The 144,179-nt window shown below is 42.1% G+C and overlaps 5 protein-coding genes across 8 annotated transcripts; 1 reads left to right on the forward strand and 4 right to left on the reverse strand.

Annotated features, from left to right (window-relative positions):
- Positions 1-12,114: 12,114 nt before the first annotated feature.
- On the reverse strand, positions 12,115-86,875 carry hmcn2 (hemicentin 2; the record flags this gene model as incomplete). Its single annotated transcript, XM_080765765.1, has 81 exons — positions 12,115-14,290; positions 18,092-18,218; positions 18,318-18,437; positions 20,941-21,234; positions 21,358-21,486; positions 22,068-22,193; positions 23,879-23,998; positions 24,399-24,533; positions 27,266-27,385; positions 27,880-27,939; positions 28,177-28,417; positions 28,635-28,756; positions 29,018-29,155; positions 30,105-30,257; positions 31,009-31,179; positions 31,529-31,610; positions 32,554-32,744; positions 32,904-33,038; positions 33,476-33,689; positions 33,842-34,032; positions 34,590-34,859; positions 35,189-35,323; positions 36,068-36,202; positions 37,250-37,357; positions 37,870-38,034; positions 38,288-38,409; positions 38,508-38,664; positions 38,965-39,092; positions 39,337-39,481; positions 39,729-39,870; positions 40,022-40,158; positions 40,998-41,079; positions 41,406-41,596; positions 42,136-42,414; positions 42,559-42,656; positions 43,960-44,143; positions 44,659-44,783; positions 45,066-45,225; positions 45,341-45,484; positions 45,643-45,774; positions 46,309-46,390; positions 46,870-47,066; positions 47,308-47,421; positions 48,545-48,709; positions 49,002-49,098; positions 52,517-52,704; positions 52,914-53,027; positions 53,197-53,418; positions 54,109-54,259; positions 54,353-54,495; positions 54,592-54,870; positions 55,014-55,171; positions 55,275-55,401; positions 55,535-55,682; positions 56,922-57,052; positions 57,165-57,356; positions 59,227-59,310; positions 60,072-60,323; positions 60,506-60,633; positions 63,360-63,519; positions 63,727-63,889; positions 64,801-64,913; positions 65,267-65,411; positions 65,512-65,639; positions 66,034-66,129; positions 68,073-68,267; positions 68,733-68,891; positions 69,091-69,204; positions 73,142-73,269; positions 73,601-73,742; positions 74,181-74,453; positions 74,988-75,109; positions 75,778-75,922; positions 76,018-76,281; positions 76,389-76,509; positions 76,698-76,804; positions 77,557-77,728; positions 81,845-81,967; positions 82,925-83,083; positions 84,110-84,180; positions 86,620-86,875. The coding sequence occupies 81 exons, from the start codon at positions 86,873-86,875 to the stop codon at positions 13,930-13,932; spliced, it is 12,597 nt and encodes a 4,198-aa protein (XP_080621891.1). The 3' UTR covers positions 12,115-13,929.
- Positions 86,876-88,582: 1,707 nt separating this feature from the next.
- Positions 88,583-110,716, reverse strand: LOC308316412 (neuronal calcium sensor 1). 4 transcript variants are annotated; one of them, XM_080765035.1, is made up of 9 exons: positions 105,373-105,508; positions 103,165-103,303; positions 98,764-98,788; positions 94,527-94,665; positions 92,759-92,837; positions 91,851-91,939; positions 91,673-91,750; positions 90,884-90,986; positions 88,583-90,235 (listed from the first exon to the last, which is right to left on the reverse strand). In XM_080765035.1, exons 2-8 carry the CDS (start codon positions 103,226-103,228, stop codon positions 90,888-90,890), a joined length of 573 nt encoding a protein of 190 aa, XP_080621161.1. In that variant the 5' UTR covers positions 103,229-103,303; positions 105,373-105,508; the 3' UTR covers positions 88,583-90,235; positions 90,884-90,887. The 4 variants fall into 4 exon arrangements, with proteins under 4 accessions (XP_080621161.1, XP_080621159.1, XP_080621160.1 ...); XM_080765033.1 differs by having other exon boundaries at positions 90,879-90,986; XM_080765034.1 differs by having other exon boundaries at positions 90,879-90,986; positions 103,165-103,295; positions 105,373-105,486.
- Positions 110,717-113,925: 3,209 nt separating this feature from the next.
- On the forward strand, positions 113,926-130,128 carry adamts13 (ADAM metallopeptidase with thrombospondin type 1 motif, 13; the record flags this gene model as incomplete). Its single annotated transcript, XM_080765766.1, has 29 exons — positions 113,926-114,006; positions 114,381-114,438; positions 115,063-115,196; positions 115,991-116,074; positions 116,585-116,709; positions 117,210-117,356; positions 117,684-117,818; positions 118,517-118,667; positions 118,828-118,932; positions 119,299-119,453; positions 119,574-119,637; positions 119,980-120,106; positions 120,396-120,544; positions 121,164-121,284; positions 121,376-121,456; positions 121,550-121,734; positions 122,056-122,212; positions 124,495-124,624; positions 125,240-125,419; positions 125,557-125,755; positions 125,841-125,946; positions 126,159-126,288; positions 126,454-126,651; positions 126,836-127,040; positions 127,218-127,548; positions 127,647-127,790; positions 128,227-128,403; positions 129,655-129,830; positions 129,928-130,128. The coding sequence occupies 29 exons, from the start codon at positions 113,926-113,928 to the stop codon at positions 130,081-130,083; spliced, it is 4,191 nt and encodes a 1,396-aa protein (XP_080621892.1). The 3' UTR covers positions 130,084-130,128.
- Positions 130,129-130,275: 147 nt separating this feature from the next.
- Positions 130,276-139,475, reverse strand: LOC308317434 (carnitine O-acetyltransferase). Its single transcript, XM_080766426.1, has 14 exons — positions 139,288-139,475; positions 136,163-136,453; positions 134,774-134,892; positions 134,015-134,068; positions 133,742-133,907; positions 133,325-133,499; positions 132,861-133,039; positions 132,560-132,660; positions 132,334-132,453; positions 132,115-132,237; positions 131,892-132,027; positions 131,733-131,795; positions 131,489-131,626; positions 130,276-130,772 (listed from the first exon to the last, which is right to left on the reverse strand). Exons 1-14 carry the CDS (start codon positions 139,312-139,314, stop codon positions 130,557-130,559), a joined length of 1,908 nt encoding a protein of 635 aa, XP_080622552.1. The 5' UTR covers positions 139,315-139,475; the 3' UTR covers positions 130,276-130,556.
- Positions 139,476-139,802: 327 nt separating this feature from the next.
- On the reverse strand, positions 139,803-141,379 carry ier5l (immediate early response 5-like). The gene has a single exon (XM_080766035.1). The coding sequence runs from the start codon at positions 141,246-141,248 to the stop codon at positions 140,352-140,354; it is 897 nt and encodes a 298-aa protein (XP_080622161.1). The 5' UTR covers positions 141,249-141,379; the 3' UTR covers positions 139,803-140,351.
- Between the last annotated feature and the right edge of the window lie 2,800 nt (positions 141,380-144,179).

Consider the following 144,179-nt stretch of genomic DNA (forward strand, 5'->3'; position numbering starts at 1 on the left):
GATTAAAAAAAAATGACGAAATGACAAAAACGATGGGTTATAGCCCATGTTTTTTTAAATTTTTGAAATTTTGAAAAAAAAGGTTAGCCTCGTTTCTCATCATTTTGGACCATGGGCTATAGCCCATATCGTACGGCATACTATAGCGCGCCGTTTTTCATCATTTTTGAGGATTTGAAAAAAATGACGAAATGACAAAAACGATGGGTTATAGCCCATGTTTTTTGAAATTTTGAAAAAAAAAGTTAGCCTCGTTTCTCATCATTTTGGACCATGGGCTATAGCCCATATCGTACGGCATACTATAGCGCGCCGTTTTTCATAATTTTTGAGGATTTAAAAAAAATGACGAAATGACAAAAACGATGGGTTATAGCCCATGTTTTTTGAAATTTTTAAAACAAAAGTTAGCCTCGTTTCTTATCATTTTGGACCATGGGATATAGCCCATATCGTACGGCATACTATAGCGCGCCGTTTTTCATCATTTTTGAGGATAAAAAAAAAATGACGAAATGACAAAAACGATGGGTTATAGCCCATGTTTTTTGAAATTTTGAAAAAAAAAGTTAGCCTCGTTTCTCATCATTTTGGACCATGGGCTATAGCCCATATCGTACGGCATACTATAGCGCGCCGCTTTTCATCATTTTTGAGGATTTGAAAAAAATGACGAAATGACAAAAACGATGGGTTATAGCCCATGTTTTTTTAAATTTCAAAAAAAAAAGTTAGCCTCGTTTCTCATCATTTTGGACCATGGGCTATAGCCCATATCGTACGGCATACTATAGCGCGCCGTTTTTCATCATTTTTGAGGATTTGAAAAAAATGACGAAATGACAAAAACGATGGGTTATAGCCCATGTTTTTTGAAATTTTGAAAAAAAAAGTTAGCCTCGTTTCTCATCATTTTGGACCATGGGCTATAGCCCATATCGTACGGCATACTATAGCGCGCCGTTTTTCATCATTTTTGAGGATTAAAAAAAAATGACGAAATGACAAAAACGATGGGTTATAGCCCATGTTTTTTTAAATTTTTGAAATTTTGAAAAAAAAGGTTAGCCTCGTTTCTCATCATTTTGGACCATGGGCTATAGCCCATATCGTACGGCATACTATAGCGCGCCGTTTTTCATCATTTTTGAGGATTTGAAAAAAATGACGAAATGACAAAAACGATGGGTTATAGCCCATGTTTTTTGAAATTTTGAAAAAAAAAGTTAGCCTCGTTTCTCATCATTTTGGACCATGGGCTATAGCCCATATCGTACGGCATACTATAGCGCGCCGTTTTTCATAATTTTTGAGGATTTAAAAAAAATGACGAAATGACAAAAACGATGGGTTATAGCCCATGTTTTTTGAAATTTTTAAAACAAAAGTTAGCCTCGTTTCTTATCATTTTGGACCATGGGATATAGCCCATATCGTACGGCATACTATAGCGCGCCGTTTTTCATCATTTTTGAGGATAAAAAAAAAATGACGAAATGACAAAAACGATGGGTTATAGCCCATGTTTTTTGAAATTTTGAAAAAAAAAGTTAGCCTCGTTTCTCATCATTTTGGACCATGGGCTATAGCCCATATCGTACGGCATACTATAGCGCGCCGCTTTTCATCATTTTTGAGGATTTGAAAAAAATGACGAAATGACAAAAACGATGGGTTATAGCCCATGTTTTTTTAAATTTCAAAAAAAAAAGTTAGCCTCGTTTCTCATCATTTTGGACCATGGGCTATAGCCCATATCGTACGGCATACTATAGCGCGCCGTTTTTCATCATTTTTGAGGATTTGAAAAAAATGACGAAATGACAAAAACGATGGGTTATAGCCCATGTTTTTTGAAATTTTGAAAAAAAAAGTTAGCCTCGTTTCTCATCATTTTGGACCATGGGCTATAGCCCATATCGTACGGCATACTATAGCGCGCCGTTTTTCATCATTTTTGAGGATTTGAAAAAAATGACGAAATGACAAAAACGATGGGTTATAGCCCATGTTTTTTTAAATTTTGAAAAAAAAAGTTAGCCTCGTTTCTCATCATTTTGGACCATGGGCTATAGCCCATATCGTACGGCATACTATAGCGCGCCGTTTTTCATCATTTTTGAGGATTTGAAAAAAATGACGAAATGACAAAAACGATGGGTTATAGCCCATGTTTTTTGAAATTTTGAAAAAAAAAGTTAGCCTCGTTTCTCATCATTTTGGACCATGGGATATAGCCCATATCGTACGGCATACTATAGCGCGCCGTTTTTCATCATTTTTGAGGATTTGAAAAAAATGACGAAATGACAAAAACGATGGGTTATAGCCCATGTTTTTTGAAATTTCAAAAAAAAAAGTTAGCCTCGTTTCTCATCATTTTGGACCATGGGCTATAGCCCATATCGTACGGCATACTATAGCGCGCCGTTTTTCATCATTTTTGAGGATTTGAAAAAAATGACGAAATGACAAAAACGATGGGTTATAGCCCATGTTTTTTGAAATTTTGAAAAAAAAAGTTAGCCTCGTTTCTCATCATTTTGGACCATGGGCTATAGCCCATATCGTACGGCATACTATAGCGCGCCGTTTTTCATCATTTTTGAGGATTTGAAAAAAATGACAAAATGACAAAAACGATGGGTTATAGCCCATGTTTTTTGAAATTTTGGAAAAAAAAGTTAGCCTCGTTTCTCATCATTTTGGACCATGGGATATAGCCCATATCGTACGGCATACTATAGCGCGCCGTTTTTCATCATTTTTGAGGATTTAAAAAAAATGACGAAATGACAAAAACGATGGGTTATAGCCCATGTTTTTTGAAATTTTGAAAAAAAAGGTTAGCCTCGTTTCTCATCATTTTGGACCATGGGCTATAGCCCATATCGTACGGCATACTATAGCGCGCCGTTTTTCATCATTTTTGAGGATTTGAAAAAAATGACGAAATGACAAAAACGATGGGTTATAGCCCATGTTTTTTGAAATTTTGAAAAAAAAAAGTTAGCCTCGTTTCTCATCATTTTGGACCATGGGCTATAGCCCATATCGTACGGCATACTATAGCGCGCCGTTTTTCATCATTTTTGAGGATTTAAAAAAAATGAAGAAATGACAAAAACGATGGGTTATAGCCCATGTTTTTTGAAATTTCAAAAAAAAAAGTTAGCCTCGTTTCTCATCATTTTGGACCATGGGCTATAGCCCATATCGTACGGCATACTATAGCGCGCCGTTTTTCATCATTTTTGAAAAAAATGACGAAATGACAAAAACGATGGGTTATAGCCCATGTTTTTTGAAATTTTGAAAAAAAAAGTTAGCCTCGTTTCTCATCATTTTGGACCATGGGCTATAGCCCATATCGTACGGCATACTATAGCGCGCCGTTTTTCATCATTTTTGAGGATTTAAAAAAAATGACGAAATGACAAAAACGATGGGTTATAGCCCATGGTTTTTGAAATTTTGAAAAAAAAAGTTAGCCTCGTTTCTCATCATTTTGGACCATGGGCTATAGCCCATATCGTACGGCATACTATAGCGCGCCGTTTTTCATCATTTTTGAGGATTTGAAAAAAATGACGAAATGACAAAAACGATGGGTTATAGCCCATGTTTTTTGAAATTTTGAAAAAAAAAGTTAGCCTCGTTTCTCATCATTTTGGACCATGGGCTATAGCCCATATCGTACGGCATACTATAGCGCGCCGTTTTTCATCATTTTTGAGGATTTGAAAAAAATGACGAAATGACAAAAACGATGGGTTATAGCCCATGTTTTTTGAAATTTTGAAAAAAAAAGTTAGCCTCGTTTCTCATCATTTTGGACCATGGGCTATAGCCCATATCGTACGGCATACTATAGCGCGCCGTTTTTCATCATTTTTGAGGATTTTAAAAAAATGACGAAATGACAAAAACGATGGGTTATAGCCCATGTTTTTTGAAATTTTGAAAAAAAAAGTTAGCCTCGTTTCTCATCATTTTGGACCATGGGCTATAGCCCATATCGTACGGCATACTATAGCGCGCCGTTTTTCATCATTTTTGAGGATTTGAAAAAAATGACGAAATGACAAAAACGATGGGTTATAGCCCATGTTTTTTGAAATTTTGAAAAAAAAAGTTAGCCTCGTTTCTCATCATTTTGGACCATGGGCTATAGCCCATATCGTACGGCATACTATAGCGCGCCGTTTTTCATCAGAGGATTTTTAAAAAAATGACGAAATGACAAAAACGATGGGTTATAGCCCATGTTTTTTGAAATTTTGAAAAAAAAAGTTAGCCTCGTTTCTCATCATTTTGGACCATGGGCTATAGCCCATATCGTACGGCATACTATAGCGCGCCGTGTTTCATCATTTTTGAGGATTTGAAAAAAATGACGAAATGACAAAAACGATGGGTTATAGCCCATGTTTTTTGAAATTTTGAAAAAAAAAGTTAGCCTCGTTTCTCATCATTTTGGACCATGGGCTATAGCCCATATCGTACGGCATACTATAGCGCGCCGTTTTTCATCATTTTTGAGGATTTGAAAAAAATGACAAAATGACAAAAACGATGGGTTATAGCCCATGTTTTTTGAAATTTTGAAAAAAAAAGTTAGCCTCGTTTCTCATCATTTTGGACCATGGGCTATAGCCCATATCGTACGGCATACTATAGCGCGCCGTTTTTCATCATTTTTGAGGATTTGAAAAAAATGACGAAATGACAAAAACGATGGGTTATAGCCCATGTTTTTTGAAATTTTGAAAAAAAAAGTTAGCCTCGTTTCTCATCATTTTGGACCATGGGCTATAGCCCATATCGTACGGCATACTATAGCGCGCCGTTTTTCATCATTTTTGAGGATTTGAAAAAAATGACGAAATGACAAAAACGATGGGTTATAGCCCATGTTTTTTGAAATTTTGAAAAAAAAAGTTAGCCTCGTTTCTCATCATTTTGGACCATGGGCTATAGCCCATATCGTACGGCATACTATAGCGCGCCGTTTTTCATCATTTTTGAGGATTTTAAAAAAAATGACGAAATGACAAAAACGATGGGTTATAGCCCATGTTTTTTGAAATTTTGAAAAAAAAAGTTAGCCTCGTTTCTCATCATTTTGGACCATGGGCTATAGCCCATATCGTACGGCATACTATAGCGCGCCGTGTTTCATCATTTTTGAGGATTTGAAAAAAATGACGAAATGACAAAAACGATGGGTTATAGCCCATGTTTTTTGAAATTTTGAAAAAAAAAGTTAGCCTCGTTTCTCATCATTTTGGACCATGGGCTATAGCCCATATCGTACGGCATACTATAGCGCGCCGTTTTTCATCATTTTTGAGGATTTGAAAAAAATGACAAAATGACAAAAACGATGGGTTATAGCCCATGTTTTTTGAAATTTTGAAAAAAAAAGTTAGCCTCGTTTCTCATCATTTTGGACCATGGGCTATAGCCCATATCGTACGGCATACTATAGCGCGCCGTTTTTCATCATTTTTGAGGATTTGAAAAAAATGACGAAATGACAAAAACGATGGGTTATAGCCCATGTTTTTTGAAATTTTGAAAAAAAAAGTTAGCCTCGTTTCTCATCATTTTGGACCATGGGATATAGCCCATATCGTACGGCATACTATAGTGCGCCGTTTTTCATCATTTTTGAGGATTTAAAAAAAATGACGAAATGACAAAAACGATGGGTTATAGCCCATGTTTTTTGAAATTTTGAAAAAAAAAACTTAGCCTCGTTTCTCATCATTTTGGACCATGGGATATAGCCCATATCGTACGGCATACTATAGCGCGCCGTTTTTCATCATTTTTGAAAAAAAATGTAATAATGAAAACAAAATTTGTATGTCTACTTCGAAGTTATGCACATTTTATGATAGGCCACTCCCATTGCATCTCCCCCACCCCTTTTAGCCAATTGGTCTGAAAGCACATGACCTTCATGCAACATTTCAGTCTTCTACAGCGAATATTGTAGCTGCTAGAGGGACGTTTAGGAAGATTTGACAAAACCGCTGGCGGCCATTTTGAAAAATGGCTGCCACACCCACCAGAATAAGAATTTGGGATGGCCCAATATCCAGTTTCGTTACCAATATATCTGTCAAAACTTCTGCCAAATTTGGCGCTTACGTCATAAAATGAACGATAGGTTAGCTATGCCGCCTCACTATGGAACGAAAATCATTCCGAGACCATGGGCTATAGTCCATGATCTTGGAATGATTAGTCTATTTTTTCAAATCCTCCAAAATGAAAAACGGCATACTGAAAAACGAGGATTTGAAAAAAAGTTCCATGGACTTCTAATATGGACCCCCAACTGACTGCCGAGTGTGACCGTGGACTGCCATTTTTGGTGGAAGGAGAAGAGAAAACCAAGAGTACCTTCGGGCTTGTCCCTAAATAGACTTGTAACCCAAATGTAGAGAGTACAAACGCAGTAAAGAACCTGGGGGTTATCATCTCTGAAAAGGCAACAATGAGCAGAAAATGAACCATGTAAATACAACAAATTGAGGGCACCGCAGGGAGTTGAACCCCATTCTGGTAAACCAGTAGTACCACACCAGTGCCTTACGTAGTTTGTTTTGTTGTAATTTACAGGTCCAAAAGCAATCACATTCATAATAATTTGAATCATAATGGACTATAAATGATAGCCATGATTATGTCTTACAATTGAAATCGAGAAGAAGACCAAGGAAAACTCCTCAGACATAAACTAAGAAAATATTTTATTTTTCCGTGCTCATAAAGAGCTGCAAAGTGCTAAAAGTGAAAAGTGCAGCAGAAAACCTTTGGGTCATAGGCCCATCGTCAATGCCTCGCCTACTGACCGGCATGAATTAAGTTTTAGCTGCAAATGGCAGCATAAATAAATCACATCAATACACACCACATAATGTGATGTGAACTGACACGATGAAGCTTCACTCGCACATTATAAAAGACATACATCACATCAATCCACATCACATACCTAACCCTAGCCCTAACCCTAAATTCATCATGTGATGTGGGGATGACGTGATGAAGCCTTACTCACCAATGTGAAATGATACGAGACATAAACACACATCACATACCGGGCTTGTGTTCATATGTGATGTGGGCTTAGATGAAGCTTTATACTCACAAATTGGATCTGATAATATAGCACAAACAATGCTCTTATGACCTAGAGGTTTGCTGCTGGACTTCTCACTTAAAGCACTTGGAGCGCTTTATGAACATGAACAAAACAAAAAGATTCTTGGTCTCCGCTTAAGCAGTTGGCCTTAGGTTTGTGGCCAGTCTTTCTAGCCAGTTGTCCCACATTTCTATTTTAAAATCTACATGTTTTCAAAAGAATTGCCCACATTTAAATATACATTACAATTTATGCCATTTGTGGACGATTGACAAATTATACGAGGTGCAAATTATGCAATGGCAGAAGCATTCTTTGGACCCCAGTATTTGTCAGCAATACAGCAACACTATGAACATGAGAACACAACATACATACAACACTGAGGATGACATTAGAACACAAGAGCAATGAACAGAGTGCATGGCGTGCAACGAGCTATCCGCAATTTGTGAAATAATCACATAAAAATATCACATAAATGCACATCACATACCGGCCTGTGTACATATCTGATGTGAACTGACGTGATGGCGCTTTACCAGCAAATGACACAACGCAAATGACGTGAAACGATACAGCTCCAATCAAATGATTAGAAACTGTATGAGAGACACGACCCGACACACGCACCACATACACTAGTGAAGAACTAGTGATAGATAGGAAAGAAAGAAATGACTTATGAAAAATAAAGCAAAATGCGATTAAAAACTCTGACCAGAAAAAACAATAACTTTATTAAAGCAAAGAATAGAAGAGAAGATGAAAGGTCGGGGTAGAAACCGTGCATGTTCGATACTAATAGGTTATATTCAATAATGGATGATCTTTGCATCGTGAGCTTGTAGATCAGCTATTTGCTACTTTAGTGTGTGACACTGTAGCATGACCAAGTAAGGAAATTAATTTACAAAAGGTTGAACTATGGAGATACAAGGTTTCTGCCCGACATCAAAAGATAATAAACTACGCCCACTTACCTTCAATATCAGCACTAAACAAAACAAACTAACCAACGAAGAAAATCTGCCATAATTTTCTTCCTGTTAGTTTGGACAGATCTACAGCATAGAAGGCTGTAAACAGTGTTAAGCAGGCTACATGCTACCATAATGATACCGGAAATAAGTCGCATGACGCCAAATCACATTTTGTACACACAGTCCACTAGTGAAGAACTAGGGCAATGGGCAAGGAGAAATAAAAAAAACACTTTTTTTTTATTAAAAGAGAAAGGAAATAGAAATTCTAATAACTCGACACAGAAAACAGCACAGAAAGACTACAACAGAACATACATAATGTGATGTGACGTGACGCGACAGCTTTACCCGTAAATTATGTTAAACAATACATCAATCACATTGCGGCATGTGATGTAGAGTGGCATTATACACAGATTACGTGAAACGATACACGGTGCGAATGACAACCTATGGTATGGTAGCATGTAGCATGTAGCCCACTTACACAAGCATCAGGAATCAAAAGGTTCATTACTAACCTTCACTGCCAACAGCACCCAGGAGTGGCAACAGCACTGTACCTTCAATACCGACGTCGCCTTGTCAGCTTCACGTTCTGAAATGACAAGAAAAAAATATATCTATTTAGTTGTCGGCCTACAGGATGACATTTTGTAAGTCATAACAGTCACTGAAAGCTGTGTCACCAATATCTTACTTTATTATTGTCACAAATTGTGATTAAAGCTCCTATAAGCAATAATGTCAATTTTAATGATTTTTATTTCATTCAGCAATGAGTAAAACACACATGATTTAGTCTCTGCGATACATCTAGGGGCCACAATCTGCAGTCAAAGATATTCCTAGAAGCTTTGTCATTGGTCAGAGAAAAAAAAAGAACCCGGTCAAAATGACTGACCAATCAGGAAGTAGACAGGCAAATCGACCAATGACAAAGCTAGGAACATCTTTGAATGCAGATTGTGGCCCCAAGATGTGTCAGAGACAATATTGTTTTACCCATTGCTGGCAGTCTGAATACCAATTTTTTTTTAAGTAATTACATTTGACATATTGCTTATAGCAGCTTTAATGATTCAACCCATTAAACGGCGACTTCACCCCTTTTGCAACCAGAGCTTATTTTAATGATGTTTGGGAGACAAGAAACACTTTCCTGGGTTTTTTATGTGGGTAATCGTCGTTTTTAGATATGTAGTATTTCAAAAGTGTCCATGGGCTCCATGATGTCATGGACAATGGGCTCACTTCCTCCCTAGACTACATGTTGTCTCAGTAAGACAGCCCTCCCCTATGCACAAGGAGCAGTGCACCAAAGCATTATGGGAATTGTAGTCTGGGTAGGAAGTGTCCATGAAATCATGGACACATTGAAATACTAAAAACACATAAAAACCTCAGTAAGGTTTTTCACCCAAACATATGTAAAATCATATGTATGACAATGAATGGTCAACTTGACATGTAATGGTGACACTGCCCTTGTTTCTACTACAGCCACATGTAATCCAGGTACATACCATGGGGGGGCTTCCGTCGCTCAGTTGAAGATAGCCGGTATTAATAGAGCCGCGTAGGTTGTATGGCACAATACGTCCCGAGCACCGTACGCCTCGTAATCTCAGGGAGCGTTCGTTGACACCGTTATACGTTTCAGCTCAGCCGAGTAGACACTCTATTATCAATACCAGCCATCTCCTGATGACCCCATCCAAGGTCACACATGACACCAAGGTCACATGATTAACCTGCAAGACATAAATAAAAACAACATTACTCTTTATCCAGATTTCATACATTGTAAAATTCATATAATATTAAAAGGATATTTCACTTTATCGTCTACTCAGGCTTATATGAACACTGCAGACAGCTTTTAAGTTGCTTGATTCAGTATTTAAATATTCATTTTAGCTTTTTAGCATTTTAACTTAAAAACTGTCTGTAGTGTTCACATAAACCCGAGTAGATAATACAATGACAAAAAGTTAGTTTTTTAAAGTGAATTGTCCCTTTAAGATATTGGTAAAAAAACATCTAAACTTCAAAATCTACATTATATAACTTGAGTCAAAGTTAAAAGGTTTTGGCATCAAAATGTACTTAAACATTTCAAATGGGACAATCTGCATACTTGGTCATTTTGAACAGAAAAAAACCTTTTGAAAATAGCAGATCTAAAAGCTCACAATGTGTCACATCACATTCACAATGCATTGTGAGCTTGTAGATCAGCCATTTTCACAGACAAGACAATGCTTTTGTTGCGATCAAGGCCCAAGGCCTCAGTCACACATAAGCATATGTTCTGGGCTCTGCCTGTGTTTGATTGCCCCCCAAAATCAAACACAAATGTTTGGTCAAAGCATGTGCCTCCCATTGGAAATGCATTTAAATCCATTAAACAGACAAGACAAATGGTTTTTTTGTGTGATCGAGGCCCAAGGCCAAAGAACGAGTCCTATAAAAAGGACAAACATTGCTGACATTGTTGTCCATTTAGTGTCACAATAAACAACAGTCTTATAAATACTCTGTTTAAACAATAAACAGTCCTATAAATCATCTTAATGTCTAAACAACAACAGTGCTCAAGGATAAAACCGTGTTTCTCAAACAAACGCTTCTTACCTTGGAACAAACAACTCTGCTCACAGACAGCATGAAGTGGATCCCAAACCAAACAGCATGCTGGGAAAAAACATGGCCGCTCCTATTTAAATCCAAAGCCCCGCCCACTGGATCCGGTCACCTGTTCAACTAGTCCGTCCGTCATTGGTCCGTTAGTCAGAGTGATTTGTGTTTGGAACATCCACTGTTGATGTAACTGCTGTGTGCACACACACACACACACACACACACACACACACACACACACACGCACTCATGCACTCACGCACGTGCATTATTTCACCCTTTGGTTGGTTATAAAGGCTTATATTAATAAACACAAGGACGTGTGTGTCTGTGGCTGTCTGTATCAGCCTTTATAGGTTTGTTTATTCCGCCATCTTGTTTGATATTTGTTTGAGTGTCACCACCATCAGCCTTTAACAGGTGTTCAATCAGGCAAATGAGCACCAGCAGCCATCTAGCAGCTGTCTGCCTTCCTGCCTGTCCAATTGTCCATGAGTAGCTGTCTGTCTATGAGTAGCTGTCTGCCTGCCTGCCCAATTGTCTATGAGTAGCTGTCTGTCTGTCTATGAGTAGCTGTCTGCCTTCCTGCCTGTCCAATTGTCCATGAGTAGCTGTCTGTCTGTCTATGAGTAGCTGTCTGCCTTCCTGCCTGTCCAATTGTCCATGAGTAGCTGTCTGCCTGCCTGTCCAATTCTCCATGAGTAGCTGTCTGTCTATGAGTAGCTGTCTGATTGCCTGCCTGTCCAATTCTCCATGAGTAGCTGTCTGTCTGTCTGCCTGTCTATGAGTAGCTGTCTGCCTGCCTGCCAGCCAGCAAGTTGGTTAACAGAAAATAAATTGTTATGGCTGAGTAAAATAAAATACAATAAACACAATTTGCCTGAAAATAGATTACCCAGCTATGACCTTTTTCATGAAAAAAAATGAGTAGGCTGACTGAGTAAAATAAAACAATCTACCTGAAAATAGATAGCTATAAGTGAAGAGCAATTTCCGCAATTACCATTTCCACAATTTCCGCAATTTCCATTTCTGCAATTTCCATTTAACATTTAACATTTTTGCCAACTTGCTGGCTGGCAGGCAGGCAGACATACTCATAGGTGCGTGTGAGAGAGCGAGAGAGAAAGTACGGAACTAAACCTGCAAACTGCTGGCAAATTGATTGCCTACATGGAAACAAGAACTTTGTTTGGTGCTTGGACTGACTGTACTCCGTTGCTACAGTATGTATACATTCTGTCTAATAAACTATTCAATCAAAAAACTTGAAACATTTCATTCATGATACAAAGGCAAACAAAATTGTCTGTTATCGGTTTTATTTCTTGATTTGACATCAATTTACAGTGACACTGAAATGTTGCTTTTTTATCTACAAGGTAAACCCTATGTTTACTCCATGTCCCCATAAAATCAGTTCATGTATCCACTTGTAACTCTGAGAGTGTCAGAGTTAAATTAACACTGAGGTTTTGTACTATTTGCACATGTGGAGTTTTACTTCACTTTCACTTTTTCAGTGTATTTGCTGTTGATATAAAGAGGAAAAAAATCTGTCTTTGATCTCAAGTACTCCCTCTTCCATCCTCAAAAGCAATATATTTGTATTTGTGTTACTGTACAGCACACTTCAGATGTCAGTATTGCAGTATAATGGTTGGAATATAATGACTAAGGGAAATGACACTGGCAAAAAATAATTTCTTGAACTATCCACACTTCACTTCTGAGTGAGGTGATGATTAGAGCCCGACCGATCAGTTTGGGACGATATATCGGCCATTATCAGATTTTTGATGATCTATCGGCCATTATTAGATTTTTGATGATCAGTAGGCCTACTGACAATTATGCAGCCGATGTGTTGCAATTTGTAACTAATTTCAACACTATTTTGTGCATGTCAATGTAGGCAGACATGTTTTATCTACCAGCTTGAGCTTGTAGATGTGCTACAAAGAATTGCATAGGGCTTAAGTGAATAAAATAAAGTTCAGTTTATGGGTATTTATACATCTGACCCATGTCTCGGGACCGGTGGGCCTTCAAAATAAGGGTCTTCGCTGAAAAAACACTGGGAGTAGCGGAATTAATTAATAAGTAGCAGTCAATGTCTTAAGTGTTCTTTTTTTTGGATCAAAAATGTATTTATTTATTTGCTTATTATTTAAAGGTAGGGTAGGCCAAGTGATACGTTTTGGTCAAAACAAAAAGGTTTTTTTGTTAAAAGGTTAAAGCACTATATTCTGATAGTAATCATTGTAACAGGGCTCTCCCTATCCCTCTGGCTCTTTTGATCCAATCAGGGGAGAGAACCCATACAGGATAAACAAGTGGAATTGGAAGTGATGACACAAAATAAATGAGCGGACAAAATTGAAAGTCTGGAACGATATAAAATGTAACTTGATAAATGGGCACTGTCCTGATTGGTTGAACATCTGTTGATAAAATAGCCGGAGAGATGGGGGAACCCCTGTTGTTGAACAAACAGAATATATAGTTTTAACAAAGGAATATCACTTACCCGTATTGGTGGTCTACGACTACCCAAAATTGAGATAGGCAAACAATCTGGTATCGGTCGGGCTCTAGTGCTGATATGGATGTTGCTAATGTCATCAACTTGAAGATTCAAATACATTTAGAGTAGCACCTTTCATATTTCTGTAACATGAATAGTTTAAAAACAATATACATAAAAAAAAAGCTTAGAAAACACTTGATGAAACACTGTCATCTGTTACATTTTTTACAATATAAATAGTTGCAACACAGGGCTAAAATGTGGGAATATTTTACAATTTTAAGGCATTTTTGTCTGTAAGGGAAATACAGCATTTGGAAATCAACTCTTCATATATTGTCCATTTCATTTAGGTTTGGTTAACCATTAATAACCAATCACTACGGTTGCTTGAGATTTGGATATCCAAGGCAACACACCTTTCATTTGTCCCCGCAATTTCATTCAGTCCCTCAAATCAGGGTACAAATCTTCTAGTTTATTATGATTTGCCTTATCTTGGTTCATTAGTGCTTTTCTTGGCATGGCCCACTGTGTCCTAGGCATCCATGCTTTCGGGGGAACCGCCCAGGTGAGGGGTGAGAAGTCATTATAAACCCAGCCCAGTAGAATCAGTAGGGGTATCTGGAGATGGAGATGTAGATGATAAAGATGCTCTGGTAGTTGATCCTTCCCTGCACAGAGAGGGTGGTGGCCTGGACTTTCAGACGTCCTAGTCCCGGCTTGTCCAAGGGCTGCAGGGTGAAGATGATACCCCTGCCCGCCTCGTCCCTGATTCCAAACAGCGATCCTTCCTGTTCAAGGATGGTGAAGTAGGTACGTTCCTGCAGGATGCCTGACTCTGAGAAGGCCGACAGTCGTACCACATTGTTGTTGGCTGGGATGCCCAGGGGGAGGGTCAGCAGCTTGTACTGCAGAATCAGAGAGCCGCCGCCTGCAGCGCAGTCTAGAGAGCAGGGTCTATAGCACGTCCTATCACATGGTAACAGGAGAGAAACGTCACTATGTCATCATCTTAACCATACACTAAATACACTTTAGCACTACCGTACTAGTAAGGGAGGTTATTTTACAGTACTTTATTACTTGCGCAAGCAGAGCGCGCAAGTAATAATTTCGCTCGGTCTCTTCAAAGTGACAGCCGTCTTTTTCAACCGTTTTTATGTGTATGCAAATCTGTGCCTGGTTTGGTCCCAGCTCTCAACGATGACGTAATGTGTAATCTGGTCCCAGCAAACCAGGCACAGATTTTCATACACATAAAAACGGTTGAAAAAGACGGTTGTCACTTTTTGGCACCAAGTAACCACAGTATACTGCTAATCAAATTACAACTACATACTCTATATGTAGTTGTAATTTGAAATTTGTAATTTGTAAATCTGTGCCTGGTCTGCTGGGACAGATTACACAGATGACCATTTATTTCTCTTACGTCATCACTGAGAGCTAGTCATACATATACACACCATGTACTCTGGTCCCAGCTCTCAACGATGACGTAATGTGTAATCTGGTCCCAGCAAACCAGGCACAGATTTGCATACACAAAAAAATGGTTGACGGCCGTCACATTTTGGCACCAAGTAACCACAGTATACTGCTAATCAAATTACAACTACATACTTATAGTATATGTACGTACACGTATGTATACTAGAGTATGTGGTGTGTATATGTATGACTAGCTCTCAATGATGACGTAAGAAAAATGGACATCTGTGTAATCTGGTCCCAGCAAACCAGGCACAGATTTGCTGCTTTTCTTGCATACCCAAAAAAATGGTTAATATCTAGTAATAATTTCGCCCGGTCTCTTCAACGTGACAGCCGTCAACCACTTTTCTAGTATATGTATATGTATACATATGTCTTACTGATGACGTAAGTAATACAACATTATGTTTCTGGGGTGTATAAAAGTAACGCAACTGTCAAAAAGTTAACCATTAAGCTTAACGTCATTGTAGTGTAAGTATATAACTATATATGCAAGGGACAAAATTCTATACATTCAGAAGACCACTGATCTCGAACTAGCCTGTAGAACAGGCAGAAATCCATACAAGTTCAGAGAGGACCATTGATCTACAGAACTGACTGAGCAGGTCACATCGTCAGGTCAGACAGAATTTTAGGACAAAGTTCTATACCGAATAACGAATAGCCCAAAAGAACCACCGAGAAGATCAGACCATAGGACGCAGACTCATAAAAATCTATATACGTCTAGAGAGGACCATTGATCTCAAGACTGATCTAATAACCACTGGTCAGGTCTGACGGTCAGTTCTGTCAGGTCATACAAGTTCAGAGAGGACCACTGATCTCGAACTAGCCTGTAGAACAGGCAGAAATCTATACAAGTTCAGAGAGGACCATTGATCTACAGAACTGACTGAGCAGGTCACATCGTCAGGTCAGACAGAATTTTAGGACAAAGTTCTACACATTCAGAGGACCACTGATCTCGAACTAGCCTGTAGAACAGACAGAAATCCATACAAGTTCAGAGAGAACCATTGATCTACAGAGATCTACAGAACTGACTGAGCAGATCACATCGTCAGGTCAGACAGAATTTTAGAACAAAGTTCTATACCGAATAACGAATAGCCCAAAAGAACCACCGAGAATCTATATACGTTCAGAGAGGACCATTGATTCAAGACTGATCTAATAACCACTGAGCAGGTCAGACTGTCAGATCTGTCAGGTTATCTAAAAGTCAGACGTATACATCTAAACAATGGTACCATCTACAGATAAACCTTCAAATAAACACCGTAATGACCATCTCAGAATTAAGTTCATTAACAGTTGGAAGTCGTGAAAGTTGGAAAATCTTAGGACAAGTAATTACTAAAAGTGAAGAACGTACATATAATAACGGAGGAGCAGTTATCGTACTGAACGTGATAAATATGAAATTATACTGAAATCAAAGACAGAAATTATTCCTTTTGGTGAAGAATTAGAACTTGTGAAACCAGTGTTTACTTTCACCAGGATACCTGATATACAGTTTTTAAATGAAAAATCTGTCATAGACGTATTGGGGATTTGCATTCATTTCTCAGAAGTAGAGATTCTTGATACAAACAATGGACCACGTAAAAAAAGGGAATTACAATTAGTGGATTCATCAAATACAAAAATTATATATACAGCTTAGGGAGATTCCACTAACATGGATACCGTACCTCTTTTCTCCATTTACATTTTTAGAAGGAACCACCATAACCAGCTATAAAGAGAAGAAGGCTCTGACTAGTAATACAAGTACTATATTACATAGGGAGCTTGATATACCAGAAGTTCAAGAACTAAGATTATGGTTTGATACAGAAGGAAAAAACATATTAAATGAGGAACCAACAGAACAGCTTTCTTTTAATATGAACAATTTAAATGACTTAGAGACGAAAATATGAATTAGTTATTTTGGGAGGATTATTGACTTTAAATTGGAAGATTCGCAGAAGAATTTATGTCGAACCTGTGGTGAATTGGTTATTCCACTAGCGAATAAAGGTTACTTTTGTAACATGTGTAGTTCAATATCTGACAATTGTAAATCTGGATTAAAGATAATATTAAAAACGCAAGATATAATAATGGAGGATGAACATCTTTGGATAAGTTGTCAACATGATATTATTTCCGAAATATTGGGTCAATTAGAAGATTATTTGATTGAATTAAATATTAATAATAAAAACAAATTTAATGAGCATCTAGATGAATTAAAATCAGAAATCCGTATTTTTAAAATCTGCATGAAAATAGAAACAAATAACATTAAAAAAAATGTAACTATCACAGCGTTAAATATAAAAAAAATTGATAAAAAACAAAGCAAACTTATTGATTCTTTATGTAAATAAATATGATTATATATATACATGAAAAAACTTTTTTCTAAAGGATTTTTCTTTTATCAACTGGAATCCACATCCAACATCAAATACAGAAGAAGACAAACATAGTCTCAGCCATCTCAACACGCCTTGGCCTCACTATCCACAGAGCAAAGAGCAAGGTCCTTAAAATAAACACCAACAACGCTACTCCCATTACATTAGAGGGCGAAGCACTAGAGGAGATGGAGAGCTTTACACCAAGACACACCTGGCGGCGTGACCTAGACGCAGATGAGAAGAGATCTGGCCATACATGGAGACAACTGCAGAGAATGGACCAAGACCAGGATGCCTAGAGAGCTCATGATCGTAGCCTATGCCCAAGGTTAGGCGATATAGGCGTAAGTAAGTTAGTAATTTTGGAAGAAAACAACCCATACAAAGGAATTATACTCAGCATTGAACAAGACCTCCTAGGCACCCTACCAACATCGCAACCTGAAACCAGGACCATATTCACATGAGGAAAAACGTCAGTCATCGTCAGTCATTCTGTAAAAAAGTAGGTAGGTAGCAAATAGTTACACCTAATGATTATATATTTCAAACGTTCCTTCACAGAGATACTGAGATGTGACAGTTTACAGCGGTCGAAAGTACTTGCGCGCTCTGCTTGCGCACTAGTTGGCCAAAAATAACTGTGGAAACGAATTAAATGTTATATTATATAATATATATTATATTATATACATTAAATAATATTCAAATAATTGTATAATGTAAATAATGTCGATGTACAACTTCATCTAGGCTAAATGTGAATGCTAGATGTTCTTTGTTCCATATGATATTATTAACTAATACCCTGCGTAGGCCTTACTCTACAGAATATTTTGGGCTGGTACTTTACCCTGGGCTTCCTCCTTTCTGGTAGGAGGGCGGGCAGGGTGTGTCCAAGCACTGGTACCCTCCTCGGGTGTTAAAGCACATCTGGTTGTGTCCACACTGGATACCTTGTACTGCGCACTCATCTATGTCTGGAGGCAGAGGTTAGAATATCTTTACTGTAGCTGCAGTAATAAACAGGCATTATATATAGTTCATGTAAAGCAAGTAAAGCAAGTAAAGGTTCTTACCTTTACAGTTCCTGCCATTGGGTAAGAGCTGGTATCCAGGGGGACAGAGGCACTGAAAACTGCCACGGGTGTTTCGACATTCATGTTGGCATGACTTCCTCAGCAGACACTCGTCCACGTCTGTATGCAAGACAAGTTGAAGAGGTGAACAAAGTCCATCAGGCTGAGGGACTGCAGATTTCTGAGATTTGTATTTTATTCTTTTTTATAATTTTTCAAAAACAATTATTTAAACAAATACACAGAAAGAACATTTAAAACAAAGGGGGCATTATTAATTAAGGTAGGATAGTAGTAAGTAAAAAAATGTGAGGGCACAATCTGAAACTATTCTAGAAAAGTATATATTTTCTAACCAGGGAAGGTTCATGCCCAACCACAGTGGAATCTGGGGTAAAATGGTGCCTCTGGCTTGGCCGGGCACTCCAACAAACATAATTGTTTGTGTGTGGTGAACCGGCAGGGGAGAGCATTCTCTGTCTGCGCTAGTCTGGAAACCAGACAAATCTGACATTGCAAAAAAATGTAAATTGCACACAGCACGCAGTCGCAGTGATATTAGTCTGGCCATGCCAGACTACTCTGTCTCCTACAGTACAGTGACGCTAGCTGTTTAGCAGGGGGTGGAACTGAGAAGGATAGAATATAGCATAGGTGAACCCGTGAACCGAAGCTGGCAACTCCATGTGTATTGGAGAAAACATAGTTATCTGATCTCTACACCCTCCTCAAGACCAACAAGTAGGAGTTGCCAATGTCAGGGACTATACAAACATGAGGGGAAATTGGCATTGACCAAAATAAATTGTAGGAGATGATACATGAAATCGTTAATCCATAAAGTGAACGCAATATACTGTAAGTCGCATGCCAAACGGGTTGTAAATCCTAATTTATGAAATGATTCACTCCGGTCATTGATTATGATGGTTTAAGCCACCTTCAAAGTCATCGTAAAATACCCTATAAACACACACCTGTGACCACATTACATCAGTGTTACTGCATCAAACAAATAGTTTCAAAGTGTCAGATTGTTGTGAATTTCTATTTACTGGGTGGGCTAAACAGGACAGAGGAGGAAGACAAGGAGATTGTTGTTGATAGAAAGTTCTGACCATTGATCTTAAATCAATCACCAAAAGGAAAGTAACTTATTATATTTACTTAAGAACAATTTTGAGTCATTCTTATACAATTTTGAGGTATTTCCATTTACTTTAACTTCTACTCCACTACATCTGATCTGAGGCAAATATTGTACTCCTCTTAAAACAATTACGGTATTTGAAAACTTTGTAGATTGTAGATGTAGATACTTTTGGTACTTTAAGTATTTCTACATTGCTGTATTAGTGTACCGAGTACTACTAAAGTGGAACTAAACCAGACTCTGATCTGTGTCGTGCCTAACAACGCCCCTTAGCCGTTGTAAAATCACTGTAAACCACATAGGTTTATTGCGGAGCAACCCAAAATACTGCAATAACGGAAGGTTCTATGGGTAGCTTTAGGATCTTAGACTTTTTTTTACAGACAGACGTCACATGGAGTTAAAATCTCGTACAAATTAATCCAACATACTTTACACCAATTTAGACGATGAACAACTTTGAATTGAATAATTATGTGTCTTAAAAGTACTGAGAAAGTATGATCCCTCTATGGCATTTCACAATATTTAGTCATTTGCATCTTCAGATCCCTTTCCAATAGATTTATTTCATAAAATTAAAGTTTCCATATTATGCGAATTGAGTATTGTGCCAATTACCCCTTTAAAACTTGGATTACGCTCTAGAATAGTTTACTAGAGCGTTGGGCGATTGAGTGATGGAAAATGGGTGGGGCATAGATGAAAATAAACTACAATCTGTAGAAGTGAGAACGAGCAGTGTGTGATTTGCTCAAAAGACAACATTATCATTAGTATACCGGTCTTTGATCGTGGCTAACACATTTTCAGTCCAGGTATTGGAACCTTTATCTATGATAGAGGGTGTAAACATGTCATTACTCACTATAGGGGTTCGGAGGTGAGAAATAAATGACCATCTGAACTATGCCCACACTCTTTAAAGAATGTTTCACAACACAGATAATGGGGAGTTTCGAACGGAGCAGAGCAGAGCATGTAATGAGGCCTGGCCAATAACAACCATTCAGGGGCATTAAAACCAGATGAGATCTTATTAGTCACCTAATAATAGTATTGGAAATTAGGTAAACCGCCGTTTGGGCTGTGTCTCTTCAGTATATGAACTTCATGCTATATTCTATTATTCTATTTTAATTCATAATAGCAATGCTTATTATTAAGTGAGACTTTCAACTAGAACAAGAATTACATTTACATTTAATTACATTACACTTCTTCTGACTATATATGTCCACTGTTGTCAACATCCTCAGCTCTTTACTAGGAAGGTGAAAACAACCTGAGCTGGTAATGGATGAAAAATCTTAATGGGCACTTTTGGTAGACTAGCTATCTAACTAACAGCTGTTTCTCTGATAGTTTATGTCGTTCCCCAAGGCAACAGTTACAAACCGGATGTTCACATGTTCCAGGGCAGCTGTTATTGTTTACTGCCTGAAAGCATTGATAGTTGTCTGTGCTCACCCACACACGTGCCATCCCTGCTGGTGTACCCCATGGGACAGCTCTGTCTGGTAATGCGAGAGGCCCCATTGGTACGGGAGAGAATGGGTCTGCCCATTGTTGAGACGAGTTGTGGGCGCAGCCTGGCTCTGACACGGGTGCCATTAGTGAAGGTCTGCCCTCTCTGTAACCCGGCACAAGAGCGCCCGTCTCCGAGCAGCACAGTGCCCGGCGGGCAAAGGCACCTAAAGCTGCCTGGCACATTGCGACACTGGTGCGCACAGGGGTTTGGCGTCTGCAGGCACTCGTCAATATCTGAAAGGAAAAACAAGACACAAAATCAATCATCATATGTAATGTACATTTTGCATGTTCTTGTGATTTGTAATATGACTGATGATGGTTTTTACAGTGTTATCAGAAAAATTGATGTCCTACCTAGACATGGAAGTCCTACTCCCTGGGAACGGTACCCCCTTGGACACACACAACCATAGCCTCCAATGGTGTTCTGACATATCTGAGTATAGCGGCACATGTGACTTCCATCCTGACACTCATCAATATCTGAAAAAACAAACAAAAACAAAACAGTAACATTTAATTTGTACTAAACATAATGCTAAAAAGATTGTTTACTTAGTCTTTATTTTAACAAATAAACGCACAATTAACAGCCTGCACAACCAGCATAATTAACAGCCTGCACAACCAGCAAATGCCGGGCCAAGTGAAAATGAATCTCATCAAGAGTGTGAAAGCTGGATCATAGTTTAAAATCTATGCTTGTCGCCAATAAAGTATTTATAAAGATCAATTTGGTCAAATCAGGCATAGACCCTTACCACACTAAGACATGCACTCAAGCAGCCAGCCTGTAAAGCCGGCAGAAAGTTTGGAAAGGGAGGCCACACTGCCATTGTTGTCTCCACCAGGCCGAAGGCATGGGGAGAGAGTATGTTTTGCACTTTCACACACAGCTAATCTCCGGCACCGTTAACCCGGTCAATGCCAAACTTTGCACACACTCTCCCTGGATGCCAACAATGAACCTCTGCCTCAAATTTTCACAATGCTTACCACTGCCGACATTGGAGCAGTGGAGAGCTACCTTAAGAGAAAGATAATGGTGTATGAATGCCTCTTACCCATGCAGGCCCCATTCTCTGCTTTGGTCATGCCAACAGGGCAGCTGTCGAAACACTGGTATCCTCCATCTGTGTTACGGCACTGCTGATGAGCTGGGCACACATTTCTCATGCACTCATTGATGTCTGTAGAAGTAACAACATTACATTATTACATCATTACAATCGAGTTGTCATCCTTTATACGGTGGCCAATGCCAAATGAGGGCAGACAGCAGTCTAATTATGTAAGCCATGGACTCAGTCCTGAATTTCAACATCCACATGCATTAAGACAATTACAAAGTCACCTTATCACCGCATATCATGGATCAAAGGACTTATGTTTAAGCAAGATTTGGAAAAAACCTTTCCATGAATTTATCTTCAGTAGACTCGACTAGAGCTGTAAAGACAGTACAGGTCTGCTTAAAAACTCGAATACCAGGAATGTGAATCATATCACTCCAGTTCTCAGAGAGTTACAGTGGCCGGTGGCTTCCTGTTTGTCAAATAATTTATGGCAAAATATTACTGTTGCTTTATAAAGCATTTTGGTGTAGGGCCAAAATAAATTTCTGATCTCCTGCTATTTTATGAACCATCCAGACTTATCAGGTCATCAGGAACAGGTCTGCTTTCTGTCCCCAGAGTCAAAACTAAGCACGACAGAAACGGTATTCAGTTTTTAAGCACCACATATCTGGAAAAAACTCGCAGAAAACTGCAGGTCTGCTACAGCTCTCAGTTCTTCTAAATCGAAGCTGAAGACCTTTCCGTTTGCTGCTGCATTTTACTAGGGTTTTACTCTGAGACATTTCTGGGTCTGCAATGAAATGTTATTGTCATTATATTATCTGTTTTAGTGTACTATTATTCTTTATTTTCTTAAGTCTATAATAATAATTGTATACGTGTTTATTAATGTTCTGTGTAAAGCACATTGAATTTGATCTGTGCTAGAAAATAAACTTGTCTTGCCTTTGCCTGACCAAAAATAATATATACTGTATATTTATTTAATTATTTTAAGGAGAGGAACACTTTCTGTGACATATGCATACACATTGACATTTTCATGGCTGAAGTTCATCAGCACCTCTTTGTTAAGATTAATTTTCATCCCAGAATAACTGAATTCAGTCACCGCCACCGCCGTCATCTAAACGAATGCCATTTCTGTTTAGTATTCCTTGACAGGCTCATATAATGAACACCTCCGGTCAGCCCTGAACCCTTTTCCAGATGTTTTCAGACTCCTGTTTATGACCTGTAGCAAGAGGAGCCCTGCTGAGCTAGTTGAATGACCACTATTATTGTTATTATTATTATTATTATGGTATGCACTTTCTGACATAACATTTTCAATTCTACCATCTTTATCTGTAGGCTACTGTATTGTCTACTATACTGTATTCAATGTATGTAGCAGCCTGCAAGCAAATGTCCTATTGGGACAATAAAGTTAAAGGGACATTTCACAGCTGGAATAAACTGCAGTCACTCAATGTTAATAGTATCCGTAGTAGATAACAGTAGCACAATTTGAAATTTGCACTGTACTAGGGTTTGACTGGATTGCTGAATTCCTACAATGACCATAATGCTTTGGTGCACTGTCCCTCATTGTGGAGAGGGGGAGGGCTTTCTTACTGAGACAACATGTAGTCCAGGAAGGAAGTGAGACCCATTTGAAATACAAAAATATCTAAAAACACATATTACACACATTAAAAAAAACAGGAAAGTGTTTGTGTGCTAAACATCATTAAAATAAGATCTGGTTGCAAAAGGGGTGAAGTGGCCCCTTTAAGTCTAAACAACAAACTAACCAAGGCAGCGGTGTCCAGAGAGCTGGTAGCCAGGGTGGCACACGCATCGGTACGACCCCAGGGAGTTCAGACATTGATGCTGGCAGGGGGAGACAGAAGACTCCTGGCACTCATCCACATCTGGAAGAGACATTACTTACAGATCAGGTTTGGCAGATCTTCAAAAGGCCATTGTATTTTTTCTACATATATACATGTATACTGTATTATAAAGCAGTGGTTTTCAAACAGTGGTCCTTGAGGGGTTTCAGGTGGTCCCCAGCTAAATGATGGAGAGTTGGTAACAAAATGGACCCTTAGAGATTTAACTCTTGAGAGCGTAAACGGGTCCATTTGGGTCCAGTTGGATCTTATCCAACAACAAACAAAATATTCTTTAGTTTTGGGTCTGCGAGGCAAAATCTAATCAAATCCGTGGCTTAAATGCCGAATAAATAATGGGCCTCGATATGAAAAAGGTTGAAGACCACTGTTATAAAGTAATGCAGAGACATGCTAACACAGTGATTAACAGTCTTGCCTTCGCAGCTGGTGCCCATTGCGCTTGGTTTGAATCCTGGGCCACACTTGGCCTGGCAGCGATATGTCCCCACTGTGTTGACACACTGCTGGTTGTAGTGGCACATGTGGGAACCCTGGGCACACTCGTCAATATCTGCAGACACATGATACAGGTGAAATACAGTACAGAGTACACCATTCATTCATCTTTGTAGAGTTTTGAGATAGATGAAAATGGTTGAGGTCATGGGGGAAAGATATCCATTTGAAAATTAGCCTACGCCTAGCTCTGGTATCATTTATTTTACTTTAATCTGCACTGCCAAATAAAATAAAGTACTGAGATAATAATTTTACCTCCCCTTGCTTTTGTTTCTGCAGCGTGGCTCCTAGGGGCAGAGCTGTACAAGAGATTCTGTGAGTCAGGGGCTAATCTTACAAACTGTTGGACCCATCAGCACCAGATTCATGTAACTTTTTTAACCTTAAATGTTACTGACCAAATCATCATGACAATCACCACAGACATTCTATCCGGAAATTTGCCTTCGTGGGCTGACTCTGACCGGCCCGCGAAAGATTACTTTATAATTAGGAAATAAAACATACTTTCATTACCTTATGGGTGGACTAAAACCGCATTGCTTTTATTTTGAAGCCCATGTATTCTCACAGTGCACGCAATCTGCACGTCAACTGTGCACGTGAACGACACCGTTCTACCACAAAGTAAATCTGGCAGAACGTGCACACATCAATGCCTGCCAGGCTGCCAAGTCTCAACAATATCATCACTGGCTGGCTTGTTATTGTGTTTTCAGAACGTCGTTGTTTAATGGTTGTGACTCAACACTCATCTCACGCTGATAGTAAGCAGCACGCCATATGGGTTGTGAAAGTGGCACCTCCAGGGTCCTCTGAATGGAAGAACAACTATTAAAAGAGCTACCTCTAATGTTCTCATTGTTAAAATAAAATGCTAGTATTTACATGACTTGTAACTTAAACAAAAACAAAACACTGGGAAAAGAAACGTCTCAAGCATGCAAGTATAGAAAGTAAAAAAAATCACAACCATGTGAAGTGAGGGGAGCTCTTATTGTACATTGTACACTCTGCCTATAATTAGAGTCAAATGTTTCACATTTTGTTTACCATTGCTTTGCGAAACAATGCAATTTACTGCTTTTGATTTAGAAATAAAAAATTACATTATGCATAATTAAGTTCAGCCTTTTGGCCTCCAAAATATTTTCTGTTTCTCATTTGGCCCCTTGGGAAAAATAATTGCCCACCCCTGAGTCAGACTGAAACCGTGGAAAAATATGGAGACAACTGACATAACAGTGCTGATGTCATAGACGAATGACATCACAGACTGGCCGCATGAAGCCCAAGATCCAAATTGAAGCCATGCTGTTATTGGTCTTGTTGTGGGCTCGCTCCATCCAGCGAGCATACAATAGTTCTCTAACGTTTTTTTTGGCATCCAACTACTTCCACATACTTTGTGATAGATTTAGATTTTTATTTGGATCTCTTTTAGCCTTTCGGCTAATCTTCCAAGAGTCCAGTCAGGAATAAATTAAAACATTACAGAATACATTACATTACAAAACACATTGCATTACAAAAAATCAATCAAATCAATTAAAAGCAATCCCAGCAATAATGACGAATTCCATAATTTAACTGCCCTAAAAATAAAATATCGGCTTCCCATACTAGTTTTAATTTTTGGTAGTAATAATCTTTGTGTCTTGTACACTTGTGTTGACCTGACGTTTCTCACAAACTAATGTTAATTTATTATTTTTCTTTCTTATTTTTAATCTTTTATATATTTTATTTTGTAACCCATTTTTCACCCATGTGTCAATCATCTAATGTGATCCTGGGCTCTACACACCCTCCACCAACCTAGTCCCCATATATGGGGGACAAGGGGAGAGCAATGGACTTGAACTCATGCTTCCTTCATGCCTGAGTGTCCAAGTTGCTCCCCCCCTGACAGGGGGGAGTTTCCCTGGTACCTACCCTAGGGGACACGGGGAGAACATGCAAACTCCACACAAAGGCCCTTTCGCCAACCCCGCCTTCGGGTATGGGCACTGATGACGCGGAAGAGGAAACACGCCGCCAGCACCCACAGCGTCCCGAGCGGGAATCGAACCCAGGACCTTTTAGCTGTGAGGCGACAGCACTACCAACTGTGCCACCGTGCCCCCATGTTAATTTATTCTTTATGTTAACTGGTTTATTTTATTATTTAATATAATAAGGTTAACAGACTGTTTTCTCACACACTCAACTGTGAGCCATCCCATTCTGTTATGCAGTTCACTGCAGTCTTCTCATATAAGTCTGAGCTGCATTGCCCCATACTGCATAGCAATAGTTTACGTGACTATAAACCAAACTACGGGATATTAACTTCAAAGTCTCTTCAGACAGAAGCCCAACCATTCCTGCCATTTCCATTACATTTTTAGAGATATGTGGTATGAGCTGTCCATGATAGATTGTTTTGTATTTTAATTCCCAGCTGTTTTACTTCTGTGACCTCTTTGATTTGTACCCTAACATCGCATATAGCGTTGCTATAACAATGCATTCAAACCTGGACTGGACTGGATCAGGGTATTTTCTACTGTACATCATTTACGGGTTTTCAGCGAGCCCACACAGTTTTGGCAGGAACTGCTTTGTTCTTTTATGGGCTAATTAAACGTGGATGTATGTATGCATGTAAATGCACTAGCATTTATACGTGTAGTGGTATACACACACATCTATGTACACTACAGTGCATAACATATTATGTAAAGTAGAACACAACTACACTGTAGTACACTGTATGTAATCATACAAAAACGGTTGACTGACCTTGACAGGTGTTGGAAACGGTGGAGATAGTGAAGCCAGAAGGACAGGCGCAGGAGAAACCCCCCATGATGTTATTACAGGAGTGAGAGCAGGGAGACTGGAGATCACACTCATCCTCATCTGGTGACCAGGACACATTTCATTATCCAATGGCCCACTTAGGGCTGTCACCACCGTCACATTGTACTTGACCATGAATTGTCACACAAATAATTAGGATTGGAACATTCGTGTACAAACTGCAATTACGTTTGGCTTTGTACACCAAAATGACAACTTAAATATACAAAGATGATTGGAGCTCCTCACTGGCAGGTGGTGGTGACAACACAGGAATGTGTGTGGCTATGCAACCAGTTGTGAACTTCTGCTATCTCCACTAACGATTATGACAATTATGCCATAAAATTGTGATTATCTCAAATAATCAGACCGTTAATGATAATGATGATAATGATAATAATTGTGAAAGGCCTAGTACCACTTCCTTAAATCCCACAGTGGCCTTGAACCTGAAGTCTTGATTCTAAAACCATCTCATAGATTCATGTTTTAACACTGTTGCCATTTATTATTATTATGTATAGGAAACAGGAGGTGGAAAATAAACATACCAGCACAGTAGGAGGCCGTGTCCAGGAAAAAACCTTGAGGACACGTCTCTCCATCGCCATCTGGAGGAGAAGAACTCATTAGCACGAACAGTTATTTATTACTAGCTAAATGTACAATTCACCCTTTGTCAAGTCCCGCCTACTGGTTGTGCCCCTCTTCGGACCCATTGGTTGCCGTTTCGTGGTTGGACATTGAAATAACGGGTTTTTCAAGGCAGAAAGAGCCTGCTGGTTAGTCAGTTAGGGACCAATCAGAAGGCTGACAAAATGGTGAATTAGATCATTTGGGCCCCAAACCTGGTATGAGCAAGTTGGCAGTGATTTGGAAGTCCAGAGTGAGAGTGAACATGCTGTAGACACTGTTGAGGTCAGAGACTCTGAGCAGCTGCAGAAGTGGCCCCTGGCGCTCCTCCTGGCCCTGGTATATGATGGTGTGGTTACAGCGCAGCACCATGGGGGCCCCTCCTCTCTGGTGTGTCTGAGAGGACCAGGAGTACAGCTGGCCCGGACCCGTTTGCACGTACGACTCATCGTACTCCTACAGGACGGAGAGGAGTGGTCCCAAATGTTAGAGAAACCTGAGACATTACAGGTATCTGGCATTTCATGGAAACTATTCAGGTAATACGTTCAGCTTTTTATACTGTAAAAGAATGACAACACCAATAGTAATCAATGATCAATCTCTCTTCATCATCAATGTCATCTTCATGATCACACGCACGCACACACGTAATGAACAAGGGTGAACTTACTTGGAGACTCAGGTGGGAGTTGGTTAACGACAGTGGGACAAATCCATTGATTACAATGTCAACGAGCAAAACTCCCTCAGAATCCACGCCTCTGGCCACATGGGTCAGACGAAGGACCTCCCCTGGTTGAATATGAAATAATTCGATATGATAAGTCATCAGTAATAACTTTACAATGACAATACAACTTTGCACAACATACAGTGAAGTGATGGTGAACAGTGCCATCTCCTGGTTATTTTATGAACTACAGAAGTGGGTCATCTGGATTTGCTCAAACATGCATGATGATATCCAACCAGTATTTGTCCTAATTTAATTTCTGTTAACCAGGACAGTGAGTAGAATAAATAGAATAACTTATGTAGGTCTGCAGTGCTCACCAGTCTCAAATTCCAGCTGAGACTCCTGTCTGAATAGGCCCTGGGTGACAGAATAACCATTCCTGGTTGCTTCGTTCTGCAGAGCGGTGGTCCAGTAGATGGGAGCAAACACTGACACCAAACACCGCATCAAGGGACCTGGAACACAACAGCATCAGAGATGTATGCCTCTTTAAACACCATTGAAACATACCTGTAGAGATGCATTGTTATAAATGTCTTGATTCAATTATGTAATCACTGGACGGGAACCCCTGTTGGTGTTCTAAGCATTAGGTTATACTTTAGCTATTGAAAAAGTAGAACTACGAGCTTGTAGATCTGCTATTTTTGAAAAATCGTGAAAATGTGGCACAAATTTGTAATATATATTCTTTCAGAGCAAACATTTTTAACTCAAATATTTGCTTCTGGGGAATCCCTGGAACAACATATTTTCAGATGGGGGTCCAAATACATATAATGTTTGAAGTCATTGACATGAAATAGTTTGAGCACCACTGACAAAGAAATATAGGTTTTTCAGAAAACTGTCACGATTTAGAAGGCATTTTATAGAATCGTCCTCAGGTCTAAATGGGTTAAAGTTGCACTACGTACTTTCCTCTTCTAACCCTCTTTGATCCCGGGTTTCCTGTGCAAGTGCTGACATGTTTGCTAACATTGAGCTAATAAAGGGGATACATTTAAACCTGTGAGCTTGTATATCAGCTATTTTTGGATTTTTCTAAAAACAAAGGTCTTCTAGACACAAATAACTTCTGCCTTGCGTCATACACCGGGGCTCCACTGGGCGCGTCAGCGTCGCGTCTCCATCACCGTCAGGGAATGTTCCCTTTTTAATCAATGAAGGGTCGCTCCACTGCCCGCGTTGCGTTGCGTGACTGCATTGACCCGGTTCGTTTTTTGACGCACGCGACGGAGACGAACGCGCCCGGTGGAGCCCTGCCGTTACTCTGAGGAAGGTCATGTATGAATGAATGACTCATTGTAAAGCGCTTTGAGCACTTGGAAACGCGCTATAAAAATGCAATTCATTATTATGCAGCAGCTCTTTCATTGTGTATGCATGTAATGCTTTACTCACCAATAGCAGGAGGGATGTTGTTCAGGTGGGCCGTCATACTACTGGTACCTTCTTCCACATCGTTTGTAATGTTAGCCTCCAGGAAGGACACACCAAACTCCCTGTCATTCACCTTGCCTATCAGACTGCCTCTGGCCTTACGCGGAGCCTCACCTTAGACCAGACATCAAAAACACTGCTCAGTATACAGTATTCATCTTTAAACAGGTGCACGGAAATAAAACATGTCTGCAGCAATGTGTAAAACCTCATATCCTAGTGATGAGAATCTCAATTGTGATAGGTGACTTGTGAGATTATTAGCCGAGACTCCCACTTATTTGTTCTCTGTCTGTGTAAATTCAGTTTCCATGGGGATTCTGGTACACAAAGATATTTGTAGCTTACATTATCTTAGTAGCCAATTATTTTTACCCCTTTTTTTTCGTTTAATGTAATCCTTATGCCAGTTAACTCTCACCAAACATTTCTGTTGTCGCTGCTATTGTACCCTACTGGCTCACCTCACCTGCCAGTGAGGAGCACTTCCACCTAATCCTCCCATTCAACACAGCCCATAGGAGTCTCTAGCTCATGGACAAAGATCACCCTCCCGGCTCAGCTTTCCTGCACTGCGATCGATGGACAGGTAACTTTACGCCCCAAAATACCGGCTTATCTTGACTTTGATCTCAACACTGGAACATGAGCTACTCACTGATGCATCAGTGTGGACTAGCTCATGGGTTCTCAACCTGCGAGACATGGTCAAAACATTTCTGGGGGTCCCCAGCCAAAAACGTTGAGAACCCCTGGACTAGCTGACACAAACATGCACCAGTCATTATAAAAAATTGGAACAATAATATTACTAGTTAAAATACCTGTTTTATGTGACAAAAGAAGCACATAGACTTGTTCCTACCTGGGCAGAGACCAGCCTGACATGACCTGGAGTCAATGCTAGGGCCATCACAAGACCTTCCCCCATTGGCTGGCTCCGGGTTATTGCATAATCTGATTCGCTCCTGGGAACCTCGACCACAGGTACTGCTGCACGGACCCCACTCCTCCCAGTTAGAGTAAGCTCCATTGACTGTGTCATAAGAACGAGAGAGACAGAGATAGAGAGATTGATTAACCACTTAAGCATTGACGTGTCTGCAATTTTAAAATAACATTTAAAAACACACGTGAAAGTGTTATAATAGACAAAGACATGAAGACACAAAGACACTTTACACATGGGGGCATGAGAAAACAAGTACAAGAACATCTGTGGGTTAAAGCTTTGATTACAAACTGTAACTTCAAACAGTGAACAATGAGCATTGGCCTTTATATAAATTATTTTTTCCAAAGCGTATTATAATCCTTGAAGCATTCACGAAACACCTTTAATCATTGACCATGTTTCCATTGTAATGCAGTCATCTCTCACTCACTCTGGACTTTGAGGGTGATGGTCCTCTCAGCAACCCCTGCCTCACTCTCTGCCACACATTGGTACTCCCCTGCATCTCCAGCCTGGGGACAAATTAATGTAGTTACTACATTGCTCTCAAACAAAAACCTTGTACCCCCCCACCCCCCCATAAATCACACAATGTGTCTTAGCACACATTAACATTAGGTTTGTGATGTCCCACCACCCACCCACAAGCCACATTTTAATATAATAAGGTGAAAAGTATTAACGAGAACTGGTGACTAAATAATTACTACATTAGAACGCAGGTTCCTATTTCCATTTCCTGAAAAGTAAAGATTTCCGACGTATGTTTCCGCCCGACAGCAAGGACATGCTTGTGCACCGATGCTTAATTCACGTGCGCGCACACACACACACACACACACACACACACACACACACACACACGCACACACAACCTTGGCATTTTCCAAGGGGCAATTGAGGTTTCATTCCATTAAGATTGTTTGCGATAACAGTGATTATACAGTATGGTCAGAGTGGGAAAATTTCACACTGTTTGAGAGAGCCACCGACACCCATCTGTCAAAGAGCCTCACTGCTGGGAGTGCAATTAGAGCACCAGTTAGAGACATGGAGAGTTTCAGGCAGCAAAAAAAACAAGCGTCCGATTCCGGGGAACATCCAGCTCTCTGTTCCCTTTCTTTCTCCCTCTGCTGCTAATGCTGTTAGGCTCTCTGACTGAACGGCCCCCAATCTGATTTACGCTGGAGGCAGTGAGGACGCTGCGGGGACAGTCACACACTGTTCTGCCACCCAAGGGGACTGCAAATGAAGCTCTGCTAGGCTTTCATTTTTCATCTGAACTGTTATTTTCCAAGTAAACAAATTATTTATTTCATTCAAATATATTTTTCTAAGAAGCTTTAACCTTCCGAATTGTATTGTACTTATTCTGAGACAAAGAAGGCTGAGGGTGACTGCTGTGTACGCAGATAAGAAAGAAAAAAAAAGAAGCTAGGCGAACTTTATGTTTACCGTGACGCTGTAGATAACTAGGGAGCCGTTGTGCAGCATTTGCAGTCGCACGGAGCGGAGGAGGGGTGTTCTGTCTCTGTGCCAGCGGAGGACAGGGCTGGGGTCTCCGTGGATGGGACAGTCCAGCACAGCAGAAGCACCTTGGAGGACTGTGTGAGTCATGTGGGCCTCGCCCTTCAACACTGGAGGCTCTGGAAACACACGGTCATTAAGTCTAAACTATCCATCATCATCATCATGCCACTCATAGTCAAGGGGCATAACCTCTCACTGATACAATATAATACTATATTTGGTACAATCTTGTACTGTAGACTAACAGTACAAGATTGATGATCTGATCAGCTCACCTCGGATGCGGACAAATGAAAGTGCACGTATGGAACCCACACTGTTCTCTGCTATGCACATATAGGTCCCAGCGTCACTCATTGTGACATTCTCAATGATCAAAGAGCTCCTGCCAGCCTCATCTACAGTGGCACCTGACAAAGACAATGAATATTAATGTGAATTTATAATCATTATTATATGGCAGCGTTCATGTTGAGTAGTACTGAGAGTTGTTGCAACTATCTACCTTGTGATAACATACCAACATGACAAACCTCTATCAACATTAATATATTTGAGCATTACTATTTACTATGCAGGCAAACTAGCAGGCTAACCAGCCCTGTATACAATAAAACTGAGACCCACACATGGAACCAAATGGTTAAATGCATGCACTCCCAGAGTTATAGACCTGTACGGGTCCATTTGGAACCCCATCAATGAACCCTGAGGGTCTCCGGGTCCCAGTTTGAGAGCATATAAAATTTACCGTAAACAACACTATTCTTTGGAATAACAGTTAAAGGTTTGGTATTAATATAACATGGGAGAAATTAAAGTTATCATAATAGATCATGTACAGTACCTGGGTAGGGGCTATTATTTGCAGACCAGGAGATGACCGGGGTGGGTGTGCCCTGAGCATGGCAAGACAAGGCCAGACTCTGACCCTTGTTCAGGGTCGCATCACCAGGCAGCTCCTTGAAGCCGGGCCTCATGTTGACAGACAGCCGGATGTCCTGTCTCACAGAGCCTGCGGCGTTGGTGGCGACACATGTGAAGACGCCGCTATCACCTGGCTGTACAAGGGACATTCAAATGAACCACTCGAACATAGACTTAAAAGATTAGGGGTGATTCTTTTCTAGGTGGTTTTCTTTCAACACATTTCACATCCATCCATCCATCCATCCATGGTTTGAAATATGTATTATAGTACATTATCTCTAACCTCTGCTCTTTCAATGATCAGCTCTCCCGATCGCAGTACAGTGAATTTGCCTGGACGGTTGGGCACAATGGCACCATCTTTCTCCCATGAAACTCTGGGTTCTGGGGAACCTTGAGCGGCACATGGAAGCAGCGCCTGGAATCCCTGGATGACTGACAGCTCTGTCTGCCCAGCAGGAATCATAGGTGGGACTGAAAGAGAAAGGTTATTATCAATTATTATTACTTGACAGAACTTGTCAGGTGGGCCCCATTCCTACTCCTAAATCCTAACTGTCACATAAGGTCAGCAATTAAGGCTCATGCCAGAACCTGTAGATTTTTAAAGATGGAGTGCCGTGATTTTTGTATTTATTCCAGTTTTTCATGTGGTTATGAGGTCACAGTACTTCACAACAGCTGTGGGTGCGGCTTCAGTTCAGATGGATCCCCACACATCACCACCCACCAGGCAAACCAGGTATACTAGTGGGCGTGTCCACATAAAAACATTTTTACAAATACTGCACGTTAAAAATAAAAATAAAGTTCCTCATTATATAATAATAATACCTGATGATCATGTTTCCGGGTGGAAAAAAATCACGGCACTCCATCTTTAAACATAAACTCAAAGTGAAATTAAGTTCAACTGAACTGAAATTCACTGTTGAACAAAGATTATGCTTTAGCGCCTTGTATATGATTGGATAGCAGAACTAGAAAACGTTATATATTATGTACGTAGCTCTGTGACAACAGTGACCAACCTTGAATAATCAGCCTCATATCCTGGCTGGCTCTACCGGCTAGGTTTTTGGCAGTGCAGGTGTAGAGGCCTCTATCACTGCGCTGGGTGACGGTGATCGTCAGGGTTCCATTGGCAAAGATGCGTACGGATGCCCCCTCAATCACAGGCCTCCGCTCCTTGTGCCAAGTAACCTCAGGCTGGGGCTGACCATCGGCTGCACACTCCAGGCTGACCGGCTGGCCCAGCACGGCCGTGTACTCTAGACGAGGCACACTCAGCACAGGTGGTACTGGAGAAGCACAGAGAGTAACCACATTACAAATCTCCCAGACAAATGTTCAGGAAAAAAAAATTGGTTTTCTGCGGAAACTTAGTTTATTTTATCATATTACACAGTAATTGCACCATTTAGGAATTAGTTTCTTTAGATGTCCCTCTGAGACACATGTATGCACATAGTGTAGTTCAGTGGCATTCTAGGACGGTTCATCAGGAGTGGAAACAGCAGCTGCAGCACAGAACCAGCACACGCCACACGCATCATCGGATTTCATATCGACCCCTTCAGCATCCATTCTTTTCTTCAAATCTACACGATCATGTAAACCTCCACATTACCTTGAAGGACTAGTTTGGTCCTTCCCACAGCTGTTCCTGCTTCATTCTGTGCCAGGCACTGGTAGGTGCCCGCGTCACCCAGAGTGACCCGGGAGAATTTTAGGGATCCATTGGAAAGCACAGCCAACCGATGTCCTGTGACAGAGAAGCAGTGATTGCATTTTCTTCAGCAGAAGCATCTACCATCTGGTGCAAATGTGTTTTGTATTGATCTGTCCTCTGTACAGCAGTGGTTCTCAACCTTTTTCAGGCCACGACCCACCAAAATAACCCCCCACCCTGACAAGGACTTGGAATGTAGGAATGCAATTTTCGACACACACACACACACACACACACACACACACACACACACACACACACACACACACACACACACACACACACACACACACACACACACACACACACACACACACACACACACACACACACACACACACACACACACACACACACACACACACACACACACACACACACACACACACACACACACACACACACACACACACACACACACAATGCCTCGTTGTGAGCTTGTAGATCGGCTATTTTCAACATTTTTGCCTCTTTCTTATAGTTGACCAATGTTTGACCAGTTTTCATAGTATAGCCTACTGTAGTTTGATGCTGTTCTTTCTTTTAGAGGTATTAAAAAGGTCTTAAAAGTCCTTAAATTGTTACTTCATTATCATCTGGGGACCCCTCAAAATCGTGTGGGTCTTGACCCACAGGTTGAGAACCACTGTTGTACAGTATACACACACTATTTTCGGCATATGTCCCCCCCCCCGCCCCTCCAGAATAGAGACGCTACATGTAGGTTTCAAGTGGATAACATTGAGGACTTTGCGGTGTACATATAGCTTCTCTCACCTGCTGCAATGGGAACACCCTCTCTTTGCCATGTGATGGACGGTCTGGGGAAACCACGGGCCTCACAGCGGAGAACAGTCCCATGATGCAACACAACTTCAACTTCCTCTGTCATTGGCTTAATCTCTGGGGGCTCTGACCACAAGCAAGGATAAATGCAATGTTTAGATTGCTTTAACACAAGCACCCCATCAGTGGTGGAAAGTAACCAAGTACATTTTGTCAAGTACTGTACTTTTGCGATTTGAGTATTTCCATTCTTAAACATTTTATACTTTGCAGATATAGATTATTATTACAAAACATACATTAACCAATTTATCCCTACTAGCCCTTACCCGTTGTGAGATATTGCCATAAATATCTGTAATTGCCGTTCATTAAGAAAAATACTTAAATTGGAAAAAGGGCTTCGTTAAGACCTCCAAATTATTATGGTCAATGCCTGTGTGAAAAGTGGGAGCGATTGGTGCAGGCGGTGAGGAGATACGGCTGTGTTTTAAATTGGAAAAAGGGCTTCATTAAGACCTCCATATTATTATGGTCAATGCCTGTGTGAAAAGTGGGAGCGATTGGTGCAGGCGGTGAGGAGATACAGCGGTGTTTCTGACACACAGACAGACACACATTCAGACAGACATTGACTTAATTATAGTATGATGATGATATTATATATAATACTTCGGAAATTCAAAAATAGCATATCTACAACCTCACAGAGATTATAGATTTGGCATTTTTGAAAATGTTTTCAATAATACAAATACAATGCAATGAAACACGTTTGTACATTTACTCAAATACAATTTTGAATACAGGACTTTTACTTAATAACCAGGCATTTCTACATTGTGGTAGTGATATTTTTATGCAAGTAAAAAGTTGACTATTACACTCTGTAGTGACCTGTATGGAAGCCCCCAGAACCACGGTAGAACAGTCAAGCTGCCATCGCCTGGTGGTCAAATCTGGAATTGCAATACTTCTGCATTAAAAATGCCCCTGCGCTGCGCATGCTTCTACCGTTAGAAAGCCTAGTGCGTCTGCTCAGTCTTCTGCATTTGGGCACCAAATTTTGGTGCTCAAATCAAGAAAAATGCGGAAATATATCTTCTGGGTGTTTCAAATTCTAGTGAGCAACTTTCACCCTCTAGATATATTATATTATAATTCAGAACTCACCTTGCACAGTCAGAGAGATGTGTTTGTGTGCCACCCCAGCTGGGTTGCGGGCAGAGCATGTGTACCTGCCAGCATGACTTGGAACTGCAGCGGTTATTTCCAGCACTCCTGCGTATAAAATATGAATGTAATCCAATTGCTAAGTTATTGAGTTTTCTACAGCTATGTTCTGGACTGTGGCTTGATTATCACATTTTATAAACACTACTGTATGGTATTCCATGAGGTAGGGGTACAGAAGTCAAAAGCAGAACTACCAAGTTAATTAAAAACTCTAGGCAACCGGGAAAGCATCTGTATCATTTTAATTTCTTTGGCTATTCAAAATTAGCAGATATACAAGCTCATAGCTATGAGCTTGTAGATCTGCTACTTTTGAATTTGTGATTTGATTTGTGCAGATCTGTGCTCACAAAGTGGGAGACAATTATTTGACCGTGAGCGTTACACTCCAGAGGGCCATGTGCCAGTAATGAAGGTATGCCAAATGGAAAATGTCCAATGATATCTTTCCATAGAAACAGATGCCTGAATACAAGTCACGTCTCTGTCTATGCTACAGAGGAGTGCGTACTACTGCAGAATCAGCATACCAGTCAGAAACATAGCGACGGTCTTACCGGTGGGCAGGACGCGGTAAGTCCCTCCCCTGGAGCCAAGCTTGGCTCCCCCCTTGGCCCAGGTGACAGTGGGCTGAGGACGACCCTGTACGTGGCATGGCAGCACCACAGGAGACATCTTCACAGCAGTGACTGCTGTGACATCATCTTCAATGGATGGAGGCACTACACAGGGAGAAAAAAAAAAGACCACAAAATGTTCCTTTGAATATGAACCACTTTCTTTTTTCTTTTTTCAAAAATAACAGATTTGACTGGCTATTGTGGGCACATTTCTTCAAAGATAGGCAGATCTACATTGCGCACAATGCGCTGTGAGCTTGTAGATTGGCTGCTTTGAGGTTCATTCATTTTATTTGCTTAAGTGATTTTCCACAACCTCATCACTGTACACAACTGAGCAAAAATAAACCTTCACCTTGCAGTATGACCTCAATGACTCTGCGCTCCTCTCCAACTTCATTGACAGCTGTGCACTCAAAATAACCCTCGTCGTCATTGGACGGGCTGGAGAGGACCAGAGACCCAGAGGCAAGCAGCCTAGACGGAAGAGAACAGGGACAAATAACTCAATTTCAACGTCTTTATGACTTATGTCTGATATGCGATGTACACTACATGCATTTCTCCATCGTCACCTGTATGCCCCAGGCTGCTGGTTCATGTCTAATGGTGTGCCATTTCTTTTCCAGGACACTTGAGGCGGTGGTATACCGGTGGCGTCGCAGCTCAGCACAGCTCTAAGCCCTGTGGTCACTGTCACATTGAATGGGCCTGGGCTGATCGAAGGGCCCACTAAACAGAGACAACACAGATTCAACAGGACAGTCAAGTATTATATTGGATCAGTGAAATCTTATTCAGAGTGGTTTTTGTTTCTCTGCTGCCAGAGAAATCCAATTAACACAATTATGTTGTCAAATTTCCTCTGATGTTCTAGTAAAAAAATAAAATTACTTTAGCGCCATGAAAATAAGGAGCGCTGTTGAACCAAACCTGAACTGACCGCAAAGCCAAACAACCACAGCAACATTCAGAGGAAACGCTTATGTTACAAAGCAATTCTTGAAGTGTAATTCTGAGTGCTGTATTTACCAAACACCCGCAGGTCCATTCCCCTGTGATCGGAACCGGCCTGATTAGAAACGGTGCAGTAGTAACGGCCAGCATCACTCAGCTGCACCCCGTGTACACGCAGGGAGCCCGACGATAGCGTGCTGTACCTGAAATACATACATACATATAATAACAATACAAATAATAGAAATGACAGATCTTTGTGAAATAGAGTGAATACAGTATAGTAAGTACAAACTGCAACCAATAGAAGGATTTGTAAGACTTGAGACAGATTGTTGAACTTTTTCTGTCTCCTCACTGTACTGTATGCCGGCTACTGGCAGCTGCCATTATGAACAACACAAAGTGCCCTGGAGCGGGATGAAACGGCAGGATGCTTGAACTTACTTGTTGTTATCGTGAGCTACAGGGAAGCCATCTTTTCTCCACATGACTGCGGGAGAAGGTTGATCTTCAACTTCACACGGTAAAACTGCATCGTGACCGAGGTGCACCGTCACCACGGAGCTGCTTTCCTTTATGACTGGAGGCACTGCAGGAAAACAAAGTGACATTAACATCACCAGCATGACATGACTGTGTGTGTGTGTGTGTGTGTGTGTGTGTGTGTGTGTGTGTGTGTGTGTGTGTGTGTGTGTGTGTGTGTGTGTGTGTGTGTGTGTGTGTGTGCGTGCGTGCGTGCGTGTGTGTGTGTGTGTGCGTATACATGAATGTACTGTATTCACGCATACATGTGTACGTACTACATACAGTATGTACTTTATGTATGGTTAACTTACAGAGGATCTCCACAGTGAAAAAGAGACTGGTGCTTCCGGCCATGTTGGTGACCACACAGCTGTAATGACCACTGTCCTCAGTCCTGACATCTTGAATCTCCAGGTATTGACCCCCTGCCAGCCGCTGGACACGACCTCCCAGCTGGCAGAACGAGAGCAGAGGAGTGGGAAAAAAAGATAGAGAAAAGGAAGAGAGAGGGTGGCGAGTGGTGAGTCAGACGTGATGACAGACAGACCATGCTGTGTATAATTGCTGGCATCCTTGGCTTTCTCCATGTCCTCTGAGCCTATACCTGCAGTTTCACCTCATCCTTGTACCATGCTATTTCAGGAGGAGGGTCGCTGTCTGCCAAGCACTCCAGAGTCAAATGTCCCTTGGCTGGCACAGTCACTGTTCTCACATCACTAGAGCCAACAAGAGTTGGTGGAGCTGGAACAAAAACAAACCCTTGATCATTACTGGCACGACTTTAGTCGTCCCCCCAAATTGATTTACATTTAATCCATGATAATCTCATCAAGACTGATTTACCGGTAAGTAACGAAGGCTCGGCAAAATCATTTTTTCTGAGATGACTGAACGATTTTGGAATCTCCCAAGCTGTTCTGTGAGATTTAAATGTTTTTTCATACTTTTTCCCTTATATTCAGGAAACATCAGGAAATCTGATTCAGGATGAATGAATACGAGCACATTACTGCTATACCCAGTTGCAGCAGGTGATACTGCTCCATCCATGCACATTACAAGTAGGTTTAGCTCTAGCTTAGGTCTTTCAATGATCAGAGCACAGAATGTCAGTCAGTGTTAAACAGATGCCATGCATGGAAGGGGTTTAACGTATATTTTATTGTTCTTGTTGAATGTATCAGAGCCATCCCAATGTCTACATTATGCCTGCAAGTACAGATGACAATAAAGCAAGAGTGCTACTATATTTACTATTAACCATTATAGTAACATTTTACCCATGACAAATCACTGGATAGATTGCAAATGGTCAACATTACGACCAAACGATAGTAAGAACTTTGAAGTGAGAGTGATTTAGTGATTGAGTAAAGCATTGAGTAAAGCAGGGCACAACTTAAGGTTTGTGCCCTTAGGATTATGCTGATCTAAGCCTGTGCTAAAAAGAATACTCAGGATTTTGCTGCCCAGGGGGATGGTAATGCTGTGTGATTTACGGCAATGACAGGGGTGGAGCGGCAGTCACGAAGTGTCTTTTTTATTACTTATGTATGATAAGTTGAAAGATAATGTGTCACCTTGGACGCGGACCCAGTGGTTTCTTCCATCTTCTCCTGCTGGGCTGCTGGCCAGGCAGGTGTACAGACCTGCATCTTCCACCTTTAAAAATACACCATTCAAGTTTCTGATAAGCCCTATTTTATACTTTTTCATACAAAAGTGCAGCATGGCAAAATTTGACATCCTTACATGCTTGCCATGTAATGCCTAAGAGAGGGTGTACTATGTAGTCACAAACAATCTGAAAGTGTTTAAGAAAAATATAATCTATTACTTCATGTTTCAATTGACATACAGTAATACATTGTAGATCGGCTATTTCCCCTCCCAAAAGGTTTAAAGTGGTTAAAAAAGGAGGTTAGCAATTACGTTTTCTGTACACAGTACACAGTGACATTCTGAAGTTTTTCAGGGTTGCCATTTACCTGCACTTTGCTAATCCTGATAAAGCGTCCATCCTCCTGTACTATTTCAGTTCCCTCCAAGGGCCGGCTGTCCTTGAGCCAGCTCAGCGTGGGAGGGGGGACCCCGACAGCATAACACTCCAATTCCAGTGGGGTGTTGACTGCTATGGTCAGCTCCTCTGGGAAACCAGAGCTGGATATCTTTGGGGGTTCTAGAAATAAAATAAACAGTTAAGAGAAAAAAGAAGCTAGTCAGTATTTAGTTTAGTTTTAGCTTTCAAAATGTGTCAAATGTTTATAGCTTCTAGTGGGTAAGTAAACCATTTACAGTTCTATTTCCAACTGGTTAATTCATGTGGTTTTATCAGCAACCACAGGACAAACCATTTTCAAAACATACTCGTTCACCGCAGAAAAACGTTCAACGGTACCAGATACTCCACTTAAAAAAACATGCCTAAGGGTGCGGTCTCACCCAACTATAATTCTGCCTATGCGGCAGATTCTAAATGTTGACTTTCACGGATTTCCACCCATTGAAAAGCATTGGCAGAATCCGCTGCTATAGGCAAAATTAAAGTTTGGTGTGATCTCACCCTTAAGACCATTTGGTCTGTCTCATTATGTTTGTTTACAGTATTTATTAAACACATATTGGTGTCTTTCTTTTTTTTTGTTTCAGAAAAAAGAGGGGGTCAAATACATATTCCTTTTTGAGTGCTTGACATGAAACGGCTTGAGAAGCACGGACCTAGCACAGTGAGGTTGAAGCTCTTGGTGCTGCTGCCAGCCTGGTTGCTGGCCACACAACTGTAGAGCCCTGCGTCCGAGGACGTCACGTCGGGCAGCTGTAGACGCGTCTCCTGGCCGTCCAGCAGCAGGTTGCGGTGCAGGGACAGCGGCTGGCCGTCCTTCAGCCATGCCAGAGAGGGAGGGGGCACGCCGCGAGCCTCACAGGTCAACGTCACCAAGGAGCCCTGGACCACCGTCACTGGCTCCACTGGCTCAACGTGGTCCACAGCTGGAGGTACTGTGGCGCAAACACATCAGTAGCTCCGGTGTGAATGTGAAACTTAACAACTTAAGCCCTATATTTAACAAATTATTTTATATTATATAAATGCCTACAATACTAATAAAAGGTTAATGTGGTTAACTGGGAACACTGGCATACCTTGGACTTGAAGATCATAGATGAGCTCTGCAAGACCGGCCCGGCTGCGAGCCACACAAGTGTACACTCCAGAGTCAGACAACTGTACAGGAGAAATCCTAGACATACAGAAAGGGAACACATCCATCAAAAGAACAACTGGAAACATTCTGCCGTTCATGAATTATATGGTTCTGTTTGTTTGGTTTGGTTTGCGTTTTCCCCATTTTCACCCCAATTTAATTCCCAATGTGTACTGTGGTTCCTGTTACTGCCAAACCTCCCACTGTTTGCTGGGGTAGGCTGTAGATGTAGAACATGTCTGTCTCTCTCTCTCTCTCTCTCCTCTGATACACATGGATACACTAGACATTTTTACACAGATTTTCACTAGGAGAATGTAATGTGTGCAGAGGTTCAATCTCTCTCCCCAAGATCCCCTCATCGATTATCAGATTCCCTAATGATCCAGCAGGGGTCGCTAGTGCAGCAACAAGGACAGTCTGTCTCCTGAACACTGCCATTGTGTTTGTCAAAGCTGGGTGGCGAAGCTGCAGGCATTGTTGGCGAGAATTGTGGTGGGGGGTGTTTTTATTCTTTGAATTTTCTCCCCCAATTTAGACATTAACAATTACCCCCATTTGCATTGTCCCCGTCACTGCCAAACGCTACATGCTGCTACTGTTGAGGGTATAGACAACCACAAGTCTCCTCCGATACAAATGGAGTCATCAGCCCCTTCTTTTCACCCGACACTGAGGAGTTTCACTGGGAGGTCATAACAAGCTATCCCTCCCAGTTCTCCTCCCTGCTGAACAGGTGCCCCAACCAAGGGGCCAGCTAGGCACTCCAATGTTGAAGCGCTGGTCCCTAGTGGTAAGAGGAAGGACTGCAGGCGGACCCGTGGATTCTTGACGAGGAAACCCCGTGCAACCGAGCGCTCAATGTTAAAGCCCAGCTGCACTTCTGCACTTCTTCACTTCCGGACACCAAATTTTGGCGTCCAAATGCTGATATCAGCGAAAAAATGCGGAAATAGACGGTACTTCCGGCAGCCTTTCCGGGTGCTTCAAAACGCCACTGAGCAACTTCCACTGACATGAATAGCGGAGGGGGCGGAGCTTCGCGCCAGTTTAGTCTCTATCCTTTTAATACTCTATGGCCCCAACCAACCTGTAGGGGGTTGCTATTACAGCGACATAGATCACCCTCCCTGCCAGATTCCCACCTCTGAACATTTGCTAATGTGTTTGTCCAAGCCAAGCAGGAGGCACCGCAGCAAGAGTAATCTAGCCCCAGTCTCCATAGTGGTGGGCAGGAACTTTCCCCCTGCGCCACCCGGACACCCCTAGGTGGGGGAGTGTATTATCTCTATGCCACCGAGGCCCCATGAGCAAGGAATGTTATATTTAATGTACTGACCGAAGCACAGAGTCAGCAGAGAGGAGGCGTGTGCGGGGAGAGAGGAGCAGAGGCCGTCCATTCTTCAACCAGCTGATCTGAGGTGGAGGGTTGCCTGCTGCGTGACATTCCAGGGTCACCACACCGTCCTGGGTGGTTTGTACCTCTCTTGGCACAGTGGTCTCGCCAGAGATAGATGGGGGCACTGTGATGTGAATGTCATATTGATTAACGTAGTACAGAAAGTTTGAGACTACTCAAATACCATTAACCCATTCTGACCTGAGATCAGATTCATACGAGGTTTCTACTGGACACACACTGGTCTGATTAACCCATTCTGACCTGAGATCAGATTCTAAAAATGTCAGTCGCTCTTCGATTTTTCAAAAATAGCAGACCTACAAGCTCGTAGCGCGCCACTCGGTGGCGCGCTATGAGCTTGTAGATCTGCTATTTTTCAATAGCTAAATCATAACATGATGCCAACACCAAAATGGGTTCCCGGTCAGAATGGGTTAACCTAAGCCATGTGTCTGTACACTTGAACCCAAAAGCACATAGTTTTGCATTTAATCATTTTATATTTTTAGCACATGTGGTCTCCGTGTTAATTGAGCCCCCAAACCCTGGCAGAGGTAGCGGAGTCATGCATTATTTATTGAACTATACAGGACAGCAAATGCATCAATACACTCGTTGCTTTCCAGAAAAACTGACCCAGGACAAAGAGGGTGTAGATTTTGCTCTCCTGGCCAGCGGGACTCATAGCCAGACAAGTGTATGTCCCAGAGTCCTCAGGGCTCAGCATCAGTAAGGTTAAGGTGGTGCCATCTGGTGTTATACTGTTGAAAAAACGAATGCATTACTACTGTAATTATTTATGCAATAACGCTGCATCTGTGTGTGTGTGTGTGTGTGTGTGTGTGTGTGTGGGGGGAGGATCTACAGAAGATCTACAAGCTCACAACGTGTCACATCACAACATGTGAACAAAATATAGGTCTTAAGTAGGTAAGAAAATATCCCCCCTGTTGTTTTTTTACAAATCGAACCCTGACAACAATATGCCTTCACTACTAGTCAGTCAGAAAGTAAATCAGAGGCCATGAATGATGAAGGCTTACTCTATATGCCGAGTTTCTGATCCCTCCAGAGTCAGTCCGTTCTTTAACCAGCTCAGCTGAGGTGTGGGGGACCCAGAAGCTTTGCACTCCAGAGTCAGCGACTCTCCCGTTGGAGCACTCAGTTCTGTCGAGTGGCCGGAATCCATGATGGCTGGAGATACTGAGAGGATGTGGAGCAAAGCGTTAAAATATCACATCCAATTTGTTTCAAAGGAACTATATAACTTTATAAGTAAGAACATTTTGGTGTGAATATGCCATATTGCAAGCTTTACCCTGCACAGTGAGTGTATAGTCCTTCTGTGTCATCCCCTGGCCGTTCTTGGCTACACAGCTGTATGTTCCTGCGTGGGACAGCGATAAAGGCCCCAGCTCTAGCCTGTTGCCCCGAACAGACCATTGCCAATGTAGACTGCTTTCTGGAGTGCAAAATCATGAAATTATGCCAGGTGTCATACATTCCTATGCTCTATCATATTTACTGATTTTCGGTAACACTAATTTCCCTGTTGAGAGGACATTTTTAGATGTCAGAATATGCAGTTTCCCCACAACCATTCACTTCCACTCCTCTTACCAATGGGAGTTCCATCCTTGAGCCACGTGATGCTGGGAACAGGGACCCCTGAGGCCTCACACAGCAGGGTGACTCGGGAGCCCATTGTCTGGATCAGCGACTCATGGAGAGGTCCATCCAGGACAGGAGGAACTATGGTGACAGGGATATTATGAGTAAAACTGAAACCGAAACAGGTCTCCCCTGTGTTCCTCCCATTACAGCTGCAGTGAGTTACTGATTAATTGCAGTGGTGCTCACTCTCTCATCAGCTCCTGGTGGATAAAAGACCTAGGAAACTCTGAGACTATCAGAGAATCTGCTCCGATTTCTGTTCCTCTGGTCTAGGTCTATTATCAGTTAATATACAAATGGTCAGAGAAGATTCTCGTTAACTGATTTTCATCATTTTCATCTTTTAAAATGAATTCAAATTACTGGTAAAGTTTAATTAATCTCATGTAGAAACTTGAGTATTCACTGACTTATTATAATAAAAAAGCAAGTATTTTGCATACAAAGGCAACAGGTGGGTAGGAGAAGATTTAAAGTTAAAGCTCCCATACACAGACCAAACATATTGAAAGAAAAAAGAGCTCCCATACACTAGTCCTCAAATGCAAGAAGAATATGTAATGGGTATATACAGTATGTATGTCAAAACACAACAGATGATGCATGTCTCACCATGAACTGTTAACCTGAAGGTCCGGTCCACCTGTCCTGCCACATTGGATACCTTGCAGGTATAGGTGCCACCATCTGCCAACTATGGACCAGAAAAACAGGACAGAGTAATTAACCACGTAAAACATAATACTTTGTTGACCGGGTTCCCCAAGCTTCTATACTTGGTCTGCACCTTTTTCCCTAGTCTACCCCAAATATATTAGCCACATCACATTGCATCGCATGGTGAAGTATTATGAGCTTGTAGATTAATTGAATTGCAGTAGGCCCCATCTTTTGCACAAATTACCTGAATCACAAAAGATTAACTGAATTATGATAGATGAATTGCACTATATTTTGAAGGTTTGTCCCCGTCTGTATTTCTCTATATGTCTTTTTTAATGCTGACCCTGGGGGCTGAGCTCATGCACTTGTGCAAATGGCAAATAAAGTCTATTCTATTCTAGATCTGCTATTTTCACTGAATGTTAGCCGATGATGCTAGGGTTCAAGTGGTTAATCAGGAAATAAATACTAATACGTTATTGTTGTTATTATATGAGACGGAACTCTGACCTGCACTCCAATGATCTCAAGAAGGTGATCATCAATCCTCAGGCCATTCCCTGGTACCAGCTGCTGCCCATTCCTGTACCATGTGACCTCAGGTTTTGGGAGACCCCTGGCCTCGCAGCGCAGGGTGACAGAGGAGCCCACCTGAGGAGTCTCCAGCTCTGACTCAGTGTCCAGACGAGGCTTCAGAGTGGGCAAAACTATCGGAACATGATGACAGGACAGTGAGATGATCTCACCATGACTCATTTCATAGAAGCATTACTCAATCCTTAACTAACGGCTGTCACATCTGGTTTTGCGGTGAACAGTCATAGGGCCATTGTCCTGCCGCCTCCAGGGCTGTTCTGTGGGTCATATTATATAGCTCAGCAGTGTTTTGTGATTAGATCATCTGTGAGTGTTGCTGAACTGCGCAGATGCTACTAGCATGTCTCTTACCATAAACACTCAGCAGGATGCTCTTCTGATCCTGGCCAGCTGAATTGGTGGCCGTGCAGACGTACTGTCCTGCATCCTCTACTCTAGCCCGGGGCAACTGCAGCATCTGACCACCTGCACAATACAACAACAGCCAGGCATATAGTAAAAGATTTAATATTTGTGCGATAATCTAATGAAACTTAAAATTGCATTCTGCGGATGACTCAAAATAGAACAGAGTAAAGACAGATGCCGTCTTTAAGGAACAGGAAACAGACCGAGCCGAATGTCGACCGACAACAGTGGAGGATCACAGCAATAAGGGTCGGCAGTGATTCAAGTGTTTAAAAAACGAATTCAAATTCTCAGTGTTCTCACTGTATGGAGGAGTCTCAGTCACCTCCTCTCAGTGTTCTCACTGTATGGAGGAGTCTCAGTCACCTCCTTCCAGTGTTCTCACTGTATGGAGGAGTCTCAGTCACCTCCTCTCAGTGTTCTCACTGTATGGAGGAGTCTCAGTCACCTCCTCTCAGTGTTCTCACTGTATGGAGGAGTCTCAGTCACCTCCTCTCAGTGTTCTCACTGTATGGAGGCGTCTCAGTCACCTCCTCTCAGTGTTCTCACTGTATGGAGGAGTCTCAGTCACCTCCTCTCAGTGTTCTCACTGTATGGAGGAGTCTCAGTCACCTCCTTCCAGTGTTCACTGTATGGAGGAGTCTCAGTCACCTCCTCTCAGTGTTCTCACTGTATGGAGGAGTCTCAGTCACCTCCTCTCAGTGTTCTCACTGTATGGAGGAGTCTCAGTCACCTCCTCTCAGTGTTCTCACTGTATGGAGGAGTCTCAGTCACCTCCTTCCAGTGTTCTCACTGTATGGAGGAGTCTCAGTCACCTCCTCTGTGTTCTCACTGTATGGAGGAGTCTCAGTCACCTCCTTCCAGTGTTCTCACTGTATGGAGGAGTCTCAGTCACCTCCTTCCAGTGTTCTCACTGTATGGAGGAGTTTCCGTCACCTCCTCATTTGCACAACAAATGGCTTCTCCTACTCAGTAGGCTGATTGGCTCAGACTACAGGCAAAGGCCAAGTGCCGATTCATATTTTAATCAGGCTCTACGAGGCACCAAGCACACTATCCCCAATGTTTTCAGCCAGCCGTCGGCTTGGTGTATTTCAATATTTAGTCGCACGGATATTAGGGATTGACGTGACTAGTAGTACACTGTGTTAATGTATGGACGGTGCTTAATGTTGCTGACCTGGCAGGATATGAATGCCTGTGCTAAATTGTAGGATCTGTCCGTCTCTGGTCCAGGTGATCTCTGGAGGAGGGTAGGCCTGAAGAACTTCACACAACAGGGACACCATGTGGCCTTCAATCACGCTCACCCCCTCCTCCTTCTGTCCGCTTATCCTTGGAGGAACTGGGGAAGAAGAAAAGTGCATTTACATTTTTCTTTCTCCCATTCTACAGAGAATGACTGTGTCTGTTCTCTCACAGACCCTCTGTTTGTATGATAACAGAAATTATATTATGTAAATAAGTTATTTTAAATATAATATATTGTCCACAGTATGAACAGAGGGAGCTGAATGGGAGTGAATTGGATAAAGAGAAAGAGATATTCTTCACATCTTTTCTTCACATGACAACATCTGTTTCAATATTTGTCAGATAAAGAATAACGGGACAAATTGATGAATTGCTTCACTCACCTTGAACGGTCAGACTGAAGTGTTTCTCAACTGTTCCGACTTTGTTCTCGGCAACACACGCGTACTCTGCCATGTCGAACACCTGGACACTAAGCAGCTGAAAGGGAAGAGGAAGGATGATGGGAAAGTTAAACAGTAATGTTCCGCTAGGGCTGTTGAAAGGACAACAGTAGAAAACATGGTTGAATTTGGCAGCTCTTATAGATGTCAATGTGTGTAACTACGGTATATGTTACGGCCAGACGTATTTCACTAATTCCACTACTGCATGTATTTTATATTACTCTCGTTTCCTGTTTGGTGGAGAGTTGTTGCCACAGATTTGCCACAGCTGCTTGCGGCAAATCGACTTATGTCACACTGTTCAAGGTTCAAGGTTGTACTTTATTGTTACATCTTGTGTACACGTACATAAGAGTAAAATTTATTTTGGTTTAGCTTCCTTCAGACAATACAGCAGCATAGACAATAACAGTAGAATAGCATTTACAAAATAAAAAATATTTTTTTTAAAGAAAGGGACAGTGCGTAAAAGAGCAAGGAGAGAAAGAAAAAGAAGATTCAAGAGTATAATCAAATCAAATGCGCATCAAATGTGCATATAGTCTTGTCATATTGTATATAGCATTGTCAAATCAAATGTACATGTGCAAATTGTTCTTGGTATAGTGTCCAGTAGCCAGTGTTGGGAAAGTTCACTTTCTACATGAACTACCGGTACTTCAGTTCATAGTTCATCATTCAAAAATCTGAACAAAAAAAGTCCACGATTCCAAAAATGAACTACTGTAGTTTAGTTCTTTTTAGTTCTTTGTTTATTTATTTTGCCAATACGTTGCTGCGAGCTATGGTCACAATTATTGCCAATTTGCCACAGCCCATAGCCATATAGAACCACAGACTTTATTTGGGAATAAAGTCCAAACCTTTAAAAACAAATCACTTTTGGATTAATAAGTGACAACTTTTACAATATATCCATTACCATTATCCAAATTAATTCCTTATTTATTTATTTTACATTTTGGAAAGCCAATTTAACACTGAGGTGCCCACAATGTTTATGTGCCATGTGCCCACTCTTCCTGCACCCTTTTGCAATGTGAAATGCCAACGAATGCGTAATCCTGTTCTAGCTCTAATGCTTTAATTGTAAAGGCAAAAGTTTCTGAACGTAGCATTGACTCTCACTCACAGCCTGCATATTTCAACGTGCTGAAAATAGCTGATCCACAAGCTCACAACGTGTGGCGGACGCAATGCGTATTTACAGCATGTCGTACAACGAAGAATAAATCAGGCTTCACTGTGGGAGGGAGATGTGTTTTGTTGGCCGAGGCGATTTATGTACAGACAGCACTCCTCCATGTAAAAATAAGCTATTGGAATCTATCTTTCGGTGGCACCGCGGCACATTATGTTTAATCAAGCAACAAGTTTACCTCAGTGCGTTGTGGGTCGGGACATGTTCTGTATCTGACTGTCTGCATGCATAAGCGGCAGCACGAGCATCATCAACCAGTTGTGAGCTGTGCGCTCCAGAGAAGTGCAAGGCAGAGATTGATTACGTTAATTTGTGTCCAGTACATATTAAGGCCTGTTTACGTTGTGTTTTAGCTGGGGTTTCGCCTGAAAGGCTCTATGGAAATCTGACACTATTGAACGAAGTGAACTGTGAAAGAGCGACGTTCACACACGGCAGAAATGAACGAGTTCTCAATAACGTTTATCAAGCTGAAATACAGTACGTTCAGTTCACGTTCACCCAAAATATGAACGGGATCGTGCACGATTGTTCATTGAACACGTTCCAAAATTTCAGGGACAACAATGCCAGCAGCATTTTTCTTGATTTATTTTTGCCAGGTGCTTGAAAAGCGCCTGGACTACACCACTACTGACGACCGTAAAGACGACTTTAGTGACAACCTAGTCATGATTGGCTGCCTTCTAGCGACCTTACTAGCGACTGTCACCTAGTCATGATTGGCTGCCTCCTAAGCTTTACCCATAAAACCCAGTCTGAACGGTTTAAATACCCATACCCCGAACGCCACAACGCAGAGCGAGTGGCAAACTGGAGCGAGAACATAACACAGTGAGTGAACCAACAAAAGAACGTGGGAAACAAACTAAAGCGGGCACTACAAGAGCTTATTGCACCTGCCAATTATTATGACTGAGTCATTCTTGTTTCCCAGGCTGCTACCTAGCTTAGTGCAAACAGCTTGATCACTGGAGACTGCCAGCTGCTGTTCTCGCCACTGATTGGCTGGCTCTAATCAGCCCCATGACGCCTACGCAGTGGATTGGCTGGGGGCCACTAGTGGTGGATATTGCTTGCAATCTCACGATAGATATGTATCACGATACACAGGCCACGATACGATGTATATCGATATATCGTTATATATCGATTATACATTTATTCAAAAATGATAACCATGTTGCACAAATACAAAAAAACACTTTCAGGCCCACAGAGATCTTTAAATTAAAATAAATCCTAACAAGGGGTTAGTCTGACTGTAACCAACTCTGTTGAGAGAGACCTTTAATTTGAGTGGCTTTTAAATTACATTTTGTCTTGATTGTTTGTTGCTTGGTTGTGTTTATGTTAGGTTTATAGTTGGGTTATATTAGTTCAATTAGGCTTTGCATTGTTTGTATTCATTGTCTAAGATTGTTGTAATTATGAGTATTTCGTGTTAATAAATATATGTTAATTTCTTTAATTCAGGTGACGTTTTCCGTCTTTCCGCCTTTATATCCATAGACTAAAGGTTGTATCACTAAATGAGTGTGAAGCAGTGCATCATTGAATGAAGCAATATGTCCCAAGATGCCATGGTTCACAGCAATTGTGAAAGCCTTGCATGGCTTATTGCTTACATAAAACGGTTACTACATATACTTAGCAATGTTTCATAAAATAAAAACAGCATTAAAAAAATGCAACAATTTATAAATAGCATATTCTTCTGCCAAATAGATGTACTTCTTCAGTGACATTTAGCAGAATCGTTGCCAAGCAACAGACACAGCAACACACAGATGCAGTGGAAAGCATGCTTACAGCACCATTTATTCTGGGGGCGCACGCACATTCGCCAGATATACCCAATCTACAAGCTCACAACACGCCACAAGACAAAGACATTTTGTGGAAACGAGAGGAAAGGAAAGGATAGCAGACCAAGTACAGAGCCAAATAAGGTCTGTTTTACAGTACTTAGTTTAGACTCTACCCCTATCCAGTAAATCAAAATTCTCAGCACAATATGCCATTTGGAACAATTTATTTGGCGCAGTAATGCTGATGTAATGCGGTCACAGGTGTGTGTTTATATGAGTAATTTACAACTATCCATTTTATAAGTAAAACATAAATCACTGATTGCTCACTAAAAGTAGTAGTATTCTACACAGAGCATCTCTTCCCCAGGGAAGCCTACTTTAATGAACATTTTTCACAGCACATGACCCTTTTCCCGCCTTACATAACACTGACTCACCTGGAGTTGGGTTCCATCCCCACTGATATGATGCTGTGTGTCTATGTGCACCGGCTGCCCACCCCTCAGCCAGGAGATGGCCGGTGCCGGGTGACCGCTCACATCACAATGCAGAATGACCGTGCTGTTCACCACCGCTCCTATGTCCTCCCTAAACTCTTCTGATGAGCCCATGATGACTGGGGGGACTGTTTGGAGAAAGGAAATACAATCAATCAAACAATCAATCACATTTCACCATAGTGAATTTCTAATGATGGTCTAACTCTAATGGGTGGGGTCCCAGAGATCGAATTCATATCAAATGGGGGTGTATGGCCTAATGCAAACTGGGTGGGCGGGGGGTCCTTGAAATAAAAAGGTTGAAAATGACTGAGATAGACATGTACATGCTTACCCAGGACCTCCAGGTCAAAGTGCATGTGGTCCTCCCCGGCCTCATTGACAGCTTGACAGGTATATTTTCCACCATCATCTCTCTGCACCCGGGGAATCTGTAGTACCTGTCCACCTGAGAACACAAATCCACAAAAAAGGGGGGGAAAAAAGGTTGATGCATGGGAGCTGAGCCTGACCCCTTAGCTGTTCTAAAATTACTGTAAAGCACAGCCTCTTGGGACTTCTTGTTTTATTACAGAACAGCAACTTTGCCGGTCAAGTTGATATCATACGGTAAAGACCTGGAAGCAGCAGCACTCCATCAGCAGCGGTAAGTTGGCGTCCATCTCTGAACCAGCTGAGCTTGGGTGGGGGGATAGCGTTGCTCTCACAGGACAGGCTGATGGGATGACCCAGGACCACTTCCATCTTCTCCGTCATGCCTTCATCGTCGTCATCGTCCTCTTCATCTCTCAGGCCCCAGGCTGCTTCCCTGTTATTCACCCGCTGGAATATTGGAGGAACTGACAAGAAAAAGGTCAGATTAGGGTCACTGTACCTGCCAACTGTGATATTTATACATTCAATAAGAAAAGAGTCTGTTTCTATAAGTTAACTCAATGCTTGGTTTTGGTGTAATGATTATTTTAGTTATTTTATTTGAGATATTTTGACAGTTAAACAAATGGACACCAAGCCATATGCCAGCTGTTTGATGTAACACTTAAAACAAAACAAGAATGACTCTCAGTCATAACTGCCAGGTTGTAGCGCCCGTTTTCGTTCGTTTCCGACTGTGTTTTGTTATGGTTGTCCTCTAGCTCCAGTTAGCTCATAACATTAGCTTCTGTTGACACTCACTCTGCATTGCATGGTTCACAGTATGGGTTTTTATGCCGTTCAGATTATCATTGGCTGGACAATTATGACTAGGTCGCAAGTAAGGTAGCAAATCTTGACTAGGTCATCACTAAAGTTGCCACTATCGTCGTCTTTACGGTCGTCAGTAGTAGTGGGTACAAATGTAGTCCAAGTGCTTCAAGCACCTGGCAAAAATGATAGGTTCTACTAGTGAATGAGGAGGTAAAATTAGTGTATTATTGAGGGATTTTTCTTTTACTTAAATATTTTGTCATCCTGGCTCATCCATGTTTTAGTGTGTTCAAGTCGAGGCTGTATGATTATTGTGTGAGAAAGGCGAGCTGGTTTCTCACCCTGAATGGTAACATGAAAGTCTCTCTTGTCTTCTCCTGCAGTGTTGGTGACGACACAGGTGTACAGGCCTTCATGAGACAGCATGGCATTTTCTATGTGTAGAACATGTTCACTCACTTGAACACCAGCATGGATGATTCCATTCAGAAACTATTAAGAAAACAATAAAGCAATAACTTATAACACTCACTTACGTGTGCAAAATATTAACTATACACGTGAATGAAACTGCCACAAGCCAACCTGTCCATCTTTAAACCACTGAGTCTTGGGTTCAGGGAAGCCTTTGGCAAGGCAGGATATCGTTAAAGTCCCATTGATCCGTACTTTCTCCTCCCTGCCACCAAAGGTCAGGGATGTTGAGTCTCCTTCTATCTGTGGTGGAACTGATGAGAAAACATTTATTAATTACACACTGATGATCCCCAAATGAATATATCTACATGAGGTAAGACCAGACTCGTGCAGGGCTTATCTCTTACCCAGGACACTGAGTGAATAATGTCTGAGAGCAGTTCCAGCTGGGTTGGTGGCCCGGCATGTATAGAAGCCTGTGCTGTCTCCCTGTGCTGAGCCAAGTCGCAGAGCCTGCCCACCTCGGGTGTAGGTCAGCTGAGTACTGGACACGATGGGATGGTTGTCTTTCAGCCAGGTGATACTGGGAGCGGGAGAGCCCTCAACATCACAGGCTAGGACCGTGGGGAAACCCAGCACCACTGATACCTCAGTGGTCTCACTGGGGCCGCTGATGGTGGGGGGAGCTGTGGAGAGACAGAGGTACAAACTAGATGGATGACCCCAGACTCTTTGTACTTCATATACATTGAGGTGTAAACCTTTTTAAATTGATGTTTTTTTATGATTGTAAAGACAGAGAGGGTGAATTTCAAGGCAGCGGTTTAACCTTGCACGGTGAGCCTGAACTGGCGCATCTGAGTCCCTGCATTGTTCCTGGCCAGACACTGATAGAGTCCCTGGTCCCTCAGCCTCACAGACTTCACCTTCAACACCTGGCCATCTTCTAAAAACTCCACATGAGGGTCCCCATCACGGGACAGAACCCTGGAGAAAAAGACAGGGTGGTGGGTCGAGTCAGATTATTAGTTCCTGTACATTATACTGCAGGTGTATTGGTGGATGTCATGGAGAAAGCCATCATGCTTACTCTCCATCGCGGCTCCATTCCACCCTGGGAGCTGGTCTCCCACTGACCCGACATTGGAACTCCACTTCCTGTCCCAATACCACAGACAGCTCCTGTAACCTAGATGTTCCTGAGATCACTGGTGGGGCTGTAACATGGCAGACAGGCTGGTTAAAACCAGGTGACTACACATAAACATGCCATGTATTGTAGATGTCAGTGAATCACCACTAATTGAACAGTAGAAACACAGAGACATTGTTTATGGTATATGTACTCACCTTGCACTACTATATTATATTCTCTGCGAGCCTCTCCTGCTAAGTTCTGGGCCTTACAGGCAAATTGGCCTGCATGTTCTGATTGGACTCTGTAGATTCTCAGCAGTCTCTTGCCATTCTCCAGATATACTCCAGGACTTGTATCCACCTAGACACAGCAATTCAAGAACAGTATCATTGTATTTATTATGTTGGCCACTTGGTGGCATTGCACAGCTAGATTATGGAAACTTGCATCAGTGGTATATAGCTCATACCAGGGTGAGTTACTCCTATTCCTGTATTTTGCTGTTTTGGTTTATAATAATACATGTGTCCCCTTTAGTTGTTGTTGCGGTATTGGTCAAGTACATTTTCACATACCAGGTATTTGTCCTCCTAATCAAATCCATCACCAGTTGGCAACTATTGAACAGCACACATGGAGAAGGTGGGGTTCAGTGTCTTGCTCAAGGACACTAAACTAAGGCAGGAGGAGGCGGAGAACGAACAAGGAACTTTCGTGTTCCCAAATGACCCCTCTACCTCCTGACCTACTGCCACGTTATTAAGATTGACCTACAACCTTCCTTGTCTTGTTTATATTGGAATACTGAATACAAATTATATTGATGCTCACTAAAAAGGTGTTTGTGACTTTAAAAGAAAGGGAGTGGATAAAACTGTAAACAAGTATCTGTAATTGAAGTGCAATCTTCCCTGCTATAATTAGCTAAGGTGACCTGCTGCAAGTAATTGTGATGCAAAATCCTATCAGTGCCAATATTTAGTTCTCTTCAGAATGTAGTGCTGTCATTGCTGTACTTGCCTTGAAAAAGGTCTGCAGACTGAAATGTTGACTTGGAATACAGATACAATCACCATTTAAGCCTGTATACATTTTTCAGATTGTTTCTTGGTCAAATTGTAATAGTTCATGGCATAATACTGAATGCTAGTTGCACTGTATATCTAATTAGTTGTGAAAAAATAATATCCTTCTACTGCAACGTATAGAATGTAGAGAATATCTTGTGTTGCCAATAATTGATTCATAACTTTTCAGTATATTGTAAATTATGTATATTTTCCTTTTGGGCTGCAACATAGACATATTCTACCAGGTAAGATGCAATTATAACTATTTTGTATATCCTCAGGTGCAATTCTAAATGTTATGCTATATAAGCCTAGCTGATGCTCACTCAACACATTTACCTATTATTATTTACTACTGGATTACTTACTAGTAGTACATTACGTTTTATTACTTTATATATTTTTATTTTGACAAAATGTTTTTGAAACTTTGAATACTGAAAATAATCCTCTGATCTTTATGTGATTTTTAAGCCCAATATGTCTAGGTGGTAGCTTGTGGCTTTAGCTTTATATTATGAGAACTTACAGGGTGGCCATCTTTAGTCCAAGTGATTGATGGAGAAGGAATCCCAAAAGCATCACAGCCAAGGGTGAGAGGCTGCTTGAAGGTGACAGTCAAATTCCGGGGCTGGCCGTCATCTTGGATCTCAGGGGGAACTACAGAGACAAAGGAATAATATGGAAAATGTGTCAGTTGTCACATCAGAATTCACCATCACAAGGCAATTTGCCATGTGTAGACAGAAATAGCTAGAAACTTAAGGCTCACCATTCACTTTCAACCTGGTCTTCCTCTCAGTGGAGCCCGCCTCATTACTCGCAATGCATTTATAGTCTCCACTGTGGCTGGCAGATGCTGAGCCAATCACAAGGGAGCCATCCTGGGCCATTGAAAGCTCAGTCTGGTCACGGTGTATCTCCAGACCATTCTTGAACCAGCGCACCTTGGGAGGTGGTGAACCTGCAGATGCAGAAACAAGAGGGGGGATTGAAATGAGTCGTAAGGAAATCAGCTTTATCGATCACGCCTGACAGAAAGAAAAGTTACTTCCGTCTCTGTGCATCTCTGCAGAAGAATTTAATGGGCAAGCGGCCCAGAATGGAAAAAGCAGGCTGTACATTTATCTGCTGGACAGGAGGACAGTGGGGGAAACCATGCCAAAATGGTTACTGAGAGCCCCGTCACTTCACAAACTCTGATTTTCAAGGTCAGAGTCACACACGAAAAAAAGCAAAACACAATATATCGGGGAGATGTCAGATTTAAAGTGCAGGCATAAAGATTTATTACCGGAATCAGAGGTGAGGGCCTTTTGCAGCAGGCATAAGAATGGTGCGACTAGCAGTTCAAAGGCACTGGTGCGTGCACTCAAGCACCTAAAACAGATGTGTTCTGCGGATTACAGTGTGGAAAAGAACTGCAAATGGGGATGAACGGCGAGTGATGCGTTGGGGAAAGAGAAAGGTGTAAAGTAGGAAACTTCTTACCCCACAGACTGGCAAAAAAGGACAGAGCTACAGCATTGCCATTCTCTCTAGTTAGTCTCAGTGACAGAACATTGAGGAACAGAGACCTAAATACCATTGCTCTGTCTATTTACAGAGGTGCTACATATTCAGACACCACAGAGGAAGGCAGGGGAAACCCAGCACACTATCAATCCCCTGGTCCAAAAATACTAAACCAAAGAGATGTAGAGGGAAATGAAGGTGATGTTATCAGCCATCCGTTGGAACACATTTACAGTTTTGGAAATTCAGAGACTCATATTAATTATCTCATTGCTGAGAGCAAATGCATACATATGTTTTAGATGCTAAAACATTTCATTAGAAGACTTTGAATTGATTTGCCGGAGCTGACAAAGTTTGATCCGCCGCCCTCCATGTGTTTTTCATGACTACCTAACACAATGTTCTCATTTGCACATTAACAGTCTCCTTATGGCCGGGTCTGCCGTTGACACATCTCCCGCAATCGATGAGGGAGCATTTGTGCTGGCTGCTTCTTCAAGGTACAAAGAGCTTTTGAGCATCCACACATAAGCTCTACGAGGGGGGCCTGTTACTGTCTCCCTGCCCGTCTGCCTTCTTGCCTGTGTGACTTGCAAGGAGGTGCACTTCTTCTTCCTGCACTCCATGGTGTATCTCAGACAACTCTGTCCATTATCTGCCAGCAGCAGCCTGTAATTAGGATTCCTCTCCCAGCAGGCCTCTCGCAGAGGAAAGCAGATGTGGCTCACAGAGGCAGCAGGCAGAATGATGTTCCAGCTGTTGCTTCCCATTTAGTCATGGTCCTCACCTTCTCAAACATAGCCTGTTACCATGGCATGGCTCCATACAAACAATGCCTATTTACATTGTCTTGTCAGAGGGATGGCTTGGCGAGTTCTAACATCACCAATGAAAAGCTAGAGTGCACCCATCCACTGATGGAACACAGTCATACACACAAAATAACACACATTCTTCTATCGCAATAAAAAATGGAAGCTTTCCCATCTCTGTAGGGTGGCGCTTCATGATCTCATATGCGTGTTGAAATAAACTGACAATGGTTTACAGAGTGCTACATAGAAAATGTATCTTGATGCTGTTTTCTGTTTTGGCATATGCAAGCTTAAGGCGATAGCAGAGCGTATCTTTGATCGTGCACAAACACTGTACAAGTGGTGTTTGTTCTGAAAACAAGAAAACCATGTCCTCAAATCATAACTAAAGAAAAGCAACTGCAGCATCAATTGACTTTCACCACACTGCGTACATTTTCTCTTTTCTAAAAACCCCAGTCAATCTGTCCTAGGCTGAGTCATCCATGAATAACTTCTTACCTTCAGCAGGGCAAGGAATGATGACCTTATTGTTAGCAACTTTCTCCATAATAGCGTCTCCAGGCTCGGCAAAAGACGGGGCCTCTGTGAGGACAGATAAAGCAATTTAGCTGTCATGTAAAAGTACAAAGGTATTAGAGACAGTGAATATCTACTTAAAACAGACATGAAAATGATATGATGATTATTTATTATAAGGTTGTGAGGCTCTGCTGTTCAAAGATACACAGAGAGAGGGTGGAATCCCTCTGGGCATCTCTACGTCTGTTGTAGGTGTAAGATTTGAGACCTTTCTCTGACAGGTTTAAGTTGAGCCTGTCTAACTACAGTAAACATCAACCTCCGGCTAAGCATTAGTGAAAGGTTAATCTGTGATGTTACGGGGAAAAGATGTCCTAATTATGACAACATGAGTCATAGGTCCTCACTTCTGTGCCCCCAACTCTCATTAAGCTTAAGCTTGGACTTCCTCCACCCAAACCCTTAGCGAATCAATCGCTTGAGTGACCTTTGCGGGTCAAATAGGACCCTCAATCAACTCTAGCACCCCCAACCTGGCTCAGATAAAGTGGGATTTAAAGGCATGCTTGTCCACAGGCAGTGTAGAGCTACCTCAACAGAATAAAACTGTAAAGACTTGAGTCTAAAACTGGGCCATGACACGCTTATGTCTAAACACTCAAAGTACCCGATCTAGGTCAAGGTTACTTTCACAGATGTTGCTGTGCAAGCATATTTCCCTATTGTGCATTATTGCTGCGTGTTACTTTATTTATATTCTCCATGAATAGGTTATGGTATTTTGGGTAAACAAATGGAATTGGAGGATCAAAACTGTACTCCACCTAGAACTTCTAGATTGATCTCCAACGTGTCCTGTCCAGCATTGTTCTCGGCCACACACTGGTAGGTGCCCTGATTCGAACGGCTGACCTGCTGGATCCTAAGGGTGGCAGTGTCCCTGACCTCAACAGGCAGTCCATTGTGAAACCAACGGACCTGAGGGCTGGGCTCGCCGTGAACCACACAGGGCAGAGTCACCGTTTGGCCACGCAGGGCTTTCAGCAAGGGGGGAGCTGCTTGGATCCGAGGCTTAGCTGAGTGGTACAAAATCAACATACACGTCTCACCATTTCTGTTGAACTATTCAGTAAACATAATTATTATTATTATTATTATTTTCCAGTGATGTATTCATCCATATAATCTATCAACATGACAGCATCGTAAAAAAAAAGGTGTCTGACAAGTTCGTAAACTTTCCAACTACGTCATTTACCTTGAACGTGCAAATTGTAGCTTAGGGACACATTGCCTGCTGGGTTTTGTGCAGTACAGGTGTACAGTTTACTATCAATCAGTCGCACATCAGTGATCTTTAGGGAGCCTGAAGGGAGAACCGTGAACCTAGGGAGTGGTTAAGGGGCAAGGGTGAAGGGATGGAAAAAACACAACATGTCAAGTGTCAATGGAGATCTATGGCCTTGTTTGTGTTTAGGGAATACAAGTATGTTTCAAATTGAACATTCTTAGCATGAAAATCTCAACATGTGTATATTAACAATCAACCACAGATACTGGTTGCCCAGGGAATATGTGTTGATGTCACTGAAATTTGTTCCATCAAACCAACATGGTCTTTACTGGAAATGTTTGATCTGTTTTAAACTGGCAAAAACAAACAGACATGGGTTTTGAATACATTTTTATGTTATAAATTATATCTTTCCAACAATTGCTTATATTTTTCATAATTTCATCTTTAAATCCTATATTAAAATTGGACAGGTGGGCAGACAAGTGGCCTGGCAGACAGCAGGCGAACGGGCAGGCGGATGGACTTCGAGCACGTCACTCAAACATAACCACAAATAAACCTATACGCTCATACAGTAGGCAGGACTACAGCCATGTCACTATGACTCAGGCATAACCATAAACAAACCCGATGCAGCCATATATAGGCGTATGGAGATCTGGTTGTCCAAAACCACAGATCCGACCGCTATGACTCAGATACATCAGTCGGATCAGTGGTACAGCATAGGTGTGAGGGCCGCATAGCGGCCTGAACTTTAGATATGTGAGGGCCGCATAGCGGCCTGAACCTCTAGTCTTTACAAATGTACACATCCATAATTGATATGTACAGTATACTGTAGAACAGAATATATCCTCAAAGGGGAAAATATCAACATAAGACAAATGTAGGTCATAAATGTCAAAGGACTAGGTAGACTGCTATTGGAGATTTGTTACGTTTCCATTGTAATGTAAGGCAATGTCTGATTGAAGTAAACTATTAGTTAGAGCTGCACTTCAAAGAGTAGACAGCCATAACCCCAATTGCGCCAGAAGCTATCCAGCTGTACAAATTCATAATGTGAGCAAATATAAACAGAGCTCTGCGATTTATCTGAGATAAGTGTGTCTGCAAAAGGAACTGAATTATAACAATAACAAATTCATTTAAGTGGAAACGACGAGCTGGAAGCACAAAGAGCTCTGTATTTCAGCCACGCACATGGCTGCCTCATCCCCCACCTCTTTAGACTGGCTAGGAAGAAACAGTAGCATACATCATGGGCACCAAATGACTTCTTCTGCAGTGGTCAATCCACTTGATACATAATTCATTGCATGACCCTTTCGACGAAGTGTTGTTCGACAGAAATTATGCAATATTCTTTAAAGCATTGACACGTGCAAAAGGGTCACGTGACAACATATACATGAGCCTCTAGCGAAGCTGGAACACAGAAGCGATGAGCCGGTGACTTCAGGCCCATCTAGTTGGTTGCACTCCAGTGTTTTGCAGCGAACATTGGCGATCTACAAGCTCACACGGCGTGGTGCTGCGACGACGCCTTGTGAGTTTGTAGATCAGCTTGCTTCGGCTTTGGTGCACGACACCAACCGCAACTAAGTATAAAGTAGGCTTCACTTTGGTGTTCAGTCATCTGTGGACACAGCCTGCCTGATACACTGACAAGGGGACAAATTTGCCTAATCAGAAGATGCACCAGTCTGAACAGCTCCACTGACCCAGTGTCCCTCTACAAGTCTCTGTCTATCTGGGTTTCTCGCCCCTCTTCTGCTCCATTATCAGTCTCATCCTCGCTTTGCTTCTCTCACGTACCCCGTGTCCCCTACCCTCCTTTCTTTGTCTTGTTTCCTTATTACCCCCGTCTCTCTCTCTCTCTCTCTCTCTCTCTCTCTCTCTCTCTCTCCCTCTCTCCCTCCCCTCTTTGCATGAGCCTTGAGGTGGGACAAATGACCATGAGATCTCTCTTAACACCCATGTACTGAGTCATTCCAACAGTCACACAATCTGTCCCAGTAAATACATGAGGGCTGGTTATCCAGAGAGAAAGAATCTCCTCTTTCCACCACTTGTCAGTTTCCACAGTGCCAGTATAAGCAAACCATGGTGTGGAGGGGTAGTTCATGGATATGTGTTATTCTCATCAGGCAAGACTAGTAAAGCGTCAACATGTTGTTTTACGGCTAAAGCCCCCGGGGAACCTCAACGTCAGGCAAACGGCACTTATATCTTGTGTTCCGTACGTTTTTCTCCCTTCTTCCCGGCACACTAACCCACATGCTCTTCCCCCACTATTCCTCCTTCCTGGCCCCACACAAGTATATCTGATTCAGCCGCCACCACAGCTCTTCAACCCCCTTACGTCCGTTCTGCTCTATCTACCCAAAGCCATACAATCTGGTCTGGTGGAGGGGGGTCTCTCTGTCGTCAAGCTCTCTTGTGTCCCCGCTGCAGACTGTGGGCTAAACACCCTGCTTCAGCCTGCCTGTCTGAACCCAGAGTGACCACACCAGAGAGCCACGGAGCAGTGAGCCATGTGGTGTGGGACCAGATGTTCCTCCACAGAGCCGCTACACTGCAGCACCACTGTTGTCTATATGCGCCTGCCTGTCTTCAAAAGGCTCCACTAAGTGAACTCCAACCATTAACGTCAGCCCGAGATGACAGCCGGCTTCAATCAAAGGTCCCTTGTAAAAAAAGGGGAGCGGGTTGGTTGGGGTACGGTATGGTGAGAACCTGGTCCTTTACAGGCTGTTTACCTGTTTTACTGCACTGTTGCTACATTGTGTGACGTGAGACTTCCTCTTACCAGGCGGTTACGGGAGGGATGGGCTGCCCGTTCCTGCTCCATAAGACCAGTGGAGACGGACTGCCCTGGACCTCACATGGCAGGACGACTTCGGTACCTACTTCAGCAGCCATCTTCACCGTGTTGTCATGCCCGCTTACACCCATTATTTTGGGCATGGCTGCAGAGAGGGAGACCAGATGTAACCACCAGTAAGCAATCATGTTAGATAGGCTATTCCCGAAAGCGGGAAAAGTGGAATATTTGACTCAGAAAGTCAGAATCTCACCTGGAGTTTGAGAGAGAGGGCAGTTGTTATTGTTATTGTTACATTCTGTAAAACAACGTTATGTTTAGGTGAATGTGGTGGAATCTGTTTAGGTCTTACTGTTAACACTGAGCTGGACCTCTCGGCTGGCATATCCTACAGAACTGGTGGCGGAGCACATGTAGATGCCAGCATCCTCTGCAGTTGGGTGGAGGATGTGGAGGTGGCCGTCATCAGAATCAGACTGAAGGAAGGTGTTCTCCCTGGCTACGGGCTGTCTTCCCTGGGGGTGCAGGGAACAGGGCAGCACAAATCCAGAGTTTATATACCGTATAAACAACAGCACAGGGACACTAAACTAGGCTAAAGGGTTCAAGTCCAACCTCTGATGCGTTGTGTAATTACCAAGATCCACTTAAAGCTCTCTTTCCAAAACACATGTACACAGGGGAACACAGCCTGCAGCGCACTCACTTCCTTTCAAGACAAGATGGCTTTTGCAGATTCATTTTTATCTGACAAGAATAGAAATTTACTTCACTCCAGAGCAACTACCAGAGAATGCTTAGAAGAAGACATTGTAAAAATAGCTTAACTGAGGCACACACGCACGCATGCACGCACACACACAAAACAGCAGATCTACAAGCTCACAATGCATGTGTTGTGAGCTCGTAGATTTTCATGTGTCAAATGTGTCCATGCCGCTGTACTGTGTAATACAGGGCTTACCGTATGTTTAATCATCAGACTAATAGATTTAGTCGATCAAAAAAGAAAAAAAGAGAGAGATACTTTGCATCTTATTATCTGTTTCTGGGCAATACGTGTGCTCAGTAAACCCATGATATCATCTCTAGCAAAGTAATCAATTTAAAATAATCTAGGAAACAGAGTGGATGATTAGTTGCTGGATCACATTAGAAAAAAGATAGGCAGTTATTAGTTCAATAAAACAAACTATGTAATTAGGCCAAGATGTTTTGTTTTTGTTCGCTTCTATTTGAAATTTGATTTAGCATTGCCTTAAGGAGTGATCAATCTTACAACAAAATGGCCAAAACAATGATTTCCCTTTAGATTTGGTTGAGAAAAACAGAGCCACTCTATTAGTCATGTACGGATTCATGGGACGCATCCAAAATGGTCATTAAGTAAAGTACATTTGGGCTAAGAAGAAGCGTGACATCCTACCTTAGACCAGACAACAGCTGGCTTGGGAACTCCACTGGCCTCACAGGACAGTGTGATGGCTACGCCCTCATTAGCTATGTAGTGGTTGGGACCTGCGTTGATCTCGGGCGGTGCTGTGGGAGTAAGTAGGTCAGTAATACAGCTGTCTGACCGGCCATGAGCAAGTAGGCACTGAATTATCGCTGGCCTTAAGTCGGCAAGCCCGACTGCATGAAACATTTCTTCATTACAAACTGATGATGAACCATAATCATGCCCCGTCTGTCATTACAGAGCTCATGAAGAGAATGACCCCTTTCATCAAAACATGTGCTACATGGAGAGTACTCATTACCATGACAGCAGGTGGTCAAGTCATCACCTACATGCTGCTTCTCATGCCGAGTCAGCGCATTCTTGCAATGATTGTCTCTAGATGAGCCCCCGTTCTGTAGAAAATGTTTGGGATTAGCATGTGCCCTCTTACCGTGGACCTCCAGGGTGACTGTGATGTTCATGGTGCCGGCCACGTTGACGGCGGTACACACATATTTCCCGGCATCCTCTGGGATGGCTCTCTCCATATACAGACTGCCATCACTCCTCTGAAAGGTTCTTCCCGTTTGCTGCACCTACCGTGTGAACAAAAAAGTGTGTTTGGCAAACAATGATAAACACACACACACACTGCATGATGGACATGCATAAATATTTAGTACTGCCTGATCTTACAGGTTTTCCATCTTTGGACCAATGTCTTTCGGGAAGAGGTATTCCGTCCACTAGCATGCAAGGAATGCTCAGCGACTGACCAATCCCAGAGGTGATGACCGGGGCACCCTGGGCCAAAAGAGGGGGCTCTGTGGGTAGAGGCATAGAGGGTAGAGGGGCATCATAGACAGCTGGATAATAAATAGACAGCTGGATATAAATATATACTGCATATAGAGTAAACGGCCGTTGTGAAAATAGAAAGGAGCATTTGACATTGTTATGACGATGACTAAGGCTACAGCCATGTGTTTCAAATTGGAAAGGTGAAGTAGGTTGACTAGGTGGCAAGTGGCAACCAATGAATATGTAACAAGTCCACAATGCGTGTAGTTGAGATAGCAAGTCAGCAAGCTCGACCGCAGACCTGTAGGCAAACGTCAGCGAATTGACAGTGTGACAAATGACGGTGTATGAAAACACGACTTACTGGTTCAATAATGGCGTGTAGATGGAAAAAAAAGAGAGACTAAACAAGCCTACCCAGTCCACCGACACTGACTCTGGCCTCGGTCCTGATGTTTCCAAACTGGTTCCTGGCTTCACATATGTATACTCCTTCATCATCCAACCAGAGACCTGCAGAGAAACCCCCAGTGGCATTGAAAAGGCCATACTACTGCCGTATACACTCATCACTCTATAAAGTAGCCATAAGCATAGACATCCATACTCACTGGGAAAAGAAACCAAGTATGTAATATGGTTGACAAGTGCACACTAACACTAACAACAGATATATCATTCTGTCTATAGATCATCCACTCAACGTGGATATGGTGTTATTGGTTTGGCTGTGCCGTAATTAGAGTTATAAATAGAGCATAATAGGATTAATGGGTTTGCTTCAGCTGTCTGCCGGCTAACACACATATCCTGCACAGTCAATTCTCTGGAGATCATATGATGGAAGATCAACATATGATTCAATTCTTCTATTTGGAGAGCTGGACTCGTGTTTAAATAGCTGATGACAACATGTGTAAACACTGAAAAAACGATAGCGAGGGACAGGGAGGCATGTGTGCAAGTGACACAATTCCATTAGGTTCCATCTCAAACAATGGCAGGTGAAAATATAGCCATCTGCAACAGATTGAGCAAATTGGGTCAGATGGCAACCACAGACGGGATCAGTGATGAAAGCAGACCACTTCTGCGTGCAAATACTACTGTTCTCCTCCAATATAATATTACACAGACTATAAATGTTTAAAGGGTGAGCAGCACATACAATCTCCTCCAGAGGCCAAGATTAGTCATTTTATATTATTCAAGGCTTCCAGAGTTCACAGCTGAAATTCACTTTAACTTAATTTGAATGTAAGCCCAACTTCACTGAATGACAGAGAACATAAAACTTTGTTTGAAATATATTTTTTTAATAGTTTTTCTTTCTTTATTATTATTTTTTTTACAAACCATCAGTATTATAGTAGATAGTAGATGATGAACCTAAATTAATTATCTTTTTTTATACATAAATGGAAATCCATTTTAAAAGAAACTATTATTTTCCCATTCATTCCTTTTGCTTTCCATAAACTACTTCTATTTTTATTTCCCATTCATTCGTGATCGAATCATTGTCTGCGGTCTGGAGGAGTGTGGGTTTGTGGGGTTTGTTGTGGTGGGAGTATTGTACTGCTATGTGGATTACAAATGTATTACTGACATTGACTGATGATTTGTTTTGTTTTGTTTATGAGTTTTGTATTTTTGCAATTATCATCTTTTTCCTTTCTGTGGTGTTCTGTGATTTGTAATTTTGCAATTGTCATGTCTTAAATGTTTTCTCCCCATGCAATGTTGCCATTATGTCAATTCCCCCCATGAGTACAGACGAATCCGCAGAGTGACATTCATAACTGCGGTGTCAAGTATTACAGCTTGAATACAGCGACACCGCAGATATGACTGAATAAAGGGCAGCTCTCTGCGGATTCGTCTATAGTCACTGTCAACCCCTACTGTTGGTCTTGGGGAGGGGGTAGACAACCACTCCTCAAGTACACACAGAGTCGCAAGACATTTTGTTTCACCCGAAAGTACAGACATAAAGGGCCTTATTTTTGTCAGTGCCTTACCCCATATCCCTAAACGTCTTTGCCTTTTTTCTATTTTGAAAAACATTTTTGAATAGTTCAAATAGCCGATCTAGTAAAAAAGGCAAAGAAGTGTAGGGATAAGGCACTGACAAAAATAGGGCCCATTGTGTACAGAGGAACACGCTATCACACGCTATACCTTGCCGGCTTCCCACCCACAAACATGGCCCATTCTGTGTGTTCATCCAGCCCGGCCAGGCTGAATGCAATGTGAAGGAATCAAAGCCCAGTCTGCACGGTGGTGGGCAGGAACTTTAATCCTGAGCATGATGAATGAATCCCCCCAGATGAGCAGCTCATCGAGGGGGGTGAGCCTCTGTGAAGCAAATGCTTAAGACGTGTTTATTCCTTCACTGGTGTCAATCAGTTTATTGTGTGCTTTAGTGCTGCGATAGTGTCAGACGGGTGACTCACTATGGATCAGAAGATGCCCGTTCTCCAGCTGCATTGTTCTACTCTGGCTGTCGGTCTTCATAAGGATCTGTCTGCCATCCTGTCTGCGCCAGGTCACCGTGGGTAACGGGAAACCCCGGGCAACGCAGGGCAGTGTGATGTTCTCTCCTACATTAGCAGTGATGTCAACAGGCGCTTCAGAAAACAAGGGGCCTCCTGTAGTGGGAATAGTGGCAACAAAGAAGTATTGGGTTTCATTGTTGAATACTGAAACATGAACATACTCTATGAAAGCATGACAATGAAATATATGAGCGGATACAATCCCCCTCCGTTTTCAAGTGCAGACTTTATGGTCCCAAGTGGGAAATTTGGCTTTGTAGCAGAGTATAAAACATAATGCATGTTCTCATCAGACGAAATATGCATCCTGGAATTCAGACTGATGGCTCTGTTCTGCAGGGGTTTTTAAGTAAAAAAATAAAAGAAAGGTTCAACGAAGCAAATCAGTCTGGTTTCCAGGATACAACATATCCCCCAAAACTCACAATGGACAATATAAAGGGCAGAAAAGGAGTCACATGGGGTCACACACAGTTGAAAAGGTTAACCCGGGAATAAAGATTCCTATCAACACCTAAACGCCTTGAAATTACATGAAATTAAAGCCAGAGTTCTCACCTCCAACCTCCAGAACGACATTGCCAGTGAAAGACCCAGCAGAATTGCTTGCCACGCAGGTATACTCTCCAGCATCCACCTCCACCACCTCTCGAATATGCAACGTCCCACGGTGCACATCCTGGGTAACAAATGGAGCAGAGCCCACCTCGAGATCACCTGGACACACACGCACGTGCCCGCAAAACACACACACACACACACACACACACACACACACACACACTTTTTTAATCCTGCCAACTACGGTAGTTTCTGTCTGAATAATGTGAAGGTGGTGAAAAAGGATTCCAATGCATTTAGCATGGAACACTTAACATTGCACTTAAATAATGCACGTACTGTTGACTAGCATTACCTTTGTACCACTGTATGAGCGGAGGGGGGATACCAGTGGCATGACACTGCAGGGTAGCATCGCCTCCAATAGCCACTAGAACAACCTCCTGGATGACTGTTATACTGGGTGACTCTGGAGATGGGATCAAGATTCGAGGATGGAAATTAATCAAAAACGAGTACACCAGATACTTTTGGACACACAATGTTGAATGTGAGAGCAAAGTAATATAAACTTAAATCGTAAAGTAGCAATCCATAACATTTTCAGGATGTCGTACACAGTATTAGTTCCTGACCCAGGTCTCCCACGTGAGAGACCACAATTCTACCACTCAAGGAAGAAGCCTACCCCATTTGGCTTGATATGAGGAAATATTGCACTTATGAGCTTCAGATAGTACTAATTGTCAACCAGTAGGTGTCCTACCCGAATACCAGAGTCTAAGGCCCTCATTTATCAACCGTGCGTACGCCAAAATATGGGTGCACGCCGAAATTGCCGACATTTTTGACATTTACCATTTCCGCCAAAGCTTGAAATTGAACGTGACAACGTACAAAATCGACGTTTGCTTCTCAGCTGGCGTACGCATTTTTTTTCTGTCTTACACAAGCGGAGCAGCATTGTCTGAACTGCTGACACTGTCACAGGCATCTAAACATATGTTTTCACTCCTAAAATGTTAATATAAAACGGTATGTGTATGTAAAAAACAAAAGAGAGATTTCCAACTTTACAAGTAATTAAAATCGCGCAATTAAAAACAATATAACATGTTTACAATGTATTAGTTTGTGCTTAATCAAACACTTGTTATGCGAGCGCACTTGTGAGATGATTTTGGAGCGCATGCGGACGCGGTGATGCGGCATATGCGATTATGATATTATTATTTTTTTAAAGGCATGAATGGACTGCACGCCTTTATTTCCAAGTGACAATGACAAGCATACAATACAGCTTGCCTATTTGTAGTAAGTACTAGCAGGCTATAGGCGTAAGGGGCTTAATCATTCACCATTTATAAGTGCTTAGACAGTTTTGACAGTTCAGATAAAAGCGAGATCATTTTCGGGGGTCGGGAGGACGGGACCGCGGCGTGCGTCGCCAACACATACCAGCGCAAGCGGCAAGCCTTCATCCATATGTTTATGATTCGTTCATCAATGATCAAATCACTACATAAACGTTGATTGTGAGCTGCCTTGACGACATGATAGCCTATCTCTCATGCAGGCATGTCACCCACAGGACTTTAATATCACAGCAGTGCGCAGTATCACGCCTTCGCCGTGCACTGCGCACGAATGGGTAAAATTAATATAGGCCAGCCTACAAACTAATTCCATTCATGGCGATGCGATGTCGATGTGTCATGTATATGCGTGCATGCGTGGACATGACAGCAAAGCAAGCGAGGTGAGAGGAAAACAGACAGGGTAGGCCTACAACTTTATTTAATTCATGCAGGTGTTCGTTCTTTATTTAACAAGACACCAGTGGGCTTGCAAGTTGCGTGTGCTTCTGCGTGTGTGTGTGTGTGTGTGTGTGTGTGTGTGTGTGTGTGAGAGAGAGAGGTGCGTGAGGCGGGCAAGGCACGGGAGAAACCTTTTTTCCATGGTTTCCATGGTTCCCACAGGTCGTAAACATGTGTTCAGTCGCAAAAACGAGGGCGAGGCTTGATTTCATAGGGCGTGCCAGATAGATTTCAGCCGTCACATTTATTAACGTGAGAACGAAATTAAGGAAGGATCAGCTGTTTGCGATCACTTTATAAATGCCGTGGCGACGTGGGTGTACTACGAAACCTGCACTCGAATCTGTGGCAGATTTTACACTCGATTGATAAATGAGGGCCTAAATGTCTCAATGGACTAGCAGGGAGAGCACCTTCAACCATTGGTGACCATTGACTGGTGAAAATAACTGCAACTAAATTGGTTTTACTTTTATTCATTAGAATAAGTTCCGGAATGCAGCTTTAAGGTCAACCAGGCCTCATCGTATACTGATGCAAGGCAAATATAGCAGTTGACATTTCAGCACGATCGGCGTGTCAACAACAGAGCAGGGATAGATGCTATTGGAGCAGGGAGACAGCTGAGCTGAGAGGGTGAGATGATGTCGGCCGCCAGGCTCTTGCCGTCATGATACATCAGTGTTGTTAGAAATACCAGTCAGGGGGTGCCTGGTGGCTCAGCCAGTTAGTGCCACAGACCATATGCTCCTAGAGAGAATCTGACCGCCGTCTTGTCTCTCCTCTCTCTCTCTCTGTCTGTCCTTGCTTTCCTGTCTCTCTACTCTGACAATAAAGCCTAGAGATGTCCCCCAAAAAATAAATACAAAACACTTGGAGACAACAGTGTACTGTGTATAATACCAGCATGCCTTGGGGGAGAGGCTGCCACTGTCCATCACAGTTCAAGTCGCTGTCAACCACTAACTGACATTCTCAGGCTTAAACGTCATGCCTGTGATTTTTAGCCCTCCCACCACACACGTGTTCTACTTCAATGTCAAATCACCAATGACACTTTGAATCATTCACGCATTCATTCAAGTCACTTGCTGTTGGATGAAAGTCAGCAACACACTGAGTAATGGGATCACCAAAAATGAACTGCAGTATCAGAGTCACCGCTCATTCTGAAAATCTCTGAACTCTTATTCACCACACAATACAATAAACAGTTTGTGTAACTTGATCCTATCACTGTTGCAATTGCAGCAATTCAAAACATCAGAAAATAATTGTCCAACAGACTGGTAAACATGCATAAAAAGCACATAAGCACACAGACACACACTGCTAGACTGGATGGGTTTCACTCTGAATTGAATAAAGAATTACATGCATTACTTTTCACTGGCAAACAAGGCAGGCGTGCCAACAGCGAGGCCATGAGCAACCCACTAGGCGAGTGAGTGTCCACACAGACAGAGCACACAATGTATGGAATAGATTATCATTATCACCCGTTTTGAAAATGCACATATGCAGGACATTGAGTGAAACAAATCAAGCACTCCTCCGTTTTCAACACAACCAGATTCCTACCTCTAAAATTGTTGCAAAACTGTATTCATGAGCCAAGACTCCAAAAAGTGACAAACTCCAGCAATACCTCTTAGGGTGTTTTATTTTCCCCGGTAGCAGTGTATTTACAGTAGAAACACCAGTCTAACAAATAAAATAAACACTGAAGACTAAACTTACAAAAGACAGAAAATTACTTGAAAGCAAATTAGGAAACCAAACCCAAAACTTGAGAGACTATCAGGCTAAAACCCTTCCATCAAGGGCCCCCTAGCAGCTCTCCCTGGGTGTTACCTTCTGGTTGCCCCAACTGAACTGAACTGACTCACTGCCCAGTGCCCCTGCAGCCTCTTTCTTATACTAGGCAAGACAATACCAAGGAACAGTTCTGTAATTGGTAACACATTTAACTCACTATCTGGCTAACTACGGCCCATGAGTTAACCTACACAATTACCTAGGTTTACTAAACCAATTCAAATACATTACATGCGCGGCGATGCGCCACAATATCAAGCTAAATAGAAAACATAACACAAGAGCTCTTGTAACCAAGACAGACTCCTCCTGCTCTATAGCACTTGGTACCTTCCTCCACTCAGTCAAGAGGATCACCAGTACTGCAGGAGAGCCATGTGCCAAACAATCATAATTAAACACAAATGACACCAAACATATATGCTGTGACAATATTTGCAAAGTACTTGTTCTCTTTTACAATTCACTACAATGAGCTACTGTGAGCTACAATAATAAAAATATGCACTCATGTCCATTAACACAGTCTTACAAGCCGGCCGGCAAAGTTAAGGATGCAACTGTGTAATTTAGGTATGAGCATTGTTCTCCATCAGTGTATGTGTATAGGGCTGCCCCGTGACAATGTGGAATGTAATATTTTCTTGGAAATATAGTCATTTATCGCGAAATGTCTACATTTCCAATTTTCCTACATTTACCATAACATATTGTTGCTGTCGCTGTAATCACTTCATGATAACCGCATCATCCTGTCCGATTTTGGCTTACCTGCATAGGTGAGAGAGACTGACTTAGAGGCGGTCCCGGCCTCATTGGTCGCCAAGCATGTGTAATTCCCAGCATCCTTTGGGAGGGCTCCTTTGATGACCAGGAGGCCGTATTGGTTTAGACTCAATCTGTGTAAGACAGAACACCATCAACGGGAATTCATGTTTTGGTGATTGCATATGCAGACGTCTCAGCAAAAACCATATGCTATGCCAGGGGACATTCTTGAATTAGCTCAAGGCAGATTTTTTTGAATATGCATTTAAATAGTCACAAAATGTACAGTACTTGTGGTTTGGATAGAGACACTACATTGTTAGAGATGTAAATCAGCAGGGTGATGCAAACAAGATGTGGCAATTGAGCATTTCTAGCGGGCGATTTAAGTGGAATCTAACGACTCCAAAGCTCTCTGAGGACTCTTGCCGGAGGTGTTGAGTGGGTAGAGAGTTACTTTACCTCGGCCGATTAGTGAGGAACATGTTTCCATGGCTCCAAAAGAGAGAGGGAGGCGGGGAGCCGGACGCTCTGCAGACGAGGCGGATCTCGTCCCCTCGGGAGAAAACCTGGCTCTGGGGACTGACTGTCACGGAAGGAGCCTCTGCAAGGGAATAAAAAAGGTTGAGTCAGGCCATTGTCCCAACTATAGACTACACTACGTCATGATTCACTCCTATCGGCAACTACATGATGACAAACCTCTGACAGTCTGGACAACGCTCGTGAATATCAGCAATCACATGTCTGATGTGATGTCATGGACCAACGGATCCCAGCGAGTTTCACAATTGGGTTTTTTTTCTCTGGCGTTTTCAAATACAAACATCTGAACCCGTGCCCACGATGGAAGCCACAATTCTCAACATGCATCAATTCTGGGGCCGAGTGGCTAAGTCCTACTGCAAAGAGGCTGGGGGCCGGTAATGGAAACCAGATGATGTACCTAACAGAGGTACATAACGTGGGCCCCGGTGTGTTAAGCATTTAACCAGATGACCCGTGGATTTATTTTCTCCGTCTGCTCGCTATAGCACAGTACCTGGGACGAGAAGCCACACAGTGATTCTGCTGCTCCCGTGGGCGTTGGTGGCCACACAGTGGTATTCCCCAGCGTCCTGCGGACGAACCCCGCTGATCTGCAGGGAAGAGTCGGGGAGCAGATTGACCCTGCCTGTCCGGGGCTGGACGGCGCGGCCCGCCCTGTGCCACGTCAGGTTGTATCGCATGGAGCCTTCCACCTGACACGACAGAGTGGCCACCGCTCCCACAGATGAGCTCACGTTGACAGGGGCCCTCAGGACGGGAGGGGGCTCTGTGTCATTGGAGGAAACACAACGAGGAAAACAGAGCGAGATCAAAAGGAGCACTATCAACAGTGAACAAACAGTGGGGGAAATAGTTTACCCTTAATACAAATGTTTGGAGCGGCATGTTTTCTATCACATTGATGTTCTAAGCTATAAATCTCAGATAAGGCTTTGTTGGAAAGTATTTCAAACCTTTCCAAGACTGTGATGTATGATCGTATGAGGACCATGAGGATAGGTTTGCGTGTGTGAATGCGCCTCCGCGCGCGCGTGTGTGTGTGTGTGTGTGTGTGCATGCTTGCTTGTGTGTGCCTGCATGTGTGCATGAATACGTGCGTGCGTGTAGAATCTGCTGAATGTACATGCATGCGTACTGTGTATGTAAATTGTGTACTTGTGTGTCTGTCTCCGTTTGTGTGTGTATGTGTGCTCAGCTTGTCTGTGTTAGTGGGAGTGTATGGGTGTGCATATGGATGTTTGTACATGCACGTGCAGATGTGCTGATGTGTACTGTATGTGCATGCATATGTGGCACATACCTTTGACAGTGAGCTGCGTCCTGGCTTGACCCAGGCCTGCAGTGCTCTGCGCTATGCACTCATACGGACCCTCATCATCACCTGAGGCGTGGCCTATTTCCCATGATGCTCTGGCTGATGTCCTGAGACAAAGACATTAACAGATACTGTAGCTGGCAAGAGCATGATGGAAACAGGCTCTTATTTTTGAGGGGCGCTAGTTAAACAAACATTAAAAACGCCATTGACAATGAAGGGAAATTTACGTCATCTTGTCCGTAACACAAACATTAAATGCCATTGACAATAAAGATAATTAAATGTTTGTTTTACATCACCATTACATCACCTAATAATAGCAACATGAGTTTTTAACTTTAATATTAGTGCCCCTCACTTCACACAGGTGTGATTTTTAGATAACGCACAGCTAGTATCCCTGGCACACATGAACAACTGGAATACCTTTCACCTAAAGTCAGCCTCACTTTATGAATGTAATTCAATACAGAGCGCCAGCCCAACGCAGGAAAATATGCTTTGGTATTTTTCCAGGATGAATATGTAATGTAGTCAAAATTGATTATTATGTGCCAGTTTCCTGACTGATGAAGCAATAAAACGCAGCACACTCAACTAACGCTAATGCTTTACAGCCTTGCTAACTGGTAACTGTGCAATATTTTGCTGAGTGACCTAATCAGTGTTTTTTTTTACAGCAGGGAATGAGTGCATGACACTGTAGCATCCAAAGAAAGGCGAGCCAAGTGTCACAGAGTACTGAGCGGTGTGAACAAGGGGAGATACTCACTGAAATAACCTTTCCTCTCCCAGGGCGACCCCATTTCTGGTGAATCTTAACCTGTAGGGAATGTCACTCTCCACCGAACAGCCAATCACAGCCGGCTGCATGTAGAAGCCGTGCACAACACCGGGCATGCTCACTGCAGGGGCATCTGCAAACGAGAGGATGCAAAGGTTAAAGGTCACAACAAAGAGTGTGTGTGTGTGTGTGTGTGTGTGGGGGGGGGGGTTGTCAGGGCTGTCTTGCCTGGAACAATGTTGGTATAACTGACACTGGACAGCCTCTGGAAGCGGTATCCCTCCTCATCCTTCCCAGTCGCCTTGATGAAGAAACTCTGGGAGGGAGTGCGGAACTCAGGGAGACTCCACAACCCTCGGCCACCCAGGTCAGAAGGCATGGGTACTGGGAGAGTGCGAAGTGAGCGCCCTGAACCGGACACCAGCTCCACATGGCTGAGCTGGCCTGGGGGCCGTAAGCCTGTGCACTTCAACAGAACATGCGCTGGAACTCCTGGGAGAGGGGATGAAAGGACATGATGAGTCACCTTTTCTTCCACACATGATCTCAGCTAAATGAGATTTGCCAAACACACGCACAGATCAACACACGCACAGTACCTTTTATAGGCCTCTGCCTGGTGGAGCTGAAGTCAGAGGAGGGTATGCTGGAGAAGCCAGCACGGAAGTCTAGATTGCTGACGCCTGTCACCCTCAGAGTGTGTCGTCCACTGCAACTGACCTGGAAAAAGAAAGCTTAGATACTGTATGTACTGGTCCTGTCATCATCAGTTGGTCTATACTGGTATAGTACAGTAGATATGCTTACTGAATATGTACCAATAAATCATGATCTATTTGACTTATTTTACAATATTACTACATACAGTACAAACAATTTTTTTTTTATCAGATTATTTCCTGGTATACCTTCAGATTCCACGCTCCAGGTCTGGGGAACTTCAGATTGACTATACGAACTGAGTTGGGGATGTTCAACAGCTCGGTGAGACCTTGCTCCACACCAACAATTCGACCTACAGAAAAACAACAGACAAAATTATCTTTTCAATTAAGAAAATGTTTATTCTGGCTAGGTAAAGTGATAGATAATTTACCATTTACAATTGTAACGTAATAGATCATTCTCAGCACATCGGCTGCTTTAAGTAAAGCGAGGGTGCACTCTATTTATCTCTATGCCTAATGTGTTTATGATTCATTAAACACCTCCATCCTTTACGACAAATATACATCTGCCCCGGGATAGAGCGGATTTCATCCACCACTGTTTGGAGAGGATTAAATAACCCCGGGCAATCGGAGTGTTAACACTAAAACCGTCTTGACCCTTTGGTGTGGTTTGGACCATTGAATTCCATGCGTTGAATCACTAGGGTCAACATGGGTCATTGTGGGTCAATGTGCAACAAGACATAACACACCATGGGCTCCATCTTCCGCCATCCCTTATCCCTAAACGTATTTGACATTTTTTACTATTTTGAAAATCATTTAAAAATAGTTCAACTAGCCGATCTACATCTACACGTTGTGAGCTTGTAGATCAGCTATTTGAACTATTTTAAAAGGTTTTTTTAAATAGTAAAAAACGGCAAATAAGTTTACGGATGAGGGTTAAGGGGTGGCGCAAGATATAGCCCTGCAGGGACAACGCTAAAACCGCCTTGACCCTTTGGTGTGGTTAGGGCTTTAGGATGCCTCCATGCATACAGTTGACATTCTTTAATCAAACACGAAGAAACTTTGGCATGAATCATTTGCCTACCAAGGGGATCTATGAGCTGGATCTGCGGTGCTGGTCCACTGAGCGACACGGTGACCTCTCTCAGGCTGGGGTCAAAGGGCACCTCCCACGTGTTTTCCTGAGCACTGTCGTGATTGGAGGACAGCAGGTGAACCTTCAGGGCCTGAACCGTCTCCTCAACCCACTTCAGAACCTGGAATGTGGGGGTGGGAAACACCATATAATGGTCAAAACCCCTACTGTACACCCCTTCGCCTAGAAACACCAGGGCCAGGACAGGAAGGATGTGACAGTGACCTTGCACTGAAACTCATCCACCAACCCCCTCCAGCACTCTGCACTTTGTATTTAGACTATTCTTTCATCACAGAAGCATTCCTCCGGGGGGTTTTGCCTAAACAAAAGGAAAGTGAAACAGCACCACTGTCAAAATGATAACATACAGTTTTCTGCACTCCCAAGCATGAATTCCCAGCAGACCGTCTCTCACAGTGGAAGTCTGTCAGGCGGCTGTCTTCCTGCTCAAACACAGCCTTCATGAATCACGAGACTTGTTCCTCGGAACTCAAAGACATGGAGATGTGTGTAGGCCTGCGTATTAGTCATTCCATTACCAACAGGCCAATATGCGGGATCAATTAAGGACAGAAAAGGATCTGCTATCTGCTGAATTGGCCGAGCTTGAAATAGCAAATGAGGTCGCAGGGCAGTGATGTTTTGGGACTGAGAGAGGCTCACTCATTATCTACGTCTCAGGGCAAAGATTACCCAAACCCTGAAATAATGGCGGGACAGCTTGATTACTTACTGGCAGGGGCAATCATCACACAGTTTGATTTCGTCCAGTGACTATTGGAGAGGAATATTTCACCTTTCACCTTTGGCATGTACATGAAGATTACATTGGCAGCTTTTTATTTTTATTAGATAGAAGAGTGTCGAGAGACAGGAAACTGAGGGAGATGGGAGACATGTGAGGTTGACAGGATTCAGATTCAAACTCTGGTCCTCGCAACTCACAAGGATTATGTGGTCTCTTCACTAACTGTACTATCCAACAGGCACGCCATAATTATTGTTCTGTTATTGACAATGAATGTAAATCTATGAGGAAACTGGGAACAGCTAAGCCAATTGAGTTAAACAGGGTTTTATTTCAGTAGTCTCACTGGACCAAACTTCTGCTATCTTCCAAATGCTTCAGAAGCAACTGCTGACTAGTATTTGTATTTCTCTTATAATTGAAAGTGCAGACATCATGGTTGCATTGTGTCCATAATAACAATTTCACTGAAAACATCGCATCAGTGGACAGAGGGCCAAATCAAACACGTTTACCGTAATATATTTACGAATACAGGAGTAAAGTGAAACAAGTATGGCCTTTGATAATTTAATTAGCAGGCCTTCCCCTTTCTGTGCATTGGGCCCAGTGGGCGCTGACAGCAGCTGGTTCCTCTCGTACTTTACAACTGGAAACAGCTGTAATGTGTGCCACATGTGTAGCAGCATCCCCAACAGAGCAGGAAACTGCTACAAGGTGACCTACATCTGCCCCGGGATAGAGCGGATTTCATCCACCACTGTTTGGAGAGGAGCGGACATAAAGCCATGAATCAAGCCTCAGACCTTAAATAAAAGAAATGAGAACATATGTATGTGGATATACTGAATGTAAATAAAACTGTCATAACTTAAGCAACGCTTGGGCATCTGATTTAGATCTAGAATGTTCTCCACTTTGCCACAGACAACTAAGACGGAACTTCTGTTGTCTGGGCCGAGGCGAGGCGTGTCTTAATGAACATGCTGAGCACTGTAGCCGCTCCCTGCTGGATCCATGGGAGAATGCAGAAGTACACAGTCCTGCGAAACCTCATCCGGCGTGTTGCAGTTGAGCTGGCGTGCGGGGGGGTGTCAGGAAGGACCCCCCCACTATTCTTAGAAGCATGAAAGGAGGATGGGCATGGGGAAGGTCAGCTGAGGATGGAGTGATGCTCACTTCTTTTCATCCCCCCAGCTGTCCCGCGATCTTCGGATCTTCTGGGACTCGTTGCAGGCTTTGAACCCCCCAGCAGGCGACCAGTATTAGAAATGTGAGGTCCCTATGGGGTAGGGCGGCCTGGCTAGAGACCTCCCAGTGGTTCAGGGTCAGCTTAGGCCTAGGCCTGGATAAAACACCTGTCCAGCCTATTCCTCTCAGACATCAGTCCACCACATCTGTCTTCCTGTGTCTGGGAGCCAGCTAGACTGTAGGCGAAACCTTTGTTCAGCAGTCTCAGTAACATGATAGAGGATACAGGTTAACTGGGTTTCACTTTACCCCTGACAAACCCACCAACTGGATCCACCTGATGAAGAAACCATTAGGACCGTTGACTCTTACAAATTACTCTCCTATGAAAAGGAAATCAAGGCACTTGTGTTAAGGATACGTGGAGTGGTGTTGTTTGGGAATGAGTGCTGGCTGACAGAAAAGCTCAATGTGAGCCAGATCCTGTATAACAAAAATAATCCATATCCTCATAACAAACTTCTTTATTATACTGTTTCTGCCTGAATGCTGATGTCACAGCAGACCCACTCAGCAGCGGATTTGGGTCTAGATTAGAACCGTCTGTTACAACAGATCAGGAGAACTTCATTACCATTAAGACCAACAATCGAGACAATTTAGCACCAGCAACATTAGAGTTGTTATATCTAGCTCGAGGACTTATTGGCCGATCTCGTCATTGATTATGTCCAGTCAAAATGTAGAAGTGTAAGGACTCAAGGAGTGTGACACACTCAGTGCTTGACAATGAGCTGTTGTGTGAGGACTTGGGAGCCAGCAAGCACAGGGCAGCTGTGTTGGAAAGGGGGAAGCCATGACAGATCATATCCTGGGATTACAGAGTAAAATAAGCAGTCTGTTTTCTCTCCACTATCCACTGGGGGCCACAAAAGAAACTGTGTATATTTGTTTTGGCCTCACTTTATTAAATTGCTATTAACAGGGAAGATTTTAGTGAGATTGGTAGTACTTGTGGGTTTTTTTTTTTAAGGATTACAGGATTTGCATTAATGCTTTAAAGCATGCCACCCAAGCACTGTAATCACACAGGTCTGAATATGGATGAAATAGCATTGCTTTGATGTAGATAAATAAATCAGAAGCTTGTCTAGAAGTATTACATTTGTTTTTAATGTAAGACCGTTCATTAGAAACATGTGAAGACCCACTAATTTAGTTTAACTGCCCACACTGGCCAGCAAATGGTCCGTTATTCCCAAACTAGAGACCACTAATGGTCCAGTGACAAAAGCATGGAATTAATTTCAATGACTTCAAACATCTGTAAGGATTATGGGGCGTTAATAAACCTAGTTGCAACTTGCACCCACACACATGTATTGTACATTTAGCTACATACACTGAGAAAACAGACCCATACACATCTCACACGCGTGTGTACTGTGTACACACTATCAGAGTTCAGGGGTTCAGTAGGCCACCAGTGAACAGTGCGCCTTGGCTCCGACTCAGAGCTGCCCTCTGCTCAGCCCAGGCATATCCTGTGTTGACACGCAGGATACCAATGTCTCCCTGAGAGGAAACTCTGGCTTTTTCCAAGTCTCACTTAAGCCTAATTTATACTTTGTTGTACGACGAATTAAGCGTTAAGAGTTACTGAGCCCGGCTGACTTCTCAGACACAGGATTCTCTTACAGATTGGCTGTGATGGGAAGGAGTCACTCATCCATCTCACATCAGCAGTGACTTCAGAATCAGCATTTGAATAATTTTTCATTCTGTGATTACATCTCTATAGGGGCCTTATATCTGGTTTGTTCTCTTCCTGCTATTCAACGTTGTATGAAATATATAATTATTCTACTTAATTTTAAGCAATACTATCTACTTAGCCATAGCTGAGTGGTTAGTGAGCCCACCTGGGGAGCCCCTGGTTGTCCCAGGTACAATTCCAGGCCAGGTCAGCAATGTGTGTCCCTGAGCAAGACTCTTAACCCAGAATGTTCCCCGTAGAATGGCTGCTCACTGCAGAGGACGAATCTCACCTAAGTGCATATACTGTATACTATATCGCCTACATAATTGTGACAAAAAAACACCCCAAAGGAGTGGGGACTATTCTATTTTAAGAAACCACACCCATGAAGTGCATGTTCTTCTTCTGTTATCGTCCAATGTGACTTCTTTTTTTGCCAATGGCATGTTCTTTTGTCAATTCTTTGTTGCTTTTTGAAATTTGATCATTTCCTTACCTGGGATCAATAAAGAACGGCCTATCCGTTATCCACTCACCTCATTGACTTGCTGTTTGTCCAGGTGAAAGATCTGTCCAGAGGAGGTGGCTGCGATCTCCTCATATGCTCTGTAACCAGGCTGAGTGCGGTCCCCACAGTCCCCAGTCAGCACAAACACCACCTTGGCACCACAAAGTGAACAGAAGAGGATTAGGGGGATTACAAACCAGTGTTTACTTGAGAGTGGAACTAATGCTCATTATCATATTTCATACACATGTTGTCACAGAGCAGCTTGCAGAAATGCTTCCTAGCTGTGCTGAACGTGATTCTCGACAGCTCTGATGAATGGAATATAGATCATGAAGTAGCAGTTCATTAATTTCATCACAGGATGATTAACTGGTCTAATAGTACGGTTTACAGACAATTCAATTTCATGCATGACTATTAGGGGTGGGTCCCGAACCACGGGACCAAGTATGTACCGAACCGAATGTGCCATGGGTACCGGGTACCCATTACAATAATTCAATTTATATATTTATTTATTTTCTTCCCTTAATAGACACGCAGGGAACAGAGCTGATCTACAAGCCTACATCGCGTTGCATCAGCGACGCGTTGTGGGCTTGTGGCTTGCAGAGGCGGAGCTATCTCTCTTCATGGAGTTAGTTGTCGAGGAGTCTAGAGACAATGACACGCGCTGTGCCTGGCACTGAAGCATTGAAGCAACATCATTATTAAAGTTTCTTAAACGTAATTTTCAAGTGAAGTTTATGGGAGGAAACTTTTAAGAGAGGGGACAGGAGGCTCTCTTAAATTTATTTATTTCTTGTTTTTCGTTTTGCATTTCCAGAGATGATGTTGTACCTGATTTGTGTATGAGCATGCATGACATTGAAAACTAAGGCACCTCACAGTGTGCCATTGTTAGAACTACGTATATTGTAGCTAGCATTATTTAATATTATGTCTATTGTTCAATACTATTGTTTGTACTTTGTACTCTTGTTTCCTTATATCTATTCACCAAAAATAGATGATCTAATTCTAAAAGCTCACAACATGTCACAAATGTCCCTCCCAGAAAAGAGATGCTAAAGTTTAGGTGAATAATGCCTTGTGCTGTACATACCTGTGACTGTCGTAGCTGCACCAGCCGCAGAACATCTCGTTTGAGGCGATAGTCCTTGGCCCTGGCATCAGTGAAGACATAGATGAAGGACCCAGGAAGGGAAACCTCCAGGGCCTTCTTTATGGCTCCTATACTCATCTCAGGACAGTCCCCTCCACCCTGTCAGATTCAGTCAAAAAGCCACTGATTAAATCACTTTGATGAAGCACTGTTCTGTGAAATGCACCCATTTAACGGGGGGGGGGGGGGGGGGAATAGTGTGTCAGTAGTCAACCATTGTCGACCACAGAATCATAACGTCCCTGGATTTATTCCATTAAGAGACCTGTGTTGCAAGATTTTCCTTAGCTTCCTGTCTCTCTATAAACTCTCCAATCTAAAATTAAATAAAGCCGAAATTCAGAAAACTGACTAAAAATATATCTTAAAAAATGTTAAATTGTATAATTATTTGTTACATTTTCAACACTTTATGAATACAATACAACACAGGAAAAGTCAAAACGAAATCAGTGTTGTTATACATATGTAAGTCAATCAGGCAGTCAAACAGCCATCATCACTTCACTTGAAGAAAATCACACCCGTGTGAAGTGAGGGGCCCTCTTATCATCGTACATTATCCATTCATTGTCAATGAGAATTTAACTTTGTGTAAGACAAAAATCACACCTGTGTGAAGTGAGGGGCGCTAATATATTATAGTCTAACAGTTAGACTATAATATATTAGCGCCCCTCACTTCACACAGGTGTGATTTGTTTTCACCTCATCAACATGAGTTAGACTCTAACTCATGTTGATTAGGTGATATAAAACAAATGGTGCCAATGCAAACATTAAACGCCATTAACAATAAAGAGACAATATGACGTAATGAGGCACATTATGACATACATTTTCCCTTGTCAATGTCATTTACAAAACAAACATTGAAGACAAATATTAAATCTGTGTATAAGAGGGGCTGGCGCCCCTCAAAAATACAGATTTGCTCGTCTACATATGACGAAAATTCTCCACTCATTGTCAATGGGAATTCATGTTTGTATCAGGACAAAAATCTACACTATAGCTGAATATAGGAGGGGCTAGCACCCCTCAAAAATATCAACAACCTAGTCACTAGGTTACAGTAGTCCCAGTTCTAGAGATAGGGCCTCTGGTTTTGGACCTGGTACTCACCTGGACAAACAACTCCTGTAGATCCTGCTGGAATTTCGCAGGGTCTGTCGTGATGGACACAGGGCCAATATCTATGAGAAAGCATTAAGTTGATGAGGCCTGTTATTGCTGTATTTGTTCCATATGGTTTGTCATTTGGTCTAGAATTCCTTTACTTGATCTGCGTAACTATGTACAATATGTTTCTTCTTTGAGACACAAATACAGGTATTTTGAGGACCAGCTTGGCCGAATCCGCCATTCCTTTGCCGGGTCAAATAAACACAGCTTTCAACATTGGAACTGCACTACAGAACGTACACAATGTTGCATTTTATGGGATTTTTTCGTCGCAGCACAACAATATGGTGAAGTATTGTAGTGCAGGTTTGCAACAACCCCCGATCTTGTGAAAAACTAAAATGGGACCGCCAGATATTCTAACAAGGAAATCACATGAAAAAAATAATCATTATTGTATATTCTCTCGTTGTATGCATGTAATAAAGATGAACTATCAATCATTTAGTTGGGGCCCCCTTGGTCCCCAGAACAAGTCCCCAGAGACTTTTTTCTATTCTCAATACTTAAATCTACCATGCAATACAGTGGAACAGAAAGTGGATTCAATCTTTATGAAATTGTAAAGCATTTGTTTGAAACAGAAATGCGGATAAATAAATAAAAAGTTTGATGACAACACGATCCTATAACATTATTTCTGACTACTGCTGCAGTCAGTATTTTCTACAAGGCAACTTCCTCCCATTTTGGGCCACAATGGACCCCCCTCCCGCCACAGCAGGACCAATAAGAACCTGCCAGGAGCTGATCAATGGAGCAGTAAACATGAACAACATGCACAGAGAACATATTGTGCCCCACTGGACATAAATGAAACTCTTTCACTATAGTCATCTCAGAGCAGATGCCTTTAAGTTAGGGTGTGTATGCATGTAGGGCTGGGAAAGTGTGTGTGTGTGTGTGTGTGTGTGTGTCGGTCGAATTTGATTAATCTGATTAACCACTTTAGCCCTGTATTATACAGTACTTTGTTGTACAATGGTGGCGTGCAAAAGATGTTTGCGTTTGCATTGTGAGCTTGTAAATCTGTAAATAATCGCTCATTATTGTAATCAAGGTGAAAGTTAAAGATAATCGTGACATTGATTTGAGGCCTACCGGTATGTGTGTGTAGGTCATGTGCCACCACCTAAACACACATAGGGCTCAAAACAATGTGCCGCACGGCCCGCACATATGCTTTACTTCCAGAGCTTGAATGAAACATTTTCTGGCTAAATAAATCAGTCTAAAGTTCCACGTCTTTTCATTATACAAATTACTAAAATACCTGTAGACAATTGTGTCAAACTGATATTTCTCATTTACTCGCCCACATTTATTTTTATTTACAGTAAAGCCTTCAATGCGTTTTGACGTCTACTCTTGAGAGCCTGTGTGGAATACTGACAGTGCTGTCACGCCTTTTTGTCAGTCATACAGCTTCTTTGCAATCTTGGAAGTTTACAAGGTCCCCAGGGGCAGGGCACATTAAACACAGACAGAATGCGTGGTGTTAGTTCAGCCCACCATCCCCCCTGGCTGGCTAACTGTGGGGCTTTCGGGCTTTCCACCAGAGGCTTGGATGGGGTGGGGGGTGGGGGTGATTGGGGTAATTACATACAAGCAGACAGCATATGCTTCTCATCAGTGCTCAAACACCCTCCCCCATTACTCTTATTTTCAGATTCTAGCTTTCCCATCTAAGCTTAAACTTGGTAGTAGGTAGGTGGTACACATAATAAGCATAATAGCCTATACCTGTTACTACATCCCCATTACCCATCACAAAAATCTCCCTGTGTGTGAGAACTGGGAATGGCTCCTCATAGTCCTCACACTTTAAAAGTGGGGTCCAGGGACCCTCAGGGTTCCTTGAGGTGCAGGGGTGCCAAGCAAGTTCCAACCCTTAAAGGTTGGCTTTGTAACTCTCAGTTATGGGGGTCATTGAAATGAAAAGTTTGAGAAACACTGGCTTGCACCTTTTGAAGCAAAGTGTAGGCTATGCCCCCCCCCTGCTGTTGTAGGCTACTCATGGTTGAGCTTGCTTGCATGCTGGAGCTTTGTTGTGATCCACTTTCAGATGTTTTACATTGAGCTGTTCAATAAACCTTTATAGCATAGGCTACTGTAGAACTTTCTCACAAAACGGTGCAGCAATTTAGCTAAAATGCTGTTCCTAGAGTCTAGACTAAATGTCAGAGTTCCATGATTGTGGCTACAACTACAATTGTGTAATTGAAAATGTTGCTAAACATTCAAGAACAATTAACTAATGGGTTTTGGTCCAATGGTTTAGTTACATACTACTACAATTACGCTTAATGGTGTTAATTTGGCTCACCGGGTTATTTGCGAAATAAATGTGAATCAGCATCTAACTATTCATGTGTGGGGAAAATGCCGATAATGTGTGTCAGGGGAAACATATTTGTTCCACTTTATTGCCATGTTTAATCGAAGGCTACCTGGATCATGGAATGGGACCAGCACAAAGTTTTTGATGGGTCTGGTCCTCCGGCTGAGCGTCTTCTCCAGGATCCGAGAGGCGCCCTCTATCACCTGTTTCAAATCGTCGTACATGGAGCCGGTCACATCGAACACAAAGGCCAGGGTAGAGGCACTGTCACTGGATTCAACATCCTCTTCTTCTGGCACTGCAAGGACCCAGCGCACGTTGATACAAAGCGCCAAGACCAAGCAATGTAATACCAAACCAGTCATTGTAAATCTACTGCATCTGTAGGCTACTTGTAGAAACGAGGTGACTGAAACACAAATACAAGTAAAAAATAAAAAGTGTCTCAAATGCTAGTTTTTATGTTATATTCAATCGTCAAATAGTTTTTCCAGCCGTTACAACGCAATAGAATCCAATACTCCCACAGAAATAGGCTACATCCGTGCGCAACAGTTTGGAGGGACGGGAGAGTGTGGTCTGGTCTGGTTGGTAGTAAGACAACTTAGCTTTGAGGTGGAGAGCCCACGAGTAACTGCAGGGACGCTGACGCTCCAAGACGGGGGCGGAGATGGGTATTAAAGGGGTCCCGAGAATCAACCTGAGTTTTTGTGTGTGTGTAACTTGACCCGACTGTGACTTTTCCGCATTAACTATTCAATACTTTCCCACTAGATTAAACGTTTCTCAGTGACTCAGTGAGTGATTGATTGGGGCGGGCCGAGATAGACTATCCAGGAATGTTACCAAATACCAACTTTACGCATTCAAGCCTGAAGTCACCGGACGGTCCGGACCTCTGTGTCTTTATTTTGGTCAAGAGTCGAGAACAATTGTCTCAATAACACTCTCGCCTTTATAAATAGTATGGCATTCGTTTATATTCAACCGGCACGCATCTTCTAATTTTATACACAGCGCACGGAGAAATACCGTATTTATGTGAATGGACGGGCTTAACATGCCGCCGGCCCGCCGCCTGTTCTTTTATTGTTGGTCTCGATACAAATGTAGTGTAGGCAGCGTGTACTCCGTGTAGGCCAGGGTAATGCCTATTTATGCAGCTAAATACTTTGAAAGCGGAATAAATTGTTCCTAAATAGGCTAAATGTAGCATCACTGTCCAGGCTAGGAATAATTTAGGAGCAAAGAGGGTGCTCTGCTGTTTTCAATTTAATTTACAGCCCCTAGGTTGCACGTGTTCGGCCGGCGTGTATGATGAATGATCAGCGGTGAAACGTTGCTATTAGTACTACAATCAGAATACATCGTTGGAGAATATGCTAAATCACGGAAACGGAATGTTCAAAGGCACTTTAAAACTTCCACGAATTCAATATTAAAGTTGTAATTCAATGGTGTATAGCTTAGTTTTAAAACTTTGAATGAGCCAGCTCCTAAACTGAGCACATTATAGTCTCACACAACACACACTGCTTAATTGAATAGATAGCCTATCATCTCACTGCTGCAGAAATCCTTAGTGAGTGTTGGTGTTCATATCATAGCTTATCAAGCCAACTGAGCCTGAGAGATGAATCATCTGATCTAATCAAGGCAGGCACACAATAGTTCACTGTTCTTCAAACAACTATATAGCACACACTTATAAAGTGGACCAAGTTGGCATTTAAAGAGTGTATTTTCAAAGAAAACAAGTACTAAAGCTTAACAATTACATTGCTCCAATTAATGCAATACCCTGGCAGTGCAACACTTAATTGATAAATAAATATTCAAACTCCACAAAGCAGTGGATTGAGAGCTATCTTTGAGCATATTAAAGTGGATTAACATGAGAGCAGTTAATCATTATACAAATACACACTGGAACAATAATCCCATTTATGCATTTTGACTGTTTAACACATCATCAAAGTGCATAAATAAAATCAATGGAATCCATCCACATGGAATACAAATAAAATATCAAAGAATACTAATTTTAAAAAGTGACACTTAAATGCATTTTATTCTGTGCTCTTATACTGTTAGTAAACAGGTGAATGACCTTTATAATTTACCAAACATCATTTGCATAAGGCTATACCAGATAGTGAGGCTGATAAAACCTCTTGATGTTTAAACTAAAATCAAGTGTCAAGCAGAAACAAAAAGGCATCATCACATGCTCTGTCTGTAGACAAACACAAAGAGGACTGTTGCAACCACACAGCTCACAAAAGCTTTTTACAACCAGAATTGATGCCTGTTTGTGGCTTTCAGAGGGGTGTGTGTGTGTGTGTGTGTGTGTGTGTGTGTGTGTGTGTGTGACTGTGTGCTTGCGTGCGTAGAAGGTGGAGTATGATGTCAAAGAAAAAACAAGCCTCAATTCAGATGTGAATGGAGAGGACATGCTCTGTGTTGCTTGGACATGTCATTCAGGATGTGACTGTGTGACATTAGTTGGCAATGTACAGTAAAATCTATTTATTTTATCTATGTGAATTTATTTATTTTAACCTCTGAGTGTACAAATGGACCCGTACGCAGGATTTTATAGAGTGGCACTAACGGAATGAAAAACACAAGAAGGTTGCAAAGTTCTCAAACATAGTAAAAGAAACCAAACAAAAGTCCTCACTCGTTCAACATTCAGCAAATAAAAAGGAAAGGGAACTAGCTCCTCAGGAAAAGGAACTAGCTCCTCAGGAAAAGGAACCATAGAATAAGAGAGGAAAAAACATACTCTCTCCCCATGCCTTCGGCCTGGTGGAGACAATTATCTCTCAAAGATGACCCCTCCCACCCCACTGCCCTCAGGATGCAATTAATTTGAACACTTTCAATAAAAACATTTAACTTCGAACCTCATTCCCCTCTTCCAGAAACAGCAAAGCATAAAATAAAAAACAATCATATTTACATTAATACAATATACACAATATGGCTGTATAACTTAGGTTACACCTGGTTTATTCTTAGTTGCACGCTGGTGTCTCGCACTGAAAATAGCAAATCTGCAGACTCACAACGCGCTGCGCTCAGTGCATTGTGACGCAGCATGAGCTTGTAGATCTGCTATTTTTGGTTGCAGGACACAATTTACAACCAAGTATAAATCATGCTTTAGGCTTCACACTGTCAGAAAATACTTTTCTCCGGCCCTGCACTCTCTCCACAGTGGTGAAGATGCAGTGCAGTGCAGTTCATTTCTGTTCGGGTCAAACACACATTTCCTGTGTGATATCAACCAGACACACTACACCCTACACTAAAAGGAAAGATCCTCAGTCAGGACTGTCAATGGTTCAACCACAACACTGTGTTGAAATTGCTCTTAATTGAAGTCCTAGGGCGCACACAAATGCCACGCAGTTTAGAAGCACAGATAAATGAGCGAGGGTTCACTTACTGTACATGTTTTTTAAATTGTATGTTTTTTACTCCACTGTGACACTGTAGGATATAGTTGTTTACCTTTACCGTCCGTAGTTATACATGACGATGTTGCAGTTAATGACACCAAAGGCCATACGAGAGTGCAACAGAAACAAATGGTCTTCACGCAATCCCCTTCCAGGTGAGCAGGTATTATGGGAGGGCAGGTGGTATGACCTCGCGTTGCAGGTGCGATGGTGCTGGATTGGTACATCATGTGTTTGAAGAAACTGGACTAGACTCATCTGAGGAATTGGAATAATGACGACCATAGAATTGATTATGCTGGGTAGTATCACAAAATGTTTACATTTCACACATTCCTACAGTAAAATCCTCTAAATGCATCCATTTGAAACCCTGAGAGTATGCAAATGTAACCAAACTGAACTCATATAATTAACTTAATACTGATTATATACTCGATTTTACTGTGTTTATAAAAACATCAGGCAGACTTTATCACTGTTTTCCTAAGTTACTCACTAAACAGTATTACTCCATTATTACTCCATTACTCCATCCATGGTCTCACAACTCATTCTCACTACTCATTAGACCACATGTTGAGCAGGATGTCATCAACAATTGGCAATGCTATTAGCTTAGTGGGAGGAGAGGGCTCTGAATCCCTCTCCACTGAGCGCTGCACGACTGTTTGATTGCCAGCAGTCAAGTAGGGCATCTGAATAATTCACAAGGACAAACTGGGAGATGACAATGGCTTCTTCGTTTTCTAACCCAGCCCACAGTCTGAATAGCCTGCTTTTTATAGTCTTCTCAGACTACTTGAGCGTGAGCAAGTATAATTATTCTTCAGTGGGAGCACAGACTAGAATAGAAAACAATCAGCGCATGTAGTCGCTAGATGGTTAACAATCCACTCACCTTACTTTTCTACACCAGTCCATCATAGAGTGATAGTGCCTGAACAATAGACGGATCTGCCTTTGACCCTTCCTGAAACTCCTGCAGGGTCAGCTTGCCGTCCGCATTCTGAATCAAGAACAAATGACAAGGTGTGAAACTTAAAGGCATTGATGATTGAAGACGCTTATACACCTTATCGCCAGCAGGGGGCAAAAGAGGTTCTGAAGTTAAGTCACTTCAGTCAGTCCTGTCCACACTGTTAGACCGATCCAGCTCAATGCACTTGGACAGTAGCTCCCTCTGCTCCACCCATACAAATGAAATGACTGAGCGCTGCTGTGTTGTAGAGCTGGTCCAATGGGCTGAGCTTGGCACTGGTTGGGACATGCAGCTGACAAACACACACCCAATAAGACTCTGTCTCATCTTTCACTAAGCTAAGGAGGCTCTGGGAGCCGAGAGACAGAGCATTACCACTCAACATTGGTAGTGGAGGAAGGTATCTGTGACGTTTATATACCGCAGGCAGAGTTAGTGACACTGCGGTGGCTACAGCTAACAGCTCTTAATTTTACAGTGCCAGTATCAAGCCCCAAGAGTGGCAGTAGAAGGCACATTCAGTTCTCTTCATTGCTAAACGAATATCCATTACAGCAAGACTATCACAGCGCTTGTTAATAGCCTATTTTTTTAATGGCAAAAAAGAAAGAAAGAATGTTTCATGCTCGAGTGTTTGAGCATGCAACTACTGCATTAATCACCTTTTGTATTTTGTGTGATATTACGGTACCTCAATGTTGGATATTACTGACCTTGTCCATCATGGCAAAAATACGGTCCACTCGCTTCTCTGGAGTATTCTCCTCCTCTGGTAACTCTACAGTGTTCCCCTGGGAAAGAAAAGCATTACAGTATATACTCTATATAGCCTTGTGATAATTCTTGTTCCAAGTATAAATATTAAACCAGTCAATGTTTGGTATAACTTACCACCATCTGATAAATGGCATCCACAATGTTGAGCATCTCATCACGAGTGATGTAACCATCGTTATCGAGGTCGTATAACTTGAAGGCCCCTGCATAGAGACAATCACTTGAGTGGAAAATAGCTTTGAGTTTTGCCAGTGCACTGTAATGCAAAGTTTTAAAAGATGATTTTGTAAGTGACCCCAAATTGAGAAGGGAACAAATAAAAATGCATACCGCTGCCAGTATAAATGTAATTTACAGTGTGCTTTACAGAGCAATAAGACATTTTGTTTTTGTGACATAATTAAAGGCATTTGTGGGCACTGTTTTAATGAGAAAAGAGATAAACTAGATCTAGCTATGGACATACTTGTGACAAGCATCATTATGGAGAGACACATAGGCATTATGGCCTATGACATGTAAAACCATAGTAGGGAATAGCAAAGAATAGTAGCAAAGTATTTCATGTACCATGTTGATGTCAAGAGAATGCAGACCATGTAAACTAACCCTACACCTAACTCTTACTCAAATCTTAACCAAAATAACTATGCCTTATCTTAATTTTAGAACTGCATATTTGAGTTGACACGGTATACATCGGTTTAGATTCAGAAATGTTGAGATTCAACATCTCTGTGGTTTACAGAAACGTACAATGTCAACATTTCATGCTGGCAATTGGGTTGCTTTAACAGTGGAATCTATACTGGGACCAGAATTATATTTTAGGACCCCAATTCTCACACCAGGGGGGCCTGTCCCTGAGGTTACAACAGCCTGCTGTGGCCTTTCTTCAGCCACCTTTAATTTGCTGCCAACCTCTTTGTTATGCAATGTATGCAATCTAGCCTGAATCCTGTCATTCAAGTGTCAAAATGCGCTAGGCTAGGGGGTGTAATGGTAATGGTCAAGCTCCTCACATCTCAACTTCTCATCCAGAGTCCCCCGAGAGGTTACTGACAAGGCCTGGATAAACTCTGAGAACTCGATGCGGCCATCCTGCAGAGTGACAGAAGGGGACAGCAAGAAAGAAAGATAGAATGTTAGATGGGAAGTGTAAGTGAATGGCCCAAAGACAAGAACACCGCCTGTACTTTTCACCAAGTCATTGCTGTTTTCTGCTGAAAATGGGGCCAGACGTTTGCACCATGTAAAGCTGCTATTTCTGCCCTGCACCTGGCTCTCTCCCGAGGCTTAAATATGTCACCTCTGGTCATTAGTAAGATGGATACTACTGGTTCACAGCAAAGTTAAAGCATGCACAGTTAACCACTGTATAATGCCAAGATGTTTTTCATTGATTGTACATCATAAATGGACTTCAAGGATAACACTATATAGTCAAATATTTTCTGTTCTGACTTTGTTTACTCTTAGTTTTGTTGAAAAACCATCCAAAGCAACAATTCTTAATTTCTAGAATCCACTTGGATTCCTAAAATCATAGCCTGCAGCATACTACTGAGTCTACCATGATGTAAGATGTGCATATAAATGGCTGTTGAACACTGAGTGAGTGAATACGAATGAATGAGAAAAGTAGCAGTTGTAAAGATTTAAATTTCAAACCACCCGTGTGATGCTGTTTAACACAACAACATCAACCAAAGCAACTCTAAGGAACTCGTTCAAATGTAATAATAACATGAACGCATGAAAATAAATGCCTTTCATGTATAAATAAAAACATCTTCTGAGCCATAAATTGACTCCATCTTAATGGAGGTATGGCCTATTCATTTCTTCACATGCTAACCATACAGGTCTAATTTAGTCACATAACAAAAGCTATTCCAGCACCCTAATTCCTGGAAATAGGCCTATTACCAGGAATCATAAGGCCTGAGGCAAGCTATGACTCTTGTCTCGACAGCAACCTCAAATCTCTGCCAAAGGCGAGGCTGACTATCTCTCAAGACATCTGACCAGCCAGCCATTGTTTTAGACAATGAACTGACAAATGATTGTGACTATAAAAGTCAGAAAAAAATAAAACGTATTACGCTAATTGAGCTCACTAATGAAGGTCACAGATAAACAGAGGAACATCAGACAGTGGGTTTGTCTGATCTCCCCGACTCCAAATCAATAAATGCCTGTGGAGGGAGTGACATACCATGCCACAGAAAAGGTTTGATTCTTCAACATTTACACCATTCATATTTCTTTGGAAATGGCAGCTTGAGAGCTATTTTAATGCTTCGACATGAATTCATGATCCATCTTAAGATATTTGCTTAAAACGGAAAGGTTACGTTTCTGAAGAGAGACACATCTGTTTTTGTAAAAAGAAAATACATTACACCAAGCTGACAGCATACAATTTACAGACATGTAAAGTACAAAGGGCTCAGACAGCACAAGTAATTACGCAGCGCAATGAGTAGCATTTCTATATTTGTTATGAACAACACGAGAACTGCCTGGTCCTTTCATTCTGTGAAATGTACAGTTGACCAGAGAGTAGGTGGTCATGTTCTCACATGACGTCTCATTAAAGACCATTAAATTAACACTTCCCATGAGGCTTTACAGAGCTTTTAACATAACTTCCCATCCACATCAAACAGCAACCACATATCTAATCTCTTTATATCCGATGGAAGGAAGACCAACTCCTAGCTACTTAATTACAATTATTTATTAAAGACAATTAAAGTAGAACATATACAAAACAGGCCAAAAAACCTTATTTTCATCAAACACGTTGAAGACGAAGGAAGCAAATTTTGTTGGATCTCCAAAGGGGAAGAACTGTTTATAGATCTTCTGGAAGCCCACAGCATCTAGCTGCCCACTTGGGCAGTCCTTGATGAATCCTTTGTACCTGAGAGAAAAAAAAGAAGGAAACATACAGAATGAATTAAAAACATTTCATAATGCAAGGAGTACACAGGGCTACAGTGAAACTGGAGATTTGTTAAATTATTAACGACTACAGCTTGTTTGTAGCTTGTACAAGCATTACTGATCCATTTTGATATAGCAGGCCAGATCAAAAACTCACAGCACAAATCTATTTGTCTGGTTAGAAGATAAGACGCACACGCTAATCCAATAGCGGGAGCAGAGAGTGTTTAAATCTAATCAAATTACACTCCAGTCTTCTCTTGATATGCATAACTGATAGATATGCCTATGAGCTTCCTCCAGCCCCTGGAGATGGCCTATCTAGAGAGTGACTTAACATCTCAGTTCTGCCTAAATATAGAAGCATTTCATAAGCAATTTCAAGCACAGTCACTCAAAGGCAGGCAATTTCCCTGTACAGCTCAATACAAAAACACTGCATTAGTGGTACTGGTAATGGTCCAGGGGAAAAGGAAGAAGGTGTTGAGAGAAATAATAAATGTGAAGAGGAAATTAAGGAAATTGACAGAGACATAATAATAACCTGTCTAGTAAAACAAATAAACAGCCTCCTCATCAATGTAGTGGTAAGTTCAAACGGTTAGCTTTACTTGCTCATCTGTGATTGAGTCAAGGCGGTCCAGAATGAGGCTAGGCTGTAATTAAGGCCAGAGAGAGGGAAATTGAGGAGTCTAATGGAGAATGACGGCCAGGATAGATCTCTTTCCTCTTACGGTCTAGCTGGCGTCTCACTATAAACTCTTTACTTTTAATCTGCCTGGTAGATAATGAAGGCAGATCCATGGTCAAAGAGACAGAGAAAAGCTCGGTGGAACAGCTGGGAAAAGGCAGTTCAGCGAGGAGAGAAGGGAACCATGTAATTCTCACATTTTCATTGTCTGACGATATCCAGGGAAATTAAAGCCTTGGCTAGGACTGCATGGAATTAATTGGTATTCAAATTACAGGATGCACAGTGCATATACTATAATCCAAACATGACCTATTTGACCTGATTATTTGTCTCCCTTTCTCTGTTTCTAAATAAATCTGAATGAAAGAATTAATAAAATCATAGCATCTGCCACCTAGTTGAGTAAATTAATTAATGTGAAAACTCTCTACATTGACAAATACCCACATTCATTCCCATGGCATTAGCCAGTCCTGCTGGGTGCAAGAATTTGCTTAGTGCCTGCATTTTAAAGTATTTTTGTGATACGGTTTGACCTGTTTTTCTTTATTTATCCAACCCTATAATTGGCAGACTACAGACAAAAACCTGTACCACTAATTAATTAAGAGAACATTTAATATATGAAGTAAAACATATGGTACAGTAATTACATATTTTGTGTGAGCTCAATGTAAGAAGGACACACAGTTGGCATGTACAGTTCGATTATTCATTAGTGTGCCAGCATAAAGATAAAGTATTAATTACTGGCAATAGCTTCTATTACTTGGCATAATGTGGCATAATGTGGAGGTTACTAAAGTGTTGTGCAGGACATTTTTCTCGTGCTGTCGAGTTGGCAGGAACATCACAGTGCCATGACATTCTGTTAGTGATTTCAGGTGGGTCCCGAGCATACTAATGATGTTCTAGAATGGAGCAGCAATATATAATGCACAGCACAGGCATTTATCTAACTATGCTAATTCTTCTATATCTATGCCTCTAATCACACACCATCTGGTATTTCCGCTGGTATAATGTCATCTCATCCCTCACACTCAGACATGGTGTGCTTGCTGCAGCAGAGTAAAGAGTACAGACAGACCAAAGATTCGTGACGAGACAAAACCACTTTAAACCCAATTCATTTCATATAAAAAATGGTCTGGAGTGTTAAAAATGGACCCAAATGGATCCTTATGTTTCTCAGAGTGAAATGAATGCTCAGGAGTTTACCATGTGCAAGCAGCCCCTGATGAGACAGGCTAGCCTTAGCCTAGCTCATCGCCCAGTGTGTATAGGCTGACGGTGTTGCTGTGCGACAGTGAGTGTGAATGTGTCCTGGCTCCTTACTCGCCTCCTAATTGAGGGCACGAACAGTAGCAACCAGCTATAGCTTATAAGTGAGGCGTAGCTCCTTTCATGCATGCATAGTCAGGTCATGATAGGCAAAGCCAAAGCTGGAGCACTGAAGTGTGTTCTTTGTTTAAGCTTGGGTCATCATCATAATGATGATGAAATGTCTCTTGCCCCTGTGCCTGCTGTGTAATTGCGCCGTCTATGCTTACTGTGCAAAAATGTATGTGCAGACCAGCATACCTCAACTGTAATGAGTCTCACCAGTGACCCCTGTTCTGCCACTTGCCCCGGCCAGAGGTTTCGCTGTTATGTTAATTAATATGTATAATCTTTCTTGACATATTACAATAATTATATTGTTGCTCTGTTGGGGCAGAAACCTTGTAGGTAGAAAACCGTTACTTTTCAAAAAATGTAACTAGAATAGATCAAACGTAGAAAAAAATCACACCCGTGTGAACTGAGTGGTGCAACTCCCCTCTCCCCCCCCCTCTCTCTCTCATTAGCAGGCAACAGTGCAGCACTATCTTAGCCTGGCTCCAGCCCCTGAATCGCTAGCCACATTAAAAATGTATGTTCAGGCGATTAGGGTCTGGTGACACTCCCGAAGGAGCTCTCAGACTCGGTTGGAAATCCAACCGACGAATCAGCGTCGTTTCAACTCGATGACGTCAAACAACAGTGCCGTCCAGACACAAACAAACATGGCTGCCCCCACTGCGGTAACTCACGGACGTATCAATCTGGCTTTTAAATCGACGTATGATAAATAATTTCTTTACAGACACGAGCGGTTTTATAAACATCATCATCCAACATATTTTACCGCTTTTGTTTACATACTAGTAGCGCTCGTTGGCTGTGTTTGTTTGGTAACAAACAGGTTAGCCATAGCCACATGATTGACACAATGCCATCTGCTTTCCTACTATTCTGATTCGTTGGTATGAACCAATCACCGAAGACTGCCTCTTTGGCAACGCCCATCCCAGAAACGGTTGTAGTAGGGAGGGCTTTCAGACTGAATAATGGAGTGAAACGAAATGAAAATTCAGGCTGAGTGTCAGGCTAGCACTATCTCGCTCTCTCTGTTTCTGGCACAACAGCGCCACCTTTGCCCCTACTGGTACTCATAGTCACACACATAGGTTAGGACATTGCTGTTCCTTGGAGTGGTTGCACCACTCAAAAATCAAAACATAAAACGATTAAATCTGGAGATACAAGGTTTCTGCCCGACAGTGACGATAATGTTATAATAGGTACAGGGCAGGCTGAAAAGCAGAGAAGAAAGTGCAGACTTCTGCACATTTATTAGGCCATGCACAGATGAATGGAGTTGTAGGTATTTCACAGTTAGTTACACACATCAACAACCTTATGGAGTCTCTGTTGCCATGGAGTTAAGTGGCTAAAAGAAAAAAGTCCCTTTATCCCCCTGGCACAGCATAACTACTGCTATCAGTATGAGCAAATTGAGCAAAAAGGTTGTTGGGGAATGCATCATGGAAGTGTTAGTACTGCATCAGTGTTATCAGGCTTCAAAGTCACTCAGTCTTGGTATCATGAAGGCTTCAAAGTCACTCTATTTTCAGAAGATGTCTTGTATTCGGCGCCAACGTATGTGGGAGAAAACAGCTTGCTTCAAGTTCAAGTACACTATCAAGAACACTTTAAATATTTAATTATTGGGGTGGTACAGCCAATTAGTGCACTAACCATATTTCTAGTTGCAAGGACTGGTTTGAATCAAACTCCTATTACCGGTATGTCTTGAATGGCTCTCTACTTCACTTTCCGCTCTAAATAAAGCATAAAATGCCCCAAAAAGAATATTTTAAGTAAGTAAATAAATCATGAGCAACAATTTATGAATAGTCAAGTGGGTCAACATAAGACCCCGGCTATTCCCTATTTTCATCACAGAAGACATCTCAGTGTACAACACACTTCACCTCACTGTTCAGGCGATAGGAGGAATGGAGGAATGGATGAATGCAGTAATGGAGGAAATCATCATAAAAAATGAATGCTTACCACTGCTGTACTTCTTTCTCTGTAACTGCAAGAGAAATGAAGAGTGACATTAGCTTTGACAGGAAAACTTTGGGTGGCCTAGAACAAAATGTTGCTTGCTATTGTTAGAAGCAACAGTAAAGTAGTCAGATCGTTGATCATATTGGCCTAATCCTATCATCTTTTAAAGTGAACCAAAAACATGAATGTTATTAATGATGCAGAGAGTACCATTGTCTATCCAAATGCAAACTTGTCAAATTCACAACTCGCTCATTAAGTCTGATTAATGCTTAGTGTCGTTGGTGTGTTCTGTATAGTAGCTCTACATATTACTGTACATGTATAACTCAAGATTAACATGAAAATCACATGGCTCTGATTAAAGGTAGAGCAGCAGATATGGGACAACTTCTGATATGGAAATACTAGGCCATAACAATTAAAAAAAAAAAGTCATATCATTATTTAAAAACAATACTTAAAAGGAGAAGTTTTGAAAAGGTGAAAAGTTAAAAAGGTGACCCTAGGTAGCAAAGTGGAACTGAACAGTGAAGGAAGCTGCTCAATGTGTAAGCTGTATTGCTTTGGGTATTGGCCTATAAATGTACATGCAAACGTCTAGAATAGACATCATTGCATTTGTTTATAGGGAGTTTAGGTGAGTTTACCAGGCTGGGCTTATTTTACTGATTTAGCTGTTCAAAAACCTTTTTCCATCATTTATAAAACATATGTATTGTTTATAATATCCCCCCCCCCCACAATAGACTACTATACAGCATTTAAAATGATCTGTTGCCCTGCCTTTAATAAATGATCCAAGCAGTAGTGGGCAAGTGAAAACAAAATTCAAGGGAAAAGAAGGTCAGGAATAGATTAAAGAAAGAGATCAGTTAAGGGACCAGGATATGTTATGCCCACACAAGCATTTTATTATCTTCCAGTAATAATGAAGCAATCCCTTTCGGGTCCCCCCTCGACTCTTAACTCTTTCTTAAGTAACCAAAAGCAATTTTCCTCCTCTCAACCCCTGGGCAAACAGCTGAAAAAAGCGCTGGAATCAAGGCCATTAGTTTAACCTGGTGGTCCGATGGGAGTGGCTGTTGAATACAACCTGCTCTAAGGCTTTGGATAAAGGACTTCCATTACCACCTATGTTGATCATGATTACAGGGTCACCTTCTGCACGCCAATCTAGAGGCCTGACATGGGCAGAAATCCCAGTCAATGCGTTAGAGGTGCATTGCAGGCTGGCACGCAGAAATATCCTGAGGGATCAACTTTAGATGCTACATATACAACAAATAGAAGCTCATCATCATGGTGACTAAAGGATTATCATCTCCCTTTAAAGAAGACACTGCCGTGGCATAGATATCACCTTTGAATCCATTCCACATATACATAGTTTGACGAAATAAAGTGAAGTGTTTCTGTATGCAGTCACACCAAAATGAAACACAACCACAGTTATTACCTGGCTTCAGTTGTGTTTACCGGTCTATTGAGGCACTACACTGATCTGATTCTGCTTATCAAACATATTGTATTCAAGATAGGTCTTCTGCTGAAGATAATTTACAAATTATTTCAAAATATAAACATATAAATTGTTTAGGACCAGAATAGCCTGACCTTGTGCTATAGCCTACACCATGAACCATTCTAGACTTCTCAAGTTGTGTGAGACAGCCAGGTCTGCTTTCTGAACCTAGAGTCAGAAGAACTGAATGTGGAGAAGCAGCACTTTGTTTATATCTATGCACCACATTATCTGGATTCTGGAAAAAAGTCGAAAACTGCAGGTCTAGTAAACTCTAACTGTTTAAATTATGTTTATTATTGCATTCACTTGTATTATGTTTATTTTGCATGTCTCAATGTTCTATCCTAATGTCTTAATGCTTGTGTTGTTGAAATGTGCTAATATACAAATAAACTTGCCATGCCATAACCTAACGCAGTGGGGAGCAGAATAATACAGAGGCTATAAATAAGGAAGCCAGGTCAGGTAATCTCTGCATACATTTTGGCCTCAATTTGCTTTGCTCAGCATTTCAACCAGAAAGCCCATTATGTGACCCATTCCTAGGCAGTAAATGTCAGGGTCAATCTCACAACTGTCAGCCAAGTCAAGCAACCATTAAATTGGCCTAAAACGTCAATGGAGCCAAAAAATGGGGGCAATTCACCAAAGCAAAAACAATTTCACCAGAATGTATTACATAACTCAGAGGCAATGGTCAGTAATGTAATCAGCCTATGTAGGAAAAAACAGAGCCCACTCCCTGCCTGTTGGCCCTGCAGGGTGTGCTAGCTACACGACTCAAACTTGCATTCTGCCACTATTGAGAACTTCTGTGGATCATCTGACAACTTCAGAGTGAAATAGCCGAGCTTGTAGATCTGCTATTTTTGGTGCACTGAGCTGCACTCCATGGCATGCAAGATTGCAACCAAGTATAAATCAAATCAGGCATTGCATTGCCACTCCAATACATGAACCTACTCTACATCCTGTGGTCAGTTTAATAGCATAGTTGGGCTTTCCACAATATTTCAAGGCCACTAATTTGGAATTGGTACACCATTTTTCAGTTGGGGTAGTCTAGCTTGAAGCACAACTGATATAAAAATAATCTTTCACTAGGAGCATGAAAACATTAACTAACCAAAGTCTCAGCTTTGGTTTGTTTCTGAGTAAGCAAAGGCAACTGTTGCTATGGTTCATGTCATGAGCAAACTAATAATGATTAGGTCATACAGGTGTTTCAGCTTTTCCAAAACTTCCACAAGAGGAAGGACACAAATGAGCAGCATGCAGATACTGTGCGGAAAGTAAAATCAGAATACAACGTACCTACCCAGAACGGTGAGAGGAATAGCAGCCTGAATTTATTAAATTAAATTTAAAGATTACTTGTTGGTTGCCTGTGAACAGGGGGCATTGTTTACCAGGGCAAAAGTTACTTCGATTTTCCTGCCAGTTGCCACTGAGAACTCGATAAAACGATAAAAAAGAAACAGTAGACTAAAATGGCAGATAACATGAGAGAAAGAGGCAATGGGATACAGGGTGAATTTGAAATGATAAAGGTTCACAGTCAGTTACACCAGGCCAGAGCAAGGGACTGATCATGCTGGAAGGGGAAGCTCTGTGTCTCTCTAAGCAATGCTAACCAGATAACATCCTAATGATACTATTCCATTCCCTGCTCAAAGAGGGTAATTAGGAGATAAAGGCAGAGATAGAGGGTGAAAGGCTAAAAGGAAGAGAGAGAGAAAAGAAAGAGAGACGGATAGACAGAAAGAGAGGGACAGGCAGGCATGACGAAAGAGATGAGAGAGAGAAAGAGCAAGTAAAGTATAGTAGCAAAAAACACCACATCTCAGCACGAAGCCCAATCTTCCTCCACAGTAATTTCCTGCCACAACAGCCTTCCTTCGTTGCACCACGGAGAGAGCCACCACGCAAAGAACACTGTTATTAAGCAGCCATTGGCTGTCAACTCCCACCCAGCACCTGCACACTGCAGAGCAATAACAAGCAACAGGAATAACAAAAGCAACAGATTGATATCATTTTTTTTAACAATGGCCACAAAAAGTATAGATGCAATCCTGATTTTTTTAATCTGACTCATTATCATTTATTTTGAAAGTAAAAACTGGCCAGATAATGGCAAAATTGGCCTATTTTTAACGCTGTCATTTTGGACTCAGTGCTGTAATGGCTCAAGTGAGACAACCCACTTTGTAATTCAAATTGTTCTCTCTCTCCCTCTCTCTCTTTGTCTCATCATCCCTATCATTCTCCAGACTATGTTATACAACTAAACATATAAATGTCATAATGTATTCTATGTGAAAATACAGTTTTTGATCATTAGCTACCAGCTTTACTGCTGATGCAAAGGCTTCAGTGTCTCTATATTCATAGATCACTTCAGCATGATTGAAAAACGGCTGATAAAACTTTTGCCAAACCCGAACCAATCAAAATTTGTTACACAGGTGATTTTTAAAGAGTCAGCTTATTCCCTGCTGACAATTATAGCCTTGGTCTGCAAATAATGATTCTGCAGACATTGCACGAATTGGCTTGGAATCCCTCAATTACAATTCATGCCTGCAGTCAGGCCTGCACACCTGTGTGAAGTACAACTGGCAGAATGTAGCCTAATTTGGAAATGTAACATAACATGTTACAGTACACACTACTAACACAGTACTTTTGAGTTGACGCAATCACATACTTACATTTAGCTTCTTGTACCTGTATGAGTAGTGACATATAATATAAACCTTCTAACTGTGTTTGCTTTCTTAACATTGTCTGGTTTAACAGAAGTAAATTTAAGTTTAAATTGCACTGCATTGACAACAAGCTCAACAAGGAAAGGACAGGAAGCTACTCACAGTAGGTTTTCCTTGTCAACTCCTCCACAACCTCGGGTTTGAGCTTGCTGTTTGATTTTCCCATTGTCACCTCTCCTCCACGCCTCCGGCTCCACCGTGGCACACAGCACACTTACTACCTCCACTCCAGACTGATGCTCTGCCAAACACATACAAAAATGTGGGCCAGTTTAGGCGCAACGACAGGAGCGAAACAAGAAACGCCTTTTTTCTGCTTTGGGTAGCAAAAAAAAAAAAACTCCCACTCAACCTAGATAAGTCTAATGTAGTCAGTGTAGTCCACTGTGGATGTAGCCATGGTGTTGTAAAAGATTTCAGCCTTGACACCTTAGAGAGTCAAGTTAAACCCCAGGGGCTCTAAGAAGTGACAGCAAGTTGTTGAGCCTATAAGTGTCGAGTGCCTGTCTTCAGCCTCTCCTTCCTTCACAGCCATCCGTGGGCGAGTGTAGCGTTGTGATGCGTTGCCACCTTCGTGCCTGGTTACAGGAGTCACTCTGTCGCTGGGCTCTGCGTGCTCACAGCTATTACAGTCCTTCTCTGTTCCTCTCAGCCCCCCCCCCCCCACCCAACACACTCTCTCTCTCTCCCACCCACCACTGTCTCCTTTGCTCTGGCGAACTTACTGTATAAGTGAATCCTCCCTGTAGACAGCTGAGATAAGGAGTTGTGTACTGTCACTGACATAATAAATGAACAGAGGTACACCTATTCCTCGAATACCGGCAGACATAATACTTTACAGAAACAACAAATAAAGAAAAGAAAAAAGCTTTGAAAAGGTATGGGATGAAAAAATACATCTGCACATTTTAAATTGAAATGCAAATTGAAGAGTGAAAAATAGATCCGGTCTAGCTCTTAAAATAAGCATGTGAGCTGTCTCCTCAGCTTGTAGGCAGAGGGATTTAAAGGTTGACAGTTCTCTTGTCTCCTCCATTCTGACTCATAATTCTCCCTCCTTCCTGGCCTCACGGCACCACAGTATGATGATTTCCTCCTCTCTGTCACAGCAGACAGGAGATGAGGGATAATGGAATTTCTTTGTGTCTCAGGCCTGCCTTCTGCATGCCTTGATGCCTAACTACAGCAACTAGAAAGCCTGTAAGAAAATGATGTACCACTAGGCACCTTCACAGAGAACATCTGCTGTTCATCCATGCTGAGGTTGTCTTGTCACTCTGGTAATCAGCAGCTTGAATTTTTATCAATCTTGTGGTACCGTTTGGTATAATTCAATCAATATGATACAAAAAAGACAGATGGGTGCTTTATCCAGAGACTGAAAGTTGACTTTCTGTCTATCAGAAGACTTAGGGAGAGCTTAGCTGTGTAGTAGTTGTGTAACACCTTTACAATTAAATTATAAATCATTTTAGCATTGCATTTGCTGTCGGGATAGATTAGACTGTAGCTGTGTTAATGTAGCTTTAAACATTGCATATTTTTCTGTTTTTTATTATGCCTTCTTTGGTATAATTAAAACGCTAATGAATACACGAAGCACACAAGAAGCTGTTAGATGGATAGTGCCAGAGAGACGCTGCTTCTGTGGTGTGTGGCACACTGTGTGCTAACCCAGAGCCTCTGGCACCAGAGTCATCAACGTGCACACTTGACTGACAACGACCTTTGATTCTCTGTGGCATTTGTGTGTGTGTGGCCACTGGTCAGGTAGGTAAGGTCAAGCTAGGATACACGTTACGTATTTGAGTGGAGCATTTTAATTCCGCCAGCCAACTGTCAAAAAACCTATAATCAAGTCGTAACAGTTTATCACTAACACAACAAACTGTATGCAATAATCCACCTTTACGTGTTAACGTTAGCCATGAACTATGTTGTTGGTTTACTTACATAGCCTGCCCTATTCCATCCCGAGTCCAGTCAAAAAACGACTGGATATAGGTGAACAATAAATAAATAAATAAAATATATAATTATTTTACTTTGCAGAGAAAAGAGCGCTTTGTCTGTGTAGTGATACATGCATGTGTAACAAAGACATGCGGTTGCAGCAGGTGGTGGGATGTTGTTACCTTGCAGCCCATAGCAACGAGCACACAGTTTACACAGTTAACAGCTACAGTATACTAGACAGCAAACTGGTCGCTCCGGCCGGGTGTAAGGTCTGACCGGAGTTGACAAAGAAAAGAAAATGCGTAGAACTAGAAGGATAAATACGGACTGTGCAGCGTAACCTGATATTACCTGTGGTTTAGGCTACACGTAGAAAGTAAAGCGTCCCAACCAGCCCAGACAGTGAAAACGTGTCCAATGTTGTCTTCCGCGATCCTGCCAGTGCCTCTGTGTGGATGTCCGGACCGTTGCTGGCTTGCTGCTCAAATGTGCCATGGGAAGCTGCGCTTGAACAGTCTGAACAGAATGTTACACCACAGCGTGTAACCTACTGAATACGGTGACCCCAGGGGTTATCGTTTTGTAAACTGCTGTAAAAATTAGTCTTCGCCTATGAACAGACTTGGTTTTTATTACAGATCATGTTACAGGCAGGTTAGTTAGTTGATATTTATCAGTTTGGCAAAGCCTGGAAATTTACGCTACCAACGAATTCTAGATTTAGACACATAATTCGTTAGAATACGGGTTACTGTGTAACTCGCCCTCAGTGCCGGTGAGTGACGTAGTTGGCTCAGTTCAGAGGAGAGTCAGGACCGGACAGGACTCAGGAGACTGACGTCGCATTACCAAGACTCAGGTTTGATCTCTCTAGCCTCTGTAGCTTTTTGTTGAATATACACCAAATTGAGACTACATCCATGTGTTGTAAATAAACTACCGGTATGCTATAAAAAGCCTAAATTGATTACAGGAAAAGAACCACAACAAGTCACCTTCTCCTGCACGCCAATCAACTTCAAGAGAGTGGGCTGAAAAAATCTGAGTCAATGGGTTCAAGATGGGTAGCCTACCAACAAAAGTACCAACCAACCGGGTGGCACTCCGAAGCGAGCAGATCAAAGCAACTCTGGTTAGTCTGGAAACTATAAACACCATTAACTCACTCTGTATGACGCTAAAGTAGCATTTAGTCAGCTTTCAAGGTCAGGGATACTTTACAATTCCACCTGTCCAAGTAGGCCACATTACATTAGCCTTCCTATGCACACATACAAACACCCTTCAGAGAAGGCTTCTTTCTCTGTGGTCCTTTATTGCAGTCAATTCAATATTCTCTCAGGGTCAATGAAAGAGGGAGAACAGCCTGGCCAATGGAAAAATAATAGATGATTAAAACACATTTTTGTGAATGTGAATTTCTCACGACATCACCCCGTCCCCCCTTCTCTCTCTCTCTCTGCACACACACACACACACACACACACACACACACACACACACACACAATGAATGAAAGGGCCTAAGAGCAGACCACCGAATGAAAATAGAGTGCACCTTGGTATGCTGGGAAAGGTTACAGTAGGCTATCAGTAAAAAAATTCCACATATATGTATTGCTGAATCTGTCACTGTTTCAAATTATTACACAAAGAAATTATAAATGAGTCCAAAATAAAAAAATGCCTAGATGTTCAGCACAGTGGCGTTTCCAGGAATTGCATTTTGGGCAGGCAAGATGTTAATTGTCGTCTCCCCGCGCACAATCGTAGCACTAAAGGTTTTCAAAGAGATATAACTGCCAGACGAGTAGGATGAAATGCATGCATTTACATTCCAATGGGTGATTGAGGGTCACGCTCTACCGCAACGGCCAATCAGCTGTCTACTAATAGTTCTCAGGTCTTGTTTTCGTCCTCTCTCTTTTCTCATTGTATGGAATTTGGCCAGGCCAGAAATGGATTTGGACAGGTGGACGCCTGCCCTCGCCTTATTGTAGATACGCCTCTGGGTTCAGCATGAATTGTGCAATGTGTGTCCCATCCCGTTTGCCAGTTTTCAGGTCATATAACTATGTAAGTAGCATTGGGAACCATGGTTCCTGAGTCATGTTGTAGCCCACAGGTCAGGAGTCTATGGGCCGATTCATACTCCTATTTTACCGCTGTTTCGGCGCTGTAGTGCCGAAATGATTTCGGCTCGTCAGAAATTTTCAGTAGCACCGAAGAGCCGACTTTAGGACGGTACCCGCCCCCCCCGAACCTCAAATGACGTCAAATTGTAGGCTCTACAGCGCCGAACCGACTTTTATTCGGCTCTAAAATAGGAGTATGAATCGGCCCTATCTCCTGGCTGTTTCTGGAGCGTGAGGCAGCTTGATGTACACCCCCTGGACACAGCCTAGTCTGTCACAGGGACTTAGGTAAAAAATAATCTTTAGTATGACACGACCAGGGAGCCCGACCTTCCATAGTCTATACGGGCCCCTCCAATGCATGGCTTTTGAAGATTACGTCATATGGCAGCCAAGTCTATGGGATTTATGGGTTTGTTTAGAGCACTTAAGATGTAAATCGTTTAGCCAATATATGGACTTTGAGTACTTTGGTGCTGGGAGTCTGGTGCAACGCACAGGTCCTGGACCTGGTGAGAGCAGGAGTGGACTTGGTGAGACGGACAAGAGTCAACCCACAGAGCCTAGTCCTTCCATGCGCAAGATTGGTCTACCTCCCAGTACCGGCAGAGTAGTTCCGGAGCGGCGGATTGTGTAGCCCTGGTCTTTCTCTAGTGGGTCTGATCGAGGGTAGCTACTGGGACGTAAGTCGGGACTTGATCACTGGGTCTGGGTCTGGGCTGGGTCACCTGAGTGAGGGGTATGATGATGTTAGCGAGACCCATAATCTCCCACGATACATCCCAGAGCCAGCCAAGTCTATGGACTTTAATGTTTGTTTAGAGCACTTTAGAGAGCACTTTAGAGCCAGCCAAGTCTATGGACTTTGATGTTTGTTAAGAGCACTTTAGAGCCAGCCAAGTCTATGGACATTAATGTTTGTTTAGGCCAGGGCACTAAGTCACAACGTCATGTGGCCGATATAAATATAGTGGGCGCCCCTCACTTCACGCAAGTGGAATCTTTTATTCTTACATCATTTGGGAAATCCAAACTAAATCCAACAGTAAGGAGGTAGAATAAATGATTTACACTGCACTCTTCAAAGGAAAAAACACAAACATGCTTGTTTACTGTTGCTTGATTGATTGAATAATTAATTAACAGTTTTGAAGAATTACAGTACATTTCAAGCACAACTCAATACAAGACTGTTAACTGTGGACGACACCATAAAGCATTACACTTGCAGTGATGTAAATAGGTTTTCAATGTAATGAGTCCCAGGATGCAGGGATGGTCTTTTAGATGAGTCCCAGGGACATTTGATGAGTCCCACTTCAACGACGTTAGGAGTCATATTTTGCCATTTTTACAAATTGCACCATTTCATTTTATATGGTTATAATGTGGTTATATTCATGTAGAAAACAGAAGCGAAATGATTATTAATGATTATTATTATTATTATAACTAAAACTAGCAAAATAAACTAGAATAAAAAAAACAGTACAGTAGTGGATCCCGGGGATGCAGAGGTCGTTATTTTATTGTGTCCCTTAACTATATAAACTGCATTTTGGGATGCAAAATGCACCCTATTTTAATCTCTGCACGGGTCCATAGGCTCTGTTGTTGTGACCAATGATTCTATTACTGTAAGTCTGTAACCGACCACCCTTTAATTTCTCTCAGGTCAGAGCATTTCACCCACATCACACTGATCGCAGTATCCATGGACTATTGTTTCTCTAGCCATGCAACTAACTGGGGGGGGGGGAGCCACCAGTGCCAAATCCATTCCTGGCATGCTTCAGTGTCTATATTTCGCCACAGGCCTCCTCCATGTCCTCTACCTCCCATAACTCCTCTTCCTCTTCCATGTCCCCCATCTCCCCTTCTTCTTGTACTCTACCTCCCATTCCTCCACTTCCCCCTCCTTGTCCTCCATCTCTCCTTCCTCCTTCATGTCCTCTACCCTCACCCTATCTCCCCTTTCTCCCACATCCCTTCTTCCACCTCCACACATTCTTACAGATATGAAATGCTCTTGCTCTATTCATTGCTCATTGGTCTCTATAGCGTTCATACATTTTTCTTTTTTTACTTCAGTTGACTCCTTAATATGTGTTAAAGTACATAATGAAGTGCAGGCGCTGATTTTGCAATTAGCACTTTCTGTGTTGTGTGATTTACTAACTGGTCTGGTTGGAAGGAAACTAGTTAAATTAAATTTGAACGATATGTAGAATTTGGCCAATCAATTGAGAAAAACTGTAACCAACAGTGATTACCCAGACAAACTGGCATACGTGTGGTGTAGATAGAAGAGTCCATGGTTCCATATCAATATGTCTTTATCTGTATCTCTTAACAGCTGTCTCTCTCTCTCTCTCTCTCCCCAATCCATCACTATTATCTTGTCTCACTCATTCTCTCTCCTCTATATCTGCTCTGTCTTTTCCGTTCTTTCTATGTCTTTATCTCATTCAATTGATCATGAATGGAATTCAGGACAGGAGGCCAACATTTGGCCACTATGGTAAGTGGTGACGTTTTTCACCAGAGGAAAGATATTTCCTGTTGCTTTATATGGTGTGGAATGGGTGTGGATGTTCAGTTATACCAGGCGACACCAGCCGAAGGAATCGCTTGGGAAAGAGGCGAAATGAGATACAAGTGCGATCCGCACAAATGAAGTCATTACGCCACCTTTGGTGAATGACTCATGAGATTTATCGGACGGATAAATACGATATCATTACGCATTTCATTTACACCTGGTCGTATGTTTCCGTTGTGAATTTGGCCCTATGTCTATACTACCTCCCCCTGGTCAGCCTGATAGGAGGAGGAAAGGAACTGATAGGAATAACGTGTTCCGTCCACACGCTATGTCCTGCAAGGCTGCCGGGGAAACTCCCCCCTGTTAGGTGATAATAAAGCGGCCTGTTCACTCTTCATGCATTGAAGGAAACTCCCCCCTGTTAGGTGATAATAAAGCGGCCTGTTCACTCTTCATGCATTGAAGGAAACTCCCCCCTGTTAGGTGATAATAAAGCGGCCTGTTCACTCCTCATGCATTGAAGGACACATGAGCTCTCCCCAGGTTGGCTGAGGGAGAGTAGCGCCCAGGTAGGGGTGGGCGATAAGGTGATAAATATTGTATCAGGATATTCAGAGATTTGCAGATCTATAGGCATACCTTAATTTATACTTTTGTAGAACGATGGTTTTGTTAGCCAAAATTATTAAATATTTTGGTCTTTTTCTTTTAGGTTCTGTTACTTTGTAGGTGGTTGTACTGAACAATAACCCTAAAAGAAAAGCATGAAAAAAATATTGTGATACTGATTGATAAAAAATATTGTGATGTTATTATTGTAATATATGTTTTCCCCTGGTGTGTTTGTAGTATCATAGTGATACTACAAACACAACAAAAGAATCAGACAAAAACAAAATACATACATACATGAATGCACCTGGGACGTATCCTCAGTGATGTATCCCAAGGTCATCGGGGTTTCGGGTCTCCCAACATCATACCCCTCAGCCAGGGTGATCAAGTCCCGATTTACGTCCCAGTAGCTACCCTCGATCAGTCCCATTAGGGAAAAGCCCAGGGCCACACAATCCCTTCCTCCTGAACTACTCTGCCGGGACTGGGAGGTACCATTCTGGTGCGTGGAAGGACTAGGCTCTGTGGGTTGACTCCTGTCCGGGCCCCTTCTACGTCTCACAGGTCCGGTCCACTCCTGCTCTCACCAGGTCAGGCCCTGTGCGTTGCACCAGACTCCCAGCACCAGGCACTTTATTCAGGAATGGTGGATTCTCGAGCCGCAACGGTTCCGCAGGCTCCACCTTGCCCTTCGTGGTGCCGCAGGCTCCGCTTGAGGCTTGAATGGCCCTCCTAAAGGCCTCACGTGGGTTTGTTGGGCTTCTTCCTCACGGAAGACACAGGCTGGGGGGGCGCCAACCCATACTGCTCCCGAGACAGACCTATTGCTGTATTAGAATCAGAATCAGAAGAATCAGAATCACATTAATTATCAATTTCCCATGTATTTGAAATACCGTTTCCCCTCAGTTATTGGCAGTGCGACATAAAACGTAGAACCTATTTAAGAAACATATAAGCTAAATACTAAAAGCAAAACATGGACAAACATTTAAAAAGAGCCTCAGTATGTATGATGACATGCAATTCATATAGAAAAGTAAAAAGTTACCAACACCACGCACAGCCTATGGATAAATAATAATAATTATTACTATCTTAATTTAACACTACCAGTCAAAAGCTGCTAGACAGTGAATGAGGCTGATTGTCTCGCATAACCATCCACCATTGAGGAATTGCATTATAAATAGTGCAAGAGGTAGATTACTTTTTTAATCCATTTACCATAGTGGCCAAAGGTTGGCCTCCTGTCCTGAATTCCATTCATGATCAATTGAATGAGATAAAGACACAGAAAGACCTGAAAAGACAGAGCAGATAAAGGCGAGAGAATTAGTTATTATTATGGGTGAAAACATGGGTTAGAAAAATCGTGGGATAAAAAAATGTAGGAAAAAAAACATAACCCCTCTTCACAGCAGGGGGAAACACTCGTACATTATACTGTATTTGAAAAATCTATGTCATGATTAGTGATTATGTGTTTCTGTGCCATGTTGTCATTTGCTTAGCATCAGTCATTATGGCAGCTTCATAAATAGTCAATAGCAGAACTTTCCATAATAATGCAGCATTAATGAGTCTGACATGAAAGATCCTGATTTAGGCAAGGCAGTGCCTTCTGGGCAAAATGCTGACATAAAAAACAAGCCAAGGGATTTCAATATTTAGTTTCTCAGTTTTGTCTCAATAGTACTGTGCTTACTAGACAGGGTTTCCATGTGAGCTGTTTAAATGAAAGATAGCAAATGCTGTGCCATTTCAAGATTAAATTGATCACAGATAATTTATTGTTATGGCTTCACCTTTCATTGACGATTATTTATACAATGTAGGAGGCCAAAAGGATTAAGTGTACAGACTATTGTACAGGACAGTGTGTGCACTGTGAGTTCTGTGATTCTCCAGAACCAGTGTGACAGATAGAGGGAGAAAACAAGGGCAGCTGATAAATGAGAATCCTTTTATATGCAGTGCAAAACAGATCCAGTGTACAGAAATGTATCTCAGTGGAGGAAAGAGTGGTTTCAAACTTTCAACACAATGTTTCTTGAAACAAACCAAAATCCCCCACAAAAGTTTCAGATTTGATCGTATATTATTGACGTAGCCTATGTTAACATAAGTGACCAGTTATGATAAAAGAAAATAAACTTTGCTATTATATTTATTATTATTATTACACTTATTAGTAGTATTATTATTATACCTTGGTCGTTAGTTTCACCACACAAAAATGCAACAATTAACTCTGATTAACCTTTTCCCTTTTCAGTAATTGCTGCTCGAACAACATGTTTTGGAAGACATCAACTTGGAAGCATCAGTTGGACACACTTGGGCATCCCATATGGCTGTATGTATAATTCAGACCATCATGAATACACAATCCCAGCTCCTTCCTTTCATATAAAGCGTGGGTATGCAGATACAATGACACATATCACAGTCTGTAGCATTGCTCTGGAATTTAGCCTGGGCATGGAGGTTTTTTTAGTGGAACACTGATGCTGGTTTAATGCCTGTGAAACGCAGCTGTTAATTGAGAGTGACAACAGACAGATATCTGGCAGACGAATGGCAGATGGGGCCTGAATCCCTGGCATTGTGGAGATAAAGTATACCCCTCAGGAAAGAGAGGATGGGCAGACATGGAGGGAGAGAGAGAGAGAGAGAGAGGTGGGTGAATGTAACGAGTTTACTCTATAGGCTACAGCCTTACTGTGAAAATAACGTTGCTGCAATTCCATTTTAAAAACAGTCCTGGTTTTAGAAGTTTAAGTCTTCCTTTTTGTTATTGGTTAAATAAATGTTTGGTTATTAATTAGCTCTGGTCCATAGCCTTCTACTGCTTCTACGAATGAAACGCATTAGAGCTATGGACCAGAGCTAGTTATTAATATGCTGTCATAAGGGGCTTTGAGGTTGTCTGTTACCTTCTTGAAATCCAGTGAGAAAGGTCTGAGAAATCTAGCACAAATAGAAGCATGTTGCCCTCTAGTGGTTGTAAAGTATTAGTGAACTAACACTGTAATGCAAATGCATGATACAGTTGAGTAGTGTGTATTCATTCATTACATGATTGTGGCAGTAAAAAGGTTCTGTTCAGTATTGTGGTTTTAGATGTCAAATTAATTATACATCCTATAAGCTATCAGTGAAATTCCAATTGCATTCCAATTCTGCAGCACAAGTTGCACAACCTTCATGAATTGTTATGGATTTCCTTCAGCCCAAAATGACTATTAAGAAATACTCTTGAACAACGGGACACAGACTATTGATTTTTATTACAATCAAACAGGAAGTGACTAATGAATTAGTCAAAGCACCCATAAATTAACCGAACCTTTTTTTTCCATTGATCTTTCCTCCTAAAAACACACACACACACACACACACACACACACACACACACACACACACACACAAAGAGTGACGTGTGCCACAGATCAACTTTGTCCCTAGTGTTTTGGTAAACACTTCCCTGCGAGGCTGGCTCCAGTTTGACTGAGAGCCGGGGCGAACCACGTCGTATACTGTATCAGAGATTTCCTCCCGGCATTAAAGCAGGTTGTCAGGTAGACCAACAGGAAGGAGAGGAGATATGGCGTTTATGATGCTGCTGTGTCTGCTGTCACTGCTGCCTGGCTCCACTGCTCTAATGAGATCTCCATTGGTGGAGGAGGTAGGTCGAGAATACGTACAGTACAGGAGCCACAGTAGTGCTTCATGAGACCTCTGCTTGGGACATCTGCAAAGTACATTGAACTCTTCAACTTTCAACAGTTTATTGTCCTCGTGGTACATGTACCTACAGAGAGACATAACTACATTTTAACACGATCTCTGTCTTATACGATAGCCCTATATATATATATATACACTGTATATATATATAATGTAACTACCGGTATATATATATACTGTGTATATATATAACCTTTTGTGAAATGAGATGAAACGGATGCAAGACAGGAATAGGCCAAATGCTGTTGTTTTTATGGAGATCTAAAAAAATATATACTGATATATATTTCACTGTTTTGTGTTTCTCTCAAGGTTTTTCAAAACTCTCACAATCAAAGGGATATGGGATCTCAACCTGACACTGCCTCAGGTACATTCGTTTGGCTGAACTATACTGTATAAAGCCTAATTTATGCTCTGTAGTATGACAGTGTCGCTTGCCAAAAAGAACTGGTCTACAAGCTATTAGCTTTTACATCAGCTCTTTTTGGCAGCGACACCCGTGTGTGATGGAGCGTAAAGGAAGTTTAACAACTGTTTGAAGAAATGCATTCAATGCTGTGGCAACTGTCCTGCTATTACTGTCATAAGGAAACTGCATTATACGACGCAGTGTGCATCTGAGGACCGTCCCTTTAGCTCATTTACATAAGATAAGGTACTCTGGAGAAGTAGTAGCTCTGCTGTGAAATCAGAGAGAAACATCCAGGCACACAGGAAAGAAATACCAGTGGTTTTCATCAGGACAAGGATGAAGAAACGACTCTGGTCGAAACATGTTGGCTTTTTAACTTTGACAAGCCATACATTAATAAAAGCATTGTTTTTATTATACATATTTCCTCCATTATTTTTCCTCCTGTGTCTTTCTCTTCATTTGACATTATTGTTGATCCAGAAGCACCTTCAAGACCAATAGTCTTCTCAATTCTCCGTTAAGCACCTGTTTTTCCGCCTCCTTTAGCTCTGTGCTATAATTTCTCTTATACCACAGTCAGCAGGCGGTTTCGCAGGGCCAATGTGATGCCTGATGTGACACATCTGGAACTACTGGTGGTCGTGGGTCCTGATGTCCAACAGGCCCACAAACAGGACACTGAGAGATACATCCTCACCAACCTTAACATTGTGAGCTCACACACACACACACACACACACACACACACACACACACACACAGCTGTGAGCTTGTAGATCTGTTCTTTTTGAGTGTGGCAACCACTCCAAGGAACAGCAATGTCCCTATGTCCTTGCACGTGTCCCTATGTTTAGAGTACCAGTAGGGGCAAAAGTGGCGCTGTTGTGCTAGAAACAGAGAGAGAGAGATAGTGTTGCACTGTTGCCTGCTAATTACAGAGAGAGGGAGAGGGGGACAGGGGGAGGTGTCTGCTAATTCACCCACACAGTAACTCTGTCATTTCTTGACCGTTCCGGACGCGGGGCGGCTCGCCGGAACCGGGCTGGCACCCTGGGCGCGTTCCTGCGGGTCTGGAAGTTCCGGGGGCCCCCACATAGAGTTGCACCGCTCAGTTCACACAGATGTGATTTTCTTTAAATGTTGGAAAAAAATCTTCATCCTGGGAGATCCCAATGCGTTCCAAGGCCAGCATGGAGATATAATCCCCCCCATCTGGCCCTTGGTCTGCCAGGGTCTCCTCCCAGAGGGACATGCCAGAGGACCTCCCTAGGGAGATGCTCAGGAATACTAGATACCCGAACCACCGTTAAATTGTTAAATTGTGATATTATCAAACATACCAGAAGAAGGGAAAAAGATGTTGGCGATAAAAAATAAATCACCAGAGCGCGATACCAAAACCAGAGGCATGTAACCCCCCCCCCCACATACACACACACACACACCTGTTGCATGATTCAAAGCCTCGCCTGACTGCTCTGCACTCCATGTAATTTCCCCACAGGCCTCGGAGCTGTTGAGGGACATGACCTTAGGGGCCAATATGAGGGTGCACCTGGTACGCATGATCATCCTGTCAGAGCCAGAGGTCTGTCCTCTTCTCCACAGTCACATTCAAGTTCACTGTCACATGCACTAAATACTATGACAATAGACTGTAAAACATAAACAATATACATCAAAAAAGTACTTCTTTCTATGGTTCAACATGTTCATTGTATACTTACAACAATTTAAGGGAACAATTTAAAACACATGCATGAACATATGATATAATACAGAAAATGAACAGCGAGATTGGGGCATTGGGTTGATAGACTGTCTGTTATGCTTATTGCTTATGGCACATAATGTTAAGAATCATTTATTTCCCTTTAGTTGTTGTGGTGGTACAATATTTATCACTATACATTTGCACATACGTGAAATTCATCTGCTGCATTTACCCATCCAAACTATTAGTAGCAGTGGGTGCTATTTATACAGGGAGCAGGGTTAAGTGTCTTGCTCAGGGAAACTTCAACACAGACTGGGATGAGCGGGGGCCCAGAGGACCTCTCTACCCACTCAGCTACTAATTCTTTCCTCTCTCTTCTAGCCAGAGATCCAAATGTCTACCGACATTACTGCTTCTCTTAGAAGTGTGTGTGACTGGGGTCGAAGGATCAACCCTTCCAATGACACAGACCCATTACATGCCGATCTTCTGCTTTACATTACCAGGTACTCAATTGGACTGGCTCTAGATGTGTCTGGAGTCTGGCTCGAGCTTCACTCATAGGTTTTATTGAGACATGATTATTCTAAGCACACCAGTAAATAATGAAACATTTGGTCATTTTGAATCCTTTTTTTTCTTCATATTTCCATATTGCTGCTGTTGGGTGGGAATGTTATGTCCAAACATAACCTGTGTTCCAACGGATCCATTGTAGTTAAATATGTATAAAACCCACAGACGTAACCACTTTCAAATTAACTTAACTAGTTATAGCAGATAGCAGATCTGGCGATTGACGAAGTAGGGCATTCATTTACGAAAATGTGTGAACTGAGCGGTTGCTCAACAACAACGCTGGCTGGCAGCAGTATTGCAGCTGTTGGTACTCAGACATACAGACATACACACGCGGCCAGTCATTCGAGCGGTGTGGCACCGTTCAAAAACATTATGTGGAAATATAGACCTCTAGATCCTACATATATTGTTATTCTATCAACAGGTATGACCTGGTGCTGCCTGATGGGAACAAACTCGTCAGGGGTGTGGCACAGCTGGGCGGGGCTTGCACCAGTGACTGGAGCTGTGTGGTCACAGAGGACACAGGCTTTGATCTGGGTATCACCATTGCACACGAGATTGGACACAGGTAGAGCATAACTCTAATAAGCCTGGCATCCCTATTTATCTACTAATGACAGATTACATGTCATTTTTTAAACAAATATGTGTACATTCTAAAATAGCGGAAATAGACGATCTACAAGCTCTGGACTTGCAGACTGGATAAGTTCACTGCATGACCCCGTCGTCCAATGAAGTATAAAATATTAAAATATGGCTTATATACCGTCCATATGGTTAATGAAAGATTTATAATATGTATTGTATTGTTGTTGTTGATGATGATGTTTGCATCAAAGCCTCAACATCCTGTTATTAACTTTTTTGAGTGTCATGGTTTATTTTTAACCAGTTTTGGAATAAACCACGATGGTGTAGGAAACACCTGCAGCACGAGTGGGTTCATGATGGCCACTGATGGAGGCTACAACAGTGTGGATCTCACCTGGTCCCAATGCAGCAGGCAGCAGCTGTACACCTTCTTCAGGTGGGACCACCTGTATTATGCAGCTGTGCACTAAAATGACACCCATTCATCATGTAAACTGCCACCGTTTCTTCAGCATTTCACCAATAAGACATGCAGCATACACAGTAAACTTCCACAATGTTCATTGAGAGAGTAACGGGTCTATTTGGTTATATTTGTACTTCTAAGGCAGTGGTTCCCAAACCTTTTTGCTCGAGACCCAAAAGACAAATTTGGTGTCTCCCTGGGCCCCAAACTTACACAAATACATTCTGAGCCTTATTTTAAAAATAGTGAAAACAGCCGATCTTCCAGCTCACAGCTTGTATATTGGCTATTTTGACTATTTCATAAAGGGTTTTTATATTCATGGAATTGTTTTTGAGTTTTTGTTTATTATAAAAATTTGCGGTTTTGTTTTGACAAAACCGCAAATTTGGCAAATAGTAACTCTAAGAATGACAATGTCTACAGTAGTTCAAGAACCTTTGTTAAAGCAAGCCCCATAATTCACCTGGTTTATGTGTCTATTGCACTTGTGGAGGCTTTTCATGTGATACACGAATGTACGAATCTACGAATGTACGAATCTACGAATGTAGACTGTTGCCCTTATGTAAATTAAAAAGTGTATCCACCTTTGTGAGGCACATTAAGCAATAAGCATTAAGCATACAATCTAATTAGACTGATGTGTATGTGAATGGTGTTCCCAGTCAAAGAAAGGCTCAATGTGTACAAGATTTGCCTGCAATGGGAGGCTCCCTGCAAGGCTTTCCACCAGGGCTATACTATGGAGTGGATGACCAGTGTCGGATAGCTTTCGGCAACACGGCCAGGGCCTGCTCTTTCACTAATACTGACATGGTAAGGACCACACGTGATGCCCAGTCTGAGGTGATACTGAGCATGTCAGTCATTATACTGTCAAAAACATTATAGATCTACAAGCTCACAACGGGTCGCGTCGCATTGTGGCGCATTGTGAGGCCACACAGTACAGTATTGATGTTTTCTGTCTGTTCAGCCGGTGTGTCGTGTCCTGTCCTGCCACGTTAACCCTGGGGATGACAGTTCCTGCAAACGCCTTCTGGTTCCACTGCTGGACGGAACAGAGTGTGCACCTAATCAGGTGGTGATCTATTATTAACAGTGGCTTAAAGTAACTAAGTACATTTACTCAAGTAGAAACAACTGGAATATTTCCAATAATTTTACTTTCTACTCCACCTACATCTCAGACTCAAATATTGTACTAGTTACTTATTAATTATTTTATTATTATATTTATATTTAATTATTCTTATTACAAAACTACTTTTCCCATCACTGCTTATTACCAGCCGGTAACCATACGTCTGCTTTTACAGTTTGGAAATCCTTTGTCGTGAACTTCCACTGTGTCATGGCATTTTATCAAAATGTTTACTCTAAATCTGTCAGCAATACGAATAGTAATTTACACAGAGGTTTTTAATGAGGCTTATCTTCCCTACAGTGGTGTGTGAAGGGGCGTTGTGTGTCCCCAGACCAGCTAAGCTCCACGGTGGTGGTGGTGCATGGTTCTTGGTCCAGCTGGTCTGCTATGACCCCTTGCTCACGGACATGTGGTGGGGGAGTCGGGTATCGACTGAGGCAGTGCAATAACCCAAGGTAACAAATATATGATGCCAGTGTTACTACAGTAATAACAATGTGATGTAGTACTTAATCTGATATGACTAAATATATGGGATTTATGCATCAGGATACTTGTCATGTGTAATGTTCCAGACCTGCGTTTGGAGGGAATTATTGTGAGGGCCAGGACATCGAAGCTGAACTTTGTAACTTGCAGGTAAGTGCCCGCTGGTTATGTTGACAATGGGCCTCTATACAGTCAATAGGGTTTACAATTTAGACATTAGACTGATAGACAGACAGACATGACAAGGATTTTAGCTGTTGCTCGTGGTTGTAAATAGCCACCATGACTCTGCGACACTGTCAATCTCAGACACCTTACTTAATATATTGAGAGCAAAGAGAGGCCTGAGAATTTGTCTCCTTGTCACCCACCTTCTCCTCTGTTCTCAGCTGGCACCTGGCCTGATTCTATCTATATAGCATTCTTAGCATTTGAGGTCATGCTTATATACAGTACTTTAGAATCGTGTCTTTTTTCCCCTTGTGATTGTAGCCATGTGAGAGCACCGAGTTGGACTTCATGGCAGAACAGTGTTCCAAGACAGACTCCCAGCCCCTCTACCTGTTGCCAAACATTGCTTCTCTGTATACTTGGACTCCTGCTGTAGGCTTTGTCACAGGTGACACCATAGGATAATAGAACATGAATTGTACTGCTCTCCAACATTTCAGCAACAAAGAATATTATAAACATACAAGATATAAAGGAAATACATATAATAAACAAAATGAAAGATATAATAACTGAGCAGACTAACTTTACTTAGTCACTTCCAGAAGGTTGAATTTGTCACAAACTTTAAGTACAAGCAGCGAGATGTCACTATTCATTGTATGAGTATATCGGTGTGAATAATGCTATTAGTATTGTCTTGATTTACTTGACCTTTTATGTCTCATCACCACCAGGGGATGAACAGTGCAGACATATGTGCCAATCCGAGGGAGAAAACTTCATAGTAAGTCGTGGGTCTCAGTTTGTGGATGGAACACGGTGTGAGCCACTTGTTGCAGCACCCCTTGGCTCTACAGCTGCTTGTCTACAAGGAAAATGCCAGGTAAACATCTTACCAGTGGTGGAAGAAGTACTTTTTTGAGCGGTGCCAACCGCCTCCATTAAGTGACTGTGTGTGTATGTCTGTCTGTCTGTCTGAGTTGACCCACTGACCCCTGCAGCTGGGCCATTCACACTGAGCAGTCAACTGATTGGGGTTGATTGGTACACACACACACGCACGCATTCATGCACACACACACACACACACACACACACACACACACACAGTAACTATAACAATAAAAGTATAGTTGCCCGCGTAAAAGACCTACAATAAGCGTTTTACTAGAGTAAAAGTACAAAGCTATTAATTGTCAACTCAGTACCAAAATAAAAGTACTAATTATTCAGAATGGGGAAATTGGCTGAATTAAAAATGCCTAATGTGTTTATTGATTTTATTATAAATAAAATCTATTATATTATTATTATTATTATAAACAGAAGACAGGGCCTCATGCCCATACAATTTGACTTACTTACTTGCCTCTGCGATGTAGAAGTAAAAAAAGAAAAATGAATTGAGGTCTGGTCTGACATGTCAGAGAATTAGATACCATATATCATACTGTGATACTCTTAAACCAATCATTTTGATTAATTCATTGGTCTCTAACAAGCTGTTTGGCTGCGATGGTGTACTGCATTCTGGGAAAGTAGAGGACATCTGTGGAGTGTGTGGTGGAGATGCCTCGTCCTGCATTTTCACTTCCAATGCCTACAACGGTGGCCGGGCCAGAGGTACAGCACGAAATAGATTATAATGGAAAAATATATATTGTGCGTCTGCATTCCTAGTTCCTACATTAACTGCATCTCTTCTTTCTGTTAGAGTACGTTACCTTCCTTTCTCTGCCAGTGAACGCCACACGGGTGCACGTGGTCAACATGGCGCCTGTCTTCACTCATATGGGTGAGAGAGGTTTATATGAGAGAGGGATTCAGTGGGTAATACTATTACTATTAATAGAACAGAACCAAAGGAGCTGGTCTTTCTCCATTACAGCGGTGATGCTTGGGGACCATCAGTATGTTGTGGCTGGGACGGGTGGCATGGCTCTCAACACGACCCACCCCTCCCCACTGGATGACCACCATCTGGCATACAGCCTGTATCTGACCCCGGACCTTTTGCCCCAAATGGAGGAGCTTTGGCTTCCTGGGCCACTGCAGCAGGAGACACACATACAGGTCATAATAATAATAATAAATAGAGCATTGTAGTTATTACTGGCAAACTGCAGGTTGGGTTCAACTGACCATGTTCAATAATATTAAATCCGGGAATTGAATTAAACCACATTAACCCTGACATCCCTATTTGAAATAATAAAAAGAAAACATAGCAGATCCACAGTCTGACGACGTTGGTAGCTTGAAGATCGGCTATAGTGTAAAATAGGGCTTAAGTAATTAAATTCAAATTGCATGAATGAAATCGGGGAAATTGTGCATGTAAAACATCTGACCTTTACATCAGAGTCATATATTATTGTTAGTGTCACTTTTCAGGTCTATCGCAAATATGGAAAAGAATATGGAGAGAAAACGAATCCAAACATCACATACCAGTTCTATGTACCCAACAATAATGATTATTTGACAGAGATCAAACCCAGCAGGAAATGGGTTGTCCTCACAACACCCTGTTCTGTCACTTGCAGCTCAGGTAAGAAACCGTTAATATGAAACCAACAAAATAGAAAACCACCCAATATACTCTAGTATGGTTAGAATTAAATAAACAAATATATAGAAAATATTGGGAGCATGCTTGTTTTCTGCTGTAAAATGGCTTCCTAGTTGTTTTGAGGATATAAAGTGATACCCAAATCAAACTGCAGAAGAAACCATGTTGAAATTGAACGTTTATGCCATTATCTTAACTATAATTATAAATGTACCAAGTCTCTGTGTGTGTGTATACGTCTGTAATCCACGTAACTCGAGAACCGTTCTCACCACCGACTTCAAGTTCGACACGCGTTCCACACCCCCACATGGAGTGCAGTGCCCGGTGTCGAGTCAGTCGGACCCACGGTTGTCCTGAACCGCCACAAAAGGCCTATGCCCAGGCTCTGCCCAGTGTCCATATATGGAGCTGGCCTGTTCTGACATCATTCTGACGACTCCATATTTGGGCATGACTGACAAATAACTCCATATATGGGCATAAAAGGGACACAGACATAATATCTGGGTGGGGCATGAATTTCCAACTTGCATCGTTGCAAGTAGGCCAGTGCCCAATGGGCACAGCTGTAATAATTCTGAATGGAAAATGACCCAAACAAGCTCCAACAATCTGGTTTAGTGAGGGGTTTGGTTTAGTCATGACAAATCACGAGATTAAACAGATCATGCCACAATAGAGGCAATCAGGCCCGCGGGAAGTACTTTACACGAGTAGGGGCTGAGCGTCTAGTAGGGGGTGCACGCAAAAATGAGCGTGCATGTGCCTCGTGCACGCGGAAAAGTGGCTTTTACTTTTCCTCTCCACACGCAAGTTATATGAACAAACAAAAAGGCATAGGCCTATTTAGGCTACACATGACATTGACAAGGAACCGATATCAAAACAAAACATATAAATTATAGCCCTATTATACAACAGACGAGCTGACAGCGCAGCGCGCTTGGGCTCGGCGACCCGGGTGTAGTGTTGTATCGTCATCATTTCTCCACCAAACATCATTTCTCCAACCAAACTTTGCACACACACTCCCTGGATGCCAACGACGAACCTCTGCCCCAAATATTCCTCAACAGCCTGTTATAGCGCCACCATGAGACCGATTTAGGCAAAACATTTCTGTAGATTACTCGTATGGCACCCTTTTCCCATTGGCCTATTATAGCGCCACCAGGAGGCCACAACCTGACCTGTCTTGGTGGAGACCTGTGCCGATGGGCTTTATCATTCTAGTTCATCATAGATCCCTCGTCATAATCTAATATCTAACATTAAATTGCAGCAGCATTCAGCAGTTCAGTTGGCACGGCGGCCATAGTAATTAGTAAATACTGTATTATTTCTCACTGCAATAGTGACTATTAGAGAAATAATATAGTTAAATAGTAAATGCTTTACCTTAAACCCCAAATGTGCTCTTGCGCTCCGGGGTGGTTCATTCCCTCATCATGGCATTTTTACTCCAACGTGTGTTACGTTTCCAGAATGTCATTATGTACGTGAGGCGAGGGTAATAAGGGTAGTCGCCTGGCTCATGGCTGCAGGGGTAGCCCTGGTCCAAGGCTTACAGGCTTACGCTGTAAGCCTTGGACCAGGGCTAGTGCAGGGGCCGCCCAGGCGTGCAGGTAGACTCGAGCTAGGCCCCGGCAGAACACTGCAGCTGCTGCTGTTGTTGTTTTTTTATTATTGTCCGACGACGACGACAACTCCACGACAATGCCCTCTTCAACTTTAGTACTCGTCCCCTGCTGAACACTGCTGCTGGTGCTCATGAAGGGTTCATGAACTAGACTTGATTTGGGCTTGGACCTATGGCTTGGACCCACCAAAGAAATCACTAATTCTTCTGAGCCATGTTGACAACAACACACAGGCTGACCGGAGAAATTCAAATTCGTGCGCCGGTAACCGGAAATAGCGGTAATAAAGGTAACCGGAAATAGCGTCAGCAGCAGAGCAGAGACGATGATAAATATAAAAACAAACCCAAAAAGTCAGTCAAGTGTAGTTTAAGAATACTATTTATTTTATCATTTTTATTTATATAAATAATAACGTGGCATTTCTATTATTGATAATCATATTATTATAATTTTCTTTCCTTTTTTTCCCCCTTTTCCCCCCTCCTGTTCGAGGGGGCTGTAGCCTACCTCAGCCCCTCCAGCTCCCCTACTTCCCTCAGCCAGGCAATGCAAGTTGATCAAATGACCAAAACACGGTGCCTTTTCAATTCATGTTTGTGCTCTCTTTTCTCACAGGCATACAGAAAAGTATGTATGTGTGTGTAGATGAGGATACCAGCAAACATTTAGAAGAGCAGCATTGTACTGATCCTCCTCCATCCCTGCCCCTACAGACAGCATGTCAGCTCTCAGCCTGCCCTGCAAGGTTCACTTACACGCACGCACACATGCACTCTTCACATTTAATACATTTAATTTAAGGGCTCTTGACATAAAAATCTGTTGATTTAATATGAATTTACATTATTCATTAATTTGGCTTTACATTTACTGTGATGTCAGTGGGAAGAGTACATGCGTCAGTGGAAAATGCTACTTAGCACTATAGAGAGATACAAGTCATACAACTACCAGTTTTGAAATTACAATTTTATTTTGTATAATTACACATGGTCTTTTAGAAATATAGTTTTAAAATCTGTAAGGGTTTTCTATTCTTTGTACAGTGACCATTTGGGGGTAATTAAAAAGTAATATCTACGCAATACATTATAGTCTATCAAGACAAGCAGGTGTACATTGTTGTAGTGCTTCAGCACCCTCTGGTGGACACATTTAAAGACAGTGACTTACATAAAATATTCACAGACAGCTTCAGTACAATTGTATTGTTACTTACTTTGTAAACTAATTAACTAAGGACAGCAGTGAGAATCAGTAAATCAATAAAGAATGAATTGTGCTTAAGGCTGGGACAAAATACAACTCTGATGTATAATAAGTGAGAGTGAGAGATGATTTCTTAGTTTTATGACTACAGGTGGGAGATGGGGGAGTTTGGGCCTTGTAGCGCTTCATGTGGTGGAGGAGAGAGAGAGCGCCCTGTGAGATGTGTACAGGAACAAGGAGCTAATATTGTAAGGGTCCCAGCCTCTGAATGCCCATCTGATTCAACCCCAAAGACCGTTCAACAATGTAACATTCAGGACTGCCCAGCCAGGTATACAGCCTCCAAAAGTGCAATTTTCATGTTGTCCATGTATTAATATACAACACCAACAGAATTGGATGTACTGTATAAAATAGAAAGTTCTGTATGTTTATGTGTTTAAAAAGCTGCTCTTTCATATTTGACAGATGGAATGTGTCAGAGCCAGGGGTGTGTTCAGCTGTGTGTGGGCCAGGAGAAGCGAAACGCATCGTGTCATGTGTCCAGTCAAAAGGTGGACAGGTCGTCAAAGTGGATAATAGCTTCTGTCCAGAGCAAATCAGACCCCCTGACGCTGTGCCTTGTGTGGTGGATGTGTGTCCTATTGGCTGGGAGTCTAAGGGACAGGTACAGTGGATATGAACAGTAGAATATTGTACAAGTCTACATTCTGCAGAATCTTAAACAAAACACCTTATATTGTCCTTACCAGGAAACACCGCTTATAAAGTCGTCCGGTTTAATGCCACGCTCTGGACAGGCTCCTGTGTACGTCTGGAGTCCTGTTATCAGCCAGTGTTCAAAGAACTGTGGCAATGGTAAGTGAGGGCACTGGCCTTCTTTCATTCAGAACCCATGTCTTCAGCTAAAGCAGTGGTTCTGTCACGGTCCCCCAAATATGGCCACAGACCCCCATTTTAAAGGTGGGGGTCCCCTGGAACCCCCTCAAGAACCCCTGGGGTTCCCTGCCTGGACCCCACTTTGGGGAACCAGTAAGCTAAAGATTAACCAAAGCCTGATATTTGTGTAGGAACCCTGCAGGTGTGGTTTTCCTGTGTGAACCACCAGACCAGACTGGGAGTGGCTGAGTTCCACTGTGACGACTCTAGCAAACCACAGCCTTACTCTGAGCCCTGCAACACCTCCCCGTGTCCTGCTATGTGAGTCACCACCAATGAAAGCACAAACAACAGCATTTTGTGTATTTATCAATAATATGTAATATAAGCAACATAAATCATACTGTTCATACATACAGTATATCAACGTAATACGTGTGCATTGTGTAATACAAAATATCAGCAGAAGCATGTTTGTGTCAGCAGATGGCGATCTAAGCGAGGAGTCTGCAGTGTGACATGTGGGGGAGGGGTGGTTAACAGAGTGCTGTACTGCACCCGAGAGACGGGAGGGGAGGGGGATGAGGAGGAGGAGGAGGAGGAGGTGGTGGAGGATTCAGAGTGCAGTGCTTCTCACAAGCCCACAGCAGTGGTTACATGCAACACCAATAGTTGCCCAGCGAGGTAAATCACATACAGAATATAGAGACGTACTCACAAATGCCACAGAGATATAAAAAAACAGCAACTGCAGAGATGGGCTCGCTCGCACGCACGCACAGCACAGCACACACAGCACAGCACATCAGGATAATAACCCCTCCCAATACCAAAATAGCATCTCACACAGACACTGTGACCCATCCAGGTGGAAGGTTTCCAGTACATCACCTTGCTCAGTGTCCTGTGACCTGGGCGTAGCTCAGAGGACTGTGTCCTGTGTCCAGTTCATCCAAGGGAAGGAGAGGGTGGTGTCAGAGGAGACCTGTCATTCAGCCATTAAGCCAGCGACCACGGTGCCCTGCCTAGTGCAAGTCTGCACATTCAGATGGGAAGTGAAAGAATGGAGCCAGGTAATGCTTACTGTGAGACAAAATGGAGCATGCGATGGAGGAGACATGAAGTACACCACCACTCCCCAATACCCTATTTTTCCCTTTAGTGCATTATATCTCCATAAACAGGAAGACAACCCTAAATCTCCCACATTTTCTGAATGTATTTTGTAATTTTATGTTACTCTTCTCCAGTGTTCAGTGTTGTGTGGATATGGGATCCAGTCCAGGGCTGTATCCTGCATGGGGCCTTCTAACCCTGAGCCCCTCAGCCCCCTGTTCTGCATGAACATGCCCAAGCCAATCACCATCCGGGGCTGCTACACGGCCAGCTGCAGAGACCTGGAGCCCACCACAGACCTCGCCCCCACCCACACACCCTTACTGCACGCCAGGGTGGAGGAGGCTACACCCACCGTGGAGGAACGTCCACCATCTCCTACTCTGAGGCGGCAACCAACTCTGGCAGCAGAGTTGGTCACCACCACCCCACAGACCATCTTGCCCACCCCCACACCTAAAACAAGTTAGGTGACACTATCACGAAAAGCTGAAGCTAATTGGTGTGACGCTGTCGTCCAGAGGTATTCCTTTTTTTCCATCATGTTGTTTTCTTCTTTCCAGGTGTGTGTGGCCAGCTGCTCCTGGAAGAGACAGGTACGCTTGACTTAAGGAACGTGACAGGGCGCTGCACAGTGTCCATAGGTCGACCTCTAGATGAGGTCATTCACGTCAACGTGGAGTCGAGCTCGTTGAACTGCAAGAAGAGTAAGCATGTATACAACAATCCCTTATAGCAGACATGGATGTATTGATATATGCATTATCCTATCAGTAATGGTGCTGCGTTCACACTAGCCGCGACAAAGCAACAAGCTACAATGGAATCCAGTGAAATGAAGCTACAAACATGAAGCTACAAACTGACACCACAATGACCACGAGGCACTACAACTAAAGTTCAGCAGACTTCAACTTTTTTCTGTTCTCCAATGATGCAATGAAGTGTCAATCAATCATGTTTTTGTTACTCCATTTCAACTCCCCTGCTCCGTTCCATAAAAAGGAAAACGAATTATTGCTGTTAACGGTTCCCTGTGATATTTTACCCTGCAGCAGTGCAGAGGAACACGCCCTGCCGTTTTGTAGCTTTAGTTGTCGATAGAATGAACAAAGCATAAGAATAACTGTGTTTTGCATGTAGAGGAGTTCCTGGCCTTCTTTGACCGGCTGGTGTTCGTAAGAAAATGTGAGCAGGTGGAGAATACTGCACTGATCTCCAGAACTAATGTCCTGTTGGTGGGCCAGAACCTCCTCACAGCAGGAAATGGGGTCCACCTCACCTACAGCTCTCAGAAGAACTCTAAGAAGACCCATCATGGTAAGATAGCTTCTGTGTGGGCAATGGTGCGAGTGTTGTTGTCCCCTCACCTTTAGCTCAAGTGATGCAGGAAGTGTTCTTCCATTAAAATCCCTTAAACTGGTGGTGCATGGGTGGGGCAGAGGCAAAGTACCTGGCCAACACATTGGAGACTTGGGCTGTATTTTGCGTTTCTTAAGTACCTGGTCTTATTCCCTAACTTGAGTAAACTAAAGACCTGGAGGCGTGAGCAATGCCATTTGGCTATTCTGAGTGGCCAAAGAGCATTGATCACGCCTCCAGGTCTTTCGTTTACTCAAGTTAGGGAATAAGACCTGGTACTTAAGACACGCAAAATACAGCCCAAGGTGTTTGAAATCTGCTTTTCCTCCAGCTCGGCCCGGGATCTACATTACAAACACAATTGGTCATGTTATTTAGGAGGGAAGCCGGTGGAGAGACCAATCTTTGCCCCTGCATCAGAGACTCCTCAAGGGCACCTGTCAGCAGGGCTGTTGAACTGTGAGGAATAGTATGTTCCTCCATACGTGCTATGTTCTCGCAGTGAAATTCCTCACTGTCAGGTGAAAAGCGGCAGGCTATCCAGGCCATGTGTATCAGAGGAAGCATACAGTTTCAATACAATCCCTAGGACCAATCAACATAAATATCAACCAGTAGGGGTCAGCAGTGACACAATTACGCAATTATTTGGAAATGAGCATAATGCCTATATAAATGTGTGATTACAATAATTCCCCCAAACTGTACACTCACATCTCCACAAGCAAATGCTTTGGCATTTGTATCCCTATTAGCCCGTAGTAGACTACTCCTCCTTAATTGGAAGTCGGATAAGACACCTTCTTTTCAACAATGGCTAAAAAAAGTTTCATTCCTGCCTCTGGAAAAACTCAGGTATAGAGTGGACAGAGCCCAAAAAACCTTTGTCCTGGCTTGGAGTGCCTTTGTGGATTTGTTGAGGACTTTTCCTTTCAGTGAACTGTAATCCGGACTATGTCCCTGTCTTGACTCTCTTTTTGACCTGTGATTGTCTCACACCACCTTGTTTTTTTAGCCTAGGGGCGGGGTTGTATATGTTTGTGTTTTGTGTGGTTTGTGTAATGTCATGTGAAGAAATGTAAAAAATAAAGTTTATAAATTTGTGATTACATCAAATGTTTGCAGAATAAAATGCACATAAATTATGAAATTATAATTCAATACCAGTTGACCACTGAGAGATGTCTTATGTTTTTTTTTTTAATCCAGACTGTGACGTTCAGCTGTTTGCACCCAATGGGGTCTTTGAAAACCCCACAACGTCCAGTAGTAACCACACATGTCGAGTTCTGATCAATGCCCCACCCTCGGTGAAGATCAGAATCCAGGCACTGAGCATTGGACTCACGTTTAACAGGACCAACTCCCACTCCACATACATCATGGTGAGAACAGGTTCTTGGATAGATATCAGTAATTTGTGGTGTGTTGAATTTCACTGTAAAAATAATGTATTTTATTTCTTCCATTGACATTACTCAGATCCGTGACATGGATGTCCTAAAGACCACTGTGTTTAAAGGCCACCAGCTCTTCCTCTGGCGCTCCACTGGGAACATGGCCGAGATAGAATTCCACGGAGAATACCTGCATTCCAAAGGGAGCTTCACAGCTCAATACTCATTTGTGCGGTTTTGATGTGGGATTCAGCAGCAGCTGAGGAAAACAACAGCTTGCATAATATACTTTAAGAAACTAAAGGTTCTTTAGTTTGAACATAGTCGTGTTTGTTTAAAATGTATTCTAGCCTTTCCGTTGAGTAGTTTTTCCACTTCAGATTCAAAATGATGTACAAATATTGAAGAAAAAATTCAAACAAAACCACTTAAGTCAACTCAGCAACAAATCAATTTAATAATCATATAATGTAGAACTATACAGTTCCACAATAATAAAAAATATAGTTTCTGTCAAGATGGCAGTGCTTTGACAGTGCTTTACACACTTTGTAATATTCCCTCAAGTCAAACGCAATGTGCAATGTGCTTTTCAATTCTCCCTGTCACAAGTTTATGGCAATGTGTCTTTCTGCCACTGCCGCCATTGCAAGTGCAGTTGCACCTTCTACACAGCCCGACAGGTCAACCCCCATGCCAGGCCTCTGTGTGGGCTCACTGCTTGGCCTTGTTTCTGTCCTCCAGGAGAGCTCTCATGTCCAACAGAGCGTCCTCTATAGCTCTGGAAAACCTGGCGGCATGAGTCTCCTCACAGCTGTTGAAGGCAGTGATTGCAATGTTGATGTGATCATCCATTGGGTTGTAACACACTCCGTAGCCATCTGGCACCATTGGACCAAAGCACATCGCACAGTCTGTCTTAGAACCAACCTGGACATCACAGAGACATGGATGATCATTTACCAAGTACAATAATACTGCATAATAACATCATGACACTCTTTTGTCAGTATAAAGAAGGTTTGGCCAACGTGTACTGACCAGGGGGGCAGTCAGACAGATATTTTGTGAAGCCACTAAGGAAATCGGGATTTCCTGAAAATTCATATAATGGCCTGTTGTGACGCTGTCATTGGGCTCAAAAAACCCCATAGCTCCATAGAGATCCATGTATTTGGGCCCAACTTCACCTAGACTGTATTATCTTAATAAACATGGTCATGAATACTTTCTGCTTCCAGTCACTAGTTTAAAGTCTCATTTCTAATGTCATAATATTCTTTTTGGAAAATTATGGTCCCATTTATTAAAGAAATTACCATAAAGTCACGTATGTTCTGAGGGGCGTGGCTACCGTTACAGTCTATGAACGGGATCCCCCACCCACTTGAGTCAAAATAAAAACCAACGAAGGGGGGAAGTCCCGCCTTGTTGTCTGGGCCAGCCAATGGCTCAGCTGGGCCCAAAGGGATCTAGAAAGATGGCGATTTACAATTCAAGGACTGACAGGCTTTTGACGTCCATATCAGACCCGGAGAACGCTTTGTCCATATTTTTTTTTACAGTCTATGGTACTGACCAATGAAATTTTTCATCAAGGTTACAATAATGCACCACAGCATACCATTACTTTTGTAACACATTACCTGACTGGTCAAGAGGTTGTAATGCTGAGCCACAGCATAGGAAGTATCCATGAATATCTCGGGCATAGAAGTCAGGTCTATAATACCCTGCAGCTTCAACCCAAGAAGATGTCTTTCAATGGATTGCCCATGAATTGCCTGGTCATAAACAGAGACAAAACATTACAATGAATACCTGATTTCTGAATAAATAGACATTATCAATAAGATTTTTTTTTTAAAACGACAAGGCATCAGTTCTTACTTTGGACGTATTCTCCCTGTGAGTCTGAACAGCTTTCTGTAGCAAGGCGACTTTCTCTGTGTTCTGTTGGAAAGTGAGGATGAACTAAATACTCATTGTCCAGCCAAATATATACACATGCCTTTAAATGTCACATCCAGGCCCCAGGTGTGGTTTTACCGGTTTGGCCGAGTCTTCCATGGCCTGGACAAACTTTAATGAATCCTTGGTAGTTGAATGGATCACATCTGTTCGACCATATTTGAACATTCGTAAGGACGCTGTCTCATAAGTGGGGCAGCAAACTTTATACATCCTGTAAGTGAAAAATAGTACAGTGAATACACACAAATAGAATATATAGAACAGAAAAAGACGCTATTAAAAAGGCAAGTAAACTCACCTGAAGTAGGCAAGCTGAAGAGCCATTTGTACAAATGCATCAGCATTCGTCTTATGCTCTCGTAGGAACGTTCTTCCAAAATGAGAAAACATGAGCACATTCACATCCAAATCCTGTACCATCCTAATAACGTAAAGAAAAGATTGAGTTACACACAAATATAATTTCGATTTGACAAAAATAATTAACATCATTCATCATAACCCCTTCTATACTTACATATTCATGTTTTGTTTGGCATTTTCAATGTCCCTCTTAACCTCAGGAGTAATGTTAAATCGCAGCTTCAGAGGCATGCCCAGGGGAATCATGGGAGAGCGCTTCATATCAATTTTCTGCCTATTGAAAAAATATTTAAAAGAAATAAATGAAAACAATGGTTCTAGTTCCCCAGCTACTGGTGTAAAGGATAATAATAGTTGTGTAACCAATAAATTAAACTTACATGAAGTTGACAACATAATCAATGAGATACACGATGGGCGGCCCTTCAGCAGCAGCATGTTCATACACCAGTCCACATGTTCCGTCTTCACCAATGATGAACTGAGGATGATTTACAAATATATATATATATAGTACACTGAAGCTCATTCATTACCATTGGCAGATTGTCATCCAACTGCATTTTCAAAATTCTACAAAGTATGCAGGGATGAATTTTCTGGGATGTATATAGGCTTAACTGCATACTTTCAATGGGGAATTGTAATATAGCTTCAAACCTATGGATGTTTTTAACTTACCTGCAATGTTTTGTCAAACCAACGGTTGCCACTGTTCCAGCGAGCCCCTCCTCCATGCAGCATCTGGGCTGCCACACGGCTTCGATACAGGTTATCTGACACACGTGGCATTGGTGCATCCAGACACACCGTGAAGATGCTTTTCTGGATGGCACGGACAGACTCCTTGTTTGTTTTATCTAGAGAGACAAACATAAGTATCATAACATCCAGTAGGCAAACATTCTACGGAAGATTGCTATCTGCTAGTATGCTAGATATTGGTCAATATTTCATTAAGAACCGGTTGGGTATCGAACCGGTTCCAATATTTATTTCACCGGTATTGGCTTTGAAATGGAAAACAAAACAAAATCAGCAATGATGTAATATATCAGTATTGGACGATTTAATCCTGCATATTATCGGATCTGCCAAAATTTCAATATCGTGCATCTGTACTTTCTGCTTCTCTCCAGCCTCACCCTTCAAAAGGTTGTTATAGGCCTTGCTCCACGTGTTGCGGTGCTGGGATGTCAGGATGCCAATGGGCTCCTTGTTGGTCTGCAGAGAGGAGTTCCAGATCTTCTCAAGTTGCATGGAAATCTGGTCCACAGTCAGCCGGGATCCATTGCTATCGTACACTTCCAGTACAAAAAACTGGAGGGGTAAACCCATGAGGATGATTTAAGAACTAGTCAACAAGTTACCGAAACCAATATGAATGGAATTTAAGGGCAAATGTAATTTATACTTTGTCTGAAAACATTGTCGCTCACCGAAAATGTGCAATGTATGACAAGTTATAAATTAGGCTTAAGACTGGCCACAGTTCCATTCAAATGTGCTGCTGGTATTTTGTAAAGGATAGAACAGGAGAAAATCAGCGCCATCTAGAGTACCTGGAAATTGTGTACCACGGTGATGTGAGCCGAAGGTGAATTTCCAACAATGTGATGTACTACGGTATCTCTCTTTGGTCCGGGGATTCGGCAGGAGGACAGGATCTGGTAATACTGGTCCATGCACAGAGGTTTGCCACCCAGGTATTCCACAGGCAAGGTGTTACTGCAACAGTTTTATTCCACTATGTATATTCAGGCTTATAAAGCAATAATTGAAAATAACATTTGTCAAAAGATGATTATGTATTAAAGACATTCACTGAAACTCACGTGTCAATCAGTTTCTTAAAATCCAAAACTCCTGCAATCAGCTTTGCAGCAAATCTACAGAGAAAGAATGATTGTGTTATTGACATACAGTGGATGGTGGCCTTTTCTCTTATTTCATAGGAATATACAAAATATTCATACAACACAATGCCCTAAAGGATCTGCAAATACAATATTCAAGAATCAGTGGCCAACAAATGTACTATGATTAACTGACAAAGAATATACCGTATGAACGTAAAGTGCCTCTGACTGACAATGAGAAATAGCCTATCCTTGAACTACAGACCTCTGACAGCTGTAAAATAAGGTAAGAGTATTTCTTCATGGGGCCATAATGTTCACTGTATATCTTGGGTCACAGTAGTCCACAACAACAACAAAAAGCTGAGCAATGCTACACGCAGCCAAAGTCCCAAAAATAGCCGGCAAGAGGAAAAGTCTGTGTAAAGGTCAGCTGGAAACTATATATAGTGTAGTACAGTACCAAATGTAACTTTATTGCGTTAGACACAGAATGGTTGTAATTATTGTACTGGGCAGAAAACAAACATGACTTATTAAAACCAAACTGAATCTAATTTTGGTGGCTGGTCATAAGGAAGATTTACAATTATTAGTGCGCCGTGTCCCACACCGAAAAACACAGCCGATCTACAAGCTCACAATGTGTCGCAGTGCGACAATGTGTGAGCTTGTAGATCTGCTATTTTTGGTATGTAACACCCACACAGTGGACTGGGGCAGCAGGATGCCCACCTTATCTGTCCTTGGCGATCTTGGAAGTGCATGCGGGGCAGGACGACCCCTGGGCTGGTGTAGACCGCCACAGGCATGCGACAGTCCAGATAGGCTGACTGCATCCACCACTCTGACAGCTGCAGGAAACACAACACAGAGTGCATGCATAAATACAGTACGTCAGGGCAGTCAGGCAGTGTTTATAGACAACTACTGGTTCAGAATCCAGGATTGTTCTGATCAGGTTACAGAAACTAAACCAACCAATTAGTTGTGCTTCTAAAGCCTGATTTATACTTCGTCGCACAATGCTGCCGTCGCATTGTCGAACATAGCCCATCTACAAGCTCAGAACGCATCGCGGACTGGTAGAACATAGCTTGTAGGACTGCTGTTTGGTGCGCGACAACATACAACGGAGCATAAGCTTGTTGCTGGAGCTCAACTGGGCACACATCTAAGTTGTCTTCTGTGATATATTGAGTACAGGCTTTGTTCCAGTGAATGCACAGCCATTAAATAACCACTGCATTAGAGGGCATTATTCCTGTCAGCTTGGGATTCTGGTCATTTGAAGCACATGTATAAAATGTAGGCATAATTCAGCTATAACATCTCTTCATCCAACATTACCATGTTCGCTCATACCCAAACTTAAGCCACTTCTACAGACTACTTCTCTGCTTCCCATTTCTTTAGTGTTTTACTAATTTGTACTATTTGTTAGGCGACAGGTGTGTAGGAGAAGACCAAACGAGGGCCCAAACGTCTTGATGATTACCAGTTTTATGTCATCTCATTGTCACATTATATATAATGTATTTTACTTATTGGGTCCAAGAAAGAAATTGGACATATGGCCAAAGTATTATAGCCGGTTAACTAAAGCAACAAATGCTCCGTGCTGACATTTCTTTCTGAAAATGGATCTTGCACTGTACTGCCATGCAACAGCTTCCTACATCAAATTCATGCGATTGCTTTGGGTTGCATGCAGTTGATTAACACGTTCATCACTGTGACCACTGTTCAATTAACCAGACATCTCAGTGGAAAAGAATCGGCCCTTTGCATAATCAAACTGATTATGAAAGATCTTGCAACTGTCATAATGAGGAACAGTCTAAGGCGCTTTGGCAATGTGTATCAGCCTGGACCCTGGTCCTGCTCGTCTGTAATTAAGACTACCGTTTTATTAGCATTAGCAAACATATGTTTGGTTTTGACTTAACCTTCAGTATAATGTGGCTTGTATCATGGTTTTGCTTATGCAAACTGTTGTATGTCGTTTGTATGCAACTTGTATGTTCACCATTGTGTTGACACTACTGCTGCGGTCTCCAAACTGGGACTTCTGCTTCAATAAAGGTTAAATAACAGTAAAATAATATCTTATTAATATCTTACCCAGTTCTCTGTCTTCTGTGCTCGTCTCTCCAGGAGTTTCTGTAGCCTCTCCCCTACACCACCATTAAGAAAATCTTCCATAATTTGTTGGGTTTGTTCCAACTCCTCCTCACTGACAATGGGCTCCAGCATGGCCAAGTATCGCTCGCAGGTCTGCCGCAAAGGTGGGACGGGCAACTTCGGAAGATCATCCTGATGAAGAGCCTCCTGGGGTACAAGGGACTCGCACCTCTTTGGGATTTGTGTCACCGGTTTGACCATTCGAGAGGGCTTCACCATGCCCGGCCTCAGCTGGAAAACATCTTAAGTCAGTCAGTATTTGCAGCTCTCATGACTAAAGCGGACACAACAAATTATGTATAGCAATAGTAACAGTGAGTACAACAAGGCAATACTAGAAAGGTGTAATATGAGCGACAGCACTTTGATCAAATTTCAGTTTTTGAACGAGAACACGAAATTGTGTTAAGGTTAAAGGCAGAGCAACAGATCATTTTAAATTCTGGATATTCGAATGTGAAAAAACTGTACTTAGGTTATAATTTGACATTGCCATAAACAATAAATTGTTTTGAGAATTCAGAATTTAAGATTTTATCACTGAACGGTTTGGAACCTCAGTATCTCTCTGGCCTCAATCAAGGCCATTGCGGTCTGCAGGTCAGTTGAAACTTGAGGTCACAAAGAAGACTCATTTAAAGACAAGAGGTGACCGAGCCTTTTCTGTCATAGAATGACATGAATGAGCTCCCCTCTCATGTCAAACTGGCCTGCACCATCGAGACTTTAAAATCTCGCCTTAAGACCCAACTTTACACCTTTGGCTTCGTGTTTGTTTTGCTTTGTTGTTGTTCTTTTTGTCTCCACCAGGCCGAAGGCATGGGGAGAGAGTATGTTTTGCACACCGTCCATCCGTGTGTGAACAGCTAATCTCTGGCACTGTTAACCTGGTCGATGCCAAATTTTACACACACACACACACACTCCCTGGATGCCAACGATGAACCTCTGCAACCAGAATTTCCAGAAAGGCCTGTTATAGCGCCACCAGGAGGCCGCTTTGTGCAAAACAAGTTTTTGGACAGTACACCTACAGATTTTGTCCAAACATCACGCAAATTGGTACACAGTCTCTCTAGAGCCATTCAACGAAACGGATCTTTCAGATTTCTCAGACTCCATCCCGAAGATTGGCTTCCAAAGTTCGCAGGAGTGCTCAGTTTCAAACAAAATGATGCAAATCATGAACACATCGTGTGATTTCCGTGAAATTGTGCACGCACATTCCCACTAGGCCGAGGAAGAAATGCCACGTGAACATTTTTAACTCAGCCTCATGGTGGCGCTATAACTCACCGAAAAGTGTTTTTACCTCTAACTGCACGGATCTGTGCAGTTCGAGGAAAAACTTTTGCCTGGAATTTTTCACATCTGCTCTTTATAGCGCCACCAGGAGGCCGACATATGTAAAACACATTTTCTAATATTACTCGTTCAGATTTTATCAAAATTTTGATCCAAATTTCACGCATTTCAAAATCCACCTTCATTGCCTATGATTGGCTTCTAAACCTTTCAGGGGTAGCCCGCTTTGTACCCGTTTTGTACAAATTGCCACAACTACTTAACGCAGCGTCCGATTGCGGTGAAACTGTGCATGCATATTCGCACTAGGCTGAGGGAGAAATGCCACTTGACTTTTCAAATCAGCCTCATGGTGGCGCTACAACAGGCCAAGCCGCGACACACACACACACACACACACACACACACACACACACACACACACACACGATTATATTACTCCTAAACATTTTGCCAAACATCACACACACTCCTATCCTCCTGGTGGAGACGTGTGCCCAGAAGGGCACTTTTTCTAGTTTACTGTGTGATGTTGCTGTTGTCTCCGTTTTAGATTCACAGTGTATTTTCTTTTTTTTTAGCTTTCTGTACAGTACTTTGTAAACCTTGAGTTGTGAAATATGCTATATAAATAAAGCGGATTGGATTAGCGTAGGAAAAATGTGTTTGAACAGCTAAATCTGCCCCACCCCAAACATTCAGTTGTGATGTCATGAGTGGAGGTAGTGAGGTAGTCCACCATGGTAAACTCACCTAAACTCCCTAAACAAATACATGTATTTTACTTTTACTGTAGTAGAGGCTTCTAGAGGACTAATATTTATCTAGTTTTTATTTAAACACTTCCTCCACTCATGTTCCATTTTAGCATCACCTTTTAAATAATTCCATATAATTTAACTAAATTGATGGATCTGTATTTAAATATCAAAAGTTAATCGTTAATGGTTATTAATAATAGCAGTAGCTTTTGAAATATGAAATCATTAAATTACCTCAAAGCGGATGATGACTACCAGAGTAATCCAACTTTGAACTCTCATTACATTTTAAGACAATACATACAACCCTGGCATTGAATAGAATTGGTGGTAAATTTGGTTCAGCAAAGAAGCCCCTTTGAATAGTTCTTCATGTGTGAGTTAAAGGCACACTCCACTAAAAGAAACTTATGGCTACAGTAACTTGACACCAAAACAACTGATTCATATAATACTTGTTTGGCCACCTGGCGTTAACACAGCCAGTTTATGAATAGAATAGAAACTTGTACACTTCCTAAGTTCCTGAACCTTTGGAATGAAAGCTAAAACAAACACACGAGATCCGTCGCATTGCAATGCTGGCCCATTATGCTTGTAAGCCAGTCTAGTCAAAATCACTGTTGGTAAAGTTGACACGCTGAACTGAAGGCGTCAACCTTTGAACATGACATTGAAGTAACACCGCTGAAATTGACATTAGAGTGACACCGTGCGGTATAGCTAGTAGCTACTTAAGTAGGCTAGTGGCGCTGTCCAAATAATTGAAAGCATCCAACGGTCAAATTTGGAGTGTACAATCAATGCAATAAAGCGTGCCTCCATAGTGCTGCTGTCCAACATGGTGCCCCACCCCCTTCCCATCCGCAGTAGCATCCTAGCATAATAACAAACGAGCTGAGCTTGCTGCTACCAGTTAGCGCATAAAACACTAGATACAACACTACACAACAGCCGCAAATATACCGTGAAGCAAAACAAAAATGCATAAATACTCACCGCCGTTCTCACGAAAAGACCCAACATTGTGTCAAATAAATGCACTTGGGGCTTTGACTGTCCTGAGATTAATAAACAGTAAGATGAGGCTCTGAGCCCCTCGGGCTGTCATGTCTCAAGGACAAGCACTAAAGAGCTAAAGAATTGAACTGGAGGAGTTTGTCAGCTTTCCGCCCCCCTCTGGACTTTACGAGACACACAGCTGAACTCCACACAACACTCATGGATATCAATCCAAATAACCGTGCCGTGCGTGCATGCGCACGAGCGTGTGCCATTTCAAATCATGTAACACACACACACACGCGCGCTCGCGCACACACACACACACACACACACACACACACACACAGACAGGCGCGCGCGCGCACACACACACACACACACACACACACACACACACACACACACACACACACACACACACACACACACACACACACACACACACACACACACACACACACACAACTTTAAAAAAATGAAGACATTTCGCCTCATAGTTTAATTCCCCCTTTATTGTGATAAATGAAAACCATGAATTCCAGTGAGACATGTTTGCCATTTATAGCCAATAATGCATCAATCTTAAAATAACATCGTTTTATTGATTAAATAAGAAATTAGGCCCTGGCCTGATATGAATAATACACTTGCAATACGAAAGTCGATTTGGTGCATGAGGTTGCACAGTTCTCCACTAGCCACATGATGGAGCTCGTCCAACATCTCACTAGACAAACAGCAATAAATAACTGATATTCTTTGGAAAAATACAAATCAAATACACACTCCAATGTCCTAACGAACCATATAGAGCTCACCATGAGACAAGGTTTAAATGAGAGGTATTGTTTATTGATCTGTAGAGTTATGTGGCAATCTTACGTGATGCGCAGAGTAAGTGTTCATGTGCTAAAGTAATGCCCAATGGGTATGCTCAGTCTATGTATCACATTTCATTTCATTAACAATTTTCAATAACAGAACAGAGAGGGAATTACAGTCGTGTCATGTTTTATTTGAAAGGAACCAAAATAATGAAACGATACATAACACACAAATCAAAATGCTTCAATAGCTCTGGTCCAAGCACTGCCTGTTAACAATGTATGTCTCAAACAAATTGTTTGAGCAGTGAATATTTGCTCAAGGTCCGTGTGCTGCCAACTCATAAACTCAGTTAGTCCACCTGAACCCAACACTGAAATCAGGTTAGAGATGTTTGTTGTGTCCAACTGTTCCGAATCAGAATGTGATTCATCTTCAGTTCTCATTCTTTTACTCGGCCATGGCCCTAAGTCTGGCCAGTAAAACTCTGGGTCAACAATATGATAACTTGAGTCAATCTTTCGCTTTTTACAGTAAGCCTGTGCGCCCTGCGCCGGCTGCTTCGGTGGCGCGCAACAGTCCGAGTGGAAGTATCCATTTGTGACCGTAGTCACCACATGCGTGTCCAAGTCCAGGACAGTTTTTTGGTTGGCTTGCTGTGTGTTCGGGGCAGGTAAGTCCCAAGAGGACTTGTCTCCACAACTCCAGCAAGCTTCCGACGACAGCATGATGTTCGAGCTGGAGTCACTCAGGGAAACCATGGCGCAGGCTGATGCGTCTTGGTGCGCCGCCTCTGCAGGGTGGCCGCTCGGCTGGTGCGCTCCGCAGTGCCAAGAGTCCGACTCATCAGCCCCACTAAAGTTGCAGTAGAAGTCATCGGCCAACTCCGTAAAGCTCCCCGTCAATTCTAGGTAATCTGGCTTTTCTCGAGTTGCCGTTACATCCTCGTACTGTTGTGCCCTCTGCGTTTGCATAAAGTCTTTGCTCATATAAAACTGCCGGGCGTTTCGAAGTACGTACGTTACCAGTAAGTTCTTGTGGAGCTTGATGCCTCCTCTCTGCGTCCTGGAGCTTTGGATTTTCCTCAAAGAAATGGAGATCAGATTCTGTGCCTCAAATGCACACTCCATCCTCGAACGGACCACCGTTCTTATCTCTTACTCTCTTAAAATACTTATTCCTATTCGAAGAAATGTGTATGTTAGCTGAGATTTCCACTCGATTCGTGTAGACTGTGCTCATAGCGCTCCATGTCTTCCCAGTAAGGGCATGGATTTGCAACTCTCATCTTTCCTCGCCACGCCTTCAAATACACATTGTCCAATAGGAAGGAGGCGGCGCTTCTGTTATAAGCAAATATCACTACTAGCCTCATTCAGGATGCACATAGGAGTGGGCATGCTGCATTTCACAAAATAGCTTCTACACGATTTAATCATTTAATGCCCAGAAAACTGTCAGTGTTTTATATATAATAAAATAGAATATAATCCAACAGTACAGAATAGAAATGGACAAAACAGAACAGAAAACAGAAGAACAGAATAGAAACAAATGTGATAGAATAGAGCAGTGTTTCTCAGATGGGGTACTGCTACCCCTAGGGGTACTTTGGGGTACTCCACCCCAAAACTAAATAGGAAAGTTTTGTGTGTGTGTGTGTGTGTGTGTGTGTGTGTGTGTGTGTGTGTGTGTGTGTGTGTGTGTGTGCGTTACTGTGTGTGTGTGTGTGTGTGTGGTATTGTTAATGAACAATGTATTCCACATTCATACATATCAGTTAAATCTAGATACCAATGTACACTTTTTAGATTTTTAAATACCGGTAGGCCTATATGCCAATGAAAAAACAGGTCCATAGACTTGGCTAGCAAAACTTAGATCATAACTACCCTAAAGAAAAGTCCACATTAAAGTCCATAGACTTGGATGGCAACCGGTTATTTTTTAGGGCCCTCCTATGCCCAGCTTTCCGGGTTTGTAAACACAAACATTGAAGATAAATGTGAAGATGGAAAAGTTAGGACGCAAATTGTGATTGGCCAGAATTAGATAATGTATGATGGTGTATTATGATAAGAGCGCCCCTTACTTCACACAGGTGTGATTTTGAATTATTAGGCTCTAAAGTCTAAACAATCATTAAAATAATAATTTCGGAAAGCCATGCAAGCATTAGCCATGCTAGCGCCCCTCAAAAAGAAAGCTAAACAATTAAAATAAGAAAACTGAATGGCGTGCACACACAGAAGACAACATCAAAAAATGTGTCAAAATCACAAAGAATGATTTCTGCTGTGAATTAATTTCTGATCTTGTATCGCACAAGATCAGAAATGAATTCACAGCAGAAATCAATCTTTGTGATTCATGAACTATCCAGATCTCTCAGGTCTCAGGTCACATTTAGCACATTTAGTTTTTTTGCACCATCTGGATTCTGGAACAAACTCCAAGAAAACTGCTGGTCTGCTGCTCTTATTTACTTTTCTTAACACTAAAGATATTTCTGTTTGCCTCTGCCTTTGATTGAGTTATTTTTCTTTCTTTGTATTTGTTAATTTTTACTTATTTTGTTTTATGAATCCGAATTTCCTTTGCTTGATGTTCTGTGTAAAGCACATTGAATTGCCTTGTTGTTGAAATGTGCTGTACAAATAAAATGGCTTTGCCCTTGTGAAGAGGTCCAGCTGAAAGAATATTGGAGCAGGGGAACACTAAAGAAAGTTTCACTGGAATAGTGAATAGGTTATAGAATACACTAAACTGCACTATATTGTCAACCAATTATGTATGCAAAACAATACAACTTCTAGAAGAGGCCATTTTAAACATGTTAAGAGTTATGCAGTCTTGAGTTTTGCATTTACACACAAATGTACACTTGCACGCACACACGCATGCGCGCACACACACACACACACACACACACACACACACACACACACACACACACACACACACACACACACACACACACACACACACACACACACACACACACACACACACACACACACACTATTATTAGTGCATTGTCTGCACCTGAGTATGATGTCATTAGGACTCCCACAGATCACGGAAAAAACTGTCATTGCACTCAAATCTGCGAGGTAAGTGCTCTTCGTTGAGGGATGATCTGTCATCCATGCCCCACATCTGTTTGTGTGTAAACACACAGATGGCTTACATCACACTCAACACCTGGATGTGACTTTGATTTCCTGCCAAATAGGTGAATCAGGAGGACAACCACTATTATGGTTTCCATGTCCTGGTAATACTGTACCCTGGCATGGCTACAAGTGTACAAAATGGCATGGCTACAAGCATGGCAAGTCTGCTAATGTAGGCCCTTTCAGGAATTTAGTGTGAATGGCATTGCGCAGGGCTATTAGTGTGCAAATTGTAGTTGTATTTACTGAGGTATTGTTTCTAATGTTAATATGAAAAAAATATATCGGTTTACAATCTTTCCCTTTTTTTTGGTATGTCATTTAAGTTTTAATTGTGTTACATTTTCAGAGGATGTCCTAAAAAACATCATGTTTCCAAAACCAATGATTAAAAAACAAGAATGACTCAGTCATAACTGCCAGGTGCAGAAAGCTCTTGTTTATGAACATCTATCTAAGCATGTGTTAAATATCTGACCCGTCTGAACTGAGTGTTGCAGTGTGTGTGTGTGTTGCAGTGGTCTGTGTGTTTGACTGTTTGAGTGTGTGTTAGGCTGCTCAACAGTGACACTTTAGGTCACCCAGCATTATTGCCGTACTTAAGCGGCCATACATACATGAACACTGTACATATACATACATACAGGGAGTAGGCAGTAGACACTGCTCAAAAATACTATGTTCACTTGTGGTTCTTTATGCTGCTGCCTTCTACTTCCATGCTCTCATGAAAAAGTATAGTAGTAAAAGTAATAGTAAAAGTATAATAGCCTACTTGATGTTAAGTATTTGATTGCCACCATATTTAAAACCTGCAAAAACCTGTCAGTCAGTCCGTCCGTCACGCCTTGTGACGCGCTCCATATATGTCCGTCAGTCCGTCAC

This window comes from Protomyctophum bolini (genome assembly GCF_963924005.1).
Source record: "Protomyctophum bolini genome assembly, chromosome: 6".
NCBI classification, from domain to species: domain Eukaryota; kingdom Metazoa; phylum Chordata; class Actinopteri; order Myctophiformes; family Myctophidae; genus Protomyctophum; species Protomyctophum bolini.

What these genes read in the sequence shown, in the direction of transcription:
- LOC308316412 (XM_080765035.1), bottom strand. Translation starts at nt 103,228, where the DNA reads ATGGGAAAATCAAACAGCAAGCTCAAACCCGAGGTTGTGGAGGAGTTG. An exon ending in GTTGACAAGGAAAACCTACT is followed by an intron (nt 98,789 to 103,164) that starts GTGAGTAGCTTC and finishes TTTCTCTTGCAG; the next exon opens with TTACAGAGAAAGAAGTACAG. An exon ending in ACGTGTTTGATGAAAATAAG is followed by an intron (nt 92,838 to 94,526) that starts GTTTTTTGGCCT and finishes GTCACTCTGCAG; the next exon opens with GATGGCCGCATCGAGTTCTC.
- LOC308317434 (XM_080766426.1), bottom strand. Translation starts at nt 139,314, where the DNA reads ATGTTGGGTCTTTTCGTGAGAACGGCG. An exon ending in TTTAAGAAACTGATTGACAC is followed by an intron (nt 133,908 to 134,014) that starts GTGAGTTTCAGT and finishes AAACTGTTGCAG; the next exon opens with TAACACCTTGCCTGTGGAAT. An exon ending in GGTTTGACAAAACATTGCAG is followed by an intron (nt 132,661 to 132,860) that starts GTAAGTTAAAAA and finishes AATCATCCTCAG; the next exon opens with TTCATCATTGGTGAAGACGG.
- ier5l (XM_080766035.1), bottom strand. Translation starts at nt 141,248, where the DNA reads ATGGAGTGTGCATTTGAGGCACAGAATCTGATCTCCATTTCTTTGAGG.